Source organism: Erinaceus europaeus, chromosome 1 (assembly GCF_950295315.1).
Source record: "Erinaceus europaeus chromosome 1, mEriEur2.1, whole genome shotgun sequence".
NCBI lineage: Eukaryota > Metazoa > Chordata > Mammalia > Eulipotyphla > Erinaceidae > Erinaceus > Erinaceus europaeus.
In genome coordinates, this window is record NC_080162.1 from 22217484 (window position 1) to 22360445 (window position 142962).

The window sequence follows — 142962 nt, forward strand, 5'->3', positions numbered from 1 at the left end:
TGGGAGGGATGGGTCACAGTCTTTTGGTGGTGGGAATGGTGTTTATGTACACTCCTAGTAAAATGTAGTCATATAAATCACTAGTTAATTAATATGAGAGGGGGAAAATTAATTGTATGTCTCAAAGTTTTTCAAAACACAAACTGAATCTTTTCAATATATAGGCTGTGTAATTGATATGCAGACTCTCTCAAAAGCCTAGACCAAGTAGATCAGAAGCAACCAATAGCACAGCTATATACAAGATACTGGGTACTGTACAGCAAACCCTAACAAAAGGATTTTTCAAAGTTAACCCAATTACCAAATAATGTGATGATAACATTAACTATCGACTGTCTTTTTGAACCCTAAGACAGCAGGAACCTCACATCTCCACTATAGAACCTCTACTTCCCCCAGTCCTGGAACCCTTGGATAGGGTCAGCAATTCTTCTTCTGGGTATCTGAGAGGCACAAAAACACCGGTCCAAAAAGATCTATGCACACCTATGTTGACTGCAGCACAATATGCAATAGTCAAGGTTTGCCAACAACTCAAATTGCAGTATATATACTTTATGCAGTTGCAGTATATATACTCTATGTGATACTACTCAGCTTTAAGGAAAGGTGAAAACTTGCTTTTTGCCACAATATTATGGAATAGAGGGGTTCATGTTAAGTTCATCAAGTCTGAAGAAGAATGACGAAGTCCAGCTATCTCACTTACAGTAGGTGGTGTGCATAGTCCATGGTCCTGATCAGGGAGTTCCTGGCTTTTCAGGGTTATTGCTGAGGCTTGGTGCCACAAGGTATTTCCTATTTCTGGCAGCCATTTTCTTTTCTTTTGAGAGTGACAGAGAGAAACTGGGAGCAAAGAAGAAGATACAGAAGGTGAGAAAAAGTGACACCTGCAGCACTGCTTTACCACTCCTGATATTCCCTGCTGCAGATAAGAGCTGGGGGCCTGAATCCAGGTCCTAGCACACAGGAACACACATTAATCAATCAATCAATCAATCAATCAATTTATTTATTTATTTATGAGGGAGAGAGAGAGGGTGAGGACACCAGAGCATCACTCTGGCACACAGATGCCAGGGATGAACTCAAGACCTCATGCTTTTAGGTATAACGTTTTTAGTCACATTGTCTCTTCCTGGGCCACAACAAGTAAGATCATATTTTAGACCCTTTGTAGCTCTTTAGTTTTGGCACAAGTATGGTAATTGACATAGATGTGATTTTCTGGAAGAAGAAAAGGGAAGAGCCCTAGTGGGGACATGGTGAGGGATATAAGATGATCCCATAAGAAGTGCTCTCACCCAAGTGTTAGGGGAGGGATGAGGAAGTGTCCTTCATTGTCTTCCCTGTTAATAAGGCTGTAGGGTGAATGGTAGGAGAGAAGCAAACTTTCCTGATGTCACTCTCCTGCAGCCAGGAGGAGGAAGGGTCTGGAGTCCTCAGAACTGATCGATAGCCTTAGGAGGGCCAGGAGGTGGCGCACCTAGTTGAGTGCACATGTTACAATGTGCAAGGATTTGGGTTGGATCCCCCATTCCTCACCTGCAGGGTATAAACTTCTTGAGTGGTGAAGCAGTGCTCTTTCTCTTTCCCTCTCTGTCTACGCCTAGCTTCTTGATTTCTGGCTGTCTGTATCCAATAAATAAAGATTAAAACAACAACAACAACAACCACCTTAGAAGGCTCATTCTAGCACATGTGATGCCAGGGATTGAACTGGGGACCTCATGCTTGAAAGTCTAGTACTTTACCCACTCACCATGTCCTGGGCCATGAAGTTGGCAGCCTGACCCTGGCTGCCATGAGGCTAACTGAAACCCAGAGCAGGGGAGAGGCTGCACCTTTGGGACATTTCTCCAAGTGACTGATAAACCATTGTGACTCTGGGTGCTGACCTGTGCCTTCCATTTGGCTTGCTTGGTCCTTTTAGAGACAGTGGAGCACCAAATGTAGCTCCTAAGGGACAGCTGGAGAACTCGCCCTCTGCCTTCAGTGAGGCAGTTAGGTCACTGGGTGAGGCTCCAGAGAGGGCTCACTTGGGAGGAATGTGGACCTATTTTAACATTCAAGGGAAGCCAGTCACTTCCGAGTGGGAGGAAGCTTCCTCTTGTCCAGCTGGGTGGACTTAGGCACATAGCTTGGGAGCCTGACATCGTAGCTCATAATGTGCAATCTAGAATCTTTTATTTTTGCTCATTCTGCCTTAGCCCTCACAGTATTTTAATTCTCTATGCACTTTGCTTTCTGTTACCTTTCCTTGGCAGTCTGTCCCTGTCCTCCCATGGCTTAGAGAATCACTGGCCTGATAGAGCCAGCTGGTCACTGGGTCAGGAGGCCTGGGGAGAATTACTTTGACTCTGTTCCCAACCCTAAAGTCTCTTATCTTCTCAGTGATGACAAGGCTAGTGAGTTGGAAAACTTTCCAAAAGCCATATCAGGAGGCCCATGAAAGGTGCATGTGGGAGGGTGTAGGGTCCATCTGGTCTTAACTGCTTGGGGTTATAAAAAGAACAGGGTGGGAAGGAGATCAATGGTGACCACTGGAGTGTCACCATCAGCTGTTGGGTGAGGTGATGCAGATCCAGCCTCTCTCAGTCCCCAAGACCTGAGTATCCCTAGAGGCCGATGTCCATCTCACCATAGAGTTGGGGCCACAGGAACCCTGTGGATCGAGAGCACAGGGCACAGGGCTACATCAGTGGCTAGTAGTCTTCTGAGAGCTGACTGTGGGCCCAGGCCATTTCTAGACACCATGGGGAGCATGTCCTGGGGTGAGAAATGATAAGCCTGCAAAGCTGATGAGAGTGTGGAGAGCATGAACTTCGGAGTTTCAAGAGCTGGCGCTAAGTTCCAATTCTGCCACTTACAATATGTCACCTTAGACTGCACACCAAACATCTCTCAACCTCACTGTAGCTTATAAATGGGGCCAGTACCTATTCCAAGGGTGAGATGAGAAAAGATGGTAAATCAATTTTCACTTGGCTTTAGGTCCTGAGGAAAGGAGCAGCTATTTCTGCTTGGCTCACTCATGGAGTATCCAGCCTCCCTGCTGAAGACTGAGCTGAGAGCTCCCACCCCTTAACAGCCTGCAGCATTCGCTACTGCTAGTGCTTTGGTAGGCAGGCTATCTCTCTGGAAGCCTTTTCACTTAAACCTGGGTCCATACACTACAGGGAAGATGGACCTCTAGGGCTTGTTATTGGGGCTGGGAGATTTTCTAGGTAAGCACATCCCTGCCAACCAGACCCTGGCCTGAAGTTTGCCACACTGGTACCCTTCATGGCAGTGTGTTCAAACTCTCAGAGGAACTGTTAAACTTCCAGTGTGAGTTTTTCACCCAGTGTGGAGGGCCAAGGGGGAAGGTCTGCAGTGTTCTCTGACACGACACATTTATTGAGCACCTGCTGAATGCCTAGCCCCGATAAGACACACCTGATCAAAGAATGACCTCTGTCCTGAAGAAATAAGAAATGCTGGCAAGTATATGGAGAGAAGGGAGTCTGTCTGTACAGTTGGTGGGAATATAAACTGGTGCAGCCCTTGTGGAAAAGAAAGTTTGGAGATGTCTCAAAACATTAAAAAAAAAAATCAGCCTACATTATGACTCAGCAATTCCTCTCCTAGGCATCTATCCAAAGAACACAAAAACACTTATCAAAAAAGACTATGCACAGCCATGTTCATGGCAAGACTGTTTGCGACAGCCAACATTTGGAAACAACCCAAGTGTCCAGTAACAGATGAGTGGTTAAAGAGGTTGTGGCGTACAAGTCGCAGATGCTACCATGACGCCAGCCTGACCTCCCTGGCCAGATGACCTCACCAGTGCATCCTGTAGCCACTCCTCTCCAGAGCCCTCACTCACTAGGGAAAGACAGAAACAGACCAGGGGTATGGACTGACCTGCCAACATCCATGTCCAGTGGAGAAGCAATTACAGAAGCCAGACTTTCCACCTTCTGCACCCCATAAAGAATTCTGGCTCCTACTCCCAGAGAGGGATAAAGAATAGGGAAGCTTCCAATGGAAGGGATGGGACACGGAACTCTGATGGTGGGAACTGTGTGGAATTGTACTCCTGTTATTTTACAATCTTGTTAATCATTATTAAATCAAATCACTAATAAATTATTTTTTAAAAAAGAAGTGGCATGTAGACATAATGGGATACTACACAACTATTCTTTTTCTTCTAGCGTTTGCCAAACTATATAGTTACACAACTATAAGAAATGCTGACAGCCTCCTTGTTGCAACACGGATGGAACTAGAAGGGATGGCTCTGAGCGAGATCAGTCAGAAGGAGAAGAAAGATATTGAATGATCTCACTCGCCAATGGGCGATACAGTGGGGCCGTAATCTGTCTCAGCAGATTTGGGGACTCAGAGCGAAGAGCACTCTGGGAAACCTGGGGACTGAAGTCCCTACATGGAACAGGCTGGTGATCTGGCAGAGGGTGAAATGTACTGATACCTATCTTGGGGAAACGTGGATGTGTACTCCTTTGACATCCTATAATTTAACATTTCCTCAATAAAGTAATGCTGAAGTTGGAAAAATCATTAAAAGAATACTGAAAAGTTTTCCTTGGCTCCACTTCCTCAACTTTTCTCTCTCTTTAAACAACCAATATTGCTAGCTTTCTTTTTTTAATGTTAGTATCTTCTAGAGTTGTTTTAATTATATAATCAAATATACTCATTTATTCTCCAGCCATAACCCCCATTTCCTATACAAGTTATACCAATCTGTGCTTAGGTGTTTCTTTAGTCCTTTTAAATGCTATATTTATAACATTTCATAGTGCTGGCATATCATGATCTATCCTCTTGGTGATGAATACTTAGATGATTTCTGGTCTTTCACTTTTACAATAAGATGAGTAACTTTATACATACATTATTTTGCACATATAGCAGCACTACTTAGTTTACCTTAAACTGATTACATAAAGCATCATTTTGCAAATTTTGGCATGACATAATTTTAGGAATGAGTATAACATGTTTACTGAAACTTAAGGTATGGGGCTGGGGAGATAGCATAATGGTTATGCAAAGAGTCTTCCATATCTGAGGCTTCAAGGTCCCAGGTTCCATCTTCAGTGTCATCATAAGCCAGAGCTAAGTAGTGCTCTGGTTAAAAAAAAAAAAAGAAAGAAACTTAAGGTATGTGTCCAGAGCTCAAAAGTAAATAAAGACCTTGCTTTGCCACTTGTGATTTAAAAGAGAAAGAAAGAAAGCAAGGAAGGAAGGAAGGAAGAAATAAGAAAAAAAATATTCCAACAAGAAGTATGTGAGTATGTGTCTTTCCTCGGTTGTAATAGGAATTCCCTAATATTTCAGTAGGCTTAAGAAACCACAAATTCATTCATTTATTGACATTTGCACAACATTTACTAAGTTCCAGAGTAGATTAACTAAAGGGAAAATGAGATGTATAGTTTACAGTTACTAAGCCAGTGAATACTTTTAGCACAGGGAGTCCCACAGACAGTGTTGAAAGTAGAGCCAAGGAGAGGAAAGGGAGTGATTAAATGATTTCCTGGTGGCATTATTTCATGGAGATGGTGGCCATGGAGTGAGGCCTTGGAGGAAAGGTAATTCTACCATGCTGCCAAGTTGACTAGACTGCAACAGGCCTACTTCAGTCTTCTCTGTCCTGTGGGCCAATTTGCTAAGTCATATTTAAAGTTGGTTTATTTACTTGTTTTTTACTGCATGCTGACCTACAGACAAGTGACCTAGAGAAATGAAGACATCCCTGGGTGGAGCTCTGACCCATCTTTGTTGCATGGCATCTAAGCAGGCTCCAGGCTTGAAGGAAAGTGGGTCTTTGCTAAATCTCTTTGAGTTCATCTGTCACACCCAAGATGTGGTGATGCAGTATACCGGTGACCATGGAAGTCTGGCACAGTGCTGACTTCAGCCTTGGCGACAGCATGCAGTGATCTGCTCAGGCGCATGGTGGACTGTGGATAGATCCAGTCTGTGCTGGTGTACAAAGCATTGTGGGTGGACTGAATAGACTTAAAAGTACAGTCAGCCAGAAGTCCACTCTTTTTGGCTGCTGCTTCTTCTCCTGGTCAGATGCATCTTGGCTGAGGCTTTTCCAGGTGTCCGCCCTGGCTGCTTCTCCTGGGAACTAAACAGGTGTGACTCAGCTAGCCAGTAAACTCTAAGACTCCCCTATAGCCATAAGCAACCTATACCTCAGCTGATAATTGTTTATCTCATGGGACTGAACTTTTGATGACTATTCATGGACTTTATGGACCTAGCATACTCTTAACCCCTGACGATAATTGCTTATTTTGCAGTACCCAAAATATATGCCCCATACTTTTGTACTGCTCTAATAAACCTTGATTTGTTTAAACCTGTTCCTAGTGCCCCGCAGTCAACCCGTTATGTGCCACAAGCCAAAGCCCCTTTTAAGTTCAAGTTACAGCACCAAGGGACTGCAAGAAATGGACAAGGTCTCTACTTTCTGCCTCTTCTGTCTTGAACCCCAAAGGACCTGTAGTGAAGTCTGCACTGGACTTTGGTTCAGAAGATGTTGTAACCCTAGCCCTGGGGTTTTTGGGGATAGGGGTGGGGGTAGAGGAATGAGCAGCCATATTTCTTGAAGGGCAACTGGTCTTTCTGGCATCTTTCCTTATAAGGATAAGGAGACCTCCACTTCCAGAACCCCTCAACACATGGTAACCATAACCACACAATGTCTACACAGGGTACAAACAACATTGTTTCGAACTGATCTCATGGCTCAGCCAGTCTCAGGGGCATCAGCTGTTCTGCAAGGCATGAGAAATCACTGTGGTTAACTTAACCCCTCAGGGTCTCCTGGATACGGTCATTAAACACTTGCCAGAGAATGTGCTGAGGGGATGCTGGGGGGAAAGGAGAGGGTGATGTAGAGACAGGCCACAGGCATGGTCCTGGATAATCCAGATGTTCCTGGAGTTCAGCCAGACTCAGTTTGGATGCTCCTAGAACTCCAGTTCTGGAGCCGGATGGGAAGTGAGGGTGGTGAATCAGAATTAGGAGTAGGTCACAGACTTTGAGTGAGCTGGTTCTCAGTCCTAAATTGACGCTGATTTTCAAGATCCTTAGATCTGAGTGTGCCCCAGAATGAGCTGGAAGGTGTGTTAATACATAGGAAGCCACTGAGTTTCCCACTGGGTAGGTCTGGGGTAGGGCCCGAGAACTTACATTTATAGCAAACACCCACGTAAAGCTGATTCTGCTGGTCCAGGGAACAAGATTTTGAGAGCTGTTGGCCTGGAACTTCTTACCTGTGGCTAAGGCTGCTTTTAAATCTAAAGAAAGGAATACAAAAATGAACTAAGTGGATGAGGATTAGAGGATATATATATATATATATATATATATATATATATATATATATTTTTTTTTTTTGGTAATTGCTACCAGAGTTATCGCTGGGGCTTGGTACTTACATGATGAATCCACTGCTCCCCTTGGCCATTTCACCCCTTTCTTTTTATTTGCTAGGACAGACAGAAAGTGAGAGGGAAGGGGGAGATAGAGAGGGACAGAGAATGAGAAACTTGGGGACCAGGCTGTGGCACACCTGGTTAAGTGCATACATTATACCTCTCTATTTCCCCTCTTCTCAATTTCTCTCTGTCTCTGTCCAATAATAAATAGAGAGAGGGAGAGAGACAGAGACAAAGAGAGAAAGAAACACTCACAGCACTGCTTCACCACTCATGAAGCTCCCCCTTTGCCGGTGGGGACTTGGTCTTTATAACATGTGTGCATAGCCATCTGCACTACTACCTGGCCCGTAGGAGGGATCTTTTATAGGCACCATGGTATCCTGAAAAGTCTCAGTGTTAGAATCACATCTGAATGTGGAACTGACCTGCTATGAGCAGTGAGGTCGATCACCTTATCTGGAGAGCCAGAAAGGGAAGTAGGGTAGTGACTTGTCTGACTGTTACAGGAACTGATGTAGATGTGTAAAGTGCTTGGCCAACTGGTGTCAGCTATGATTGCTGTTGTTGTTCATTTATTACCCAAGGACTGCTCAGTTCTGGCTTATGGTGGTATTAGGGCTTGAACCTGGGGCTTTGGAGTGTCAGGTATAAAAATCTTTTTGTATAACCACTATGTTATCTCCTTGACCCTTGCTTTTGCTATCTTCAATATCTTACCAGGTTTGGGGAAGCGGAAAGGCAACTCTTGCTGGCTGACTGGCTGACTGTGCGGGGCCTGGTGACCTTCATGTTGATGGTGGTAGCAGGACTTGTCTCAAGTTTCCCCTGGAATGATTACTAGGGAAACTACACAGTTACTCAATTTTCCCAGGAACCCTCCATTTACTTACACCTACTCCTTTGATTATTAATTTAACTGATGCTTACTGAGGGTTCACTAGGTGTCTGCCATTACAGAGGCAGAGAGATGCAAGAAGGGACAAATCCAGACAAGGTCCTGTCCCCAAGGAACTCAGGCTGGGGTGGGAGTGGGGAGGAAGCAGATGTTGATCCTTAAACCACACAGACCCAGGTCACATTCAATAGGCTGTAGGGATGTAAAGGGCTCAAAGATGGTGTAACAACAGGAGGGTCTGACCTGATGGGCTTAGGAAATGACAACTGGATCCAAAGGGTGGACAGGGATCTACTGGGTGAAAAGGGAGGACAGAGCATTCAGCACAAGGAGCAGCCAGAGCTGCGGTCCTGAGGCAAGTTGAGGGTGGAGTGTGGACGGAGTGGTGGTGGTATTCAAGTCAGCCTCCTGACCAATGGCACTGCCCCCTCTCTACTTTCCTGTGGAAGCCTGAGTTCAGACCTAGGTCTTCCATGGAACTTTCCGTGAGTCCTTCTCCTTCCAGAATTCCTCTCACCTCTACTGGCAGCCCCGCTTCTTCATATAGAGTATATGTCTCTACCCCAGTCCTGCCTGGTTTTCATGCTTTCTCAGGTACCTGTCATATCTTCCAATTGCTTGCTGGCTCTGTATGATACAAACTGTCTGCATCTCCCTCTCTTTCCATGGACTTGGATGACAGGTGTGTTGGGTAAGTAGTGGAGGACTGTCACCAAAAGTTGGTGAGGGCCATTTTCCCCTGTGCAAGATCCCAAGGTAAGAGGTTAGAAATCCCAGCTTTCCTTGTTGGAGGGTCTCTGACAAATGCCTGTAGGTTTCCTAACTTTACCTTTGTTCATTTGCAGAAGTGAGACCACCCAGCTGTTTCCTCACCTTCTGGCCCAGACACGGAGCTATGCTCCCATGTCCCTTCTTCCTAACAAAGACTTCTTCAGTAGGAAAGAGCTTGGAAATGTAATACTTGCCAACAAAAGCAACGATTGTAGCCCCAGGAAAGGGGGTGGGGGAGAGAATGAGGGTGAAGTTTTGTTCTGTTTGCCAAGACTGGCTCCAGGGAAGGCCCCAGTCTGTTGCTCATGAATCAGACTGCTGGGTCCCAGCTGTAATAGTCTAAGGCAGGAAGAATTGGGTGGTGTCTGGAAGGGGACTCAGAGCTCTAGCCTTCTAGGTAAGTTTCTCTGCAATGGCCCTGTAGCAAGGAGAAAATGTCTAGCCACAAGACATGAGTTTGTCCTCCTATCTCCACAAGTTCTGCAACTGAGAAGACTGAGGACAGAGCCTGATTTATTCTGAGTTGGTTTATTATTATTATTATTACTAGAGCACTCATAAGCTCCAGTTTTTCTGGTGGTGTTGGGGAATTGAACCTGGGAGCTCAGAGCTTCATGTTTGAAAATCATTTGCTGGTAGAGAATGTTCCATCCTCTGAAAGGAGGATAGATAACATACTCTATGCTACACCAGAGGAAGATGGGATGATATTGGGGTAGCTTGAAATGTTCCTACTCATGACCACAGAATGTGAGTTCAGATCTACAGGGAGGCAGAGGTCACATAGGCTCCTAAGCTGAATATGGGGCCCAGACCAAATCAAATTGATGGGGTTCACAGTCAATAATATTTATACCCCTTTCCCATATTAGGGAGCTACTCTCTTCCCTGATCCAGCTTTCTGGTTCTTCTGCTAGCCATGACATCATTTCCCCAGACAATAACTTGGATCCACCTGTATATCAGATTTCAGACTCAGGGAAAACAAAGCAAAGCAAAGCAAAGCAAAGCAAAGCAAAGCAAAGCAAAGCAAAGCAAAGCAAAGCAAAGCAAAGCAAAGCAAAGCAAAGCAAAGCAAAGCAAAACAAAACAAAAGCTAGTATAGCCACAGACCTTTTGGAATAAAACTAAAATATGCCTACTAGCTACCTACAAAATGGAGGACCCCCCCCAACTCTTCGACTGCACTATTCCAGCCTTTAAGTTCATGACTGATCAACAATTTGTTTGGTTTTGTATGTTAACTTTCTTGTCAACCACCAGGCTCCAGATGCTAGCATGATGCCGACCAGACTTCCCTGGACAGACAACCCCACCAATGTGTCCTGGAGCTCTGCTTCCCCAGAGCCCTTCCCCACTAGGGAAAGAGAGAAGCAGGCTGGGAGTATGGTTTGACCTGTCAACACCCATGTTCAGCGGGGAAGCAATTACAGAAGCCAGACCTTCCACCTTCTGCATCCCACAATGACCTTGGGTCCATACTCCTAGAGGGTTAAAGAATAGGAAAGCTATCAGGGGAGGGGATGTGATACATAGTTCTGGTGGTGAGAATTGTGTGGAGTTGTACCCCTCTTATCCTATGGTTTTGTCAATGTTTCCTTTTTATAAATAAATAAATGAAAGAAAGAAAGTCATTTGTATACCTCTGTTCTTCCCAACTTAATATAGATCATCCTGGTGGTATGATTTTCAAATAACTGAATGCCCTGATGTCACCTGCTGTAGAATATATTCTGCATTTACACTGGACCTTAGTGAGTGCCTATGGTTCCGGTCACCCTGCTGATTTCCCCATTGACAGATGAGGCACCACAGTTACAAGAGGACAGTCATTTGCCCATGGTCTTATGATCTGTCCTTGGCAAAGTCCATCCTAGAAACAGTCTCTTGACTTCTTTTTTTTTTAATTTTTATTTTTTTATGTTATTTATTTCCTTTTGTTGCCCTTGTTGTTTTATTGTTGTAGTTATTATTGTTGTTGTCGTCATTGTTGGATAGGACAGAGAGAGATGGAGACAGGAGGGGAAGACAGAGAGGAGGAGAGAAAGATAGACACCTGCAGACCTGCTTCACCGCCTGTGAAGTGACTCCCATGCAGGTGGGGAGCCGGGGCTCGAACCGAGATCCTTATGCCGGTCCTTGTGCTTTGTGCCACCTGCGCTTAACCCGCTGCGCTACAGCCCGACTCCCAGTCTCTTGACTTCTAACCATGTTTCCCTATATCCCATTCAGCACTAGACTCTCTGGGTTCTGGTTCCATCTTTGAACTGTGCAAACTGGGATACATTACTTCAGTTCTCTGATCTGGCTTCATAAATGCACTGGCCTTCCCAAACTTCGACATTCTGCCACAATTCCACAACAGGCCTGTAGGAGGGCCCAAGCTAGGTGCTGGGGCAGAAGGTGATGATTCTTGCTTTCTGCCCACTAGGAGGAAGGCATCCTGAACCCAGTTCAGGTACAGACTGGAAGATTCTATGCTGGAAGAAGAGTGTAGGAGACCAAGTTCTTTCTCCAAGGGACCTAGGATTCCTAAATGAAGTCTAATCCGAAGCTTTCTAGCCACAAACAGGCCTCCCTTTAAAAGAAAGTCACTAAAAGACAGCAAGATGAGGAATCTTAATATACATTGTACAAAGAACCACAGTTCTTGGGAAAAAAAAAAAAAACTAGCAAAACAAAAACCTTCCCAATTTCCACCTCTGGGTTGCTTGAAATACAGTTCCTCTGCAAATTGTTAGGAACACATCTGTACAGTGAAGCAGAAGCTGGACTGTTACTGAACTAGTCTCAGCACCATTGCAGAAACTAGTACCCACCCTTATATCATCATAACCCACCCCTTTGGCAGCTGCTGGTGCTAGGGGCTGAAGTATGGAAGGAGAGATCTACCCTGACTGAATTCTGCCTGTGTGCTGGATTCACACCACTTTACAGATGAGGAAACTGGGCCCAGAGCTAGGATTCTGATCAGTGTTGTCTGGCTAGAAAGCTCTCTTGTCGTTTTAGTCAGTTCTGTTCTTGACTGGAACACAGGCCCGTCACAGCATTTGGGGCCCTTGTGAGCTACAGTCTGCAAAATGGGCACATTCGCGGGGGAGTGATGGTCACAGTTCTCCCACCCCAAGGCACCAAGACAGCCCTGCTCAGCTACTCTGGAGAGCGAGCTGTGGGGTGAAGAAGGGACTTCGGGGAAGGCCACTAGGCAGAGGGGGCGCTTGCCCCGAGCTCCAGGAGGGAGCCCCAGCACTAGCTCCGCGTGGCACTTCCGACCGAGCCGCGCGCCACCGCACCCCCCAACCTCGCGCCCCGCCCCCCGGCGCGCGGCGCCCCCTGCTGGAGCGGCGCCCCGCCCCTCCCTGCCAGTGTGCCCACCTCCGCCCCGCCCCGCAGCCCCTCTCCGGGGCTCGGGCCGCGTCCAGTCCCGGGGCGTCCCTGCGCGGCTGGCCGAGCGGCCTGCAGTTGGCTCGCGGGACGCTGGCGCCTAGTCGTTCTCCCGCCTGGAGCCTCGGGTGCCGGGAGCCAGGGGTGCAGGCGCGGCGCGGGGGGCCAGGCCGGCGGCCTGGGGGCTGGGAGGCGAGAGGCCAAGTTGGCGGCGCTCCTCAGCCTCGCCCCGCAGCCCGGCGCTCGGGGGCCCTCCCAGCGGTGCCCCGGTGCGGCCACATGGCTCCACTCCGCGCGCTGCTGTCCTGCCTGTTGCCCCTCCACTGTGCGCTCTGCACGGCCGCGGGCAGCCGGAACCCAGGTGCGTGCGGGCGCGCGCGGGCGCGTGGGGGTGCGGGATGCGAGCGGGGCCACCGGTTGTGCGGAGTTTCTGCGCAGCATCGGAGCGGTGGGAGGCTGTGCGCGCGGTGTGACAGCGACCCGTCCTGCGATTTCTCTCCGCCTCTACCATAGGATGCAGATAGAGGGAGAGCCCAGCAAAGGGGTTGGGACTAGAGAGTCTACTTTTGTGTTTCCGTGTTTCTTTCTCTCTTCCTCCTCTTCCAGTCGCTCCTTGCACACTAGTCTCTGTGTGCATCTGTGCACGTGTCTGCCGCTCAGAATTAGCACCCCCCCCCACGTCAGTGAACGGTGGGCACCCACACTCTTGCATGAACACCTCCCTTTCCTCCAATCTTCTCATGTCCGGTGCAGCACCCCCTCACACACGGAGCCTCCCCACATTCTTCACCCCCACCTTGCCGCATGAGATGCTCTCTTGCTGCCTCTGAGCACATGTAGGGGGCTCTGTCATTTCCAGGCAGGGTGCCCTCCCTGGCTCAGGTCTGGTACCAAAGCAGCATGTTTCTTGCAGAAATGTTGAGGATCTGTTAGCGCAATGGGTAAAGCCAGAGCAAGGTCAGTACCCCTACAATTGCCCTAGGCCTGGAGGATTTTCAGGAGGTTGAATTTTCTAGGTTTCACCTGTGCTATGTAGGGGTCTAGAAAGGGAAGAGATAGAGCTGTGTGGAAAGGAAAATACCTCCTAAACTTGTATACATGAATCACCCGGCCTGGCAGCCAGGGAGCTGTCATTCCTGCCTGGCCTGGCCCAGCTCAGAGAATGTTGGGTGAGGATGGGGCCTCTGGCATGCTGCCTGGAGCATTGGGCCATGACCTCACACTTAATTCATTCTGAGTGAGCAGGTCACCCCGTGCATCTACTTTTATTTTTGAAAATCTATATTTACTCAGCTTGGGTCTCGGCCATGTAGACATCTGGGCAGCCGCAGTGCTGCTTCAAAACAGTTTTCTTTCTAAACTTGGAAAACCATGGACTCCTTTCCCTCTCAGTCTCTCCTTTCTGCCTGACGCGTGCCCAGGATCCCCTGGGTTTCTAGGTGTGTTTGTTTTGCCAGCTGTGTTCTGGGAGCTTGGTGAGGAGTGCCCTAGCCCAGGCGGGGCTGGTGAACTCAGCCCACGGGGGTGTTTGAGCAGATCTGGCCTTCCCTCTCTCTGCCCTGAGGGCTTTCGGGGGAATTTCAGTGCTTTTCTAGGAAGTGCCCAAAGTTGGAAGATGTGTTGCTAGAGTGACAGGACTGTTTGGCATCAATTGCTTTCTTCTGCTAAGCTGAACAAGAATTGGGGATTAATAGGCTGCAAGTTATATCCACAATGTACTTGAACACCATTCCTCCAAGTGCAGAGAGGCCCTGGGAAGCATTGCCTGGGAAATGGATAACCTGGGGTTGAGGGATCCCCTTCAAGGTGACCCTCAATTTACAGCTCCCTCCCTGCCCCCATGGGTTCGTGACTTCTCCTTTCTACTGCACAGACTATGCTGAAGTCATTCTTTATTTACTTCCAACAGAGCTGCACCTCTCCAGAAAGCTCAGTGACTATGGTGTGACAGTGCCCTGCAGCACAGATTTTCGCGGACACTTCCTCTCTCACGTGGTGTCCGGGCCAGCAGCAGCCCGTACTGATAGCCAGGCAGTGGATGGGCCTCCTGCATCACTGTCATACCCCGCTCATCTCCGGGTGGTCCGAAGCCCCCTGCGCCCCGAAGGAACCACCCAGAAGCGGGGCCGAGTAGGACGCTACTCCCTGTACTTCAACGTGACGGTTTTTGGGGAGGAGCTGCACTTACGCCTAAGACCCAATGGGCGGCTGGTGGTGCCTGGAGCCTCTGTGGAGTGGCAGGAGGATTTTCGGGAGCTGTTCCGGCAGCCCTTGCGGCAGGAGTGCATCTACACCGGGGGTATCACGGGCATGCCAGGGGCAGCGGTCGCCATCAGTAACTGCGACGGATTGGTAAGGACAAAGCTTTGGTCCAGCTGTGTCCTCTTTCCCCTTCCAGTCCCAAGCTGGGACAGCACAGCTTTCCCCTTGGCAGACTGGATCTGGGATTCCTGTGAGTTTGAGCAAGTCCACATGCCCCTGGGTCCCCCAACTCATGCTCACCCAGCTGTGAAGTGGCTGAGTTAGGGTGACGCCATGTCCTGCTTATCCCCTCACCATCCGTGCATGTGGGAAGATTCCAGCTTACTTGGCAGGAATCTCTGAACCCCGACATAAATGGGTGAAAGTAGCTTTGGCTAGGATTAAATCCACACTGTGCCACTCAACTCACTGTGAGGCTTTGGATAGCTTACCTAGCCTCTCCATGTGAAACGGGAATATTATGATTTGTGTCAAGATGTATTTATTGGGATGTTGTAAGTCATGACTTACTTTCTAAGTTTTTCTATGCAAAAATGCACCGTGACATTGGTTTGTTTATTTATTTATTTCACCTCCTGGGTTACCGTTGGGGCTTGGTGTCTGCACCATGAATTCACTGCTCTTGGTGGCCATCCCCCCCTTTTTATTTGATAAGATAGAGAGAAACTGAGAGAGGAAGGGAAGATTTAGAGGGATAGAAAAAGACCGAAACCTGCAGATCTACTTCACTGCTTATGAAGCAACCCTCCTGAAGTGAGGAGCCAAGGCTTGAACCCAGATCCTTGCATGGGTCCTTGCACTTAGAACTATGTGCGCTTAACTGGATGCAATACCACCTGGGTCCCACCATGACTTTTCTAACAAATTCAATCCTTATTTATTTATTTGGAGAGAGAATGAGAGAGAAGAAAGGAAGAGATCACAGTACTGCTCAGCTCTCATATAAGGTGGTGCTGGCATTTGAACCTGCAGCCTCTGGGAACTCAGGCATGTAAGTCCTGTACTCTAACAGTCTGAGCTCTCTTCCCGGCATGAAATTATTTATTTACACTATTTAGGTCCTGCTGCCCACACGCACAGGTACCAGGAAATCCTCAAGGTGGAGATCTCACAGAGCTGATAGTCTGTTCATGAGAATGGGACCTAGCCCACCTGGTGGCATGTCCAGTGGTGGACGCCTGGGCCAAGACTGTCAGTGTTGACTGCTTTGACTGTTTTTGCTGTGTCATCCTTCCTCATCCAGGATGTGCCCCTGGTCTCAGGCTGGCCTGCTTTGAATGGCTCCTCTTCCTCACTCTCAGCTTGTGCGGCATCTCCTGTTGTATCTTCCTTGGGGGTCAGGCCCTTCTGAGCCTGCAGGGCTGGTCAGGGTCCTGACTAGGGTGAGGAATTGTGCAGCTAGCTTTGCTGACTTTTGGTGACCCATATATAAATGTTCTCATCATCATATGACCTAGACATGTCGCTTAGGTCTCTGGGCTTGACTTCTCTCATTTACCCAAAGTGGGGCTGCTCTGGAAGCCAGACCAATTCCAACCTTACCCATCCCTACATGTAGATGAGGACACGGTCTGGAGGTGACGAGATAGATTCTATCAGCACACATATTGTTAGGACCCTGCTATGCAGGCAGTCCGGGACTTGCAAACAGTAGAGGGAACATGAGAAATTTCAACACTAACTTCTTGGTTTTTCCAAGACACAGTGGGGATGGGTACTCAGTAAATGAGAGTGATTATTATCTTTTGGTGTAGGAGGGAGTGATGTTTAAATGGGATCCATTAATTAATTAACTAATTAGTATTTTTTTTACCAGAGCACTGCTCAGCTCTGGCTTATGGCAGAGTCTCTCTCTCTCTCTCAATCTCTCTCTCTCTTTCTCTCTCTCTCTGTGTAGGGGGGGTTTGAACCTGGGACTTTGGAGCCTCAGACATGAGCGTCTCCTTGCATAACCATTATGCTATCACCCCCACCCTCTTTCTTTTTGAAATACTTACTTTTTAAAAATTTATTTCCTCTCTCTTTTTGTTTTTAATATTATTATTGAATAGAGACAGAGAGAAATAGAGAGGAGGAGACAGAGAGACATGTACAGCCCTGTTTTATCACTTGTGAACCTTTTCTCTACAGGAGGAGACCAAGGGCTTGAACCTAGTCCTTACACATTATAATGTGAGTACTTAACCAGGTAGATCCAAGACTTAACTTGTTTATTCATTGAGAGATGGGATGGAGAGAGGGAGAGAGGGAGAGAGGGAGAGAGGGAGAGAGAGAGAGAGAGAGAGAGAGAATAGCACAGCATCACTTGGTCACTTGGCATATGTAGAGCCAGGGATCAAATGCACGACTTCATACATACAAGTCTGGAGTTCAGTCTGCGGCACTTCACCCAGGCCGATGAACTAGGTGTTGAAAGCCAAGTAGAAGGTGAGAGCAGGGGGTAGGTAGGGGTGGCATTTTGGGTAGAGGAAGGGGCATGAGCAAATGAAGGAGGGAGTACCATGCTTGGTACTGTAGGTCTGAGCTCGAATTCTGTGGTTATGGCGAGGAACATTCTAGGCTGCACCCATTGCCTGACCCATCTTCCTTGAGTGGTAGAGAATTTTGGCCCAACCTCCCTTCCGAGAATGGGGCAGTTCCTACGTTGTTGATCCATGTTGAGGGCAAGGTCCTATAGGGGCCCACACAAAGGGGTCCATTATGTTGTTCCTGATGGAGGTGACCAGTGACAGTGGAGAGAGGGACCTATTAGAGGTCTAGGCCCATCATATCCGTGTGAGAATCCCAGGACTCCCTGACTTGTGACCTTGGTTTCTAGGGCCCTCTCTCTCTGTGCCAGACCCAGGCTGCAGATACAGAGAGGACAGACAGCACTTCTGAGCTGGGCCTTCATGGGTGGGCTGCAGCCTTCTAGTTGTAAGGTGGCCCTGACATCCCCCCTCTGTACAACTAGACTTGAAGCTGTTTGGGTTCCTTGCTTCTTTAGTGAGAAGCTTGGTTATCTAAGTCTGTGGCTCAATGCCCATTTCCACCTAAACCCTGCAGTGGGCAGAGGGATGGCACGGACTACCACCCCCTTGCACTTCTCCTGTTGTCCCATGAAGTCATTTACCTCGGGACAGATAACAGGATGATTCTGTGCACTGTGACTGATTCAGTGATTGCCCCAGACAGAGGGGAACTAACCTCACTTCCCACTTGCTCTTCTGGAGCGTCTGTTGTGTCACAGGCTGGGGAAGTGGCTGGGGGACCTAGAAGTCTGCAAGCTAGGACTTCTGCCGTCTTGAGTTTCTCGGCTGTTATAGACTCAGACATGAAAGCAGACCTATCGCAGTGTTGTCTGAGGCAGCAGCACAAGGACAATTTTTTTTTCTTGATTGGAAATCTGGGAAGGCTCTATGGAGGTGGTGTCATTGGGTCAAGACTGTTCAGACATTAACATGAAGGAATTGACTGGGCCTCGGACCTGCAGAGGTCATGACTGACCCTGGTAACTTGAAGAAGTTTGAGGGAGAAAGCAGAGAAGCGGGGAGGACAAGGCCTCTCTGTAGAGTGTCTCCGTCATTCTCTAGGGTCCCAGATTGTGCCCAGAGGAGTAACATTCTAATTGGGCCACTCTCTGGACCTGCTGTGGGGAGTCAGAGTAGTAGTCTTCTCAACTTTCTTGTGACCCCAAACTTTTGAGGACTTGGGGCAGGGAGAGCCTGGGATATTGCAGGACCTCAGGTGAGAATGAGAGGAACAGGGTGACCTGAGGGTCATCTTCCCCTATCATTTCTTCCCTACTGGGAGTATGGACCAAAGTTATTTTTGGGGTGCAGAAGGTGGGAGTTTTGGCTTCTGTAATTGCTTCTCCACTGGACATGGGCATTGGCATGGTGAGGTATAGCTCTTGCCTGTTTCTATCTTTCCCTAGTGGAGTAGGGCCCAGACTAGATTTTCCAAGAGTGGGGAAATAGATTCTTGAAGAGAAGGCTGGCACATCACTTTGCAGACAAGAACAGGAACAAGTCTTGTAGCCATCTTTACTATTGTTTTCTCTGTCTCTATCCAATAATAAATAAGTAAAAATAAAAAATGAATAGAAGGTGGAAGACAGAGAAAGAAGGATAGACACCACAGCACTGCTCCATCACTTATGACACTTGCCCTTTGCATGGTGCTCCCATGGGATGGCTGGGGACTTGAACACATGTCCTCGTGCATGGTAAAGTGTGGGGGAGCCATCTCCTACTCTACAGGATGGCTCTACTGGGGGAGCCGTCTCCTACTCTCTAACAGCCCAGTCATTGTTCTGTGTATTTCTGAGAGATAGAGGAGAGGCAGAAGGACAAGGGAGAGAAAGGGGGAGACATCAAGTGCGGCTCCACCCTCCCGGGTATTTCCTTGGCGCTGCCCATGTGCTCTCTCGCAGCCCTGGAGGTGGAAGCCAGGACTCTGTGCCTGCTGCGGATGTCCACTTTCCTTGCTGGGCCATCTCCTGGCACCTGACTTTCACCATTTAGATAGGTGAACTGAGAACATTCCATGTGAATTTTATCTCAGTGAAGTTGTTATCAGGGGTGTTGGGCCTATGGAAAGGCTGGAGACAGGCACTGCTGGCAGGCATTATGAAGAGGCAGTGAAGGGTGATGGGAAGTGTGAGATCTCTTCACTTTGCGACAGGCCTTGAACAAGCATCTCAATTTCTCTGTGCTTAGGTTCCACAGTTGTAAAGAGGGAAGGAGAGCAGCTGTCTCTAGGGATTTTCAAGGGGTCAAAGTGCACAATGCAGGGAGTTGGGTGGTAGCACAACGGGTTAAGCGCAGGTGGCGCAAAGCGCAAGGACCGGTGTAAGGATCCTGGTTTGAGCCCCCGGCTCCCCACCTCCAGGGGAGTTGCTTCACAGGCAGTGAAGCAGGTCTGCAGGTGTCTATCTTTCTTTCCCCTTCTCTCTCTTCCCCTCTTCTCTTGATTTCTCTCTGTCCTACCCAACAACGATGACATCATTAACAACAACAATAGTATTTATAACAATAAAACAAGGCAACAAAAAAGAAGAAATAAATAAATATTTTTAAAAAGTGCACAATGCAAACAAGTAGAGACTGGTGTATGGGGGGCTCTAGAGGAGGGGCCTATTCTAGTGATTACCAGGAGAAATATTTGTTATTTTATAGCAATGATTCCATAACAATCGTTGCTAACAGTGAAAATCCCAGTAAACACTGTCAGGGTCTGTTGCTTTGCAGGGTCACGTAGGTGACAGTTTTCTCTGCTCTGCCTCTCAGGCTGCCCTGGTCCTCAGGCTCACCATGTCCTGCTTCTCATCTGTTGTGGCAGCTCCCTCTACAGGTTGGGTTACTTGGTGCTCGTTCTGTGTACAGGGTGTGAATGTAACCACTGGGACCAAAAACCCTGTCTGTCTGTCTGCAGGGTGTCCTAGTGGCTGCAGGGTGCCAGATGGAACATTCCATGAACATTCCACAGACTTGTGGGTTCTGGACCACGTCCTGCAGATGCAGGGGTGAAACTCAAGCCCTTCATCCCTAAACCTGAAGTTTCAGAGGAGACCAGCCTACACAGTAGGCAGTGGGAAACAGCAAAGACCACATTGACCTTCAGTGACCTGTGCTAACAGGGATTCAGAGAGCACTCAGCTGGGGCCTGGGGGGTGCTCAGGAAGCTTCCCAGGGAAGAGACACTTGGGTAAAAATTTAAAGTATTAGGGAGTTGCGCGTTAACGCAGCGGGTTAAGTGCACATGGTGCAAAGTGCAAGGACCGGAGTAAGGATCCGGGTTTGAGCCCCCGGCTCCCCACCTGCAGGGGAGTCACTTCACAGGCAGTGAAGCAGGTCTGCAGGTGTCTGTCTTTCTCTCCCCGTCTCTGTCTTCCCCTCCTCTCTCCATTTCTCTCTGTCCTATCCAACATCGATGACATCAATAATAACTACAACAATAAAACAACAAGGGCAACAAAAGGGAATAAATAAATATTTAAAAAAGAAAACAAAAAAGTTTTTAAAAAATTTAAAGAATTAATAAGAGTTATTATTTTTTAAAATCTATTTATATTATGAGAGAGAGAGGGAGAGGGAGGAGAGAGAAAGAGAGAGAGAGAGAACCACTCTGACACATGCAATGCCAGGGATGGAACTCAGGACCTCAAGTTTGAGATTCCTACACCTTGTTCACTGTGCCTCACTTATTCAGTGGCCTTGAAGCCTCCAGAGGTCAAGACTGACAGCAGGGAGATGAGGCAGCTGCCAGGCGCTCTAAAGCCTAGCATTGGAGGCCACAGCATGTTGCTTCTGTGTGTATTCTGTCAGTCTAGGTCAGCCACAAGGCCAGACTAGATTTTCTTTCTCTCTCTTTTTTTTAAATTAAAAAATTAGTTATTTATGTATTCCCTTTTGTTGCCCTTGTTGTTCTTTTTTATTGTCGTTATTATTGTTGTTGTTACTGATGTTGGGCAGAACAGAGAGAAATGGAGAGAGGAGGGGAAGACAGAGAGGGGGAGAGAAAGATAGACACCTGCAGACCTGCTTCACTGCTTGTGAAGCGACCCCCCTGTAGGTGGGGAGCCAGGGGCTTGAACCGGGATCTTTACACCAGTCCTTGCGCTTTGTGGCACGTGCACTTAATCCGCTGCACTACCGCCCGACTCCCCTCTCTTTTTTAAAGTTGTTAGTGATTTAATATTGATTTACAAAATTACAAGTTAACAGGGGCACAACTCAGCTCCATTCCTACTGTCAGAGTTCTATATCCTCATCCTCTCTATTGGAGTTCTCCTACGGTTGCAGATATGGGTTGACTATTATTTCTACAACTATCTGTCTGTATTTGTATATATTTGCCCCCTTTTTATGGTCCTATCTTCTAGTCCTTTCCAAGTCACACCTACACCTATTACTACATCCAAATGTCCCTCCCTTTTTCCTCTTCTCTCTCCAGGTCCTGATGGAGTTGGAATTCAGAGCCCTTTGGTCATCTTCCCCTATCATTTCTTCCCTACTGGGAGTATGGACCAAAGTTATTTTTGGGGTGCGGAAGGTGGGAGTTTTGGCTTCTGTAATTGCTTCTCCACTGGACATGGGCATTGGCGTGGTGATGTATAACTCTTGCCTGTTTCTATCTTTCCCTAGTGGAGTAGGGCCCAGACTAGATTTTCCAAGAGTGGGGAAATAGATTCTTGAAGAGAAGGCTGGCACATCACTTTGCAGACAAGAACAGGAACAAGTCTTGTAGCCATCTTTACTATTGTTTTTCCATTATGCAAGCAGCTTGGTTTCTCGTTGTCTCAGTTTCTGCATCTGTCAAGTGGGAGTTCACATCTTGTAGTCTGGTTAAAGTGCTGCTACAGTGCCCTGAATAATAAGAGATAGCTTTTGTTATTACTATTGCTGATGGCTAGGGATAAAAGCAGAAACTGAGGCAGGCGCCGTAGTACGTTGATTTCCAGACCCCGGGGCAAGCTATCCAGTGTTTCTCTTGATGCATCCCACAGGGCCCCATCCTGTCTGGGCCTCTGACTAGGCAGCCTTGCAGGCTCGACAGTCCTTAGTCCTCAGAGTAGTTTGATCTTGCAGAGTTCCACCTCCCCAGTCTGCCCGCAGCTGGGCTTTGCTGTCTGCATGGGCTTACTAACTAATTTATGATATGGAATAAAAGCCAGACATCACCTCACTGCTGGTTCTCCTGTGCGGAGCAGGCCTCCTGTTCCGGTGAGGGCTGGTCTGGACTGTTATTTTTCTTGCCTGGTAGATTCAGTCTGGCTGCAGGAAGTGTGGCCTCGGGGCTGCCCTGAGGACTGGCGTAGTAGCAGCTGCAGCTGCCTCCCTTCCCATCCTCTCATGGCTTGCCCCAGAGTGGTGGGTTCATCTCATCCAGGAGGTCTCTTGGTGCTGACCCTCCTGAGTCTGCAGAGGGAAATTCCTGAGCTGAACCCTCTTGCCAGACCTGTGTTGTGTTACCAGCCTGTGAGCCCTGCCCTGTCTTCAGAGCTATAGGGAACAGCAATAAGCACACCATTTGCAGGCTGCTTCATCCCTGGTGGCCCCAAGGAACTCCATCAGCACAGATTATCCTTGTGTTGTGAAAACTCTGGTAACTCACTGTCAGTACCACAAGTCACCCCTGACTGTAGCCTGAGTTATGGACAGCTGTGGCAGGAAGAGACCTCTCAGTCCCATCTCTTCTCTCTAGCTGGGCAAACTGAGGTCCAGGGAAGGGAAGAGATTCACCCAGGGTCACATTATGGGCAGCTGGGTTCCTGACTCCCAGTCCAGTGCTCACCCCTTCCCCCAAGACCACCTCATGGCTCCTCCTGAGTCAGTAGAAAATAGCATAAGAAATGTCAACATGGGGAGCGGGTGGTGGCGCAGTGGGTTAAGTGCACGTGGCGCAAAGCACAAGGACCGGAGTAAGTATCCCGGTTCGAGACCGGTTTGAGCTCCTGGCTCCCCACCTGCAGGGGAGTCCCTTCACGGGTGGTTAAGCAGGTCTGCAGGTGTCTATCTTTCTCTTCCCCCTCTGTCTTCCTCTCCTTTCTCCATTTCTCTCTGTCCTGTCTAACAATGACGACATCAATAAACACAACAATAATAACTACAACAACAATAAAATGACAACAAGGACACCAAAAGAGAAAATAAATAAATAAAAAATTAAAAAGAAAGAAATGTCATCTCCTGGGGATATATCCTAAGGAACCCAACACATCCATCCAAAAAGGTCTGTGTACACATATGTTCTTGGCAGCACAATTTGTAATAGCCAAAACCTGGAAGCAACTCAGTGTGTGTCCAACAACAGATGAGTGGCTGAGCAAGTTGTGGTATATATACACAATGGAATACTACTCAGCTGTAAAAAATGGTGACTTCACCGTTTTCAGCTGATCTTGGATGGACCTTGAAAAAATCATGTTGAGTGAAATAAGTCAGAAACAGAAGGATGAATATGGGATGATCTCACTCTCAGGCCGAAGTTGAAAAACAAGATTAGAAAAGAAAACACAAGTTGAACCTGAAATGGAATTGGAGTATTACACCAAAGTAAAAGACTCTGGGGTGGGTGGGTGGGTGGGGAAAATACAGGTCCATGAAAGATGATGAATGACATAGTGGGGGTTGTATTGTTAAATGGGAATCTGGGGAATGTTATGCATGTACAAACTATTGTATTTACTGTTGAATGTAAAACATTAATTCCCCAATAAAGAAATAAATTATTAAAAAAAATACAGTATTAGTATTTAAAAAAAATTGGAAAGTCAACTAAGAAAAGACAGATTGTCATGGATCAATTGGCAAGATTTAGAGCGCAGCTGGAATCTTCCGGGATTCTTCTCTTCAAGCCCCTACTGGTAATGTTTTTTTTTTTTAATTTATTCCTTTTTGTTGCCCTTGTTGTTTTTATTGTTGTAGTTATTGATGTCATCGTTGTTGGATAGGACAGAGAGAAATGGAGAGAGGAGGGGAAGACAGAGAGGGGGAGAGAAAGATAGACACCTGCAGACCTGCTTCACCGCTTGTGAAGTGACTCCCCTGCAGGTGGGGAGCCAGGGGCTTGAACCAAGATCCTTATGCCGGTCCTTGTGCTTTGCACCACCTGCGCTTAACCGCTGCGCTACCGCCCGACTCCCGCCCTTGTTGTCTTGACCATATAAGGTATAAACAAGTTGCTTTCCCCTACCACCCTTTAAAAACTCTGCTCTGCCACATAATAAAGGCACTATCCGCTGCCATAGTGTCCTGGGTGATCTCTGGTCTTGTCTCTTGCCGGGGGTCACAGAGAGAGATCCCAGCACACTCACTCCTGCTGCCTCGGGTCTGATTCTCACAGGCACCCAGCTCCGGTGGCCAATGAAACAGTCATGGTTGGGAATCTAGACCTGAGATAGGCCCCCCTAAGAACCCAGCAAGGGTCTGCTAAGTGACTGTGGTGGCTGAGTGTGTCATTCCATGGAAAGCATTGCAGACAGAGGTGAAATTAAATCACAGGCAATTGTGGGCATGCAAGGTGAGTTGGACACCCAGGGAAGGTCCCCGGGAGGCTGGGACGTGGGCCTCAGCATTCTGGTAACTGATGGGGATGAGTATGGACGTGTTTGGCAGAGGGGCAGAGTTCTAAGAGCTCTGGACAAGCTGCTAATGGTGTTGGGCGCCGGACAGGATTGAGGACAGTAAATGCTTCATTTGCTGGTGCTTTTCAGTTGATATTACTCATCTGTACAGGGTAGGCAGCTTTGCCGGGAGAGGGTGTGGTGGCCCTGGACAGGCATTCAGTGCCCAGATCATTCCTGTCTTTTTCCCATGCCCCTCCTTCCTTCTATGGGGAAGCATCTCCTCATCTCCCTGCCACCACACCCCTTGTTTAGTATCCACTGAAGACCCACTGTGTGCCAGAGCTGGCGGTGAACATGAATGAGTTAGTGTGAGTGGCATGGATTCAAACCAATGCAGCACCCCTCCTGTGGGCATGGATCAGACAGGAGCTCTGTCTGGAGTAAGTGTTCTCTGGCAAGCAGTCCTTGGTTGTGGGAGGGACTGGCCATGCCCTCTGCCTGGAGCTGCCCACCCCTGACTGGCTTCTGAGCCGCAGGGCTTCCATGCAGAGAGCTGGTCCTCAGCTCAGGCCCTGGAGCCCTACTGCCTCCTGACATGTGAGGGCTGCTTCAGGATGGGGCACAGGCCTTGAGCTGCCAGGACTGGGGGTCTTGCAGGGGCTCAGGAAGAGCTCCCAACTCGAGCTTGGTGGGCTCTGGTGGTGGCAGAGGGGGAAGCCTTCGAGCCACACAGTTGCTGGGCACTGGGAATGGAAACTTGGGGTGGATGTCTGCCTGGCAAGGTCTGTCTCTGCCTGTGGCTGGGTTCCAGGATGGGGGTTTGCTGTGGAAGGAGTCTCAGCGCCTGTCGATGTGAGGTCCTGGGTATCTGTCCGGGTACACAGACACACGTAGAGGGCAGTCTGCCACTGTGTGAGCTTCAGCCAACATGGCTGTGATGAAGTGTGAATCGCCTGATTACATGTAACTTAAGCCTGGCGTGGAGGCCCCAAGCCACGGGGCTCTACTGGAGGCTGATGGCCAAGGCCTGTGCCCAAGGCAAAGGAAGTCTGAAAGCTGTGACCCTTGTTGCCACAGGGCTAATGTGCGTCATGAAAAGCAAACATCCTTCTTTTGGAAACACCAAATTTTGGAAATACAAAGTAGCTCTATTCTCCATGGTTCTAGAAGACAGACCCTTGTTACCCCCATGATCTGCCTTGGTCTTCATAAAAGTATTGCTCCTAACTGTCCTTGCTCTGGGCCCTAGATTCCTCTGCTGGGCTCACTGTGAAGTTGGAGAGGACAGAGAGAAATGGAGAGAGGAGGGGAAGACAGAGAGGAGAGAAAGACAGACACCTGCAGACCTGCTTCACCGCCTGTGAAGCGACTCCCCTGCAGGTGGGGAGCCGGGGGCTCGAACCGGGATCCTTACACCGGTCTTTGTGCTTCGTGCCACGTGTGCTTAACCCACTGTGTTACCACCCGACTTCCTCCTTTAAGTTTTTTTAAATAATCTTTATTTATTTATTGGATAGAGACAGTCAGAAATCAAGAGTGAAAGTGGGGATAGAGAGACATCTGCAACACTGCTTCACCACTCTCAAAGCTTTCCCGCTACAGGTGGGGACCAGGAACTCAAACTCATGGCCTTGTGCATTGTAAACATATGCACTCAACCAGGTGCATCACCACCCAGCCCCAGAGCTGACTTTCTTATTTAGACAGGGGAACTGTAGAAAGGCTAGGCAACAGCTGAGAGTTTAAAGAAAGGGTATTTCCACAGCTTTACTACCCACAAACACCTCCCTAGTAACTGGGTGCATTTTCACCTGCCTCCTCCTTCTCCTCCTCTTCTTCTCTTTCTTTTCCGCCTTCTCCTCCTCCTCTTCTTCTTCTTATCCTCCTCCTTCTTCTCTTTCCCCCTCCCCTTCCCCTTCTTCCTCTCCTCCTCCTCCTTTTTTTTTTTTTTTTTTTGCCCTCAGACAAGCCTCCTCTCCTTGTAAGGACTTTCCCTCTAAGGATGCTCTCTCACTCTCACCTACTGGTGCTTTTCTTGGGGAGTGGATTTCTTCCCAGATCTGTGCTGGGAATCTGAGCAGGTCAGAGCCAGCTTGCAGCTGACCCAGGAGTTAGAGACCATCCTGAGGTAGAATGCTGCTCCCAGCATGGAACTCACAGATGCCCTTCTGAAGCTGGGGTGGAAGGAGGGGCCCTGGTTCACAAGAGTGGTGATCATGGTGGTCATGGCAGCAAGTCTGAGCACTCATTTAGCCTCTGCTTTCCAGTGCAGCCCATTCTGCTCTGTGTGTATTTCTCTGAGTCAACCCATGAGACAGGCGCTGCCCCATGAGACAGGAGCATGAGGATTTCAAGTAACTTGCCCAAGAGCACATGGTTTGAGAATGAAAGAAGACTGGTTACATAGTGTAGTGGTTCTGCAGAAAGCCATTTATGCCTGTGGCACTAGAGGTTCAGGTTCAAACCCTAGTCCCAGCAGAAGCCAGAGGTATGCATCTCTGGTGGAAAAAAAAAAACAACTTTGGTGGTGGCAAGCCTGGTTAGACACACAGCACTAAGCACAAGGATCCAGGGTTGAGCCTCTGCTCCCCGCCTGTTGGGGGGGTCACTTCACAAGCAGTAAAGAAGGTCTGTAGGTGTCTGTCTTTCTCTCTTCCTCTCTATCTTCCCCTCTTCTCTTAATTTCTCTCTGTCCTATCTAATAAAATGGAAAAGAAAATGACTGCTAGGAGCAGTGGATTCGTAGTGCTGGCACTACTCCAACCCTGGAGATGAAAGAAAGAAAGAAAGAAAGAAAGAAAGAAAGAAAGAAAGAAAGAAAGAAAGAAAGAACAAACCTGGGGGAATCTGAGAGTCAGGATCCCACACTCACTACATTGCTTCTCTCTTAAGGAGGATTATCTATTAGCACCAGGGCTTTGCACTTCCAATTCCACCATCCCTGGCGGACTCTTCCCTTTTTATTATTTATATATTTTTAATTTTTTTTACTTATAAAAAGGAAAGGTTGACTAAACCATAGGATAAGAGGGGTACAACTTCACACAATTCCCACCACCAGAACTATGTATCCCATCCCCTCCCCCAATAGCTTTCCCATTCTTTAACCCTCTGGGAGTATGGACCCAAGGTCATTGTGGGATGCAGAAGGTGGAACATGGGTGTTGACAGGTTGATCCATACTCCCAGCCTGTTTCTCTCTTTCCCTAGTGGGGAAGGGGTCTGGGGAAGCAGAGCTCCAGGACACATTGGTGGGGTCCTCAGTCCAGGGAAGTCTGGTCAGCATCATGCTAGCATCTGGAATCTGGTGGTTGACAAGAGAGTTAACATACAAAGCCAAACAAATTGTTGATCAATCATGGACCTAAAGGCTGGAGTAGTGCAGACGAAGAGTTGGAGGGCCCTCCATTCTGTAGCTAGCTAGTAGGCATATTTTAGTTATATTCCAAGGGCCTGTGGCTATTACTAGTGGTTTTTTTTTTTTTTTTTTTGCCTGAGCCTGAAATCTGATATGCAGGTAGGTCCTAATTTTGTCTGGGGAGATGATGTCATGGCTGGCAGAAGGACCAGAAAGCTGGATCAGGGAAGAGAGTAGCTCCCTAATATGGGAAAGGTGTATAAATATTGTTGATTGTAAATCCCATCAATTTGATGTGATCTGGAGCCCATATTCAGCTTAGAAGCCTATGTGACCTCTGCATCCCTGTATATCTGAGTTCATTCTGTGGTCATACGTAGGAACGTTCCAAGCTGCCCCAATATCATCCCATCTTCCTCAGGTGTAGCATAGGTCCAGCCTCCCTTCGGAGGATGGAACATTCTCTACCACTGTCGATCCAAGTTGAGGGCAAGGTCCTATGGGGGCCCACAAAGGGGTCTCTTGTGTTGTTCCTGATAGAAATGACCGGTAACAATGGAGAGAGGGATATATTCGAGGTCTAGGCCCATCATGTCTGTTTGGGAATCTCAGGGCTACCTGATTAGGGCCCCGGCTGAAGGGGTGACCTGATAGTGACTAAAGAGTCATCGTTAAAGTATGCCAGTCTCTTGCCCTTATTCAACTTTTGCAGTACTTGCTTTGATAGGGTTAGCTTTGGAGTGAGTGAGAGAACTGTAATAGGAAGTGGGTGAGGAGGGTATCTGAGTCTAAGTAGACACTATTTCATTATGAACATGATACTGACTCACTGCAGACTATTGTGTATTTTTGCTTTCAGGTATGTATTTTGCCCTAATTTATGGATACATGTGAACATATCCTCTATCTTACGGGACCTGGTCTATATCTAGGTTTTGGGGCTTTGTTAGGAAATGAACCTCCTGGAATAGAATTAGAGAATACTGTGAAAGGAAAGGTCTCATCTGAGTAATGAGGGTGAAGGGTTGGCATTCCATGCCTGATGTCTCTGGATGCAGTCTGAAGTGGAGCATGCTGAGGTGGTACTCGTTGTGTTGATTAGGTTGAGATTGGTGGATGCAATATCATTTGGTATGAATTGAGAGAAGCACGCAGGAAAGTGAGCCCTACCCTAGAAGTTCCAGGATTGGGGGAAGTATAGGCTCTATACAGGAAGCAGGAGGTTCCTGCTGTCTTAGAGTTTAAGAAGACAATAGATAGTTAATTGCTATAATCACATTATTGGGCAATTGGGTTAACTTTGAAATATCCCTTTGTTAGGATTTGTTGTATTATACACAACATCACCATAATTTATATCCTTTGACATTATTTGCATATAGCTATGCCTCCGGTTGCTTCTGTTCTCCCTGGTCTAGGCTTTTAAGAGAGTCAACCTATCAAAGACTCAGCCTATGTATTAAAAAGACTCAGTCTGTGATTTAAAAAGTTTGAGACATTCAGTTAATTTTCCCCCTCTCATTAACTAAATAGTGATTTATATGACTACAAATTGATAGGAGTGTACATAGACACAATTCCCACCACCAAAAGACTGTGCCCCATTCCCCCCCCACACACACCCTGCCCACCCCGTGAAGCTGAACATCCACCCTCACCCTCAACCCAGGGCTTTTACTTTGGTGCCCTACTGACTCTTCTTTTTTTCTTCTTTCAGATAGAGGATATGAAAGAGAGAGAGAGAGAGGAGGGAAGTTTTAAGGAGACACATCACATCACAGCACCATCATGACGCTTCCCTTTTTCATGGTGCTTTTGCGTGGTGGCCTAGGACTTGAACTTGGCTTCTTGTGCATATGGTTTAGTGTGTGGTCTACCGAGTGAGCTATCTCCCAGCCCCCGGAGAAGGATTCTTGCTATGGGTGGGCCGAGTGCAGAAGAGCTCAGTAACGTTCACCTAGTGCTTTCCAGGTGCAGGCCTGTAGTGGTCCTGACCCTAGTAGACAAGTCTGATTGTTCCCAGATACCAGCCTCCTGCTGAGGTGGGGGGTGGCCATTTCAGGTGTATCTCTGAAGCCTCAGCCAATTCTGGGTGTTTTGATGCTGCCGCAGAGTGCGTGGTGGGGTTGTCAGTTGAGGACAAGTCTGGCTATTCTCAGCTTCAAATTCCAAGGGCTCTTGCATTCCCCTGGGCTGCAGCTTGGGGTGAGTCAGCTTTTCGACTTCCCTTGGCTGGAGTCCCGTCTCTGGCAGTCCAGCCTCCTGCAGACTCGTGCGGCCTGGAGCTTCTGCATCAGGTTCTAGTTATGTGGGTCTTGGCATGGCAGGCCTCATCACGACTGTGCTGACTCAGGCCTGCTCAGGGCTGTCAACTCTTGTGCTCACGTGCAAACGTTGTCTCCGTGCGTGCCTGTTGTCCATCCACATGCGTGCTGTCTCAGTACATGTGTGTGTGCATCATTCTTGTGTGTGTCTTCTTGCTTCATGTCCTTTGCATGTCATATCCCTGCATGCATGTTGTTGTTTTAGTTCATGCTATTCATATACTCTTCATGTGCTATGCAATTCACCCATTTAAAATGTATGGCTCAGTGGATTTTATCCTCTGCACAAAGTTGTGTAATTATTGCCACATTCAGTACTGGGACCTTTTCAGTCAAAGAGAAGCCCTGTTCCCATTAGTGGTCACTTTCCTAATCCATCACCCCAGCCCTTTCCTTCTGTCTCCAAAGTGGTTTTCATTCTTTTTAAAATATTATTATTAACTGTATTTATTTATTGGATAGAGACAGCCAGAGATCAAGAGGGGGAAGGGGAGGTAGGGAAGTCTGTACGTTTCACACAATATTAAAACGGAGTCACCATTTGATTCAGCCATTTCATGCCTCAGTGCAGACACGAAAGGAAAGTGTATCCCCACACAAAACAATGCACATAGACTTTCACTTCAACTCTCCAGAAAAAAAGAACCCCAAAACGGAGACCACCCAGATGCCCATCAACTGAAGACAGGTAAACAAATGTGGTATGTCCATGCAATGGAATATAATTCATCCATAAAAAAGGAGTAAGTACTGATCATAGATGAAGTCTGAGAATATTATATCACACAAAAAGTCACATATTATAATTCCATTCATCTGGTAGTCAAGACTGAGGACAACTGGGGGTCGGGTGGTGGCACCTATCATTATGCACATATCATTATGCACAAGAACCCGGGTTCAAGTCCCCAGTCCTCACCTCTCACCTGCAGAGGGAAGGCTTTGTAAGTGGTAAAGCAGTGCTGTGGGTGTTTCTGTGTGTCTCTTTCTCTCCCTATCTCCCCTCTTCTCTCTATTTCTGACTCTATCTATCCCGTAAGTTAATAAAGATAAAAAAAAAAACAAACAAACTAGAATCATGGGATCGATGGACACCCCTGAGGGCATGTATGTAACTAGAGGAGTTGAATAACTCTGGCCGCTTGCGGTCACAAATGTCCCTGCTGGAAGGGGTTTCTGGCCAGCAGTGGCTTTAGATACTACTGTGAGTGGCTCAGAGGAGAGACTGTAAAGGACAGAGGCAGAGAGTGTTGTGAGGGAATCAGAGATGATGATGGGTCAGGGGTTGCTGGACAGGACTGGGAGGGTGGTCCCTGAGAGCACGTGTGTCAGAGGAATGATCCAGGAGAGAGGAAGAACGCATGGTGCCCAGAAGAGGGCTTGTCAGCTCCAGAGCTAAGTTGAGGGGCTGTGGGGCTGATCCCTGAGCACAGGATGAGTGGGTGGCCTCGGATGGGGGAGCTCATAAGGTGATAGAGAACAGGTGAGAACTCACCTGATGGTGTCTGTTTTCTCCACGGAAACAGGGGAGGATGAAGGTAGGGTGTTGGTGTTGGAAACCTAAGCCAATGGACAGAGCCAGGCATAGATAGACCAACAGGGAGTGCAGCAGAGTCCTTGTGGGCGTTGTGGATATTTCAAGAGAGACCTGTGCTGATGGGAGTTGTGTCAGAGGTTCAATCCAAGGTGGTGACTTACTTCTCGGGGAGACTGTGATGGAGGGAAGCTGAGGAAGTACGTTTCCAGGTGTTTGTAGGAGAATTGTCATGTATCAAGGCCAAGAAGACCAAGGCGGTGAGAAGGCAGGTGTGGGCCTGAAGGGAATTGACAGGGATAGAGCAGTGGGGTAGTGCACTCAGAAGCCTCGATTAAGATGAAAATCTGGAACCAGCAAACTAGAGTTAGGAGAGCAAGACAGTGGTGGGAGGGGAGGAGAAGCCTGCAGCTGTGGTTTCCGAGGTTTGAGCAGGTGATATGGTCAGGGTGTGGTGGCTGGCAGTGGCTGGACATAGCATCCGGTTGCTGAGTTGGGGTGAGCCTGGTGGAAGCCATTTCTGATTTTCAGGCCACTTTCTCTCAGTTGTGTGTATCACGCCAGGTTCCACTTGCTGGGTTTTTTCTTCTTTCTTTCTTTCTTTCTTTCTTTCTTTCTTTCTTTCTTTCTTTCTTTCTTTCTTTCATTTCCTACAGTGTTATGGTTTCAATCTGAGTTTCCTGGAAGCCTAGAACCTCACAGCTGGCAGTGAAACCTTCCTAATGGGATTTCCAGAACAAGTTCAGCCGGGATGTATTCTCTGTGGGAGGTGTCGGAATGGTTGTGTTGGAGATAGTCAGCTCTGCCTCTTGTTCCTCTGGGACGCCTTATCTAGGCTTCACCTGGGAAGGAGAAGGAGGAGGTGACTTGGATATCCTAATCTCTGCCCATGGAAGCTGCCATCTTGGAACTGACTCTACTTCTGGGCATTTGACAGAAGCTGGCAAATCTGAGGTCACAGTGAGTGGACTTAAGATTTCCCTTCCCAGAGGGCCTGCAGCTGTTCTCCAGAGCCAAGCTACTTGCTCCTGCCTGGAACTTTGCTTACTGCCTCTGCTCCAAAGCCACCCTAGGTGGGGCAGGCCAAGGCTGCTGAACCATCTGAGGACACATTCTCAGTCCTTGGGGATCTCTTGCTGGGCCTTCCCTGGGGATCCCTTTGTCGGCTCTCTAACCCTCTCACCTAGTTTTCATGCACGCACACTTGTAGGATAAGCACGTATATACCTACACATGTACACAAATACTAGCTCCAAAATAATAACTTTTTATTTATTTTTATTTATTGGTTAGAGACAGCCAGAAATTGGGAAGATAGGGGACAACAGAGGCGGAGAAAGACAGAGAGACACCTGCAACGCTACTTCTCTACTTGCAAAGCTTTCCCCCTATAGATGGGGACTGGGGCTCAAACCCGGGTCCTTACACATTGTAACATGTGAGCTCAACCAGGACTATTAAGATATCGGAGCTTCACGTGCTGATGAACAACTTCTCAAGTGGCCAGCTGAACCTGCTCAGTTACGCCCCGGGGGAGGACAGAAGGTAGTTTGGAAGCCAGCAGCCTCCTCTTCAGTCACCGTATCTGCGACTCTGTTGCCTCCCAGCGCCTTTCGGGGACACCCGGGACCTGGGGTGTGTTCTTGTGTGGGGAATCATGGCTGAAACACTTCACTCAGCATGGCCTGAAGGTGGGATGAAGAAACAGGTTAGGTGTCACCTTTGCAGCCAAAACAATGCCATAGCCATCTCTGAAAATAAGAACAGTGCCGCCCCCCCCCCCCCCAGGTCCACCACAGGCTTCCCAGGAGAGGCATCTCAGGTTCATATGAGACAGCCTGACTTGGCCAGGCCTGCTCATCACCTGAGGGCTTTCCTTGGGACGAACTGCCTGAGGGCCCCATATGTGACTCTGCTGGGTATAATCATCGGCTGTTTGTTCTTACTGCTTGAAGAACTCAGATGATGCGTTTCCTACTTAAATGACTCCAGAAAAAGAAGAAGGGAGGACTGAAAATAGACATGGTTGATACTGCTTTTCCAGAAACTGACACTCTCCTTCCTTCCTTCCTTTTTTTTTTTTGAATTATGTAGAAATTTGATTTGATATTTTTTTGTGTTTTAAAATTAGCCACCCCTCTTCAGAAACGTCAACATCTCATAAATTGAAAGGCGGGAATAGCTTGGTGAGGAGGCAGAGAGCCAGAAAGTTCTGTTGCCAGTCTGTCTGCCCTGCATGGTGTCTGGTTTTCCTGGCCAGCACAGAAATTGGGGTGGGCTGAGAAAGGGGGGGTCTTCCTCACATAGTGGGGGCCCAGAGAAATCAAGGACTGTGGGGTGGGCCTGGCTCAGTGGGCTTCCTGATCTGGTGGCTGAACCTGGCATTCACCCCTGGTCCAGGAGGAAGGTTCTGGAAGTCAAGAGAATGTCAGGTTGGGTGAGAACCAGTTGTCCAGGAGGCCCAGATGTGATAGGCTAGAGAGAGTAATGAGGGAGACTGCTGGGGAGCTTCCGGGCTTGGCTTCTGGGGTGGGGGTGGGGGCTGGTGGGATCCGGACACAAAGTGGTTCGCAGCTTATTTCTTAGGTCTGAGGGACTTGGGTTTTTGCCCTCAGCAGCTACTAGGTCTGGAAACAGGAATCATTAACTCTTCCCTGAAGAAAGGCCTGCGGGCTTGGGAACTGGACCAGCCCCAGGGATTCTGGAACTTCTAGTTCTGGCAGAGGAGAGCTGAGGGTGTGGTGAAGACGGCTTGTGGGGTAAGCGTCCTTCCAGGCTAGGCAGAGCTTCTTCTGGGGAGCAGGGTGGGTTGGGGAGGAGGATGGCTGCCTTTTTTAGGGCAGAAGTTTCTCCTTTCCTCAGGCCAGTGGCAGAAGCCAGATTGGCTTCCACAGGAGCATTTTTCTCAGTGGCAAGAAGACAGTGTCCTATGGGGCAAGGTCAGAGCCACCAGAGGCCCAGGGATTTGCAGGTGGGCCTGTGTCCTTACAGCGGATGGGGTAAGAAGGGTAGGTTGGACTTTAGGAGAGTCTACTCACAAGCTTGCCTGACAGCAGAGCTGTGGTTCCATTGGGGTAGTAGTGCCAGCAAAAGCACTAGATCCAGAGACTGATGGCTACCCCTCTCCGCTCAGTTCTTCAGCCTCTATGGCCTTTGGGAGAATACTTCAGTCTCCCTGTGGCAGAGGCATCAATTTGGCCATTAATTATCATGCAGGTTTGGGCTCTGCTCTGCCCAGGTGTCTGAATGCCTCTCTAATGCCTCTTCTGCCCACTAAGCTCTTAGACCTTTGCACAACTCCTGTCCGGTGTACCCTGAACATCTCAGGTCGTCTCCGCTGCCACCCCAAAGAAGTTTCCCTTTTTCCCATGCAGTCACTACCCTTCTGGCTCTACCAGGGACTGCCATTCCCAGGGTGACCATGTGACTTGAACTGAAACAATCACAGTCCTTCCTTGGAATGTGGCACATGGAACTGTGAAAGGCCAGTGTCCTTGTCTTTCACACCAAGGGTGCCCAGAGGAGAGGAAGGATGGGCACTGAGGGCATTGGGTGCTTCACCTCCCTGCTTGTCTCTGTCATGGTGCCAGCAAACTCCCCTTAGGGAAAGGGGCTTTGAGCTGAATCTGTGCCTCTTGCAACAGAGAGGCTGATGGCACCCACCCTTCAGGCATACCTGCTGTAGCTCAGAGCATCCTTTGATCTTTTGTATGGCCCTCTTTCTAGATGACCAACTCACAGTCAGAGGCTTTTTTATCTGCTTTACTTTGTCCCAGGGCAGAGCAGGTGCAGAGAGTCAGAAAAGTGAAAGTGCTTTGATGAAAGGTTGCATGCACAATATAAGGTTTGAACTTGATGTTTTAATAAACAGACCAGAGCTTGCATAGACCATTTAGCATCGCTGAGAAATTGGCTGCCTGGGGGAAGCCCTCAAGTGATTCCAGTGCTGCTACTGCCACAACCTACGGCATTATTTGTACTCCTGATTGGGTTCATTTAGGCACAGGAGACAGTGCCTCTGGTTCTCATCCCAAATGGTGTACATTATAGTTAGCTGATGGGGCATGGAAAAAGAATGGCCGCTGCTGGGTGTTTAGTGACGTGTGTGTGTGTGTGTGTAATAAGTCTGGGCAAGAATTTCATAGGGAGAACTCTCAAAAAGCCTAGGTGGAGGCAGGGAACCTGGTGGAATTCAGTTGTATAAAATGGCTGATTTAAAAGGGACAGCTCCTTTAGAACGGGGATGTCCATTTATAACGAGAGGTTCCTCCGTTTGCTGTTGTGTGTTGGCAGCTGTCTTCCTGGGCCTGCTGGTATGCAGTAGGCTCACAGTGGATGTTTGCTGAACCAGTGCAGGAATCCAACAGATTTTTAAAAATTTATTTATTTTGCCTCCAGGGTTATCGCTGGGACTTGGTGCCTGCACTATGAATCCACTGCTCCTGGTGGCCATGTCTTCCTTTTTTTCCTTTTTTTCAAAGTTAACCCAGTTACCAAATAATATGATGAAAACATTAACTATCCATTGTCTTCTTGAAGCCGAAGACAGCAGGGACCTCACATTTTCAATATAGAGCCTATATTTCCCCCAGTCCTGGAACCTTAGGGTAGGGCCCACTTTCCTGCATGCTTCTCTTAATTCACATCAAATAATATTGCATCCGCTGATAACAACCTAATCAACACAACGAGTGCCAGCTCAGCATGCTTCACTTCAGACTGCGTCCAGAGACTTCAGGTGTGGAATGACAACCCTTCAGCTTCATTACTCGGGTGAGACCTTTCCTTTCATAGTAGTCTCTAATTCCATTCCAGGAGGTTCATTTCCTAACAAAGGCCCCAAACCTAGATATAGACCAGGTCCCCTGAGATAGAGCATATGTTCACACGTGTCCATAAATTAGGGCAAAATATATACCTGAAAGCAAAAGTACACAAGAGTCTGCAGTGAGTACCCCCAACACTTCATCTGCACTATTCCAGCTTTTAGGTCCATGATTGTTCAACAATTTGTTTGGCTTTGTATGTTAACTCTCTTTTCAGCCACCAGGTTCTGGATGCCAGTATGATGCCGACCAGACTTCCCTGGACTGAGGACCCCACCAATGTTTCCTGGAGCTCTGCTTCCCCAGAGACCCACCCTACTAGGGAAAGAGAGAGGCAGACTGGGAGTATGGACTGACCAGTCAATGCCCATGTTCAGCGGGGAAGCAATTACAGAAGCCAGACCTTCCACCTTCTGCAACCCACAATGACCCTGGGTCCATACTCCCAGAGGGATAGAGAATGGGAAAGCTATCAGGGGAGGGGATGGGATATGGAGATCTGGTGGTGGGAATTGTGTGGAGTTGTACCCCTCCTATCCTATGGTTTTGTTAATGTCTTCTTTCTTAAATAATAGAAAAAAAGAAAAAAAATTGGATAGGACAGATAGAAATTGAGAAGGGAGGGGGAGATAGAGAGCGAAAGAGAGCAAGATAGACACCTGCAGACCTGCTTCACCGCTTGTGAAGCGACCCCCCTGCAGGTGGGGAGCCGAGGGCTCAAACCAGGATCCTTGCTCAAAGCCTGTGCCTTGTAGTATGTGTGATTAACCTGTTGTGCCACCGCTGAAATCCAACAGATCTATGTTTTCTCCTAGGCATTGCGGGCGGATGGGCCTTAGCAGTTGACAGGGCTTCCATCGGGGGGAGCACATGTTTAGCCACATAAACTCACCCACATCTAGTTATGTGTTTCCTGTGGCGGGGGCTCAGGAGTATTGCTTTCATTGGGGGCTGCTAACAAATTTGCTGGGCTTGGCCAAAGGGCATTGTTTCATTTTTGTAGTCCAAAACCAAAGGCTACCTGATTTGTAAAGGGACTATCTTTTAAAAAAATTGTTTATAATATTTATTTATTTATTCCATTTTGTTGCTCTTGTTGTTTTTTTATTGTTGTAGTTATTATTGAAGTCATTATTGCATAGGACAGAGAGAAATGGAGAGTGGAGGGGAAGACAGAGAGGGGGAGAGAGATAGACACCTGCAGACCTGCTTCACCACTTGTGAAGTGACTTCCCTACAGGTGGGGAGCCGGGATAAAGCCAGTCGTAAAGGGACTGTCTTGATGTGGGAGCCCCCGGCTCCCCACCTGCAGAGGAGTCGCTTCACAAGTGGTGAAGCAGGTCTGCAGGTGTCTATCTTTCTCTCCCCCTCTCTGTCTTCCCCTCCTCTCTCTATTTCTGTCCTATCCAACAACAAACAACATCAACAATGGTAATAATAATAACAACAATGAGGCTACAACAACAAGGGCAACAAAAGGGGGAAAAAAAACCACCTAGAGACTAGATCAAACACAGAGCATGCATTTGTGGGGCATTATTCTAGCTCCTTCGCCATCACTGAACTTTAATGGTGTTCCCTGGCCTGCACACATATGTGTTTTCACTCTGACATAATAGCTCTTTGTACTGTGATGGAACACCCAATTTAGGAGGTAATTAACCGTTGCCTTTGAGATTTCCCTCTTTCACTGGAGAAGGTGCTGGATGTGGAGTGCAGTGCGCAGGCATGTGTGCCTCATATAACATTGGCTTCCCGATTCTCCCTAGCCGCCTTCCAAGTCCTGGAACCCTTTTGTTTGCGTGGGATGTTCTGGGGAAACCCCATGAGTGACTGTCATGGTGAAAGTGGATCTGCTTGGCTGGAAATAGGCAGGGCACCCCTCCCCTCCCCTGCTAGTCCCCAGCACTCCCCGAGGTCACTCGCGTGCTAGCCTCTAGTGTGTGTGCACTCATGCCTCTTCTCTCCCTCACTCTCTCCCCTCGCTCTCTGCTTCTCTGGTTCAGGCTGGCCTCATCCACACAGACAGCACTGACTACTTCATTGAGCCCCTGGAGCGGGGGCAGCAGGACAAGGAGGCGAGTGGCAGGATGCACGTGGTGTACCGTCGGGAGGTCGTCCAGCAGGAGTGGGCAGAGCAGCGTGGGGACCTGCACAATGAAGGTAGGCTGTGGGGGGCCCCAAGCTCCTGCTCTGTGCATACGTCCTGGAGGGTGTAGGCAACTCTGGACCGTAACCTAGTCCAGTCTCCTTGCCTGTAAACTGGGACTGGCCATCCAGAGACTTCTAGGAGGTGGCTGGGGTTTGACTCAGAGGAGCTACCTAGGGTTCTGAACTGTGGTCCTGTGATCCCAGGACTCTCCAAGGAGCTCAGTATTGCTTCCTAAGGCTATTTCCAAGCTTAAAGCAGAAGACATAGCGGCTGTCATTAACTCGTCCTTTACAAACCAGTTTTCCCCACTAAGAGCCATGGGAGAGTAGTTCTCAGGATACTCACAAGGAGACCATATGTTGTCAGGACATTGGGGTCACCTTTATGTCCGACACCATCTAAAAAAATAATCCTGTTTCTGACATGGTTTATTTACTGTGTGACCTCCGGCAAATTACTTAAGGTCTCTGAGTTTCGTTTTTAAATTCATAATGAGGGGGAGATGTCTACTTCTAAAGGTTGTTTTGCTACTGAGAGTGTGTATATAAAATCCCGGTGTGGGGCTTGGCAGGTGTAGGTGCTGGGTGGGTAGCTGCTCTCATCACAGTGCTGTCACTAGGGAGACTGCTGGCGTGTTAGGGTCCCTTGGAGCCAGGATGTCCCTGAACCCCAGTGGCTGGTTCAGGAGCTGGTATCAGTGATATTCAGACCCCCTGTTGAGTGACTGAAATAGTTTGTGCCACATGTGCTGGCCCTCAGTGAATGGGCAACTCCACAGTCCAACTCAACTCTGCCGCAAAGTGCTTGAGAAGGTCGTAACTGGCCCCCATCCAAGTGAGAGGGCGTACCCCATGCCCCGGCCTAGCGTGAAGGATTGCCTGCAGACTGGTTGTCCACATACAACGCTGCTGCCCTGTGTCACTTACTAGAGGAGCCGCCACACCCCCAGCTGAGCAGGGACTGCAGGCCTGGCTAGGGTTTGGGCTGGGGCTGAGGAGCTGCTAGAGCCTTAGAGGGTCAAGGGAGACTTCAGGAAGGGCTAGAACAGGTGTCATCCCTTCCCTCAGGGCCGGGAAGGATGAGTCTCACTGTGTCCCATTTTATTAGAGGCCACATCTGTATCAAATGGCCATAGGGCTTTGTCCAAGATGAGGGAAGAAGGTGACTTCATCCTTTTTAATAACTAAGTAATATTCCACTATATGTATATACCACAACTTTCTTAGTCACTCATCTGTTATTGGGCACCTAGGTTGCCTCCAGGTTTTGGTTTTTAAAAATTGTGCTGCTGTGAACATAGGTATATACAGATCTTTTTGGATGAATGTGTTTGATTCCTTGGGATATATTCCCACCACAGGAATTGCTGGGTCATAAGGTAGGTCTGTTTCCAGTCTTTTGTGAGTTCTCTAGACTGGTCTCCACAGGGATCAACCAATTTACATTCCCACCAGCAGTGCAGGTGGGTTCCTTTGCTCCCACAACCTCCCCAGCATTTGTTATTACTGTCCTCTGTGATGTATGACATTCTCTCAGGGGTGAAGTGGTATCTCATTGTTGTCTTTTTGCATTTCTCTGACAGTCATTGACTTGGAGCATCTTTGCATGTCTGTTGGCCTTTTGGATTTCTTTTTTGGTGAATATTCTTTTTTAAAAAAATATGCTAGAATTTTAATTCATTACATAAAATATAAATTATATACATGAAATACCATGGTAGAAAATAGAGATAAATGTATGAACAGGAAAATCACATAATGCAAATTCTGGACAATGTTTTCACTTCAAACAGTTTAATACAAACAGAATTTAGTCATAGCTAATAAACTATTAAAGTCTGAGAGATTTAGATAAATGCACCAAATCACTAAGCATTTTATAGATTTTAGTATAAAAGTAGTGTAAAGTCAATAAAAATATTACAATTGACAAGGTTTGATCAGCGGGCAAATTAAATGAAGGAAATGCAAATCTCTGGTCCCTTGACTGTGGAAGTCTCTGGATTTCCATCAGAGGTGTGGAGTGGAGAGAAGGAAAGCTTTCAGCCTCCATTTCTAAGAGGGAGTAAAAATTATTGCAGTCACAAGTGTGAGAAATTCATGGGCATGAATGTCCAATAACCTGCTTTTGTTTGATCTCCTGATATGCTGTACCTGCTTGCTGCCAATTTCAAAGAGGTGAATATTCTGTTCATTTCCTCTCCCTGCTTTTGAATGAGGTAATTTTTTGTTGTTGTTGCTGAGTTTGGTGAGCTCTTTATACATTTTGGTTATCAGCCTTTTCCCTGATGTATGGCATGGCAAGATCTTCTCTCATTCTGTAAGGGGTCCCTTTGGGTGGTTTTTTTTTTTTTAACTGTGCAGAAGCTTTTCAATTTGATGTAGTTCCATTGGTTTATTTTTGTTTTTGTCTTCCTTGAAATTGGACTTGAGCCACTGAAGATCCCTATAAAACTTATATTGAAAAGAATTCTGCCACTATTTTCCTCTAAATATTTGATAATTTCTGTTCTAACATTCAAGTCCTTGATACATCTAGAGTTGAATTTTGTGTCTGGTAAATGTAGTGGTTCAGTTTCATTCTTCTGCACATTTCAACCCAATTTACCCAACACCGTTTGTTGAAGAGACTCTCCATTCTCCATGTAATAGTTTGGGCTCCCTTATCAAAAATTAGATGTCCATAGGTGTGGGGCAGACACTAATACACACTTACCCGCTCTCACACAGCACATATGGATTGTCGTGCTGCACTGCAGAGAAGAGAGAGAGGAGATCCGGAGAAAAGAGGGAACACAAACCTTTATTTGCGCTGGCACCTCAGAGTTGGGTGAGAGAGAAGCAGGTTGGGCCACGTGGAGGTAGCAAAAATGGCTGCCTCACACAGTAACCTTTCCTGTTTCTAAACACCGGAGTGAAGAAGCTGGCAAGAGAGAGAGGTGCGGAAGAAGAAGGGCTTTTATGGGAGTAGCTCTTGCGAGAATGGGAAGGGGGAGGAGTAACCAAAGCACTGCAACTATTGCGGGGAATAGACAATGCCCTGAGGGCACAACATGGCAGAACAGGCTCTCTGAGAATGTCCCAACTCTCCAGGAACTAGCAATAGCCTGAGGGGACAACATGGCAGATGTGACTGCGTCTGCACAATTTCCCAGCAATGGATACTCATACACATAGTCACACCCGACACAGTAGTATTCACACTCACAATCACACAGTAATGCTTGCATGCAACCTTGATGAGTCCTAATGGAGAGTTAAATGATTCTTTCCTCTGGGGCTCTGGTGCGAGTCCAGAGGCAGACAGCATAAAGCTGGACCTCTACTTGTGAACTAGCTCACTGTTGCCCCTCAGGGACTCCCTGGAGTCCTAACTTTGACCTTCAGAACTGTGTTCTGGCAGCTCCCATGCTCTTGCTATAGCCCCTCCCTCCCTCCCTTCCTCTTTCCCTTCCTTCCTTCCTTCCTTCCTTCCTTCCTTCCTTCCTTCCTTCCTTTCTTCCTTCCTCTCTTTCTTTTTTCAGTTTATTTAAAAAATAAAAAATATTGACAAGACCATAGGAAAAGAGTGTTTCTTTGCTCCACAGCATTGCTTTCTGGGACCTCCTTCCTTCCTGCCTTCCAAGTCCTGCCTGAGGAGGAAACTGGATGCCAGCAGGCCACATGCTCCTGTGGCAGAGTCCTGTCTCCTCGGCCCCAGCTGGGGTCTGCCAGACGCCAGGACAGCTCAGCCTTGCAGGGGCAGCAAGCCAGCCTGAGGCTTAGGGCTGCTGCTTTTCATTTCTTTTTAAAAAAATTTTAAAAATATTTATTTATTTTCCCTTTTGTTGCCCTTGTTGTTTAACATTGTTGTGGTTATTGATGTCATTGTTGGATAGGACAGAGAGAACTGGAGAGAGGAGGGGAAGACAGAGAGGGGCTGAGAAAGACAGACACCTGCAGACCTGCTTCACTGCTTGTGAAGCGACTCCCCTGCAGGTGGGGAGCCGGGGGCTTGAACTGGGATCCTTATGCTGGTCCTTGCGCTTTGCGCCACGTACGCTTAACCCGCTGCGCCACCGCCTAACTCCCTGCTTTTCATTTCTTAAAGGGAGATAAAAATCCACCGGATAAACCATTGTAAAGTATACAATTCTGTGGGTTTTGACTGTGTTTACAGTATTGTGCAACCGCCACCACTATGGGATTCCAAATCTGTTCCATCATTCCTATTAAGAAAACAAAAACAGAAACCTCATTTCTAGTAATGACCAGCTATTCTCATTTTCAATCCTTTTGTAAACCCCTGGCTGCCACTGAATCTGCTTCCAGTCTCTATAGTGTCATCTGTTCTGGACGTCTCATATAAATGGAGCCGTGTGTTATGTGTCTTCTCACGACTAGCTCCTTGTGCTCAGTATATTTTCAAGTTTTTCCCCAAGTTATAGCATGTTTCAGACCTTCACTCCTACTCATGGCAGGATGCTATTCTGTTCCACATCTGTACCACCTCTGGTTTACCTAATCATCTTTTGATGGGCATTTGAGGCTATTGTCTTAATATTGCCATGAGTCTTAGTGTATAAAATGATGTGTGGATATCAGTGACTATCACTTCTCCATTCTCTTGGGTACACACCTTGGAGTGGAATTGCTGGGGACTATGACAAATGTATGTTTGACTTTGGTGGGGGGGGCTGCCAAGCTGTTTTCAAAAAAGCAGTTATCACTTTACATTTTTCTTAGGATTTTGGGGGTTGACTTACTGAGGGCTTCCCAGTGGCCCACTGTCCTGCCCTTCACCCACCATCTGCTTTGAAAGTTACCTATTTCTGACTTGTTGGATGAGAGACATTGCAGAGGTGGGGTTGGAACCTCTTCAGATATCAGCAGGCCTTTCTCAATCCCCTTCACTGTGTTAAGAGAGAAATCTGGGTGGTTTGATAACAGAGTAGTTGGTTTCTGCCATTAACTTGTTGTGTGAGCCGGAAGGAGTCCTTTGACAGCCCTGGCAGGGAGAGCTGCAAGGGGACAAGTTCATGTTACACTCGCAGTACTTAATCTTCCAGGCACTATTCACCTGTTGGTGGTGACTGTTAGTTGCCCCCCTTTATGGAGAGAGCCCTTCCCTTCTGCCCTGGGGTTTCCCACCTCTTTCCTGGACACTTGTCTGTGGCTGCTGCGCTCCTCTGGGCTCAGGTGCCAGGGTGGCCAGGAACTCTTGTGCAGTGGGACCTGGCACTGGACTTAAGGGGAACGAAGGAGGGTGACTGTGACCTGAGGCCTGTTCATCAGGCTGGGTGTTGCCAAGACAACCAGACGACCTTTTCTGATTTCTCCAGTAGTGATGGCCGCACATTCCCCCCGATTTTTTTTTTAAACGCTAGTCCTTTCTTTCCCTTGCCGCATGGCACCACTATCCAAAGTGGGAAATGGAAAGAAATGATAGCTCCAAGTTCCATAGCTGCCTGTGGTCCTGTCCTCAGCCTCTCTTCCTCAAGTAGCCTGGTCCATAGAGGCTTAGAGACAGCACGGTGTCTTGTCAAGCTACCTGGGCGTTCACCCCTGCATTCACCCCTAGAGTGGAGGGTGTTGCCATAGATGCTCATGTGAATTTTCAGGTGGTGCTTTCACCTTTGCTGAGGTCCGTGATCCCTTTTCTCCTGCTGACTGTTTCCTGCTCCCTGTTGCCCAGCTTAGATATTCCTTCTCCCAGAAGCTGCCCTAACTCCCTGGTCCTGGCTTGCATCTCTGTGTGGTGACCTTCCATAACCAGCCCTATGTTGACATTGCTATGTTGTCCCCATCAGGCCTCTTGCCTTTCATCTTCACCGTGGGATGGGCTCAAGGGTAGAAGCCCACACTCACTACCTGCCTACTGCTTGTCTGGTATCCTTGCTGTGGCCACACTCCTGACACCTGATGGGACTGTGGTAGTGACATCTTTTCTTTTAAATATTTATTTATTTATTTATTTCCCCTTTTGTTGCCCTTTTTTAATTTTTGCAGTTATTATTGTTGTTGTTATTGATGTCATCGTTGTTGGATAGAACAGAGAGAAATGGAGAGAGGAGGTGAAGACAGAGGGGGAGAGAAAGAGACACCTGTAGACCTGCTTCACTGCCTGTGAAGCGACTCCCCTGCAGGTGGGGAGCCAGGGGTTCGAACCGGGATCCTTACGCCGGTCCTTGCGCTTTGCGCCGTGTGCGCTTAACTCGCTGCTCTACCGCCCAACTCCCGGTAGTGACATCTTTACAGCCTCAGCTTCAGTCCCTGGCCCAGGCTCTGTGGGACCCTTAAATAAGTGGAAAAAAAAATGTATGTTTTAATTTTTAAATTTTTAATTTATTTTTATTTTTTGCTTCCAGGGTTACTTCTGGGGTTTGGTGCCTACACTGCTCCTAGTGGTCATTTCCCCCCTCATTTTTTTTTGGATAAAACTGAGAGAAACTGAGAGAAGGGGGGAGATAGAGAGGGAGAGAGCAAGAGAGACACCTGCAGATCTACTTCGACACTTGTGAAGTGTTCCCCCCCCCCACAGGTGGGGATCTGGGGGTTCCAACCCGGATCCTTGTGTGTGTCCTTATGCTTTGTACTATGTGCACTTAACCTGGTACGACACTGCCCAGCCCCCTATATTTTTAGGAATCAACGGTATGTATGTCAGAATGTCAAGGTGGGATGGTGGGGAAACATTAAGTGTTAAGGCTTTGGACCCTTCTTGAGAGAACAGCCTCACGCACTGCTTCCTTAACTTCCCCTACAGTGTTCTCACAACCTCACTGCGCTGTTTCAGAAAACCTTTCTCTGATCTTCATTCAGACTTTGGTGTAAAATGACTGAAGGCTTTGCCTTTCTAGGTGGCAGTATAGATGGTCATGGTTCTAAGCACAATTTTTGGATTTAGAGAGACCCGCACAAGCTACTTAGCTTTGTTTGCTTGTGTAGTGGGCCAAGTAACCATACAGAGTTGCTGAATGGTGGGCTTAGATTAGGTCTGCGGTCAGCAAATTAATATGGTGACTGCTTACTTTGTGAAGAAAGTCTTACTGGAGCAGAAAGACTCTTTATTTGTTTGTATGTTGTCCGTGGCTATTTTTTGTGCTCTAACAGCTGGAGAGCCTGGCTGAGACAGAGAGCGAATGCCCCCCAGAAACGACGGTATTGACTATCTCGTCCTTTACCGACTTTCTATCATGCATGTTAATAGATGCCAGTTCAATCAGTAGTTTGCTTTTAGCCAAAGGTCACAGCTGTGATGGTGGAATGTTAGTTTATTGGCACTGACTTGAAGCAATTTGTGCCTCTTGGGGGACTTCTCCAGGGTGCCTGAGGTGCCCCAAATATGCCACAATGATACCAGGGTTGTTTTCCTTTATCAAACTGCTTTCCTTTAAACAACTGCTAGTTTTGGTTTTTATAGCAAAATTGTGGGGAAAATATTCTTCATACCTCTGTTACAGGAGGGGAGGTGGTGACTCAGAGAAATGAAGGGACTTGCTTAGACCTTAACAATTAAAAGGGGCTGAGTGGGAACTGGAACTCAGTCTTTGGGTCTGAGAACTTCACTTCAGTTCAGTTTTTTTTTTAACTGGAGCACTATTCAGCTCAGGCTTATGGTGATGCGGAGGATTGAACCTGGGACTTAGGAGCCTCAGGCATGAGAGTCTGTTCGCATAACCGTTATGCTATCTACACCCATTCCAGATCAGTTCTAACTCTCAGCATTTCTTCTTCCTTCCTTCCTTCCTTCCTTCCTTCCTTCCTTCCTTCCTTCCTTCCTTCCTTCCTTCCTCCTTCCTTCTTTCTTTCTTTTTTTGCCTCTAGGGTTATTGCTGGGCTTGGTGCCAGCACTATATATCCACTGCTCCTTTTAGCCATCCCCCCCCCCATTTTATTGGATAGAACAGAGAGAAATTGAGAGGGGAGGGGAAGATAGAGAGGGAAAGAGAAAGAGACATACCTGCAGACCTGCTTTGCTGCTTGTGAAGCTTCCTCCTGCAGAGGGGCAACAGGGGCTCAAACCCAGATCCTTGTGTGGGTCTTCGCACTTAGTACTTTGTGCTTAGCCAGGTGTGCCACTGCCCAGCCCCTACTCTCAACTTCTCTTTACCCTAAAAGACTTAGCCATATCCCGGTGCCCAGGAAGAGGGCTGGAACCCACCGATTACTTGGGATGGAAGAAACCCTCATGCTGAGTTGGCTTACAGAGGCAGGAGGAGAGACCCATGCCAAGGCGGCAGGGGTGGCTTGGTGGCCATGCTAGGCTGATGGCCCTTCATGTGGTTTGACTTTGGTGTCTTTCTGTCCTGGTTGCAGCCTTTGGCCTTGGTGACCTTCCCAACCTGCTGGGCCTGGTGAGGGACCAGCTGGGTGGCGCAGAGCGAAAGCGGCGGCATGCCAAGCTGGGCAGCTACAGCATCGAGGTGCTGCTGGCGGTGGATGACTCAGTGGTGCGCTTCCATGGCAAGGAGCACGTGCAGAATTATGTCCTCACCCTCATGAACATCGTGAGTGTCCCCACTGGGGCCTGGGGCTGGCGGGGAACCCCAGTAATGGTCTGAATGGGTGGTTTCTCTTGGGTCTGGTGTCCTCTGGGTCAGCCGGGGACATGTCCGGCGCGGGGGATAACCTGGTTTTGTGGTGATATGTTCTGAGCTGGCCTGATGCCTGCCTCAGATGGATGCCGGATCTCAGCTCTACATGCCTGTGACAAGGTTCCCAAAAGTTACCAGCATCAGCCCTTGACAAGCTGGAAGTCTTGGATGGTAGTTTGTGGGTTGGGACACACTCAGTGCCTGGGCAGGCATGGGTGGGGACCTGCTTACCTTGCAGTGCAAGAGACCTTCCTGTCACTCATCATCTGGAGAAAGTGCCTATCTCAGACTGGTCACAGTGCTCATAGTCCACTTCAGGGAGTCCCAGGTCCCCAATGGATACTAGGCAGGCAGAGAAAATGGGGTTGCAGGCTAATTTTTTGCCTTTGATCATTACATATATTATTAGTGATTTAATAATGATTAACAAGATTGTAGGATAAGAGGGGTACAATTCCATATAATTCCCACTACCAGAGTTCTGTAACTCTTCCTCTCCATTGGAAGCCTCCCTATTCTTTATCCCTCTGGAACTATGGACAGAGTCCTTTAAGGGGTGGAGAAGGTGGAAGGTCTGGCTTCTGAAATTGCTTCTCCATTGTACATGGGTGTTGACAGGTTGATCCATGGCCCCCAGCCTGTTCTATCTTTCCCTGAAGGGACAGGACTCAGGGGAGGTGAGGTTCTAGGACACATTGGTGAGATTGTCTGCAGAGGAAAATTTTGAGACTGATGAAACAAGAAAGTTCCAGTCTTTTAAAAATATATTATTATTAATGATTGATTTACAAAATTATGAGATAACAGGCATATAATTCCAGACCATTTCTACCACCAGAGTTCTGTGTCCCCATTCCCTCCATTGGAAACTGCAGTTGTTCTCCCCAGGTCACAGATATGGTTTGACTGTTATTTCTGGATCTATATTTATATATGTACTAGCCTATTTTTGCTATGGTCCTGCCTTCCCTTCCTTTCTAAGTCACACCTATACCTACCACTACTTCTGAATGCCCTTTCTTCTTCTTCTCTCTCTGGGTCTGGGGTCTTGATGGAGTTGGAGCTCAGAGCCCTCTGGTCATCTGCCCCTGAGATCACTCTCCCTCTGGGGGATGGACCAGCATTCTTTTGGGGGTGTAGAAGATGCAACTTCTGGGAAACCCCCGTCTTGTCCAAAGTGCATGGCTGCTGCTCCATTTCTACTAGTGGCTCTTGGGCAGAGATTTGGGACTTTTGTCACAGAAAGACCAGCTTTTTTCAATTTTATTAATTTTATTTTTTTGAGAGAGATGCAGAGAGAGAGACACACACACATACACAGAGAGAAACACCAGAGTACTATTCAGCTCTGGTTTATGGTGGTGCAGGGGATTGAACCTGGGATTTAGGAGCCTCAGGCATGAGAGTCTGTTTGCATAACCATTATGCTGTCTCCCCCACCCTTTTATTTATTATGGAAAGTCTAAAATGTAGGGTTTCTTATATTATTTTTTTAAATTTTAATTTATTTATAAAAAGGAAACATTGACAAAACCATAGGATAAGAGGGGTACAGCTCCACACAATTCCCACCACCAAAACTCCATATACCATCCCCTCCCCTGATAGCTTTCCTATTCTTTATCCCTCTGGGAGTATGAACCCAAGGTCATTGTGGGTTGCAGAAGGTGAAGGTCTGGCTTCTGTAATTGCTTCCCCACTGAACATGGGCATTGACAGGTTGATCCCAGCCTATCTCTCTCTTTCCTTAGTGGGGTGGGATTGTGGGGAAGTGGGGCTCCAGGACACATTAGTGGGGTTGTCTGTCCAGGGAAGTCTGGTCGGCATCATACTAGCATCTGGAACCTGGTGGCTGAAAAGAGAGTTAACATATAAAGCCAAACAGGTTGCTGACTAATTATGAACCTATATGCTGGAGTAGTGCAGTTGAAGAGTTGGGGGGGGTCCTCCATTTTGTAGATAGCTAGTAGGCATATTTTAGTCATATTCCAAAGGGCCAGTGGCTATACTAGTGTTTTGTTTTTTTTTTGGCCTGAGCCTGAAATCTAATATACAGGTGGATCTAAGTTATTGTCTGGGGAGATGATGTCATGGCTGGAGAAATACCAGAAAGCTGGATCAGGGAAGAGAGTAGCTCCCAAATATGGGAAAGGTGTATAAATATTGTTGACTGTAAACCCCGTCAATTTGATGTGATCTGGGGTCCATGTTCAGCTTAGGAGCTTATGTGACCTCTGCATCCCTGTAGATCGGAGCTCACATTCTGTGGTCATGAGTAGGAATGTTCCAAGCTGCCCCAATATCAGGACCCATCTTTCTCAGGTGTAGCATAGAGTATGTTGTCCAGCTTTCCTTTGGAGAATGGAATATTCTCTATCGTTGTTGATCCATGTTGAGGGCAAGGTCCTATGGGGGCTCACAAAGGGTCTATTTTGTTGTTCCTGATAGAGATGACTGGTAACAATGGAGAGAGGGATTTATTCACGGTCTAGACTCATCATGTCTGTTTGGGAATCTCAGGACTCCCCAAATAAGGCCCCAGCTGATAGCGTGGCCTGATAGTGACTAAAGAGTCATCGTTAAAGTATGCCAATCTCTTGCCCTTATTCAGCTTTTGTAGTCCTTGCCCTGATAAGTACCCTCCTCACCTGTTTCCTATTATACTTCCCTCACTCACTCCCAAGCTATCATTATAAAACCTATATAAAATATAGGTTTTTTAAAAAGCCTTTTATTGTGGAAAACTTATTTGATTATTCTTTATTATATGTAACTTTTATTATTAGTAATTTAACATTGGTTTATAGAGTTATAGGATATTAGGAGTATAGTTTTTTTTTCCTTATGCCATTTTATTGGGGAACTGATGGTTTACAGGACAGTTCTTGAGTCATGGGTTTCTCATCTCCCTGTGATGTGTGCTCCTGTGAATCAGCTCCACTCCCCTAACTGAAGTCCTTCTCTACCACTGTTCCCTGGGTCCTCAGTGCCCTCTTTACTCTCTCCTGTCCTCCCCTCCCTGACAGTGTGTTTCTCTGGACCAGTAGGCCACCACCAGTCCAGGCTTCACCCTGTGTTTTCTCATTCTTTCCTTACTTCTTGAGCACCACCTATGAGTGAGATCATCTGGTATCCATCTTCTGGGTAGAGGTTTTTTTTTTTTTTTAATTTTTATTTATAAAAAGAAAACACTGACAAAAACCATAGGATAAGAGGGGTACAACTCCACACAATTCATACCACCAGAACTCCGTATCCCATCCCCTCCCCTGATAGTTTTCCTATTCTTTATCCCTCTGGGAGCATGGACCCAGGGTCATTATGGGGTGCAGAAGGTGGAAGGTCTGGCTTTTGTAATTGCTTCCCCACTGAACGCATTGACAGGTCGATCCATACTCCCAGCCTGTCTCTCTGGGGTATAGTTTTAAGCCTATATATGTGTGTATACAATTTCCCTTGCCCACTACCGAAGTTCCTGAGCTACCCCCCCATCTTTATGGAAAAATTTAAATTCAGTTGTCTATGTGAAATAAATTTCAGTTGACAAAATAAGAGGCCACTGGGGATGCCGAACAGAGCATACCTACAGGATACATTTGGTCTGTGGGTTACAGGTGAGCACGTCTGAGCTGAGGGGACAGAGGCAGGGCAGAACAGAGAGGAAAGAAGGGTCAAAGTGTGGTGGAATTGGGCCTGTTGCCAGGTAGGACTTGCTCCTTGAAATGCCTGTCGGGCAGGGGGTAGATAGCATAATGGTTTATGCAAAGAGACGCTTGTGCCTGAGGCTCCAAAGTCCCAGGTTTTTTTCCTCTGTACCACAATAGGCCAGAGTTGACCAGTACTCTGGTAAAAAAAAAAAAACAAAAAATGCATGTCAGGCAGGACCATAGCTGGACTTCAGACCACAGAAAGAGCTGTACTGTGAGGTTGGCCAGCAAGGAGACAGGGGCAAAACTCAGATCTGCTTCGCTAGTGTTGGGGCTGAGGAAGCATCAACCTGGGAGTAGACTTGGGATGTGGGCACCAGCTCTTCCTTGTGGGATTCTAGCTTTGGAGTAGTGATAGTTTTTCTGTTTCTTTTCTGTTAGTGATAGATAGCTGTCATAAAACCTAAGGGCTGTCTCTATTCTGTTTCTCGGCTTCAGGCCCTATCCTGTTTGTTTCTGGAGTGAGAGCTTTGTTGGTAGGTTTATGACACTAGAAGGAGGCATGGGAACTAGTCTAGGGGCAAGTGGGACCTGCAGTGGAAATCAAGTCAGGCCTTGCCAGATGCTGGGAAGGGTGTACAGAACCCTGGGTCTCCCCCCAACAAATCCGGGTGCATCGGGGATGTGCTGGGGTCAGGCTCAGCTGGGTAAGCTGGGGTGCTGTAGAGTTTAGAATGCGAGGAGGCAGTGGAGGAGGCAGTGGAGTGGGCCAGCAATGTCACATCAGCAAGAGCCCCAGGCCAGGCCTTTGGCTCTGGGTCTTCATGTCACAGAGCCTAGCTGCTCATAAACATTCATCTGGAACATGCGAGCTGAGAAGGAAGGTATAAAGACGTGGTAGGTCCTGGGGGATTTCACTAGGGTTCCTTTCTTTCTTTCTTTCTTTCTTTCTTTCTTTCTTTCTTTCTTTCTTTCTTTCTTTCTTTCTTTCTTTCTTTCTTCCTTCCTTCCTTCCTTCCTTCCTTCCTTCCTTCCTTCCTTCCTTCCTTCCTTCCTTTCTTTCTTTCTTGTTGCACTAGGGATTGAATTTAGGGATTTTCATGTACATAAAACAGCTAAGCCACCTTCAAGTTCAATTTGTATTTTAAAATTTTCTAGAGAGGAGGGACATCAAAGCATTGCTACAGCATCCATAGAGCTCTATCCATTTTTGGTTTTCCTGTTGTGTCTGGGACTGAACCCATGGCCTCACACATGGAGGATATATATTCTGTGCACTGAGCCACCATGAAAACCCCTTGAATAGGGTCTGTTTAAAAAATCAAAGGTTGGGAGTTGGGTGGTAGCACGGTAGGTTAAGTGCAGGTGGCGCAAAGCGCAAGGACTGGTGTAAGGATCCTGGTTCTAGCCCCCGGCTCCCCACCCGCAAGGGAGTCGCTTCACAGGCGGTGAAGCAGGCCTGCAGGTGTCTTTTCTCTCCCCCTTTCTGCCTCCCCCCTCCATTTCTCTCTGTCCTATCCAACAACAACAATATCAATAATAACTACAATAATAAAATAAGGGCAACAAAAGGGAATAAATAAATAAATATTAAAAAATATTTTTAAAAAACCCAAGGGTTCCAGCTCCTACAAAAAGCCTTCGTAGGCCTTAAAATTAGAGTCCTCTGACTTGTGGCAGTGTAGTGCAGACCAACAGATAACTGCAGGTGAGTTAAGACCATGATGGTGCTAGTCTAACAAACATCTTTCTTGGCATCGGTGATGGGTATGCAGCCAGTCACAGTAGCACAACATGGTGAGGAACATTAGTGAATTGGCTGAGAGTGTAGGGCTTTGGGTTCACATTGTCTGGCTCTGCTGCTGCCTATCTTTGGACCTTTGGGGCAAGTTATTACCCATCCTGATAGTCCCTCTCTCCAGTGTTAAGCTAGCATTAGCAACACTTAGCATGCAAGGTTTTGGAAGGAGTGAGTGAGGTGTGCAGTGTACACCTTGGTGCCTCACACAGAACAAGTTCTCAGTCAGTGGGTGGTGATGGCAATGAGGTGATTGTCACGGAGTGATTGATAATACGTGTCTGAGGACTGATACTGATAAGCAGAAATATGAACCCCGTGGTCATGCCAACCCTGTGGAAACACTTGTAGGATAACAGCACAAGGTGACACTGCCCATGATGCTGTCTGGGCACCGTGATCTGGCTTTAGGTGGACGAGGAAGCTGCTAGGAGGTCAGGCAGCCAGACCCTTCCTAGTTGTGTGACTGAGCAAGGAACCTGCTTCCCTTAGGTAGGCGGCATGTGATGGGGAAGCAGTTCAAGCCAAAGAGAGAAAAGCAGGGTAATTTGTCAGCTCCTGGGGTAGGTTGTGAGAGAAACAGGGTGGAGCTGGCAGTGAGTGTGGTGGTCCCTGCGGGTTATGTGGGCTCTGCTTTCAGGCCCCTCTTCTTTCTGTGACATTCTAATTCTGTCTTCTCTACAACACACATACTAACCATATGAAGTGTTTTCTATCTGCATAGATCCTTGACCCAGAGACAAAAGACGTTTCCCCATAAAAATGTCTAGGCCCACTGGGCCTGCTTTGGGTCACATGACCACCCTTTGGTCCAGTCATTATATGCTGGAGGAGAGAGAATTTCCCAAAGAGGGAAATGGATCAGACACAGGCATGGCCACTGGAGCAATTGTCATGAGCGGGCCAGACACCCTATCCTTGTCAGCTACACTATTGAACCTCCAAGGGCCTCTGCCATTTCACCATAGCATTTGCTCTTGCATTTGTTATGAAAGCTGTGAATGTGTAAAGTACACTGCACATGTCTGGTGCATAGCACATACTTAAGTAATGTGCTCTGCTCCCATAGCTATTTTATTTGTCTTTGTATGCATGGATAAGGAGTTCATTTTCCTTCTTGATTTTTTTTCCAAGTTTATCTTTGGGGTTCTATTGACATAGCTATGTTTTTCCTATTTCTTTATTTCCTTGATAGAGGATGAGAGACAGAGAGAGGTAGGGGGCGAGAGATAAATAGAGAAAGAGAGACACCTGTAGCACTGCCCCACCACTTGCAAAGCTTCTTCCCTCCAGGTGGTAATGGGCTTAACCCAGGTCCTCGTGCAAAATAACTGTGTGCACTCTACCTGGCGCCCCGCCACCCCTGCCTCCTAAACAGTTTATTCTCTGAGTCTCTAAAGGGGAGTTCCTAAATGGTGGGGAGTTTGTTTTTTTTTTTAGGTTTATTTATTTATTTATTCCCTTTTGTTTCCCTTGTTGTTTTATCGTTGCAGTTATTATTGTTGTTATTGATGTTGTTGTTGTTGGATAGGACAGAAATGGAGAGAGGAAGGGAAGACAGAGAGGAGGAGAGACAGATAGACACCTGCAGACCTGCTTCACCGCTTGTGAAGTGACTCCCTGCAGGTAGGGAGCCGGGGTCTGGAACCGAGATCTTTATGCTGGTCCTTGCACTTTGCGCCATGCACACTTAAGCCACTGTGCTACTATCTGACTCCTTTTTTTTTTTTTCTGGTGTAACAGGGACCTACCCATGTACAAATTCACCAGTCTAGGCTTTTTCCCCATATAGTATGTAGACATATGTGTATGTGTGTGTGTGTGTGTGTGTAGAGAGAAAGAGAAGAGAGAGAAGACACCACATTAGCAAAGCTTCACCCATTGTCAAAGCACCTCCTGTGTGGTGCCAGGGCTCAGACATGGGTCACACACATGGCAATGCAGGCTCCCTAACTGGTAGGCTAATTCTCCAACTCCCATTTTGACATTTTTGAATCCCAACATTACACATTCCAGCATGGTTGAGAAATATGGAAGTGAATAGTGTTTGTGGGAGAAGCAGGGAGCCAGCGCAGACCGAGATGAGAAAAGGTTGAAGGAGGGGATCCACGTGTGTTAAGAAAAAGGGCAGGGTGTGGTGAAGGGTGGAAGGGAACTCATTCTGAGTTGTGAACCCGAGTTATGCATGTTGGTTTTCACACCTGAAGCTTATGTTATCATGCAGTGCTATTTCAGTTAAAGAGAGAAAGAACAACTGTTGTATGCTTTACATTGGATTGTTCTAGCTCTCCCCCTGCCAAGAAAATTGGTTCAGTCCTGCTAGTTTCGTGGCCCGCTTGTCCCCACCCCAAGGAACCCCGAGAGAGTTCCAGAGTTCCAGAGTTGCAGAGTTCGAGAGTAAGAGTGCGCTTGGTGCCGCTGCAGGGGAAAGAGGCAGCAGAGTTCTGTTTGGTGATTAGTTTGGTTTAGTTTATGAATCGTTGTTCCTGAATAAAGAAATACAGCTTCCCTGCCCAGCCGTATGTCTCTGGTCGTCTCTGTTACCCTCCCGTAAAGCTAGCCCGGCCAGCTGGAGCCTCCGAATTTTAACAACAAACAACAAAAGCAGAAGGGCAGGGGCAGAAGTCAGCTCTAATTACAGGGGCCCCAGGGAGGGGGGGTGCCAGAAAGTCAGCTCTTTGCCACTTCTTTGTTTGGATACTGATTCTTCTATCCCTGACACAGTGTGCAGTTTGGGGCTCAAAGAGTAAAGGCTACCATGCAGGGGTGGTGTGAGAAACAGAGGGAGGGGAGGGTGGGTAGCTACGGCTAGGAACACACCCACTTCTCCAGAGCACTGACCACCCAGTCAGACTATGAACTGCTGGCCCAGGCTAGGACCACACAGCTCAGTACTAATTGAAGTCATGGAAAAGCCTGATTGGCCCTAGGCTGGAGCCAGCAGGTGGAGAACAGGAGCTGGGTAGGGAAGGGAAGGAGTAGGTAGAGGCCTCCCAGTGCTAGGTGCCTGGGGCCAGGTTCCGAGTTGATGCAGGAGAACTCAGAAATGTCAGCTGAGCCCTACTAGCAGCCCAAGGTGCAGTTTATGCCAGTCAGAAAGAAAAGTGCTAAAAGACATTTTACAGAAAAAGATAAAGTTGTGATACTAATATAGAAATAAAAAGTGTGTGTATATTCATTGGGTCCATACTCCCAGAGGGTTAAAGAATAGGAAAGCTATCAGGGGAGAGGATGGGATACAGAGTTATGGTGGTGGGAATTGTGTGAAGTTGTACCCCTCTTATCCTATGGTTTTGTCAATGTTTCCTTTTTATAAATAAAAATAAAAATGTGTGTGTATATTAAATATTTTAGTAGTAATAAATTATCACTATTTGCAGATGATACATTGTATACCTCGAGGACCCCAAAACTCTATCAAAAACTACTGGAAATCATCAATAAATTTAGTAAAGTAGCAGGTTACAAAGTCAATACTCATAAAATGGTGGCATTTCTTTATACAAAAGATGGGTCAAAGGAAAGTGAACTGAAAGAAGCAATCCCAGTCACAGTATTTTATCTTTTATCACGAAAGATAAAATACCTAGAACTAAATATAACAATGGAGGTGAAGGGCCTTTTTGACAAAAACTATGAAGACATTGTCTTTTTTTTAAAATATTTATTTTATTTATTTATTCCCTTTTGTTGCCCTTGTTGTTTTATTGTTGTAGTTATTATTGTTGTCATAGTTGTTGGATAGGACAGAGAGAAATGGAGAGAGGTGGGGAAGATAGAGAGGGGGAGAGAAAGATAGACACCTGCAGACCTGCTTCACCACTTGTGAAGCGACTCCCCTGCAGGTGGGGAGTCAGGGCTCGAACTGGGATCCTCATGCTGGTCCTTGTGCTTTGCGCCACCTGCGCTTAACCTGCTGTGCTACAGCCCGACTCCCGACATTGTCTTTTCTAGACTATTGCTCAGCTCTGGTTTATGGTGGTGCCAGGGACTGAACTTGGGACCTTGGAGTCTTAGGGTTCAAAGTCTTTTGCATAAGCACTATGCATTTTATCTGATATGGCCCTTATATTATACATTATAATCTGCTGACTACACAATGAGGAAACTAGACAGGAATCATAACTGTTCAAAAGAGAATATAAATAATGGAAACATTTGTAGATCCGGAATTAAAAAAAAATTTATTCCCTTTTGTTGCCCTTGTTGTTTTATTGTTGTAGTTATTGTTGTTATTATTGTTATCGCTGTTGTTGGATAGGACAGAGAGAAATGGAGAGAGGAGGGGAAGACAGAGGGGGGAGAGAAAGACACCTGCAGACCTGCTTCACTACTTGTGAAGCGACTCCCCAGCTGGTGGGGAGCCGGGGGCTTGAACCTGTATCCTTACGCCAGTCATTGTGCTTTGCGCCACGTGCACTTAACCCGCTGTGCTACTGCCTGACTCCCTGTAGATCAGAAATTTTTAAATGAAGATGCAAATAGAGACAAAATGGTCTTTAAGAACAATAGGGTGGAATAGAGGACAGAATTTTCATGTCTGGAGTCAAGAATCGTATACTTCTGTCCTGCTGTCAGTTGCCAAGCAACACCAGGTTCAGACAAGGCCAGTAGGTATGCTATGGGGTCATGCTTACTTTATTTTTTTTTTTAAATATTTAAAAAATTATCTTTATTTATTGGATAGAAAAAGTCAGAAATTGACAAGGAGGGGGGTGATAGAGAGGGAGAGAGACAGAGAAACGCCTGCAGCCTTGCTTCACCACTTGCAAAGCTTTCCTTATGCAGGTGGGGAGTGGGGGCTCGAACCTGGGTCCTTGCACATTGTAACACGTGCACTCAGCACCGCCACCCGACCTCGGTAGTGCTTACTTTCCATTGAAGCACACACATTGTCTTTGTGGTTGAAGCCTGCACTGGATGCCAGCTAGAGAGCTATTCCCATGGGTGGCAGGGAGTTTGGCAGCCCGTCTGACTTGGGCAATGGAGCTCTAGGAGTGGCAGCCTCACCCAGGACACATTCTGGATTCTGGCTGTAACCGTCCTAAGCTCCTGAATGCTGTGAGTTAGTCCCCTCCTTCTCAAGAGCTGCCCCTGCTACATACATGCCTCTTGCTTTCTGGATGCCTGGCGCTCAACGTGTCCCACACTCACACCCAGCCTGAGGTCCAGAAAAGCCGCCCACACAGGTAAGTGGCATCCGCCCGCCTCTGTGGCCCCACGTTGGGCGCCAGATGTTGTGCCAGATCTTGTTGAGCACGGGCCGCAGAGATGAGAGAGAGGAGGTCTGAAGCGGGAACACAAATCTTTATTTGCACTGGCACCTCAGAGTTGGGTGCTAGAGAAGCAGGTTGGGCCACATGGAGGTAGCGAAAATGGCTGCCTCACGCAGTAACCTTTCCTGCGTCTGAACACCAGAGTGAAGTGCTGGCAAGAGAGCGAGGTGCGGAAGAAGAAAGGCTTTTATAGGAGTAGCTTTCGTGAGAATGGGAAGGGGTAAGAGTAACCATAGCACTCCAGGATAGGATAATAACTCTCGTGAGAATGGGAGGGGGGAGGAGTAACCAAAGCACTCAGGATATGGCAGGGATATAGACAATGCCCTGAGGGCACAACATGACTGAACAGGCACTCTGAGAATGTCCCAACTCTCGAGGGAACTAGCAGTAGCCTGAGGGGACAACATGGCAGATGTGACTACATCGGCACAATTTCCCAGCACTTAAGTACTATGTGCTGTCGTATGCTTTACATTGGTTTGTTCTAGCCCTCCCCCGCCAAGAGAATTGGATCAGTCCTATTAATTTCGCGGGCCTGCTTGGCCCCGCCCCAAGGAACCCCGGGAGATGGTTCCTGAGTTCGAGAGTGACAGAGTTCCTGAGTTCCTGAGTTCGAGAGTTTCAGGGTTACAGAGTAAGAGAGAGTTCCAGTGTGCCAGAGTTTCAGAGGGTTCCCGAGTACGAGAGTTGGAGCGTTCTTGAGTTCGAGAGAAAGGGAGAGGGTTCTTGAGTCCGAGAGTTCCTGAGTTCCAGAGTTGGAGAGTTCCTGAGTTCGAGAGTAAAAGAAAGAGTGCTTGCGCTGCCGCAAAGAGACAGCAGAGTTCTGTTTGGTGATTAGTTTGTCTTAGTTTATGAATCGTTGTTCCTGAATAAAGAAATACAGCTTCCCTGCCCAGCCGTTGTCTCCGCGTCTCTGTTACCCGCCGTGAAGCTAACCTGCCCGGCAAGAGCCTTCCGAAATTTTAACAACAATGTGCGCTTAACTGGGTGCACCACCACCTAGCCCCCAGGTGTCTCTTTCTCTCCTTCTCTGTTCCTCTCAATTTCTCCCTCTCTCTATCAGAAAATAAAGAAAAAGATTTATAAAGACTAGGTGAACTGTGGAGTTGCTGGTACAGAGCCCCAGTGATAAATAACCCTGGTGGCAAAAAGAAATAAATAACATTGACTTTTTTGTTATTATTTTATTTTTATTCATACTTTTTGATTTTTTTATCTATAAAAATTGTTTTTTTGGGGGAAACACTTTATTTTTGCCATCTCTAGGGCTTCACCACTCTGAACTGACTTTTTCAGGTAGTAAGAGAGAGATGGAGACGGGGAGAGAGGGAAAGACACATAGCACTGAAGCTTCCTCTGATGCCGCTGGGGGTGGCACTCTCACCAGGGTTGTGTGTATGACAAAGCAGACACACTATCTTGGTGAGCTATTTTACAAGACTTTCTTCTCAATGTTGGCAATGGGGGTCACTGGCAACCTCAGATCTCCAAATTTCTGTCCTTAGGGCCCAAAGGCAAAGGGATTGTTCCCGCCCTGCCAGGGAGAACTGGGCTGGTAAGGCAGGAGGCTATCATGGGCTCCTTGTCTGGACTAGGGGGTTGACTAGAGCCTTCTGGGTGGAACCCACTGACTGCTGTGTGGGGGCTGTGTGTGTATGTGTGTGTGAGGGGTGGGTGGGCAGCTTTGTTTCTAGAAAGCAGGTGGAGAGGCTTGTAAAAAGAGCTTCAGGCAGCAGTGAAGTCTCACAGGCAGTCAAAAGGGTTGCTTCTCCCTCTAGAGCTCCTCAGTTGTGTGTCCACAGACACTGCAAGGAAACTCATATCAATTTTGAGCAATCTCCAGGAATCTGTCTTTCTATCATTGTATTCTCTTTTACTCAGGTCTCTCAATAATCCCAGTGGTTTAAATATTCCTCTGTCCTTACAGAAAAACCTAGACTCAGCACTGACTGTAACTTGCTAGGTTGGGATCTAAGTGAGCTCTGTTGGCTTCTGGGCTCACCCCCTTCCCAGGGCCTCTGCACAACAGTCTCGAGCCCTGTGCTGGTTGGCACTGTGGTGTGCTACTGTGACATCCAGGTGTCAAGGAGGAGAACAGCTTCTCTCTGGTTCAGTACTTGGGGGCCTGCAATTTAAGCTAATAAAAGATAGATTCACTAGAGAGATTAACTTAATTATGTATGCAGTGTGCATACATGTGGGTGGTTAGAATTTGGGGTTTATATACTTAGCCGGGGCAGTGGGGAGAGAGAAGAATTTTCTAGGGGCAGACTAGACGGTTTCTTTAGGAAAGACCAACCAATGAATGTTTAGGAGAACAAACTGGACATACGGGACTTTGCAGCGACGCTTGTTTATGCAGGTGCAAGTGATTAAAAAATAGCAGTGTAATTCTCTCAGAGACAGGATTTATGGTAGCTTTGTTACCTGTAAGTGTTACTTTGCCAGAAAAGAGAAGCTCCAAGAATACTGCTTTCTGCACTTTTGATCTCAGATGTCCCCAACTTAAAATCATCTTTCTACCAACTCTTGGTTCTGAGTGAATGCCCTGAAGTCCAGCAACAGAACCTCAGAAACAACCTCAGGATGGGTGATTGTGTACGCACGTGCGTGTGTTGTGTGTGTGTGTGTGTGTGTCCCTGTCCATCCCAGAGGGTCAGTCCTTAGGGTCCCTGCTAAGGTTGGGAGCTCTCATGTAGTTGGTGTGTGCCTTGGGCAAGATCTCCACCAGATTCACTGAATAGACTGCTCTAGTCTGACGTCCTCTTAAGAGGATTCTGAAAGGTCAACTCAGGAGACCAGAGGTGGACTGGTGGTAAAGGGACTGTTGTTTGGGGGCCAAGACAAAAGGTGAAACCCACCCTGGAGGCGTATGGAGGAAAGCAGCAAAATTAGGATGTTGATGGAGAGGACTAACAGAAACTTGTTCCCCAAGTGAAGTGGAGGCTAACATATTAAGGAAGATGTTGTAAAGCAAAGTGTATTTTGAAACCTGGATTTAATTTTTTTATTTATTAGCAGTTTGTTATAAGATTGCAAGATTACAATGTATAGTCCCACACCACACCCACCACTACAGTTCTGAATTCCCATCCTCCCATCTCCCAAAGATCACCATTGGAGTTTTCATAAGTCTTAGAAACAGTTTGCTTGGGTCCATTTTGTTTGGATTTTTTGGGGGGCAAATTCATGTAAATCAGATCTCTAGATTCCACATCTGAGTGAAACCATCTGGTAGTTGTCTTTCATCTCTTTACTTATTTCATTAAGCATAATCATCTCCAGTTCCATCTGTTTTGTCCCAAAGGACACAATACCATCTTTTTTGATTGCAGAGTAGTGTTCCATGGAATATATACACTATAACTTCTTCATCATCTTTTTAAAAAACATTTTCCTTTTTTATTATCTTTATTTATTTATTGGATAGAGACAGCCAGAAATCGAGAGAGAAGGGGGTGATAGAGAGGGAGAGAGACAGAGAGACATCTACAGCACTGCTTCACCATTTGCAAAGATTTCCCCCTGAAGGTGGGGACTGGGGATTTGAACCCGGGTCCTTGTGCATTGTAACATATATGCTCAACCAGGTATCCCACCACTCAGCCCCTATACCATAACTTCTTTAAATTTTTAAAAAATATTTATTTATTTCCTTTTGTTGCCCTTGTTGTTTTATTGTTGTAGTTATTATTGTTGTTGTTTCTGATGTCATCGTTGCTGGATAGGACAGAGAGAAATGGAGAGAGGAGGGGAAGACAGAGAGGGGGAGAGAAAGACACCTGCAGACCTGCTTTACCGCTTGTGAAGTAACTCCCCTGCAGGTGGGGAGCCTGGGGCTCAAACCAGGATCCTTATGCCGGTCCTTGCACTTTGCACCACATACACTTAACCCGCTGCACTACTGCCCGACTCTCATCTAAATTTTTAAAATTATCTTTATTGGATAGAGGTAGCCAGGTATTGAGAGGGGAGTGGAAGATAGAGAGGCATAGAGACAGGGAGAGACACCTGCAGTCCTGCTTCACCACTCATGAAGCTTTCTCCCTATGGGTAGAGACGGGGGACTTAAACCCTGGTCCTTGCACATTATAACATGTGTGCTCAACCAGGTGTGCCACCACTTAGACCCCCATAACATCTTGAAGCCTGAATTTAGAAAGGTTTGCCCTCCTTGAAGTATGGTTAGTTCAGAGAGATGAGTTAAGTCCTCAGACCTGGGGACTGTACGAGACTGATGGGTGGGAAGTTCTATCAAGTCCTAGAGGCCAGCCACCCCCATCCTCATTCCTTGACATTCATCCCCATGTCGCTGGAACTTCATCTTGGAGGAGGTTGTACCCTGTTCTAGATACCTTGGGAAAATGAGCCCATTATCACCTGGAACTTTGACCCACACTTTGGCCCAGGGCTCTTCTTCATTCTTGCTGAAGTGCTGAAGTCTGTGCCCTGAGGGCCTGCCTTGGGAGTCAGCTATTTCCTCATCTTGGTTCCCTTTTCCTGTTCACAACCTATCAAAAAAAGTAGGCAGCAGGAGAGGAAATGTCATTTCAGGGGCTCTGGGAGTCTGTTTGAGGTCAGTGTTCTCTCTACAGCCTTGCCATTACGTTGGTGAGAACACAGCGGGCCCAGGAAGAAAGAGCTAGGTGCTGGGTGCTGGGGGTGGGAGGTACTGTCGAGGCCAAGCATCCTCTGGGGCTTGTTCCTCTGTTCCAGGCTCACAGAGCTCGCATGACCACACTGAAGATCTTGCTGCTGCCTTGCAAACCCAGTGCTGCCCCGGGGGAAAGTGGGAGGTGAGAGAATGGGCAGTGTCCCCTCTCCCTCTCCCCCCTGGGGAGGGGCAGTGGGGGATGAGGACCAGGTCATCCTGTTCATTGAGTGGGAAGTTTTGTTCCTTAGGGATTGCTGATTGCCCTTGGGGAGATTCCATGAAGGCCATAAGAAGCCTCGCCCCTTGGCGTGCCCGCCTGCCTGCCTGTGACCATCTCTGATTCTGATTTCCGGGCCAGGTGTCCTGGCGGGCTCACAGAGAGATCTGGTTCCCAGGCTGGGCTGGATGGCAGCATTGTGCTCAGCAGGGAAGAGAGGACAGAAGCTCTTAGAGGAACTTTCACAATGATCTCATCTGACCCTGGTCCCTGCAGCTGTCACAGGGCATCCTGCCTCTCACTTTTCTTTCTCTAACCTGGGAAGTGCTATGACTATTCATGCAGTGCCAGATCTGGGCAAGTAATCCCTCTTCTGCCCTCCCTCATGTGTTAGTGGGCCCTGGGTGGGCTGTCTTTTTTTTTTTCTTCTCTGTGCCTCAATTTACCTCTCTATACCAAGCCACTCTTATTAAAGTTTCCTCAGAGCTCAGGACTAGGGAACTATCTGAGGGTGTTGAGACCTGGGGGATATCTGTGCTCTATACTTAGTGCCTGGCGTGAGTCCGACTCCTATACTAGACTTTTTTTTAAATCTGTTTCAAGAAGTAGACCTCAGTGTGGTAGAGTATTCAGGGAGGTTCGGGCAGTGGCCTACTGGGTTAAGTGCACATAGCACAAAGTGCAAGAACTTCTGCAGTGATCCTAGTTCGAGCCCCCGGCTCGCCACCTGCAGGGGGGTTGCTTCACAAGGGATGAAGCAGGTCTGCAGGTGTTATCCTTCTCTGTCTCGCTTTCTATCTCCCCTTCCCCTCTCATTTTCTCTCTGTCCTATCCAATTAAAAAAAAAGAGGGGGTTGGGCAGTAGCACAGCGGGTTAAGTGCACGTGGCGCAAAGCGCAAGGACCGGCATAAGGATCCCGGTTCGAGCCCCCTGCTCCCCACCTGCAGGGGGCCCACTTCACATGCGGTGAAGCAGGTCTGCAGGTGTCTATCTTTCTCTCCCCCTCTTTGTCTTCCCCTCCTCTCTCCACTTCTCTCTGTCCTATCCAACAACATCAACAATGACAACAATAATAATAACCATAATAACAAGGGCAACAAGAGGGAAAAAATAGCCTCCAGGAGCAGTGGATTCATGGTGCAGGCACCGAGCCCCAGCAATAACCCTGTAGGCCAAATACTACTACTACTACTACTACTACTATTACTACTACTAATAATAATAATGAAAAATGGCCGCCAGGAGCAGTGGATTTGTAGTGCAGGTACCAAGCCCCAGCATTGACCCTTGAGGCAGTATATATATTCAGGAACCATTAGAACATTGTAAAGGAATTTAGAGGGGGTGGTTGTGCCTGTGGATTGGAGGTCAGGGGGACAAGGGAAGGCTTTCTGGGGGGGGGGATTGGAACTGAACTAACCACTGGAGGTTCTTGATGTGAAGAGTGTGTAGCAGTGCATGGTGGGGTTGTAGGGCAGAGGTTGGAGGGCAGTCCTGGGTGTTTGGGCAGGTGGTGGAGGGCTGCAGGGGGTGTGCAGGAGGTTAATGGTGGCAGCACAGCCCAGGGGGCAGTAGCATGGGCTCTGCGAAAGCTGAAAAGGCATGAAGCACAGTCCCTGGTTATCGGGGGCACCAAGTCATTTCCAGATAGAAAGAGAGACAGAGGGAGAGAGAGAGAGACACACACACAGAGGCACAGATAACACCGAAGCCTCCCTCAATGTTACAGTACTCCCATGTGGTGTACCAAGGGCCTGAACCTGGGCTTCTTGCATGGCGAAGCAGACCTTCTCCAGGTAAGCTCTCTTGACCCCAGCCCCAGGAAGGTGCTCCTGGCATCTAGTGGGCGGCGGCTAGATGCTGCTAAACACACTGCAGTACCCAGGATGCGTCACAACAGAGAAGCATCAACACAACACTCCTGTGTGGACAGTTAGCGGACCTTTGCCCTCAGGTATAATATAGAAGCTATAGCTGCTGCCTGCAGGCGTTTGTATTTTCCCAGTAAACTTGTTTTGAGGATGTTCTCTGCTTACCACAAAGAGACCAGTCCAGATTCTTGGTGGGATCAGCAGCCTACAGGGATAGTTGCGACCCTTCACCCTTGAGGAGAGTATCCCAGAGACGGTGGTGCCTGGTGTCTCTTGTCTCTTGGCTCACGGACACAGAAGGTTAGGTATCTGACATCCTGCATCCACTGTGAACTCATAGGCCACTCCTCAGCCTCCGAGATGGAAGTGAGCTCTGTAAACTAATAAATGCAAATTGTCCAGCAAATATCATATCTCAGGCCTGGCTCCAAATGCTTGACATTTGCCTCACCTTCAGTCCCCAGGCCTCTTCCAGGGTTGTTTCCACACATGCAGCTGATGAATCAGGTTCAAGGAGGCAGAGTGTGTGAAGGCCTCCACAGTATCTCCCTTCACACCGGGGCAGGCTGACCTGGGATGCCAGGGCTGCTGCGTTTAGGAAACAGGCTGTGGGGAATAAGTGCTGAGCATTGTGGACTGGTGAAAGGGCTTCTGTGAGGCTGGGAGGCCCCTGCCTGTGTACCCTGGAGCCAGCCTGTGCAAATAGCGTGGTGTGAGGTAGGCGCAGTGGTTGGATCCCAGGAGAACCACTCAGGCCAGGCCACAGGCTCCAGGGAGCTCCAGAGACAGACAGGCACATGTCTAGGAGGCTGTTGGCCCTAAAACAGGTCAGAGAGCTCTTCTGGAGCCCACACCAATCTGGGCAATTCAGGACCACAATCATTAACTCGTGGGGTGGGGTGTGGCAGGGCAGCCAAACCTCAGAGATGAATAGGGAGACCCTGTAGCCTCCTTCCATCTCTTCAGTGTACTTCTAACCTTCATTATCCTACTAGTTTTTATTTCTCTGCTTCTAAAACAGACTTTAAATTTAAAAAAAGAGAGATTTATTTAGTTACTTCTGGAGAGAGAAAGAATAAGAATGACCAGAGCATCACTCAGCTCTGGCTCGTTGAAGGTGTTGGGAACTGAACTTGGGACCTCAGATATGCAAGTCCTGTGCTCTAACACCGAGATATCTCCAGATCCTTAGAGTCTTACTAGCAGGGCCAGGTGGTAGTGCACCTGGTTGAGCCCACGTTACAATGCACAAGGACCGGGGTTTGAGACCCTAGTCCCTACCTGCAAGGGGGTATGTTTTGCAAGTGGTGAAGCAGTGTTGCAGATGTTTATCTGTTTCTCTCTCCCTCTCTATCACCTCCTTCACTCTTGATTTCTGGCTGTCTCTATCCAAACAAATAAAGATAATACAAAAAAGAAGAAGGAGAAGAAGAAAGGCTTACTGGTAACCAGGGAGGCTGGGTCTGGCATGTGAATAAGAGGGCCACCCTGGCAAGGTCTCACGGCTCAAGTCCAGAGGAAGCTGGGACCCAGCTCTGGCTGCTGAGGGCCAGGTGGCTACATTGTGACTGGATGGTGATTTCCCTCCTTGCCTTCCTCCCTCAAACCCAGAACTTCTTCTAGTTATGAGAAAGACACCAGCTGCCTCCAAATTGAATGACAGCCTACAGACTGCCTCAGCAGGACTCCTCTGGTCTACCATGGTCATGCAAAGCCAGTAAAGTCTGAGCAGCATCGGAGAAGAAGCAGTTTGGAGCAGCCCAAGGAAGTGTAACAACTGGCCTCAGCGTGGGATCCTGGATGGGGTTCTCAGGAAAGGGGGGATTAATACGCAGCAAGGGCAAATGAGGGAAAGAAAGCTCAATCAGGTGTGACTTAATGAAGGGTCCACACTGGCTCACAGGCTGTGACAGACGTACCACAGTAATGGCAGATGCTAATCAAGGGGTTGGCTAGGGGCATGGGGAAGTCTGAAGTATCTTTGCAGGTTTCTTTTTAAGTTAAAAAAACCTTTTTTTTGATATTATCTTTATTTATTTATTGGAGAGAGATAGCTAGAAATCTAGAGGAAAGGGGGTGATAGAGTGGGAGAGAGACAAAGGGACAGACACCTCCAACATTGCTTCACCACTCGCAAAGCTTCCTCCCTGCGGTTGGGGACTGAGGTCTCAAACCCGGGTCCTTGTGGATCGTAACGTGCTCTCCACCAGGTGCACTACCGCCCAGCCCCGTGTAGATTTTATGGAAATCTAGAAGTATGATAAAGTTAAAAAATTTACTAACTGAAAGAAAAAAACATTTCCTTCTGGGAAGTGAGCTGGGAGTGGTTGTGGGGTTGTGGAAGTGATGGTGGGACCCTCTAGCGGCCTTGGGTGGTGGTGAGTGCCTGCGCCAGTTTGAGCATGAGGTCTGGCTTCCTTTTAGCACCCTTGTGCCCATCTGACACCTGTCTCAGCCTGGCTGTTGGGCAGCAGGTGGGTATTTTGCTCCTGTTCCCCCGGCCTCCAGAGTTATTGCTGGGGCTCGGTGCCTGCACTACAAATCCACGACTCCTGGCAGCCATTTTTTCCACTTTATTGGCTAGGACAGAGAGAAATTGAAAGGGAGAGTGGGAGAGAGACAGAGAGACACCTGCAGACCTGCTTTGCCACTTGTGAAGCATTGCCTCCTCTGCAGGTGGGGAGCTGGGGACTTGAACCTGGATCCTTGTGCGGGTCCTTATTCTTAGTATTGTGTGCTCTCCCCCCCCCCCCCCCCATTTTGATTCTTGACTCCTGAGGAGCAGTGTTCCCTTGGAGTGAGGGAGCTTGGGGTTGACTGAGGGCCATTCTCTGCTGGCTTCCCCTGCCCCTGCCCCTACCCCTGCTCATCAAGAGTCCATCTCAGCTTGGCCCAGAGGGAAAGGCTGCCAGCTGCCTTCCTATGGGCTCCCTGGGCACTTGGTTCTTTCCCTCCAGCCTAAGGTTAAGCCTGGGCACTCATGCCCAAGGTGCTCATTGTCTGATCCTCCCTTTGGGCAGAAAAACAGCTAGATAGAGCTGCCACCCAAACAGACTGTACTTTCCTTCTTCCTGGTTCCTGGACTTGGCCACCAGGCCAGCAGGGGAACCTGGCCATGCAGTGGGACCAGAGAACAGGAAATGAGTGTGCCTTACTGGGTGAATCACCTACCGGCCCTGGAGCTCTGCATGTGGATCCTGCCTCTCTCACAGTCTGTTGGGTAGCCTCAGGCAAGTAACTTGAGCCTGGGATTTCTCACCAAAGAAGAAATTGCTCTCTTCCTTTCTCTCTGTTGTGACACTGGAATCATTCATGCATGGTTTTACTGCTTAGGCTGACTTTTACATTCTTTGTAGTTCAGATATAGAGATATAAAGGGAATTAGACCGAGATGCCCTGACACTCCCATGTGTTATGAGGGTTCAGACCTGGGTTGCCTACATGGCAAGGCATGTGCCCTACAAGGTGAGCTAACCCTCCCTCCCTTCCTTCCTTCCTTCCTTCCTTCCTTCCTTCCTTCCTTCCTTCCTTCCTTCCTTCCTTCTCCCTTCCCTTCCCTTCCCTTCATTCCCCTCCCCTCCTGCCCCATTCCTCTCCTCCCCTCCCCTTCCTTCCCTTCATTCCCCTCCCTTCCCTTCCTCTCCCCTCCCCTCCCCTTCCTTTCTTTCCCCTCCCTTCCCCTGTCCTCCCCTCCATTCCCCTCCGTTCCCCTCCTCTCCCTTCCCCTCCCCTCCCTTTCTCTTCCCTCCTTTTCCCTCTCCACCCCTCCCCTTCCCTTCCCCTCCCCTTCCCTTCCCCTCCCCTTCCCTTCTTAGCTCTGGCTTGTGGTGGTGCAAGGGATTGAACCTGGGACTTTGAACCTCAGACAGAACATGAGAGTCTACTTGCATAACCATTATGCTATCTGTCCTCACCCAGTTTTAATCCTTGACTCCAGTAATTACTCTTAAATTTGTGATTAGGTTGTATGCAAAGCCACCAGCTAGCACATAGTAGGCATTCAGCAAATCATTGTAGCTCATTTCTTCAGCCATCTTCTCTCTCCTGCTGCTATGCCTCCTTCCCCTTGCCAGAGAGAGCCTGCCCTTTGCTGATTTTTCTGGAACACAGCTGGTGATGGTGCCGGGCCAGTATGTGATCTAGAGCTCTATCCTGGGGTCTTCACAGGTGATCTTGAACTTGACTGAAACAGGGCAGCAGGGACACAAGACACAGTACTCTCTTCTGCCCTGTGGGTGTGTCTTGTGACTGTCGTGCTTGAGCCCAGCCATGGGGAACGATCCCTGACCTCCTTGAACTGGCTTGCTGGTCTTACCTCTGGAACTGGTTGGTAGCAGTGTGGAGGTCAGAGGCTGACAGAACACAGCCCTGGGTTCAGTCAGGCTGGAGCCTGTCAGGGAGTGGTCAGTGTACGTGTGTCTGGGGAACAGGATCCTGGGCCTCCCAGGGAGCTGCACCTCTTCCTCATGGCTTCACCACTGGCCTGGCAGCCTCGGTGCTGGCTCCACATGGTGGCTCCTGGCCAGCTGCCCCCTTGCCATGTGGAAAGCCTCCAGCATCTTCCGCAGAACCCAAACTCTGAGGTCTCCACTCAAAAGCTGGGCCTGACAGGAGTGTGGGCAGATGAGTGTGCCAGACCCTCAGGAGCTTTGGAAAAGCAGGGTCAGCCCCACTTTTTTAAATGGGGGAGTAAGGGAGTATTAGAACAGGACTGTTTTTACTATCACTATTATTTATATATAAGAAAAGACCAGGCTGTCTCTCATTGCTGAGCTCTGTCACAGACTCAAAACTGGTCCCTGAGCTGGGGCCACTTTCTTATTTATTTATTTATTCATTCATTCATTCATTCATTCATTCATTCATTCATTCATTCATTCATTCATTCATTCATTTGTTAGCTATTTAATACTGATTTACAAAATTACAAGATAACGGGTACAACTGTGCACTGTTCCCACTGCCAGAGTTCTGAATCCCCAATCCCTACGTGGTAAGTTACAGCAGTTCTCCTACGGTTGTAGATATAGGTTAACTATTATTGCTACAACTATCTGTCTATATTTGTATATATCTGCCCATTTTTCTAGGGTTCCATCTCCTCTTCCTTTCCAAATCACACATAGATCTATTACTACACCCAAACATTCCTACCATTTTCTTCTTTCTTTGGGTACTGATGGAGTTTGCATTATTTATTTGTCATCAGGGGTATCACTACAAATCTACCATTCCTGGCTGCCATTTTTAAAATAATATTTATTTCCTTTTGTTGCCCTTGTTTTTTTTTATTGTTGTAGTTCTTATTGATGTTGTTGTTGGATAGGACAGAGAGAAATGGAGAGAGGAGGGTAGGACAGAGAAGGGGAGAGAAAGACACTTGCAGACCTGCTTTACCGCCTGTGAAGTGACTCCCCTGCAGGCAGGGAGCCAGGGGTTCTAACCGGGATCCTTACGCAGGTCCCTGTGCTTTGCATCACATGAGCTTAACCCACATGCGCTACTACCCGACTCCTCTGGCTGCCATTTTTTGCCTTTTTTCTTTCTATTTTATTTGATAGGACAGAGAATTTGAAAGGGGAAAGAGAGATAAAGGAGAAAATATAGACACTTGCAGATCTGCTTCACTATTCTTGAAGTGTTCCTCCTTGCAGGTGGGGAGCAGGGACTTAAACCTGGGTGTATTGTGATGTGTGCACTCAACTGGGTTAGTCACTGCCTGGCTCTCTGGGGTTACTTTACATCTAAGGGAGGGGAGACACATGCAACCTTAGGTAGTGGACACTTTTGGTTTGATCCTGCCTCCTGCTCAGACCCTTCAGTGGATCTGCTGCAGTATTTGTAGACACGATGATGTCTTCACCCTACCAGGGCTCTTACAAGGTGGTTTGCTGGGCACAGGATTCTGGGGTCACAGTGTCTTTACCTTCGTGCTTTCATGGGGCCAGTTGGTGTCTCCCCTTGTTACTGTTGTAAGCCAACTTCTGACCAAGTGGCCATTCCTGGGTGAGAGTTTCTCTGCTGGAAGAAACTCCCTTGATGTGAGTTTGGAGAGAAGTCTCAGAGAGACTGTGAGTACCATCTGTCCACAGGAACAGAGTCATGCACTCAATGATGCTTTGAGAAGGGGACTAGAGCCCACTGGAGGAGGTGGAAGGAAAGACACAAAGGGGGCTTTTAACACAGAGAACTGTCTAAAGACTGAGAGTGCCCCATTGCTGGAGGTGTGTGGACTTGGGCTGGGAAGAAATTCCCTGTCAGATGCTAGTCTAGCTATGGTTACCCTCGTTGCCGGGGAGTATGGTCCAACATTCTTTATGGGGTACAGAAGTGGAAGGTCTGGCTTCTGTAATTGCTTCTTTGCTGGACATGGATGTTGGCAGGCTAATTCATACCCCCAGCCTATTTCTGTCTTTCCCTAGTGGGGTAGGACTCTGGAGAGGTGAGGTTCCAGGACAGGTTGGTAAGGTCCTTTGCCCAGGGAATTCAGGATGGAGTTATGGTAGCATCTGCAAATTGGTGGCTTAAAGGTGGTAAGATATAAAACAAGACAAACTATTTAATAAACAGGAACCCAAAGGTAGGAACAGAGCAGATGAGACTTGGGGTCTTCACATGGTAAAAAGCTAGAAAATTGTTATTTTAGTTCTGTTCCAAGGGGCTTATGACTTTAATAATTTTTGCCTGAGCCTGATAGCTAACATGCAGGGGGACTAAAAATATTGTCTGGGAAGATAGTATCAGAGTTGAGAATAGGACTAGAAAGCTGGATCAGGGCAGAGAGTAGCTCCCAAATATGAGGAAAGTGTATAAACAACATTAAATGTTAACCCCATCGATCTGACCTAGGGCCCATGTCTATTCCTATTTAGCACAGGAGCCTGTGTAATCTCTACAGCCCTATCAGTCTAACTTCGCAGTCCATGATCAGAACTAGAATCATTCTAGGCTGCACTCATTTCAGGACCAGTCTTCCTTGAGTGGCAGAGTAGGTTGACCCAGCCTACCACTGCTGCTCTACAGTGAGGGCAGGGTCCTGGAGAGGCCCTCAGAAGGGCTTATGATGATGTTCCTGATGGAGATGACCAGTGATGATGGAGAGAGGCATCTGTTAGAGGTCTAGGCCTATCATATCCATGTGGGAGTCCCAGGATTCCCTGACTAAAGTCCCAGGGGTCGCTTGGTATTGACCAAAAAGGCCATCATTAAAGTGTGCCAGTCTCTTGCCCTTATCCAGTTTTTGTAGTCCTTACTTCATCTGCTGAGGTTAGACTTTAAGTGATTGAGGGATGTGAAGTTGGGGTCGGGTGGGGGGGATAGGAGAGGAGGGTATCTATGCTTAAGCAGTAAATATTTTATTAGATACTTTATGGTGTCTTCTTTAGGTCTTTCTACTTGTTTGCTGATCTTCTTGAGTCTAAGTCTACTCACAGCAAACCACTGAGCACTTTTTTTTGTACCCTGTCCCTTAGGGCCTGATCTATATCTGGGGTCTGTAATTTTGTTAGGAAGTGGACCTAACATTTGAAATGGAACTAGGTAATTCCATGTGTTAGGAAAGGTCTCACCAGATTATGGGAGCTGGAGAGTTGACATGTCAGGCTTGGTGTCTCTGGATAGTCTGAAAAGAAACATGACACGGTGGCACTCCTTGCATTTGCCCGGGGTTTCTCTGGTGGCTCCTGCCTTCCTCTCCCTTACACCAGGCCTGTGTTCATCTTATTCCAAGGGAACACAGCTTTCTCAGTCCCTCACTGAGTCCTCTCTGTTCTTTGCTGCCCAGATGCACGCCACCTTCCTTTCCCTCACCTTCTGCTTTGTGCCCAGTTTTGTACAGCTGTCATGTGAGGCCTTTGGTCTCTAGATTCTTTCTTGGTGCTTACTGACCTCTGGCTTGTCCTTTTCCGCTAGGTCGTTCTGTGCATTTAGGCCAGTTGTCTGTGGGTATGAGGTCTGTCAGCCGGACACACACAGCCCTAGTTGTTGGTGTCCTGTGGCCCAATACTCTCTCCTGCTCAGAGCAGTGGCAGCCCCTTCCCACTGCCATGTTGGGGAGCTCTGGTATTCTAGGCTACAGGTGGCAGCCTTTGGAGCAGGGATTGCTGGAGGCCTTGATGATGGCTGAGTACGGGGACATGACAGCATCACTCTCAAGCCAGTACCCACTCTGGTGGCTGAGTATGGGAACATGGCAGGATCCTGCCAGCCATCTGCCTGGCCCACTTTTAACAACAATGATGGCAGGAAGGCAATGACTTTGGGTCACTTCCAAACATCCAGAAGCCCAGCAGGTGTCACCAGCCAATCCCAGTGATTACTCTCTGCCTCTTCTGTCTCTTAAACCCAGAGACACTGATGGATTTCCTTGTGTGCATGGGGAGGGGTCACAGATGTGACTGTGAAGAGTGTATACTGTGTGTGACCCCATTCTTATCCATGTGGCTATAGGGAAGATGGGGAAGGTGGAGGCTCTCAGGCCACTGCCACCGAACAAGGAAGGTTATGTTCTGGTGCTGGAGGGACAGGGTAGTGTTCTGTTTGGCTGTCCTGTTGCAGAGGACCATTATTCCAGCAGAGCAGCAAAGAATGCTCAGGGTAGAGTTCTGTTAGGGAGCAAATACGTGCACCCAGCCCCCAGCCCCTGCTAACTATTCTCCCAGGCTCAGCCAGGGCATCGGACTCTGCATTTGGACACTGTTCTGTGGTGCCTTTGCTTATGCCGGGGAGACGAGGGAGGAGGAGACTCCACCAACCACTGGGCTTTCTGACATTTTATATGCTATTTTTTTTTGGGGGGTGGGTGGGGGATACTGTCCTACAGTGGGTGCTGCTCTTTGCTCAAGGCTGGGTGCGATGTCTAGGGGATGCCCGGTGCTGACTGCTCTGAAGTCCATGTCCTCTCTGCCTGTGTGGTCTGCTCCTAAGTTGGGGCAGATGCCAGTTCTGAGCACTAGGCAAGTGGGCAGGGGCTCTGGGGGAGCATGTGGCTTTTGCTGCCCTAGCTCTGTGCCCACAGCCTGGCACTGTCCCAGGAGTGAGTCAGCACAGGAGCAGACCCCCAGGCCTCTCCCTGCCTGCATCACTGACTCGCCTAAGGGTTCCTCTGCCTGTGTGGTTCATCACTCCCAGATGTGGAGTTGGCATGAGCCACCCACATGACACTGTTCCTATCCCCATTCTACAGAAATAGAAAGGTGCTTAGGAATCCCCTGATGTGCCTCCAGCCAGCCAGCTCCTCGAAGCCAGAGCTGGGATTTGAACTCAGGTCTCTGGTGCTCAGTTACTGCAGTCCTTTCCCAGTGATGTCTGTTGACACCAACTGACTGAGCCAGTTCATTTCTACATATTTCTCTCTGGGTTGTGTCCAACTAGGGAATGAGTTACCCGTTGCATGCCAGCGTCAGAGATGCTGATTTAAATACACAGATTTTTTCATGAAAGAAGCAAAATACAAACAGTATATTCACTATGAGGCCATCCTGACTTCACGGGGCAGACGACCTCACCAATGTGTCCCAAAACCTCGTCTCCCCAGAGCCCGGCCCCACTAGGCAAAGATAGAAACAGGCTGGGAGTATGGACTGACCTGCCAACGCCCATGTTCGGAGGAGAAGCAATTACAGAAGCCAGACTTCCCACCTTCTGCACCCCAAAAGAATGTTGAATAGGGAAACTTCCAGTGGAGGGGATAGGACACAGAACTCCAGTGGTGGGAACTGTATGGAATTGTACCCCTGTTATCTTATAATCTTGTTAATCATTATTCAATCACTATTGAAAAGCTATTGAAATGAGGAGAAATCAAGTTATTTTCTTTCTTTATTATTATTTTTATTCGTGATTTTAGAAATAAACTTTAAATAAAAACAACAGTACATTCAGTTTGGTTACAATTCTGATAAAATATGGCAGGGAGCATGTTAACTGTGATACTTATCTGACTAGTAAAGACAATTATATTTCCTTATCTGCCTGTTTTTTGGTACTATTCATAGTTCTTAGAGTTTATATTGATTTATTTTGCAGAAATAGGGCTTTGTACACATGGGATTCCACCACTCTCAGGCAGATCTCTCATTTAGAAATGGGGGTGGGGGTGAAGGGAGAGAGAGAGAGAGAAATAAAGATAAAGGAAGAGAGAATAACACTGGAACTGTCTTTAGTGTCTTACCAGCTCCCATGTGGTTGGTTCTGGGGCTTGAACCTCAGCTGCACTCCTGGCAAGGGATGCACTCTACCTAGTCAGCTGTCCCTCTGGCCCCAGAATGGAATGTTTTAAATCAAGGAAAAAAGATGTATTTGAATCAAAAAAAAAAAAACTGGTACTATCTGAGAAGACAGCCCAGGATCTAGCATCCTCCAGAGAGGGTGAGCTCCCTGTCCTGGGGGTGGACTGAGTCTGTGTGCTGTGAATACTGTTCTAGGTCTTTCTGAACAGACTAGTGGACAGGACAGTTCCAGTCACCACCCCACAGGATTCCTCCCTGCAGGGGAAGGAAGTGTTCAGTGCAGTGCTCCTTACACTTGACCATGTCTGGGAATCACTGAGACTCTTGTCCAGGTGCAGACTTGACTCTGACAGTGAAGGCAATCCTGATACTTTGCATTTATTTATTTATTTTAAATGATTTAAAAAATTAATTTATTCATTTTTGTTGCCCTTGCTTTTTTTTATTGTTGTTGTTGTTATTGATGTCGTCATTGTTGGATAGGACAGAGAGAAATGGAGAGAGGAGGGGAAGACAGAGAGGGAAAGAGAAAGATAGACACCTGCAGACTTGCTTCACTGCTTGTGAAGTGATTCCTCTGCAGATGGGGAGCCAGGGGCTCCAACTGGGGTCCTTGTGCCAGTCCTTGTGCTTTGCGCCACCTGTGCTTAACCCGCTGTGCCACCACCCAACTCCTGATACTTTGCATTTATAATAAGCTTCTGGGTGCTGTTGGTCCAAGACCCTAGAAAATATTTCCCCAGCTTTGCCCTGGAAGAGTACTTGTTGTTAAAATTCGGAGGCTCCAGCTGGCCAGGCTAGCTTCACGGGCAGGTAACAGAGACGACCAGAGACATACGGCTGGGCAGGGAAGCTGTATTTCTTTATTCAGGAACAACGATTCATAAACTAAACCAAACTAATCACCAAACAGAACTCTGCTGTCTCTTTGCGGTGGCGCAAGCACTCTTTCCTACTCTCGAACTCCAGAACCCTCTCTCCGGGTTCCTAGGGGTGGGGCCGAGCGGGCCTGCGAAACTAACTGGACTGATCCAATTCTCTTGGTGGGGGAGAACTAGAACAACCCAATGTAAAGCATACAACAATTCCCCTTTTCTTTTTAACTAAATGACTACAGTATCAAGGGTGTGGGGTAAACAGAAACATATATCATACAGGCATTTTTAAAAAAAGAAACTGGCACAAACATGGAGAAACATGTAAGCAAGTAACAAGAACCAGTGTGCTGCCAAGGGAAGGCCTGAGGGGGCCATTTTTGCCTCTGTGGGCAAAACTTTATCAGCTTAAAAAAACATTTCTTGCCTCTGGGGGGCGTACTTTCTTTCCTCTGGGGGGCGTACTTGCCTCAACGGGCATTTGTATGGGGGTGGGGAACGGCCTAGAGTCCCAAAGGCAGCTGGCTGCAACTTACTTACTATGAAACAAAACTTGTTATTAGCATAACCAAAGCACAATCTAATGTTCTAATAGAGAAGGAATTTGAGACTTTTACATATCAACAACGTCTTTTTAACCTTTTGTTACACCCATTCAAGCTGGAGTTGTGCGCAGGAAAGGAAACCTCAGGCATGAGAATAATTAGCATAGCCATTGTGCGATCTATCATTTCTAATAGAGAAGGTAATGGAGAGTTTTACATATCAACAAGTCTATTTAACCTTTTGTTTGGACCAACTTAGTTAAAATATATTGATTGTTAACTAATTTTTACCTCAGACTTTAAATGTAAGTTAATTTTATCTTTATGAGAATTACGTTGAAAAGCTTTTTCATTTAACTTTGACTAGTAAGAATTTAGCCTTAAAGTTACTGTTTACCAAACTTTAAACATACACATAAACATGGTCATTAATACACAAGGAGAGAAACCTTTGTTATGAAGACATGTCATTTCAAACACGAATTTAAATCTGTACTGTCTTAGTTGTTGGGGGGGGGTTCACCATCTGGAGTTGGCTTCCCACGCAGCTTCACTTCTAGGAATTGCAGGTTGCGATCTCTGCACAAATCTCTGTGTACTCCAGCTTGTCTGCCTTCAGACCGGACCGGCAGCTGGAGATCTCGTGTGCCCAGTTTCGGCAGGGAGCCCGGGGGTCCGGGAGGTCCGGGATTGTTCCAGAATTCATAGCAAGAGGGCAGGCGGGCCAGCTTTGTAGAAGGCGTGGGCCTAGGTGCCCAGGGGTGGCGGCCATGATAGGCCGCCGCAGCCCTGCCCCATGGCCCTGTCATGTCTGCTGCCCTGCTCGCAGTGGCCGAGCAGTGTGGAGGGATCACACATCCAGTGTCCTGCGCCACGCGGTGGAGAGCCGGCTCCTGTGGGCTGGCCTGCGTGGTGGCATTGGGCTCCTGTGTGGTGGCATCGGGCTCCTGCGTGTTGGCATTGGTCTCCTGCGTGTTGGCATTGGGCTCCTGCATGCTGGCATCGGGCTCCTGTGTGCTGGCATCAGCCTCCTGCGGGCTGCGGGGCTGCGGGCGCAGTGCGCGGGGTTGTCTGGGCGCAGCCGGCTGGCTGGCTGTTTAACCAGGTGGAAACAGCAGCTCCGCGCCTCGCCTCCCGCCGGCTGGCTATTCCCGCTGGCTGTTCTGAGTTCGCCCGAGCGAGTGGAAACCACAGAGTGGTCCAGAGATAAATGTTCCAGAAACAGCAAAACAGTCTCGTGAAGAAAGAGCAGAGGTCTTTGGAGAACTCTTCACAAGCAGAAGAGAAGGCCATAGTGCATAGGTAGCCAAATTGTCTTTACTCATCTGAGAGATGCACAGGTCAGGTCCACGTGGGCGCCATTTGTTGTTAAAATTCCGGAGGCTCCAGCTGGCCGGGCTAGCTTCTAAGGCGGGTAACAGAGATGACCAGACACATGGCTGGGCAGGGAAGCTGTATTTCTTTATTCAGGAACAACGATTCATAAACTAAATCAAACTAATCACCAAACAGAACTCTGCTGTCTCTTTGCGGTGGCGCAAGCACTCTCTCCTACTCTCGAACTCCGGAACCCTCTCTCCGGGTTCCTAGGGGCGGGGCCAAGCGGGCCCGCGAAACTAACTGGACTGATCCAATTCTCTTGGCGGGGGAGAACTAGAACAACCCAATGTAAAGCATACAACAAGTACTAGCACAAGAAGCCCGACAGGTGTTCCCAGTGGCACTTAGCAAAGTCCCCAGAACTGTGAGAGTGAGGGACTTGAACCAGGGGCTACTCTTGGAAGGGCTCCTCTTAGATGTGTCGGCCAGGCTGCTGAGCCTCTGTGATGAGAGCTCAGGGTTGGCGCAAGGCTGCCTAGGTGTGAATCCCAGTTCTACAGAACAGCTTGTGAGTAGTGTGAGCAGACTGTTTTGCTCCTTTGCTTCTGTTTCTTCATCTTAACTTGGGGATCAGAATTCCTGCCTGATAAAGGATGAAGCCCGGCAGCCAGCACATAGTATCCCCTTAGTGAGGGAGTGTGTCTCCTGACTCTCACGCCTTTGTCTCCATGCAGGTGGATGAGATTTACCACGACGAGTCCCTGGGGGCTCACATCAACATTGCTCTTGTCCGTTTGATCATGGTTGGCTACCGACAGGTAAGCCCCTCCCTGGTCAGGGCTAATGGGGGGGATTGGGGTATGCAACAGACCACTCTTCCTGTGCTGGGATGGGAGTGGACACACCTTTAGGGGACATTTTGTCTCCAGAATCAGAGCCCTGAGGCCCTGAGAGTTGAGACTTTGGTGGCACCCATCTGTCTTTGGGGCAGATAAGCAGGCCTACGGCTTTCCTCCAGTCTTCTTCCCTTACAGATGGAGGTCCCCTCTTTGAGGAACTGACAGAGAAAACTGGGTGCAGAGACAAATCCCACTGTGGTTGGTCTGGGGAACTGAGCTCTGCAGTGTCAGACCAGTCACTTCTTCCTTCCCCGGTGGGGCTTCTCTGTGACGATGCAGTGAATCTGGGACTCTTGAATACTCCCTCACTAAGAGGAAATCCTGAAAACACCTGCCTTGCAGGTCGTGGGGGGATCAGAGGAGCGTGTCTGGATCTCAGCGTGTGGAGTCAAGACTCAGGACTTGGTGCAGGATATTCCCCATAGTGGCAAAGCGACACTGGAACATGTTCTCCCATCCTCAGTGTTTTCCTGTGTGGGTGGGAAGGAGCCTAGGGTGTGCATGTGCATCTGGAGCTGTGGCTGATTTCCTGGCTGTTGACCCTCCCCTCACAGTCCCTGAGCTTGATCGAGCGTGGGAACCCCTCCCGCAGCCTGGAACAGGTGTGCCGCTGGGCACACTCACAGCAGCGCCAGGACCCCGGCCACGCAGAGCACCACGATCACGTAGTCTTTCTCACCCGGCAAAACTTTGGGCCCTCAGGTACGCAAGGGACTGTAGTTGTGGTGGCCAGGTGTGCGCAGCTGCAGGCCAGAGGCTGAGACTCTAATTGTGCTCTCTCTGGTGCCACTCCGTGAGCTGTGATGGGCCAGGTTCTCTGCTCACCTCAGTTACACCTCTAACACCATCTCTAACACTGGGGGTGGGTGATGGTGCACCAGGTAGAGTGCACATACTACCATGCACAAGGACCTGGGTTCAAGCCCCAGTTCCCACCTGCAGGAGGGGAATTTCACAAGTCGTGAAGCAGTGTTCCTTTTTTTCTCTCCCTTTCTGTCTTCTCTCTCCCCTCAATTTCTCTCTGTTTCTATAAAAAATGGCCGCCAGGGGCAATGGATTTGTTGTGCGACATTGAGCTCCAGTGATAACCCTGGTGGCATTTGAAAAAGAGAAAAAGGAAGGAAGGAAAAAAGGAAGGAAGGGAAGGAGGAAGGGAGGGAGGGAGGGAGGGAGGGAGGGAAATGAAAAGGAACAAACAAAGCATGCCCAGTGTAAGAGCATGTCAGCTCTTCTGAAGGCAGGGATCGCCTGTCTGGTCCACCACAGGCTTGGTGGGGATCACACTCTACCCTTTCTGTCACTTTTCTTCCAGAGCTTGTCCCTAGCTCTGGCTGCTCTCCCCATCAGTACCCGGCCCCGGGTGATCCTGACAGGAGACCCCTGGATCACAGGCCTCACACAGTAGCTGCTCAGTGGCTGCCAGCTGAAGCTGTTGCTGCTACATGCCACACGGCAGCCTCACTGCACAGCCCTGGGGCTGTGTCTGCTGCTCTCCCTGCGTCCACCCACCCACCTGTCCTCTGCCCAGCTCTGCAGAGTATCTCGCCTGTGTTCCTGGGGGCTCCAGGTCCCCCATAAGTCTATCCCTTACCCCTTTAGCTGAGTCCTTACTCTTTCTCTGTACCACCCCTGCACACCACTCTGTGCTCCTGCATTCCTGGTCCGTCAGGTCTCACCCAGCTAACCTCCTACCCACCCACCCCCTTCCTCCCTGCTAAGCCCTCTGCTCTTGAGTGAGTGGTATGCGAGGGCATGAGGTGTGGATCTGGTTCCTCTATTTTCCATGGCATCTACAATATCTCAACACCACTCCTACACATGAGCCCCCTCACAGCCTGTTTCTTGACTGAGCAGCCTGACCAGCTGGCTGCTTGTATGCAGCATACAAGCCAAGTGTGTGCAGGCTTGGGGCTGCCTGGAGACCCCGCTGCCTCCTGTGGAGGAAGGCCGACACCACAGGGAAGCTGCAGATCAAAGAGGCAGTTCTGATGGCTTGGGGGCCGGAGCTTGGGCCAGGTGGGGGTTTTCTTCCTTCAGAGACCCATGGAGCGGCCATGCCAGGTTGTCCACCTGGTGACTGGTCAGGTGCAGACTTCTGCCCCCTCCCCTGCCTGCCTTTAACCTCTCTCTGCCTTCTCCCCGGCAGGATATGCACCTGTCACTGGCATGTGTCACCCCCTGAGAAGCTGTGCCCTCAACCACGAGGATGGCTTCTCTTCAGCCTTCGTAGTGGCCCATGAGACTGGCCATGTGTAAGTGGCACCAGGAGGGTGGGCCATGCCTGGACTCTTGGGAGTTCCTGTGGATGTGGGAGGCTCTGTGACAAGTCAGGCTTGAGTTCAATATCCCTGAAGAGATGGCAGAGGGGTTTCCCAGGGAGCACTGCCTTGCTCAGATGGGAAGGAGTTTGTGGGCAGTCGGGCTGTAGCGCAGCGGGTTAATCATAGGTGGCGCAAAGCGCAAGGACTGGTGTAAGGGAAGGAGTTTGTATGGCCTGGGCAGGGGCCTTCACTGTGAAGTGGCCCTGCCTCCAAGTCTCAGGGTCGATGGGCTGATACTGCCCTGCCTCTGGACAGGCCAGGCCAGCAGCAGCCCACAAGCACAACTAGTGGTTTACTCTTCCTGGTGGTCTCTACCTCTCATTCCAGGTGTACCTGGGGCCCCTCTGAGGTCACTGAAGCCACCACTGGCTGTTGGCACACATGGAGCCACTGGCCTGAGCCTGTCATATTTGGGGACATGTGGAACTTGAGCATCAAGCAGAGTGGCAGATAGAGCACATTCATTAATTTTTAAAAAATTTTATTTCTGCTTATTCATTTATTTATTATTGGATAAAGAGAGAAATTGAGAGTGGAGGAGGAGAGAGACAGAGAGACACCTGCAGCCCTGCTTCACCACTTGTGAAGCTCTCTTTCTGCAGGTGGGGACCAGGGACTTGAACCTGGGTCCTTGTGCACTGTAGTGTGTGTACTTAACCAGGTGTGCCAGCACCTGGTCCTCATTTATTTTTTATTTTTTAAGATTGCTGTATTGATTACTTATTTGTTTGTTTTAGATAGAGGTAAATTGAGGTAGAGAGAGAGAGAGAGACTGACCACAGCACTGAAGCTTCCTTCAGTGCATGCAGTGGGGTACAGGCTTGGCCTGGGTGACATGTGGCAAAGCAGCACACCACCCAAGTGAGCTATTCTGCCAGCCTCATTTATTTTCTAATTAAATTATCTTGGTCACCTGTTCTGTGTCTTGCCTTGTTCTAGGCACAGCTGATGGGGCTACACCGGAGAATAAGAGAGAAGTGTCCTGGAAGCTACATGCAGGGAGAGCACAAAGAAATCATTATTCTGTGTAGGAGATGGTAATTTAGAAGCTCTGGAATTAAATACAAAAAGCACAGACTTACATTGAAACCACCTCAATCATTTTATTATTTATTTATTATTTATGTATTTTTAGAGACAGAGAGAAATTGAGAGAGAAGGAAGAGATAGAGAGGGAGAGGGACAGAGAGACACCTGCAGCCCCGCATCACCACTCGTGAAGCTTTCCCCCTGCAGATGGAGACCAGGGCCTTAAACCTGTGACCTTGCTGACTGTAATGTGTGTGCTTAACCAGGTGCAACACTGCCAGACCCCTATTGAAACCATCTCTATGCTAAGTATCATGGAGTCTTGAGAACCTACAACAAAAGGAAATTCCAACACTTGAGGCTGAACAGAATGAGTGAGGGCAAGGGCTGGGGGTCCCTGCTGTGAGTGATCAGCCTAGGCAGAAGCAGAAGTGGGGTTTGAGTATCCATGGAAACAGCAGTGTGGGTAGGGCTTGAAGGGGGGGGGCGCGGAGAGTAGAAAGCAGCCAAGTCAAGTTTTCCAGGAGAGAGGTTTGGTGCTCTATGGGTATCCACCTTGCAGCGCCAGGGTGGGCACGTCTTCCCTGCATGGTGAGGACACTGAGGCCAAGAGGTACAGACTGAGCTCTGGCTAGAGCTGTGTCTCCCATGGCCTGTCCTCTTGGAGGTAGTCTCTCCAGTTGTGACTCAGGGTCCCCTCCACCACTCCTGTACCCTCCAGGCTCGGCATGGAGCATGATGGGCAGGGGAACGGCTGTGCAGACGAGACAAGCCTGGGCAGCGTCATGGCACCCCTAGTGCAGGCCGCCTTCCACCGCTTCCACTGGTCCCGCTGCAGCAAGCTGGAGCTCAGCCGCTACCTCCCGTAGGTCACCTCCACCCAGAGGGCTGGGCTGGGGTGGGAGCATACCTGAGGGAGGGATAACTGCCAGGCAAAACAGAGGTCACACTGCTGGCCGCCTCTCCAGTTTCACATACACATCCCCCTCTGTCCTCTCCTCCTCCTCTCTGAGCATCCTCTGCTCCTGGCTTTAACAGTCAGCTCCTGGGCCTTCAGGGACACTGAGGACACAGAGGCCCACAGGGCAAGTATTAGCCACAAGACCCACAGGCCTGGGGGAGGGGGCTGAGTGGCTTTGGTGGGGCAGGTACAGGTGCAGGCAGCTATGTTGTCACTAACATGAGGGCTTGCTGACAAAGGTACACCCTGCATGGCAAGCTTTTCTTCTTCTCCCTGCAATGAGCCCTCAATTTGTTCACCAACCAGCCCTTATCCTCGGCCACAGCTTGTCCTCCTAGCATGGGCGACACTGGCCTCCTGAGGCATGTAGCAGCTGCGTGTCCTTGTCCTGGAACTCTGCAGACACACACTGGTGGAAAGGAGGTTCTGAGTTGAAGGAGGTGGGGTGACATGGGGGAGTGCATTGGGGCCTCTTGGCAGGCCTTGGAAGCTCCTTCCTCCCCTGGCTGACCTCTGGCCTCCACGGTCAGGTCCTACGACTGCCTCCTCGACGATCCCTTTGCATCCACCTGGCCTCAGCCCCCAGAGCTGCCTGGGACTGACTACTCAATGGACGAGCAGTGCCGCTTTGATTTCGGCACAGGGTACCATACCTGCTCAGCGGTGAGTACCTGCTGGCTTCTGCCGCTCAGGCACCAGGACAGGCCCTGTGACACAGACTTGCAAGCCAGAGGCCCTTCCTTCCACCCTGCAAAGCCAGCAGTGGGCCTGCAGGCTGGATGCCAGCCCCCTTGGGGCAGGATAAGGTGGACAGGGCCCGGGGCCTGCCTGCTTCTGTCACACCCTCACCCTGTTTAACCCACCTTTGGGGGTTGGTGAGTGTTTTGGCCGAAATGCCCTCGTGCTGGGAAAGTGGACCCAGAGCATGATGGGATCCTGGTCCAATGGGACTAGTCACCTTGGGAGTTTATCCACGGGGCAACCAGACTCTGGCCCTGCAGAGGAGCTGTTACCACCGCCTGTCCTCAGGGTGGGTAGGGACGTCTGTGCTGATCCTCTCCCTGGTGGTAGCCTCCTGCAGGGCAGGGCAGGGCAGGGCAGGGCAGGGCAGGGCAGTGCAGAGCAGGGCAGGGTACAGTCTGGAGTTTAGCAAGAGCCACCAGGTGAGTACTGGACTACAGACACAGAGATGCCCGAGGCAATGGAGAAAGGGGGTTATGTTTGAGCAGCGCTGGCCCTGGAGACCCAAGTGCCTTCAACTCCATCCCGATAGCAGCTGCCTCCTTGGTTCTACAGAAGCCGGAGGCCTGTTCCTGCTCACCACCCCCACTCCCACCCCCGCCTGTGTCACACTAGGACACATGGCTTCTGCTTGGTGTGAGTGGAAGGGTAGAGAACCCCAGGGATATGGGATTTCACCTCTCACTCGCTGTATGTGTGGGCTGCTTGTTTGGCTGGCAGGTACGGTAGAGAGACTCAGGAAACTGGAGCTTCCCTGGACAATCTGATACCAACAGTTACTTACCTCTGTCTGGCATGGCTGAGTGAGATGGGAGGGAGACAGGAGCTGCTGAGTTTGAGCTAGACCAGCTCTCCCCTCAACACTCTTCATGCACAGCACTTCTCAGGCCCCGCGTGACTGGGTGGCCTTGCAGGAGCCAGGAGGGAGGCCTGCACAGGGACAGAGGGGTGTGGGCAATGGCGGCCTCTTTTTCTTGTACCCTGCTGGAGACAGAAAACCTCTCTGGAGATGTACTTGAAGGAGGGTCAGGTCAAGATTGGGAGGGCTGTGTGGGACTCTGGCCCCCCTTCTTCTTTACTGGTGGTGTCCTGGGCTCCACCTCCCACCACACCTTCCTGGCTCTCTGTCCCTGCCCTCCACCGCCTGCAGAACTTGGTGGAGCTGGAGAGCCAGGCCAGCCTGGTGACCCTGTCTCCCCCCCCCCACAGTTCAGAACCTTTGAGCCCTGCAAGCAGCTGTGGTGCAGTCACCCTGACAACCCATACTTCTGCAAGACCAAGAAGGGCCCCCCACTGGATGGGACTGAGTGTGCACCAGGCAAGGTACCCATGGGACCAGGGTCTGCGCAGCAGGTGTGGCCTTCCTGGGTATAGAACCCAGGGGAACCCTTGCCTGCCACCCAGCTGTGCCTGTGGATGTGTGTGAGGGGCTGTGCCAGAGGGCAGGGCTGTGTGGAGTCCTCTCAGGAACATGTGCTTACTCACGCACAGCCTTCTGCTCCTGGAGCTTGCAGAGGTGGGCATTGTCTTGTCACTGTCCCACCAATGACACTTTCTCCCATTTTACAGGGGAGGAGAATGAGGCCCAGGCAGCTTAGGGATGTGTGGAGGTAACCCAGTGGGTGGTTAGCAGAGGAGGGATGAAGGGGAGACTCCAGGCATCCTGCCTTCTTCCCCACACCCTTCACATGCACCTGTTTGTGTCTTTCCTGGTGTGGGGTCTTCCTGGTGCAGGTGTGGGTGCTCTGGATGAGGACCTGAAACCTCTGTCGGAGGACCTGAAACTGTTCTATTACTGGTCCTTCCCTGATCTCTGTGTGGCAAACTTGAGTCATTCATAGATCTCCTTCCTCTGTGCCCACTGATCCCTGACCAAATGTCCTTGCTACCCCAGAAGATGGTTCTGGAGTGCTGGAGTTCTGTTAAAGCGAATGGGAGAGCTTGGATGAAGCAGGGTATTAAGAGAGACGTGTTTACTCAGCATCACCTATGAGACCAGACTCGGGGACCCACCCCCAGAAACCTGCTCTCTGTCCCACCAGGCCCCTCCACTCACTGTCTCTACATAGGTATCTGGGCTTTCCAGAGTCTAGCCCAGGCCCAGTGGGCTTCTGACCTGGCAGCTACATCCTAGAGTCTGGATGCACCTGTTCCAGGTGGTTTCATCACTCCAGCCTTGTTCCACTCAACTTCATTAGCAGTTAGTTAGTGATTGGCGCTCAATTTGGGCTGCATGTGGGAACCATCTGGGGGAGTTTTGAAAGTCCCCGCCCCTAGAACAGAGAGTGACTGCAGGTGAATGTGCTATGTCCCTTGGAAATGTCTTAAAATTGGACTGTGGTAAGGGTTGCGCAATACTGTGAGTCTTTGAAAAATCAATGACATGTCCCCTTGGAATGAGTGGGCTTTGGGGACTGTAAAGTGTCCTGCATTCCTGCTCCTCTAAACCACGCCTCCTTCTAAGAGATCCTGACTCAGCTGGTCTGGGGTGAAGCTGAGGCATCTGGAATTTTTAAAACTCCCTGGATGACTTCAAGGCTGAGAGTCACCAAGTCACCTTTTGAGAAAGAACCAGAGGGATATGCTTTTTTTTTTTTTTAATATTCTTTCTTTCTTACTTTATTATTGGATAGAGACAGAAAGAAATTGAGAGAGTAGGAGGAGATAGAGAGGGAGAAAGACAGAAAGACACCTGAAGGCTGAAGCCCTGCTTTATCACTCGTGAAGCTTTCCTCTGCAGGTGGAGACCAAGGACTTGAACCCAGGTCAATGTGCACTATAATATGTGCCCTTAATGAGGTATGCCACCTCCTGACCCACGTCCTGTTTCTCTACGAGGAAAGGGAAGAAAGTTAGCTTTGTGGCCAGCTTTGTGTAGTGCCTGTGTGGGGATTTCTGCCTCTAGTCCCCAGAAGAGTTCTGTGTAGTGGGGTTGTAAACTGAGGCTCAGCAAGGTGAAGTTAGGCCAAGCTGGGACTCAGTCTTCTGCCTCCCTGACTTCATGCCGGCGCTCTTTCCACTGCATGGAGGAGTTTGCTCAAGTGGTTGGCTTGCTTCCAGGAATACAGCTACTTGTAGCCTCTGGGTGGTGATTTAAAAAAAATTATTTATAAAATGGAAATATTGACAAGACTATAGGATAATACACACCCCCAGAGTTCCATATCCCATCCCCTCCTTTGATAGCTTCCCTATTCTTTATCTCTCTGGGAGCATGGACCCAGGATCATTGTGGGGTGCAGAAGACGGAAGGTCTGGCTTCTGTAATTGCTTCCCTGCTGAGCATGGGCATTGGCAGGTCGATCCATACTCCCAGCCTGTCTTTTCTCTTTCCCTAGTGGGGCAGGGATCTGGGGAGGAGGGGTTTAAGGTCAAGTTCAGATAGTGTGGGAAGGTTGTCTGCCCTTAAAATTCTCCTGGGGTAGTGAGCAAATCGTTACAGCTTGTATCATTATTAATGATACGGCCTAGCATTTCTGAGGGCTGTGTGTGCCTATGTGGTATCCTTGAATGCTTATGGCAAGTCTTGGGCAGGCTGAGGTGCCATGACCCACTTTGACAGTTGACACAGAAGCTCAGAAAGGGGAACGCTTTGCTCAAGGCTGCTTAGCCCAGGGTATCCATGGGACTCTGTGCAGGCTCCTGGCTCCTGGCCACAGACAGCATCCCTTCCTCTGGGCTCACCCTTGGTGCCCACTGGCTCTGCCGTGTGCACAGGCCCTCTCCATGGCGTGCTGGGAGATGGTGGCCACAGAATGACTCCACATTCTTTGCTTTATCCCAGTGGTGCTTCAAAGGTCACTGCATCTGGAAGTCTCTGGAGCAAACCTATGGGCAAGATGGAGGCTGGAGTTCTTGGACCAAGTTTGGGTCGTGTTCACGGTCGTGTGGGGGTGGGGTGCGATCTCGCAGTCGGAGCTGTGACAACCCCCCGTGAGTATGCCTGGCTGGGGTGGGCAGGGCAGGGGGCACTCTTCTGGGCTCCCTCCAGGGGTACCAACGAGGGCCCGTGTAGGCGGATGTGTACTCTAGAGGAAGGGGACCCAGCTGTCGGGGAGGGAGGTGCTATAGTCCTTCCATTTGCATTGATTAATGACTCTTCAGGTCTGATTACTTACTTTATTTTTTACCAGAGCACTGCTGAGCTGGTGGTGCTGAGGGATTTAAAAAAAAAAAAAAAGGACAAGAAAAGAAAAGAAAAGAAAAAAAAAGGCCACTAGGAGCAGTGGATTAGTCTTGCTGGCACAGAGCCCCAGCAATAACCATGGTGGTAAACAACAAACAAACAAAAATCTCCTTTCAGTTTTCCTAACTCACCTATTTAACATCAAACTTCCCTAACACAAACCTTAGCCTTTTGGGGAAGCAGTCTGGTTTTCCATTATTTATTTATTTATTTAAAAAAGGAGACATTAACAAAACCATAGGATAGGAGGGGTACAGCTTCACACAATTCCCACCACCAGATCTCTATATCCCATCGCCTCCCCTGATAGCTTTCCCATTCTCTATCCCTCTGGGTTTCCATTTTTATCTCCTTAGTGTGACTCTTCTCCTCTACCAAACTGTCCAGGGCTTTAGTACATCGCAGTCACAGCTGTCAGGGGAAGAAGCACTCTTGAAAGCTTCACGAGGGAGAGGGGCTGGCGTGGGCTCCAGGCAGCTCCAGGAATGCAGGAAATTTTTACTTGGGGAGCCAGGTGTGGCTCCCCCAGATGGCAGGGTCCTCCAATCCCAGGGATTCTCCAGAGGTCACTTTCCTCTAGCATCTTAGCAGTGGGCCGTCTGTGCTTCCCATTCCTGTGTTAGGTCACTGTATCCAAATGACAGATTTCTGACTTCTACTTCAACGTGAAAACTAGGGTTAGAGAAAGGCCAGGCGGTGTGCACCTGGTTAAGTGCACACAGTGACCTGCGCAAGGATCCAGATTTGAGCCCCCTGGCTCCCCACCTGCAAGGGGGATGCTTCAAAAGCAGGTGTCTGTCTTTTTCTCTCCCACTCTATCTCCTCCTCCTCTCTCAATTTCTGTCAGTCCTATTGACTAAAATGGGGAAAAATGGTCTCCAGGAGAGGTGGGTTCGTAGTGCCAGCACTGAGCCCCAGTGGTAACTCTGGTGGTGAGAGAGAGAGAGAGGAAGAGAGAGAGAGAGTGCCATCCCAGCACACCTGCTTGAATGCACATGTTACAATACACAAGGACCCAGGTTCAATCCTCTAATCCCTACCTATAAGGGAGATGTTTCATGTAGAGGTAAAATAGTGCTACAGGTGTCTTTCTTTTTCTCTGCTTATCTTCCCTTCCCTCTTGATTTCTTTCTGTCCTATTAAATAAATAAATAATATAAAGAAATATTTAAAAATACAAAAAACTGGATTAAGAAAGAGAGAGAGGAGAAAGGCTCAGGGCATTCCTCTGAGTAAACTACCTTCTAGTCCTGATGGATTTTTTTTTCCCTGAGCACTGCTCAGCTCTGGCATAAGATAGCGTGGAGGACTGAACCTGAGACCTTGGAGTCTCAGGCATGAGAGTCTCTTTGTATAACCATCATGCTGTCTCCCCCATGCACTAATGAGTGTTTATCCCCCGATCAAAGCTTCCATTTGTTGAATGACTTTTTTTATGAGACTAAAGTGAAATAATATGTGTGTTCTTAGCACCGTGCCCAGCACAGATCACTCACTTAATACAGGGCAGCTGTTTAGAATGAATAACTGTGAGAATAATCACAGTGCTTTGAGCACTTTGTGCCAGTCAGGATGTGAAGGACTTAGATACATAAATCCGTGTAATTCTCCTAGCAGATCTGTCCAACCTACCAGCAGTTTTATGCACCTGAACCCCTCCCTTTTTTAAAAATCTACTCCTCTTAATTTATAGATTGTTTTAAAATACATTTTCTTCGGAGTCGGGCGGTAGTGCAGCAGGTTAAGCACATGTGGTACGAAGCGCAAGGACCCGCATAAGGATTCTGGTTCGAGCCCCTGGCTCCCCACCTGCAGCAGAGTCACTTCACAAGCGGTGAAGCAGGTCTGCAGGTGTCTCTTTGTCTCTCCCCCTCTCTGTCTTCCCCTCCTCTCTCCATTTCTCTCTGTCCTATCCAGCAACGATGACATCAATAACAACAACAATAACTACAACAACAATAAAAAATCAACAAGAGCAACAAAAAGGGAAAATAAATAAATAAACATTAAAAAATACTTTTTCTAATTTATTCTTTATAGACACTGGCAAGGGCTTGCAAAAATAAGTACTCTGGCCCCTCAAAGAGGGAAGCCAACACATCGCAAAGCTAAGTGACTTGAATAAGAACTACATGCTCAGGAAGCACGATCTTCTGATTACAAATCCAAGTCTCTTTTCTCACTCCATACTTTGTTCTAATATTAAATGGAACTGGGTGAAAATAGAAACAGTTGAGTGATTTATTGAGTAATGGCTATATGGCCACCCCAGGTAATCATTGGAAGAATATACAAAACAACGAAGACTGGTCTTTCTTTTTTAAAATATTTATTTATTTAGTCCCTTTTGTTGCCCTTGTTGTTTTATTGTTGTAGTTATAATTGTTGTTGATGTTGGATAGGACAGAGAGAAATGGAGAGAGGAGGGGAAGACAGAGAGGGCAAGAGAAAGACAGACACCTGCAGACCTGCTTCACCGCCTGTGAAGCGACTCCCCTGAAGGTGGGAAGCCGGAGGCTTGAACCTGGATCCTTATGCTGGTCCTTGTGCTTTGCGCCACCTGCACTTAACCTACTGAGTTACCGCCCAACTCCCTGATCTTTCTTTTTAAATTTTTATTAGTGATTTAGTGCAAAATTACAAGGTAACAGGGGTACAACTCTGCACTGTTCCCACCCCCAGAGTTCTGAATCCCCAGTCCCTCCATTGTAAGTAAGCTATAGCAATTCTAAGGCTTCAGATAGGGATTAACTGCTATTTTTCTAACTATGTGTCTATATTTGTATATATTTGCCCATTTTTCCCTATGATGTCATCTTCCTTTCCAAGTCACACCTACACCTATTACTGCATCCAAATGTCCTTTTTTCCTCTTCTCTCTCCGGGTCCTGATGGAATTGGAGTTCAGAGCCCTCTGGTCATCTTCTCCCTGTCATTTCCTCCCACTGGAAGTATGGACCAAAATTCTTTCAGTCAATTTCTCTCTCTCTCTCTCTCTCTCTCTCTCACACACACACACGCACACACACACACACACACACACGGTGGAGTAGGTGATATGCACCAGAATTTAGAGTAAGAGAGATAGGGAAGATGTTGGCAAGACAGCTCACTTAGATAGTGCACCTGCTTTGCTGTGTGGGCGACCCAAGTTCCAGACTGGCCTCCACTGTACTGGGAAAGGAAGAACCTTAGTATTATGATCTCTCTCTCTCTCTCTCATTTATCTATTCATTTTATTTATTGTGTAGAGACAGAAATCAAGAGAGAGAAAAAGAAACACCTGCTCAACACTCATGAAGATTCCCCCTTAATGGTGGGGATCAGGGGTTTGAACCTGGGTCTTTGCACACTGTAACATGTGTGCTCAACTGGTCACACCACTGCCCAGCGGCCCCTCCCTCCTTGTCCAGAGTACTGAAGCCCCAGTGACACCAAAAGCAAAGAGGAGTGTGGAAGAGTTTGGGCTCAGCCCGCACACAGTGAGGTGACAGTCTAGTTTATATGTCAGCAGAGCCCTTTTCAGGCTGCTCTGAAAGGTTGAATTGCTCCTGGTGGTTTCTTGGAAAACCTGGCGCTTCCCAGCCTTTGCGTGCTCACCTGGTCGCTCTGTGTCTGCCCCAGCCCTGCCTACGGAGGCCGCCTGTGCTCTGGGCCCATGTTCCAGTACCAGATCTGCAACAGTGATGAGTGTCCAGGGCCCTACGAGGACTTCCGGGCCCAGCAGTGTGCCAGGCGCAACTCATACTACCTTCACCAGGACGCCAAGCACAGCTGGGTCCCCTATGAGCCTGAGAACGGTGAGCCAGCCCTGCTGCCTTAGGCCTGCTGGGTCCACATTTCAGGCAGTTCCTCCCAGCCTGGACCCTGCAGTGAAGGTGGAGGGGCAGAGGTGGCACCACAAGCTGGCAGAATTGCACGTGGCTGTGTCAAGGCCTTTGTATTGTATGTCACTTGGAGCCACCACCCATGTCAGAGGTGTCCTTTTAAAATTATTATTATTATATTTATTTATTTATTGGATAGAGACAGCCAGAAATCAAGAGAGGAGGGGTGGTAGGGAGGGAGAGAGACAGAGAGACACCTGCAACACTGCTTCACCACCCACAAAGCTTTCCCCCTGCAGGTGGGGACTGGGGGCTCAAACCTGAGTCTTTATGCATTGTAACACATACTCAACCCCGTGTGGGGGGGGGCGCCCCCAGAGGTGTCCTTGATTAACATTCTTGCCCATGGGAGGAAACGCCCCACTTCCCAGGAGTCATTGAGGCTGTGACAGTGGGGGCTGTGGCCTTGCAGTGTGTCCTAAGATGTCTGGATAAGTGTCGTTGGGATTAGATACTCCTCACATGTCCCATACTCTGGCAGACTCAGTTCTGATACCTGTCATGTCCTTAGGTCACCACGCCAGTGCCTCTGTTTATGCAGCGTTTCTGTGGTGGCGAAAGGCCTGAGAAAGGCTGGGATCTGAGCATCTTAGAGCTTGTAGCCAGAACACTCCTCATAGTCCTAGGAGCCCAGCTCCCGCTCCAGCCTCTGGTTCTTCCACCATCAGATGCCTACCCCAGCCTTACCCTGCAGACTCCTGAGCCCTGAAATGACACTGCCACCTGGCTCTGCAGTATCCATGGCAGAAGCCCTCAGTGCTTTGATGACACTTAGAATGATGACCTTTGAGTCGGAAGTCAGGGGTCTTTCCATAGTTCCCTGGTGCACAGAACTCTCCAGTCCTGTAGGAATCGCTCCACTCTGCTTGGATTCCTCCCACTTGGGTAGGGAGACACCTGCTTCCTGCATTGTCCCTTGGCTCTGTCCCACAGCTGCAAGGAGTCCCAGCTGCACCTTTATTCAGCAGGGTGGGAGCCTCTGTCCCCCAGTCCTGGTCCCATTAGCGGCCTGAATCCCTGTGCTGGGTGCTGTGACTCTTGACTTAAATGCCAAATGCTGGGAGAAGAAAGCAAACTCCCAGCATCCCAGGAATTATGAACCAGCACTCACACAGTTCCGTAGAGATTTGGCTGAGAAAGTGGCTTGCTTTGAAAGTCTTATAAGTCCATCCAGAACCCCAAACAACAAGCCACAACCAGGGGGTGTTAAGGCAGGGTGGTGATGGGATGTTAAGGCTGCTGGACTCAGGCTTTCTCAGAATTTTGAGACAAATTCCAGGAAGCTAGCCAAACTCCAACTTCCTTCTTATTTATTTTTTTTCTCCAAGAAATAGAGCAAGTGTTTATATGTTCTCTGGAATCTCCTTTTTAGGACTCCAGTAACCTAGGAGAAAACATTTAATTGTCTGAATGAGAAAGGCCCCAGTCTCCTCCCTCACTGTACTCCACTTCATGAAACCCAGCACAGTGGTCTGGGAGGTGGTGTAGTGGATAAAGTGTTGGACTCTCAAGCATGAAGTCCTGAGTTTGATCCCTGGCAGCACATGTACCAGAAAGATGTCTGGTTCTTTCTCTCCTCCTATCTTTCTTGTTAATAAATAAATAAAATCTTAAAAAAAAAAACCCAGCACTGACCAGCTGTCTTTCACACAGCTTTCAATGTTCACAAGCTTGTTAAGAGACAGTGCCATTTCATCACAGGTGAAGTATATATAGATGTCAGACAAGATTCTACCTGGCTGGAATCTTGACTCTTCTGGTCACCATGTGGCTGTGTATCACTGAGCAAATTTCTTCACCTTTCTGGTCCTCAGTTTGAATAATACTAGCATTCCCCTCCTTGGTGGGCTGAGGGGCTTAAAGAGTTCATTCACAAAAGGCATTTAAAGTTGTGCAGTGAAAAGTATGTAAAGATACCTAGCACACTGGAAACATCCACTAAGTCTTGGTTTGCTGCTATTTAATTGCCACTTTTTTTTTCCTCAATAGCCTGAAGTAGCATTTGACTCTTCAGGATTAATAAATAAGGAACAAATTCAGAGAGATCAGATAATTTGTCCAGGGTCACATGGATAGTAAATAATTGTCACAACAGTGATGAGGAGAGAGAAATGGGTGGAGGGGGCAGGTGGTGGCGCACCTGGTTAAGTGCATACATTACAGTGTGCAAGGATGCAGGTTCAAGCGCCCGGTTCCCACCTGCAGGGGTGAAGTAGGGCTGCAGGTGTCTCTCTGTCTCTCCCTCTCCATCCTACCCTTTTCCTCTCAGTTTCTCTCTGTTTCTATCCAGTAGTAAATAAATTAAAATATATATTTAAAAAGAAATCACTGTTTGGGCAGGGTGGTTGCGCACCTGGTTGAGCATACATGTTACAATGTGCAAAGACTTGGGTTCAAGCCCCCAGTCACCACTTGCAGGGTGGAAGCTTTGCAAGAGGTGAAGTGAGTCAGCAGGTGTTTTTCTGTTTCTCTCCCTCCCTGTTTCCCCCTTCCTCTTGATTTCTGGCTGTTTCTATCCAATAAATAAAGATAATAAAAACTTCTTTAAAATTAGAGATCACATCACAGAATTCCCTTTCAATTTGTGAGGCCTAGGCTCCAATCTGCCTTGCACCCTTGGACTTTGAGGATTTTAAGCTCCACCTCCACTGCAGTGCTCCCCCCACCCCCAACTGCCCAGAGTGGAGTCGGAGAGCTTCTTGCTGGGGCCTTGGGCTGATGCCATCCTGGCCAGTCGGTGTCCTCCCAGTCCAGCAGGGCCTTTGCACATCCCCTCTTCTCACAGATGCCCAGAAGTGTGAGCTGATCTGCCAGTCAGAAGACACAGGGGACGTCGTCTTCATGAACCACGTGGTCCATGATGGGACACGCTGCAGCTACCGGGACCCGTATAGTGTCTGTGCCCGTGGAGAGTGTGTGGTGGGTGCCCTCCAGGATGCCCCAGCCCCAGAAGACCAGAGGGCTGCTCCTCCTGCCCTTCCTCCCACTCCCTAGGAAACCAAACATAGCCTCACCTTCCGCAGCTGTGACTTCAATATAACTGGGGATGCTGCAAAGGGGTTGTCACCCAGCCCTGTCTGAGGGGAAAGGAGTGTGCCAGGCTTAAGACCTTGCCTGGGTCACATGGTAGCATGGCGCAGAGCCCTGTTCACAGATACCCCTTGTCCAAGATCCCTCACACCCAGGGCCTGGGGGCCTGAGGGCCTGGGAAGGAGCCAGGTGGCAGGGTAGAGAAGCTGCCTTCTGTTGACACCAACTCTGCCCTAGCCTGTCGGCTGTGACAAGGAGGTGGGGTCCATGAAGGCAGATGACAAGTGCGGGGTCTGTGGCGGTGACAACTCCCACTGCAGGACTGTGAAGGGGACACTGGGCAAGGCCTCCAAGCTGGCAGGTGAGCAGGCTGGCACTGGGAGGGGGGTGAACAAGAGAGGCTGTAGCTCTGGGCCAGTCTGGGTCCATGTTTTTAAAGCCTTTGCTGCCTTCTGCTTTGATTCCTGGGACATTTTTAAAAAAATTATTTATTTATTTTCCCTTTTGTTGCCTTTGTTGTCTTGTTTTTATTGTTGTTGTAGTTATTATTGTTGTTATTGATGTCGTCATTATTAGATAGGACAGAGAGAAATGGAGAGAGGAGGGGAAGACAGAGAGGGGGAGAGACAGAGAAATATCTGCAGACCTGCTTCACGGCTTGTGAAGTGACTCCTCTGCAGGTCCTTGCGCTTGGGGAGCCAGGGGCTTGAACTGGAATCTTTATGCTGATCCTTGCTCTTTGCGCCACGTTCGCTACTGCCCGACTCCCCCTGGGACCTTTTTAAATTAAAAAAAATAGGGGGAGGGAGAATTAAAATTTATTAACAAGAGAGAGCTCTGGTACATGCAGTGCTAGCGATCAAACTCAGTAGCTCACACTTTCCGAACCAACACTCTAGTCCCTGTGCCATCTCCAGTCCACAGACTTCTGATACCTTTGAGGTCTTCTCCTCAACTTTAATCTGGTCAAACCTACGGCTGGGTGGATCAACTAGCAATCTCTCTCTCTCTCTCTTTTTCTTTATTGGGGGATTAATGGTTTACAGTTGACAGTAAAATACAATAGTTTGTACATGCATAACATTTCCAAGTTTTCTGTAAAACATTTCGACCCCCACTAAGTCCTCCTCTGCCATCATGATCCAGGACCTGAACCCTCCCCCCACCACCCCAGAGTCTTTTACGCTGGTGCAATACACCAACTCCAGTCCAAGTTCTGCTTAGAGTTTTCCCTTCTGATCTTGTTTTTCAACTTCTGTTTTTGAATGAGATTATCCTATACTCAACCTTTTGTTTCTGACTTATCTCACTTAACCTGATTTCTTCAGGCTCCACCAAAGATGGGGTAAAGAAGGCGAATTCACCATTTTTAATACCTAAGTAGTATTCCATTGTGTATAAATACTACAGTTTAGTCAGCCACTCATCTGTTTTTGGACACCTGGATAGCCTCCAGGTTTTTAGCTGTTACTGCTAATTGTGCTGCTTTAAACATGGGTATACACAAATCTTTTTGGTTATTATCCTCTTGTCTGATGTATGGCATGTAAAGATCTTCTCCTATTCTGTGAGAGGTCTCTTTGTTTGGCTGGTGGTTTCTTTTGCTTTGCAGAAGCTTTTCAATTTGATGTAGTCCCATTGGTTTATTTTTGATTTAGTCTTCTTTGTGACTTGATTTGTTTCATTGAAGATGTCCTTACATTTTTACGGAATAGAGTTCTGCCAATATTTTCCTCTAAGTACTTGATAGTTTCTGGTCTGATATTCAAGTCCTTGATCCATTTTGAATTTACTTTTGTGTTTGGTCAAATATAGTGGTTCAGCTTTATTATTCTACATGTTTCAACCTAATTTTCCCAACATCATTTTTTGAAGAGATGTTCCTTTCCCCATTTAATATTCTGGGCACCTTTGTCAAAGATTAGATGCCCATAGGTGTGGGGGCTCACTTCTGGGCTCTCAATTCTATTCTACTGGTCAATGTGTCTATTCATGTTCCAGTACCAAGCAGTTTTGATGACAATGGTCCTATAATACAATTTGAGATCTGGGAGTGTGATGCCTCCATTTCTGTTCTTTCTTCTCAAGATTGTTTTGGCAATTCTAGGTCTTTTCTGGTTCCAGATAAACGTTTCAGTTACATCTTCTACACACACACACACACACACACACACACACACACACACACACACACGATTTGTAACTAATAGCAGATTAGAAAATTATAGGGTATAGTTCCACGCCATGAAAGTTCTGTGTCTTCACCTTCCCATCAATAACCACTGCAGTTCTCATAAAACTGTAGAGGCAGTTTATTTCCTTCTGTTTTTTGTTAAGTTCATGTGTTTCAGTTCTCTAGATGCCACATGAGTAAAACCATCCAGTAGTTGTCTTTCATATCTTTACTTACTTTGCTAAGCATAATCACTTCAGTTCCATCCATTTTGTCCCCCCAAATGACACACTATCACCTTTTTATTGCAGAGTAGTATTCCATGGAGTGTGTATATCCCATCAAGCCTTTCCATGTGGGTATGAATCAGATTCATTCCTTCACTGGTGTCCTTGCAGCTTTGCCTCACCTCTCATGTGAGGGGAGGGCTGCTGGCTCTGAGGGCTGTTTGTTTCCACTGGGGGAAGGTGAGAAGGCGATAAGGGCAACTAGCAGGATCTTCACAGTCAGTTTCATCTAAATCCTTCCAGTAGCATAAGGTGGGAGAGAAAAACAGAGGAGAGGAGGAAAGCCAAGAAAAGAGGAAATGGCAGGCAGCTAGCACTCACGCAGAGCTCCTTAGGACCCATGGGCACTCCAAGCTGGAGCATCTCATTTAGGACTCTCATCCTTGTGCCATAGATGAGGAGCCGGACATCCAGGCCCCTGGGGGGGTGGGGGCTGCCAGGTGATGAACCCACTAGCTTAGATGCTCACATCTCTTCTGGCTCCTCCCCCCCTGGAAGGAGCTGTCAAGCTTGTGCAGATCCCAGCAGGTGCCAGGCACATCCAGATCGAGCTGCTGGAGAAGACCCCCCACCACATTGGTGAGTTCTGGGGTGCAGGGAGAGCGGCGGACCGGCCTGGGGGCCAGCCTTAATCTGGGGGAGCTGAGAGAGCAGAGGAGTGATTTGAAATACAAGGGGGACTTCCCATGTGGAATAATAACAGAGACCCTTTTTTATTTTTGTTTCCTGTGGATCCTTATTTTGAGGTGGGCTTAGATGGGTGCTTCTGCTACGGGCTGCCTGGGTACTCCGGAAGGTGCAGTTAGCTGGCAGGCCTTGTGGAGGCTGTTTGGTTCTGCTTGTCAGCTGACTTCAGGGAATGACAGGGCCAGGTCCAAGCAGAAAGCCCAATACCATTCACATGGTGCTTGTCACACTGGCCTCAGCAGTGGTTACAGTGGACTAACAACCCCCTGTGTTTCCAGCCTCTGTTTCCTTGTGCTTTCTGCTCTCCAGTGAACTAAACAAGTCTCGTGGCTAAGTCCAGTTGCCAGAGGAAGACGCAGACTGTCTTGATGGAAAAGAGTACTCATGACATGGTGCCAAGGGCTTTGCAGACAGAAACAGGAGGAATTTGTAGCTGTTTTTGCAGTCTCCTTCAGGGACTGTACATTGTGTTCACTGCAATGATGAGCTCCATAGTCGTTAAGAGAGAAGCCTGCCTATTTATTTATTTATTTATTTATTTATCGCCTCCAGAGTTATTGCTGGGGCTTCATGCTGGAACTATGAGTCCATTGCTCCTAGCAGCCATTTGTGTCCATTTTATTGGCTAGGACGGAGAGAAATTGAGAGGGAAGGAGGGAGATAGAGAGGAAGAGAGAAGGAGAGACACCAGCAGACATGCTCCTCTGCTTTTGAAACCCCCCCCCCCCCCGTACAGGTGGGGAGCAGGGGCTCGAAGCCAGATCCTTGTACTTAGTACTATGTACGTTTAACTGGGTGTGCCACCGCCTGGCCCCTGGTACTTGTCCTTTTTATACTTGTAACTATACAACCAAGAGAGATTACAATGAACACCTGGGACTAGGGGAGTAGCTCATGGGGTAGGGCTTCTACCTCATCATGAGCGTGGCCCAGGCTCAGGTCCTGATACTATATGGGAAGCCAGGACACCAGCCTGTTCTGTCACTGTGGTCTCACTCCTTCTCTCTCTCTCTCTCTAAACCTGAATAAAAAAGTGACCTGGGAATAGTGAGATCATGTAAGTGTGAGGCCCCAGTATACCAAAATAAATGATCCATGAAATCACCATCCCAAAATAAATAATTGAAATTCAAGTTAAGAATGTTCAAGTAAGGGAGCTGGGCAGTGGCGCACTGGGCTAAGTGCACACAGTATGAAGCACAAGGACCTGCAACAAGGATCTCGGTTCAAGACCCCTACTCCCCACTTGCAGGGCGCGGGTCACCTCACAAGTGGTGAAGCAGGTCTGCAGGGATCTCTCTGTCTCTTTTCCTTTCTATCCCCCCTCCCTTTCAATCAATCTTTTTCTGTTATATACATATAAAGAAATGGAAAACATGGCCACAGGAGCAGTGGATTCATAGTATGGGCACTGAGCCTTGGAGGCAAAAAAAAAAAAAAGAATGTTCAGGTAAGGGCAGGGGTGGATATCATAATAGTTATGGAAAGAGATTCTCATGCCTGAGACTCCAAAGTCCCAGGTTCAGTTCCCCTGCACCACCATAAGCCAGAGCTGGTAAGTGCTCTGGTAAAAAAAAGAAAGTCCAAGTAATGGGGGAGGTGTGTGTGGTTTTTTATTTTATTTTATTTTTATTTCTTTGCTTTGTTCAGTTTTTGGCCATCAGTGTGACTGTAAACATCTCCAGAACTGGCAGATCCAGAAAGCTAGAGCGAGTAGATCTACCTTGTGGCTGTCAGAGGCCAGGGGAGGGAAGTGGGGAGTAGTGGCCAGTGGGGCTCAGATTCCTTTGGGCAGTGATGCATGTGTTCTGGAATTAGATTATGGTGGCAAGTGCACAGCCTGGAGTGTGTGGTGGAAGGAAGGCGTTGAGCTGTCCACTTCCCAGGCCGACTTGTCTGGCACGTGGACTGTTTGTCTAGTCACCCTCCTAAGTATGGTGTGGAGTGAAGTGGTCCTGCTGGGTCCTCCCACTCTCAGAGAGGGTGTGGATGCTGGTGGCTCCTGACCTTGGCATGTCACAGAGGCCCTCCTCACCTTCTGTGTCCACCACATCACAAGCTTGGTACTGACTCATCATAGATCTGAATGCAGAACAACAGTTTGGGCAGGCTCCGATGCTGCAAAAAAAGGCACACCCTCATATTTTCAGCTTATCGTCCACTTAATATCTCCCCAAGAATGTGAAATTCTGCTGGAGAACTTACACCCCTTACATCGGTGCCCAGGCTGGTATGTGAGCACGGCTGTCATTGATTCCTGCCTGTGCTCAGGAAGGGACCAGTAGTGCAGTCCAGACAAGGAAGAGGCCTAAGGGGAAACTGAGGCTCAAAGCACCATTGCATCATTCCACCACTCATAACATTGTTTGTTTTGTCTCTGGCTCTCATGTGCACTAACCCAGGGCCTCGTACACATAAGACACATGCTGTACTGGACCCTGGCTACTTCCCTGGCCTCAGGAAGTCATGCCTACGGATTGCTGAGTGCCCGCTGCGTGCCGTGCACTTTGATTAATTCTCTACATAGATGGGCTCCTTTAACAGTCCCAAGGCCTCCCCTGTGCTGTTATCTGCATGGGGCGGCTGTCCGTGAGTTAGGTCCAGTTATCATTGCCATTTTACACATGGTCAAACTGAGGCAGCATGGGGAGCTAGGTAACTTCCCCACTGTCAATTTGATTTTTTTTTAAGATTGATTTCTTTGTTAATGATAGAGCGAGCCAGAGCAGTGCTCTGGCACGTGATGTCAGGGTTAGACCTCAGGAATCTCATGCTTGTAAATTATGTGTCAACTGTGCCACCTCCCAGCTCACCATCAATCTGATGCGTAACCTCCGTGTTCTGCTATTAGGCCTCCCAGAAGGGAAAATAAAATCCCTGAGGATCAGACACTCAAAGAGGATTTTGTGGCAGAGGGAGGAACTGTGCTGAGCCTTAAATATGGGTGGAGATCAGTCAGGCAGGATGTCTGAGAGGAGGCTGAAGGAGGGAGATGTGTTGTGAATCAGGGTTGGAGGCAGGGCTGATGTGTTGGGGGCTGTGTGGTGTCCCGTGTGATTGGGGGAAGGGCTATGGTGGGAGGAAGCAGCAGGAGGTTCTGAGGGGCTTCTGGGAAGGCTTCGAGGCCTCCAGCAGGCCCAGCTCACATTCCTGTGGAAGGGGGCAAAACTCTGTGTGCCCTCTCCCCCGGCCAGTGGTGAAGAACCAGATCACAGGCGTCTTCATCCTCAACCCCAAGGGCAAGGAAGCCGTCAGCCGGACCTTCACAGCAATGGGCCTGGAGTGGGAGTACTCAGTGCAGGAGGCCAAGGAGAGCGTCAGGACCAGTGGGCCTCTGCCTGAAGCCATTGCCACCATGGTGAGCCTCACCCTGCATGTGTGCCCTGGCTGTGCCTCTGCCAAGCTGGGATCCCCCCCCCTTCCAGTGTCTCCAGGAGCTGGGCAAGACCACGGTGCCCTCTGTGCTTAGAGACTGCAAGGCTGGTGGTGTGGCAAGCGAGGGGGGTGGGGGGGGCAATGCAGTGGCTGTCTCACTGTCAGACCAGAGACCCCACACACTGGGACCTTGTCTCTTAATGCCTTGAGGACTGGGCCCTGGGAGCAGTGGAAGGGACCGTGCTGGCTCCCTGTCACCTGGCATCTTCCAGTGTCAGCACTGCCAGTGAGCCACTCCAGGCTGCCCTTTGGGGGCAGCTGACCCAAAGGGACCTTCTGGCACTGCCAGCATCCCAGGGGGGTGGCATCACTGTCCCAGTTGGAGCACACCCTGCTGGTACCACAGGCGAAGGCTTGTGGAGCCAGGATTGTTAGCCCAGGAACTAGACCAGGAGGAGGTCCAGGCTGAAGTGCCCTTGGCATTGGCTGGTGGCAGGGGACCAGGCTTTGAGCCCAGCACTGCCCTCAACAATTGGATGGTCCTGGAGGTCAAGGTCTGAGCATGGTGATGCAGTTCCAGCATGCAATCTCTTCCTTTCTTTTCTCCTCTCCTCTCTTTCTTCCTTTCTTCCTTCCTTCCTCTCTCTCTTTCTTCTTTTCTTTCTTTCTCTCTTTCTTCTTCCTCTTCTTCTTTTTCTTGTTTTCTTGGATAGGACAGAGAGAAATGGAGAGAGGAGGGGAAGACAGAGAGGGGGAGAGAAAGACAGACACCTGCAGACCTGCTTCACTGCCTGTGAGGCGACTCCCCTGCAGGTGGGGAGCCGGGGGCTCAAACCAGGATCCTTACGCTGGTCCTTGCGCTTCAGGCCATGTGCGCTTAACCCGCTGCGCCACTGCCTGACCCCACTTTCTTTTTTTCTTCTTTCTTCCTTCCTCCATTTTTCTTTTCATATCTTTCTTTTTTCCTCTCTTTCTTTCTTCCTTTATTTCTCTTTTTTGTCATTCTGACAAGATTGGCTTCACTGCTCTAAGCCAATTTTTAAATTATATATGTAGAGGGAGAGAGGGAGAGGAGGAAGGGGGGGAGATAAAAGCACTGCACCTTCCTCCAGTGCAGTGAGGGCCAGGCTGGAACTTCACTTGTGTTTGTAGCAAAGCAGGAACACTATCCAAGTGAGCTATTTTTTGGACCCAATATGTATTTTTCTCTTCATCTTCTATTTACAAACTACTCATATTAACTATCATCAACTGACCTCTCTCTCTTTCCTTCTTTCTATAGACTTAGGGATTCACACTTGTTTTGTTTGTTTGTTTATGAGACAGAGAACCAGAGCATCACTCTGGCCAGGGAATGAACTCAGGACTTCATGACTGAGAGTACAAAGCTTTATCCAGTGCACACACACACACCCTCCGGATCATACATCCATGACTATACACCATTCCAGGACAAGACAGGGTTATCATCCAGGGTTCTCCCTGGGGCTCAGTGCTGGAGAGGGGAAAAGGAGCAGAGAGGAGAAACACCTATAGCACTACTTCACTGCTTGTGAAGCTTCCCCCCTGCAGGTAGGGATCAGGGGCTTCAACCCAGGTGCTGGCATGTGTGTGCTCAACTGGGGACGCCACCACCTGGACCCTGACTTGCAAGGAGGGTACCAAGATCATTTAGTGGGGAAGATGAATCTCTTCAACTGAATGGTGCTAAGAATAGTCAGAAATTCATATGCAAAGGAATGAAACTGGATTCCTACATCATACTCATGTAAAACTTATAACTCAAAACAGACAAAGCCTGTGAGAAAACATGACTCAGTGTCCTCGCCTTACACTCGTGGGTATGACGCCAAATGCACGAACACCAAAAGAGGAGATAAATGGGGCTTCATGGGAATTGCTGGCTCCCAAAGTACACCACCTAGAAATGAGGAGGTGGGCTGCAGGAAGGGAGAGTGCGCTTGCAGTATCTGCGGAGAATGTAGTCCCCCGGCTGCACTGCACACCATCTACAGGCAGACAGTATGGCTCCTGTGGTGAGCAGGAAGGCCCTGCAGGTATAATCGCAGCCCTCGCTAGAACGTAGGTCTGGAGTCTGAGATGTTTCACTGGGTAGGGACCTGACTTGTCTTACAGGTGACCTAGGTTTGAGCCCTGACCCTTCATGGGAGTGGTAGCTGTGGTAGCTCTTCCTCTTTCTCTGTCTTGCCCTGGAATGGTGTATAATCATGCATGTGTGATCCGGAGTGGGGGGTGCAACGCATAAAGCCTTGGACTCTCAAGCATGAGGTCCTGAATTCAATCCCTGGCCAGAGTGATGCTCTGGTTCTCTGTCTTAGAAACAAACAAAATTATTTATGTGTGGGTCCCCAACTCTACAGGAACAGTGCAAGTTAAGATGTCTGTGGGAGGCAAAGCTCTGATGGGCACACAGTAGGTACTCAGCCTGAGTACTGCTGAGTGGCTGCTGGTCCCACAGCTTCTCTGGGTCACTGTTGGTGCTGCCCTGCCAGGAGCCAGCCCCGGCGACAGAAATTAAGAGTCCCTGAGGAAAAGGGGGAGTTGGTGCTGAAGAAGAAGTGAGTGACATGTCAGCTCCTTTTGGTGCAGGAGAGAAGTGTCTCTGTCGTCCCTCTGCAGAGGTTTATTTTTAAACACTTTTTGCTTGGATATAGTTGACATCATGTAAGATTGTTTTCATTAACATTAAGGATACAGGTGACATCATGTATAATTGTTTTCATTAACATCAAGAATAACCTTAAACAACAACATTATTATTATTATAGGTATGTTTTCCTTAGAAAGTTCCCTAGGTCTGGGGCATCCTGATCTCCCCTTGAAAGTTTCTTGGCTTTGGGGTAGCTTAAATCTTCCCTTGAAAGTTTCCTGGGTCTGGAGTAGTCTAAATTTTCCCTTGAAAGTTCCCTTGAAATGACCATCTGTGCTTTGACCATCTCCCTGTTGTGACCTTCTATATAAATAAACATTTCTCCCTAGAACTAAATATAATGGCTTTTCTTCTTAACCTATTCTTGGATGGGTCTAACTAGATCATAAACCAGTTTTTTTTTTTTTTTGTAATATAGTAGTCTGTCCATGTAAAGAAATCTTCTGCTGTAAAGTAAGCACACATCATGGGGGCTCTCTTCTGGTTAACCTTTACATATGTAAAAGTTCACTAACTTTTAGCTATATGAAAGTTTACTAACTTCTACCCATATATAACTGTTTAGCTGGACAACCTTTATACTCATCATGGATGCCTATAAGTGGAAGCAGGGGGTTTGTGGGTGAGGGTAAACTAGAGCCTTTTTATAAGTAGGTGAAGACCACAGTCTGTCACTCACACTATGAGCTGTAATTCTGGCTTCTGGTCTGAGTCCAGCTGAGTGAGAAGCTGTAATGGTGATAAGTAGCTCCTTTTCTGAAAGCCTTTCAGTGGGTACAACAGCTTCTGCTCCTAGGCCATTTTTAGTCTTGTCACACTCACTGCCATAATTGCTGTCACTATGTACTTCCCCTGGGGAAGTACATTCTATTGTCCCCAGGTAATATTTGTGTATTTGTAGTATAGTTAATAAGTCTTCAAATTATCAACAAATAGCTTTGGTTTAGTTAAGAACTTCCTGCTCTGCAGTAGGTTCCAGTCTGTTTGGACTTTGTCTGACAGCAGCTGTGACGTCGCCTGCACCACTGCCCCCTGCTGGCTGCCACAGGTTCTGCTTCTGTCTCCAGTTCTTCAGAGTCCCTTCAGTTCCTTGCCCTATGCTGCCCCAGTCTCTCTGGCTCCAGTCTGTGTCACTCACTCATCTCCTCTCAGGTGTTCCCCCCGGCAAAGGGCGGCCCCCGCAGCAGCCTGGCCTACAAGTATGTCATCCACGAGGACCTGCTGCCCCTTATTGGGAGCAACAACGTGCTCCTGGAAGAGACAGACACCTATGAGTGGGCCCTCAAGAGCTGGGCCCCCTGCACCAGGACCTGTGGAGGAGGTATCAGCTGGGCTGCCTGGTGGCCACAAGGGGGCGCCTCTTGGAGGGAGAGGAACTGGGATGCTTGGGAGCTGACATTGGCACCACTGGATGAGTCCCAGCTCATGCCTCCCTTTCTCCTCTGAGCTGTGGAAGCTTGTCCAGGCAGGGCCTCTGACATGGGGCTGGGTGCAGGGCAGTGTCTAAAAAGGGTGTCTTGTCCTGTGATCTCCCGCCAGCTGTGCAGAGCCACGCCTCCACCCTTCATACAGGGGATAAGTGAAAGGGGCTGGTTAAGGAAGGCAGTGGCTAGGGCACAGGGGTCCTCCAGAGCTTACCATCCTGGGATCCCAGGGAGTGGGTGGGACCAGACTCAGGGCAGCCTCCTCTCCCCACAGGCATCCAGTTCACCAAATACGGCTGCAGGCGCCGCCGGGACCACCACATGGTGTCACGGCACCTGTGTGAGCAGAGGAAGCGGCCTAAGCCCATCCGCAGGCGTTGCAACCAGCACCCCTGTGCCCAGCCCGAGTGAGTGCTTCTGGGGGAGGGGCAGGAGCTGGCTGGGGGTCAGGCCCCTTAGGTACACCTGCCTCCTCCAGCCCTGCAGCAGGGACTTCTGGCTCCCCTCCTGCAGCTGGGACTTCTGGCTCTGCTCTCGTTGCCTCTGGAGAGTGAGAGAAAAAGAGAGAGCACAAGAGATCTCGGCACCGGAGCCCTTTCATGTGGTGCTAGAGCTCACACCCGGCCCACGTGCACGGCAAGGCGTGTACCCGGCAGGCGGTCTCTCTGGCCCTGTGCTTGTTTCATGTCTTCTTCACACTGTTACTTTCTGACAAATCCCTGTGCATCTGCGGTTCACTTGGCCAGCACAGATCACCTGTCTATAGCTGCCAAGTGAAGCTTGGGGGCTTTTTCTTCTTTCCCCTCCCTCCCTCTCTCCTCCCTTCTGTTTCTCCTCCCTTTCCTCCTCTTAGGAAGGGGCCACCTGGACAGCTATGGCTGAGACACTGATGGGCCACTCTCTTAACTGACGAGCACCCAAGCTCTGTGGTGCTGCTGGATAGACACAGCGCCTCATGTGTTCCCTGCTCTCTGCCAAGTGCTGTGTGTATGTAATGTCCTTTAAGTGTCACGAGGCATGAGGGTGTGCGTGTGTGTGTGTGTGAGAGAGAGAGAGAGAGAGAGAGAGATTGCAGACTCCAAGACTTTTTGCCTTTCCCAGCACCTAGGACAGTGCCAGCACCCAGTGACACACAGGTAGAGAGACTCCTGATGTGAAGAAGGGGTAACTGAGACTGAGGGAGGGGAGTTACTGTCTGGCTCAAGGGTGTGCAGGCCTGGCTTTTAAATGTGTATCCTGCCTCATTTTTCAGATGAGAAGCTAGGGGAGACTAAATGACCTCTGCAGAGGCATGAGGGTGTCCCTGGGATTGATCCTCCCCTTCTACCTTCCATCCATCCTGTCTGTCTCCAGGTGGGTGACAGAGGAATGGGGCGCATGCAGTCGGAGCTGTGGCAAGCTGGGAGTGCAGACTCGGGGGGTGCAGTGCTTTCTGCCCCTCTCCAACGGCACCCGCAAGGCCATGCCAGCCAAAGCCTGCTCTGGGGACCGGCCTGAGGCCCGGCGGCCCTGCCTCCGAGTGCCCTGTCCAGCCCAGTGGCGGATGGGAGCATGGTCTCAGGTGAGTTATCTTCAGAGGACGGGGGGGGGGGGGGTCTGGTCAGAGGGGACCTTGTCTGGACATAGGGAACTGGGTGTGGGGGCTTCTGATAGTGTCTGTGCTCCATGCAGATGGAGTCTTCATGGCTGAATTTCTCTCCCCACATGTGATCTGGACTTTCTCAAACCTGAGCTGATCAGATCCCATGTGCACTGGGCTTGACCCTGAGCTAGGCCTTTGCACCCATTTGCTGTTCTCACTTTCACTCAGAGCGGGGAGGCCAGTTTGAATTCAAGAAATATGTACTGAGCATCAACTACATACTAGGCACACTGGACTAGGAATTCCATAATCCACCCTCCACCAGACTTGATTCCTGTCCTTGTGGGACTTATAGTCCGGTGAGTAAGACATAAGAGAGAGAAAAGAAACAAAAGACTAAAAGTATTTCAGTAACAAAAGTATTTCTCAGGTTGTAGTTCGGATAGTGTAGGCAGTTCATGGACATGTGATCTAAAGCCAGGGGTGATCATGGAGGACTTCTTTGAAGAGGTGATATTTTTCTCGAAGACAGGAAGAAGTGAGCCAGAGCTGAAACGGATACACAGCCATGTTCTCTAAGCTAATGCACAAGTAGATCAATAAAGAGTTGTGGAGGGGGATAAAACCTGGGTTAACAGAGAACAGTAACTCAGAACATCAAGGGCAATGAAAACCATATCTGGAGCTCTCAAGACTGACAAGTGATGTGTGGGTTATTGTTCCTCTCTCCTTCTTACTGTGGGCAAGTTTACTTCTCATGCCATCAATATGAGGTTTGGCTGTGTGGCTTGTTCTGCCAATAGGATAAGAGAAAATGTTGAAATAAACAAGGGCTTGAAATGTAAAAAGCGTGAAGGGAAGAAAGGAGGGAGGGGAGGAAGTAAGAAAGAAGAAAAATGAAAGGAAGGAAGGAAGGAAGGAAGGAAGGAAGGAAGGAAGGAAAGAAAGAGGGTGGGGGAGGTTGTGTGGTGGCACACCTGGTTGAGTGAAGGTTACAATGCAAGGGACCTGGTTCCAGCCTCCAGCCCCCATCTGCAGGAGTAAAACTTTGTGAGTGGTGAAGCAGGGCTGCAGGTGTCTCTCTCTTTCTCTATCATTCCCTTCACTCTTGATTTCTGGCTATTTCAATCCAATAAATAAATAAAGATAATAAAGATTAAAAAAGAAAGAGAAGGAGAAGAAGCAGAAGAGGAAGAATAATTAGTAGTGGTAGTGATAGTGGTAGTGGTAATGGTACTGAGTGGTAGTAGTAGTGATAGTGAAGAATAATTGATAGGAGTGATAGTGGTAGTGGCAGTGGCAGTGGTAGTGATAGTGGTAATGGTAGTGGTAGTAGTAATAGTTGTGGTGGTAGTAATAGTGATAGTAATGGTGATAGTGGTAGTGGTAATGGAAGAATAATTGATAGGAGTGATAGTGGCAGTGGTAGTGATAGTGGTAGTAGTAATAATGGTAGTGGTAGTAATAGTGATAGTGATAGTGGTAGTGGTAATGGTACTCTAGTGATAGTGGTAGTGGTAATGGAAGAATAATTGATAGGAGTGATAGTGGTAGTGATAGTGGCAGTGGTAGTGATAGTGGTAGTAGTAATAATGGTAGTAGTAGTAATAGTGGTAGTAATAGTGATAGTGGTAGTGGTAATGGTACTGAGTGATAGTAGTAGTGATAGTGGAAGAATAATTGATAGGAGTGATAGTGGTAGTGATAGTGGTAGTAGTAATAATGGTAGTAATAGTGATAGTGGTAGTGGTAGTAGTAATAATGGTAGTAATAGTGATAGTGGTAGTGGTAATGGTACTGAGTGGTAATAGTAGTGATAGTGAAGAATAATTGATAGGAGTGATAGTGGTAGTGATAGTGGTAGTAGTAATAATGGTAGTAGTAGTAATAGTGGTAGTAATAGTGATAGTGATAGTAGTAGTGGTAATGGTACTTTAGTGGTAGTAGTAGTGATAGTGGAAGAATAATTGATAGGAGTGATAGTGGTAGTGATAGTGGTAGTAGTAATAATGGTAGTAATAGTGATAGTGGTAGTGGTAATGGTACTGAGTGGTAATAGTAGTGATAGTGGAAGAATAATTGATAGGAGTGATAGTGGTAGTGATAGTGGTAGTAGTAATAATGGTAGTAGTAGTAATAGTGGTAGTAATAGTGATAGTGATAGTAGTAGTGGTAATGGTACTCTAGTGGTAGTAGTAGTGATAGTGGAAGAATAATTGATAGGAGTGATAGTGGTGGTGGCAGTGGCAGTGGTAGTGGTAGTGATAGTGGAAGAATAATTGATAGGAGTGATAGTGGTGGTGGCAGTGGCAGTGGTAGTGATAGTGGTAGTAGTAGTGACAGTGGAAGAATGATTGATAGGAGTGATAGTGGTGGTGGCAGTGGCAGTGGTAGTGATAGTGGTAGTAGTAGTGATAGTGGAAGAATAATTAATAGGAGTGATAGTGGTACTGGTAGTGGTAGTAATAATAATGGTAGTAATAGTGGTAGTAATAGTGATAGTGGTAGTGGTAATGGTACTGAGTGGTAGTAGTAGTGATAGTGAAGAATAATTGATAGGAGTGATAGTGGTAGTGATAGTGGTAGTAGTAATAATGGTAGTAGTAGTAATAGTGGTAGTAATAATGATAGTGATAGTAGTAGTGGTAATGGTACTCTAGTGGTAGTAGTAGTGATAGTGGAAGAATAATTGATAGGAGTGATAGTGGTGGTGGCAGTGGCAGTGGTAGTGATAGTGGTAGTAGTAGTGATAGTGGAAGAATAATTGATAGGAGTGATAGTGGTAGTGGCAGTGAGCCGTAGGAAGACTTTGAGGAAGGAAGTAACCTTGCCTTGTTCCAGAAAGCACCCTAGGGCTGGACCTTAGTGAGAGGAACTGCAAAATGATGTCAGAGACAGGTAAAGGTCAAATGCCAAAGGGCTTTGTAAAGAGTTGGACTCTGTCATAGGAGCAGTAGGAAACTAGCAAAGGGTTCCGATGTGAATGTAATAATACCTGATTATTTCAGGTTTAAAATATCTGTACTTAAAAACAATATGTACTGTAGAAAGTTCATAGTTGTGATTCCAGGGCAGAAATGGGGATCAGGAAGAAGGGAAAGTCATCCAGCTGTTCTGGTTAGACCCTGGGAGTAACTTTAGGGAAGTTGTTAAATGTCTTTAGATTTTTCGCATAGAAAAATAAATTTCTGTTACTTAGAAGACATTGTGCTAAGTGAAAGAAGTCTGATGTGAAAGGTCGTGTACTGCATGGCTTCATGCCTGTGAGCGCTTAGGACGGCCAGATTCCTGGAAACACAGAGTGGATTGCCGAGTGCCAGGCCCGAGGGGAGCAGGGAACGGGAGTTCATGTTTAATGGGAACTGAATTTCAGTTTGAGACGATGAATAAATTCTGGACAGAGATGGTAATGATGGATGTATAGCAGTGTGAATATACTTAGTGACTCACCACAGTATACTTTAAAATAGTGGAAGTATTAAATTTTATGTTATATCTGATTCTACTGTAATTTAAAAAATCCCCTTTGATCAAGAAGACAAGCACAATGACGCTTACTGTAATAGCATAATATGAAGAAGCAGCCTCAATGTTCACCTATGGGAGATTGTCCCCCCCAAATTGTGGTCTGCTTATATAATAAGATAACTTGACAGCGAGGAAGACTGGATAGACTTGAACTACTTCTCAACACAGATAAATTTGAGGAAACTTTTTTTTTTTGTAAATTAATTTTGAGTTAAAGAAAAAACACTGGAGTACAAAGAAAACTCACTTCCAACGGAATACTACTTATCTGAACTTTAAAAATGCACAACACAGTATTTGAAAACATACCAGAATGCTAACTGAACCATTTAAGTTGCTAGTGGTATTGAACAGGTTGGCTGGTTCGCACCCTCCTTTCCCTCCTCCCTCCTCCCCTTCCCCCATTTAACAGTCTGGCCCCTTTGTCAAACATTAGATGTCCATAGGTGTGGCGGCTCACTTCTGAGCTCTCAGTTCTTTTTCACTGGTCAGTGTGTCCATTTATGTTCATCAGAGATATTGGTCTGTAGTTTTCTTTTTTTGTTGTGTCCCTGTCTGCTTTTGATATCAAGGTGATAATGGCATCGTAGAAGCTGGAAGGGAGTATTTCTGTGTCTTCAATGTTTTGGAAAAGTTTTAAAACTTCCTTCTGTCCTTCCTTCCATCCTTCCTTCCCTCCTTCCTTCCTTCTTTCCTTCTTTCTGTCCTTCTCTGTCATCATCAGAGCCTTACTGCTCAGAGTTCAGACTTTCAGATATATGTCGGGAAGACAGAAAGACACCACAGCACTGAAGCTTCCTCTGATGTGTTGGAGGCTGGGCTTGAACTTGAGGCCTGTGCATGGCAAAGCAGCCCACTATCTGGGTGAGCTATTTTGCCAGCTTGAACAAGTATCCTTAATGGGCATCCTTATACTTTTCTGTCTGCTTGAAATCTTGTGTAATAAAGGATTTTTATAACCAATATTCCTATATAACACATGTATTTTCTTTTAAGTATTTATTCATTTCCTTTTGTTGCCCTGTTTTTCTTTTTTTTTCTTTTCTCTTTTGTTGCCCTTGTTTTTTTATTGTTGTTGTAGTTATTATTACTATTATTTTTGTTGTTGTTGATGTCGTCAGTGTTGGATAGGACAGAGAGAAATGGAGAGAGGTGGGGAAGACAGAGATGGGGAGAGAAAGACAGACACCTGCGGACCTGCTTCACCACCTGTGAAGCGACTCCCCTGCAGGTGGGGAGCCAGGGCTCGAACCGGGATCCTTACACCAGTCCTTGTGCTTCACGCCACCTGCGCTTAACCTGCACTACCACCAGACCCCCTGTTGCCCTGTTTTTCTATTCTCTGTAACATACAACTTTATTTGTTTTAATGTAAAGCAGGGAAATTGGGGGCTGAGTGGTGGTGCACCCAGTTGAGTGCACCCATTACTATGTGTAAACCAGAGTTCAAGCACAGTATTCTCAGCTGCCATGCTGTCCTGTGTGGCTCACCCATTACTATATGTAAGGACCAGAGTTCAAGCACAATATTTCTCAGCTGCCATGCTGTCCTGTGTGGCTCACCCATTACCATGTGTAAGGACCAGAGTTCAAGCACAGTATTTCTCAGCTGCCATGCTGTCCTGCGTGGCTCACCCATTACCATGTGTAAGGACCAGAGTTCAAGCACAGTATTCTCAGCTGCCATACTGTCCTGTGTGGCTCACCCATTACTATGTGTAAGGACCAGAGTTCAAGCACAGTATTCTCAGCTGCCATGCTGTCCTGTGTGGCTATGGAGAAGCAGTTCTTGCGTGTCCCTCTGGGTCAAGTGGAGACTTGGCAACCTTGTCTATTGACTTTCTGTTCTGGACTTCGGAGCTCACTGCTGCCTCCTCTGTGTCCTTGCCCTCGGTTGCCATGGTCTGCTCTGGCCTGGTTCTCCTGTGGCAGTGCTCCACCACCTGCGGAGAGGGCATCCAGCAGCGCCAGGTGGTGTGCAGGACAAACGCCAACAGCCTCGGGCAGTGTGAGGGGCAGAAGCCGGAGACCGTCCAGATCTGCAGCCTGCCTGCCTGTGGAGGTGAGCCAGCAGGTGAGTGGGCAGGTCTGGCCCCTTCGGCCTGTATCTCAGACGCTGTGAGACTGGCATCTGACTCCCTACATGTCTCAGTCACTAGAGCTGCTTCTTCCTACTCACAGGAGGCCTCCACAATGCCACAGTGAAAGCTGACATCCGGGCACCTGCGACTCCAGACAAGTCCAGATCTGAGCTCCTCCATCCCATGAACATGATACCATCGAGTAAGTATATTTTCTGTGTCCCTCCACCCCGCGAGCCTGCAGCTGTCATGGTGTCACAAGCATGGGCCACTTATGTGTTAGAGCAGACCCAGTGTCCAGTCATGCTGTGTGAGCTTAGTGCCCAGAGCCTAAGTTTCCGGAGCTGAAGGTGGGGCTGATGCTCATATTTGTCTGCGAGCCCTTAGCTACACATCCAGAGTACTGACAGCTGCAGGTCCTTTCACAAACTTGGTGCAGAACTCTCCTGGCAGCCGAATCTGACCTGAGCTAACGAGAAAGGAGTTACTCTGTTAGCATAGGATCATTGCTGAGTGCAGTTGTGAGATGATTTTTCTGTCTCCACTGGGGATGTTATACGATTTTAAAACACTGAGTATTACTTTTATAACACTCTCAAAGTTCTGAACTTTAAGTTATAAATGGGTCCAAGACTTTTGGGTAAGCACTTGTGGACTGCCTTCATAGGGTGATAGGGAGAACTGAATTAGTGTGTATGCCTCCTGCCAAGGTGTCAGCTAGCCACAACAAAAATAGCTTTGTATCTCCACCTAGGATAAGGGTCTATCAATTTATCCTTCCAGCTCCTTTCCTTCCTTCCTCCCTCCCTTCCTCCCTTCCTCTTTCTTTCTTTCTTTCTTTCTTTCTTTCTTTCTTTCTTTCTTTCTTTCTCTTTCTTCCTTGCTTCTGCCCTTCCTCCCTCCTTCCCTCTCTTTCTCTGTCTTCCTTCCTTTTTTCTTTCCCTTCCTTCCTTCCTTCCTTCCTTCCTTCCTTTCTTTCTTTCTTTTTTCCATTCCTTTCTTTCTTCCTTTCTTCCTTTCTCCTTCCTTCATTCCTCCCTCCCTCCCTCCCTTCCTTCCTTCCTTCCTTTTTTCCTACAGGGTTATCGCTAGGGCTTGGTGCCTGCACTACAAATCCACTGCTCCTGGAGGCCATTTTTTCCCATTTTTTGGATAGGACAGAGATAAATTGAGAGGGGAAGGGAAGACAAAGAAGGGGAGAGAAAGATAGATACCTGCAGACCTGCTTCACTACTTATGAAGTGACCCCACTGCAGGTGGGGAGCCGGGGGTTCGAACTGGGATCCTTGCACAGATCCTTGTGCTTCATACTGTGTGTGCTTTACTGGGTGCGCCACCACTTTATTTTTTATTAACCTTTATTTATTTGGTAGACACAGCCAGAAGTTGAGAGGAATAGGGAGACAGAGAAGGAGAGAGACAGAGAGACACCTGTAGCCCTGCTCCCTTCATCACTTGTAAAACCTTCTCCCTGCAGGTGGGGACCAGGGGCTTGAACCTGGGTCCTTATGCATTGCACCATGTGCACTCAACTTGGAGCACCACCACCCATCCCCCCACCCCATTTTCATTTCTTTAATTGCCACCAGGGTTACTGCTGGAGCTCAGTGCCTGCATGATAATGCGACTACTAGTAGCAATCATTGTTGCCATTTTTCTCTTTTACTTGAAAGGAGAGAAAGAAATAGAGAAGGCGGGTGGGGGGGTGGTGGCAGAGAGGGAGAGAGAACACTGCCTACTCCTTGTGAACTTCCCCACCCCTGGCAGATGGGGACCCAGGACTTGAACCTGGGTCTTCATGTATAGTAACATGCGCTCTTTATCGTGCCACCACCTGGCCCCTTATCCTTCCATTTCCCATCCATCTTGTTAGCTACCAACCACCCATCCATTCACCTCTTCTCTCATCCATCTGCCAAGAAATATTGGCTTAGCCCGCTGTGCACCAGGCTCTCTAGGCTGTGTTTCTTTTCTTTTTTGAAAATTTTTTATTAATATTTATTTATTCCCTTTTGTTGCCCTTGTTGTTTTATTGTTGTAGTTATTATTGTTGTTGTTACTGATGTCTTTGTTGTTGGACAGGACAGAGAGAAATGGAGAGAGGAGGGGAAGACAGAGAGGGGGAGAGAAAGAGAGACACCTGCAGACCCGCTTCACCGCCTGTGAAGCGACTCCCCTGCAGGTGGGGAGCCAGGGGTTTGAACCAGGATCCTTACACCAGTCCTTGCGCTTTGTGCCACGTGCACTTAATGTGCTACTGCCCGACTCCCTCTGTGTTTCTTTTCTACACTCCTCTCTTTCTTTGTATTCCTCACCTTCCACAGACACTTGGGCCTGACAAGACGAGTGGCAGGAAGATTCTGATTCCTAGTTGAAGGATCAGTTCTGTGTTATCTTATGTGAATCTCTGAATTTCTCTGAACCTCACTGACTTCATCTGTACAATAAATCGGTCTAGTTAGGTATCCTAAAGGATCTTCTAGTTCCAGCCTCACTGACTCTCTGCTTTAAGCCAAGGCTGTGCAAGCTCCTGAGTTTCCTGCCCATGTTTCCGCTAGGTGCAGTCAAATTTCGAGACTGGTCCTAGAATTCTGGCACCATCTAGTGGCCGGTGCTTTCCCAGAGTTTCTGTTGATACATTTCCTCCTGTTCCTTAAGTTTCCCTATCTCCCCACTGTCCTCCTCCCCCTTCCCTTTACCCCTGCCTCCTCCCCTTCAAAAAAAAAAAAAAGAGCAAAGTCTTTGCCTTTTCCCTTGCCTTTGCCCTTACCCTTGTCTGGGAGCAAAAATAGGTTTGAGATGATATTCTAATCAGAGCACACAAAGGTAGTATAGTAAGCAACTTTCTATCCAGAAACTTTCTTCTTTGTCTATAATCACAGTGTTATTATTCATTGGTAAATGTCAACGTTATTCCCAATGATTCCCACTTTAAAAAGAAACTGAGGGCTGGGTAGGCTCCGTGAGTTGTCCACCCCCCTGGTTTGAAATGGAGCCTAAGGAGCTGGGTGGTAGAGAAGTGCAAGGACTGGTGGAAGGATCCCGGTTCAGGAGTAGCCTCACACTCGGTGAGGCAGGCCTGCAGGTGTCTTTCTTTCTCTCCCCCTCTTTTTCTTCCCCATCTCTCTCGATTTCTCTCTGTCCTATGCAATAACAACAAGGGCAACAAAATGGGGGGGGAAAATGGCCTCCAGGAGCAGTGTATTTGTAGTGCAGGCACCGATAGAGCCCTAGTGATAACCCTGGAGGCACAAGAAAGAAAAAGTGACATTTACTGAGAACTGTCTGTGCTTCAAAGACAGTGCTAAAATGGAGCCTAAATCTTATAACCCTGATGGCAATTAAAAAAAAAATTAAAATGGGGCAGGGGGCTGGGTGGTGGTGCTCCTGGCTGAGTGCATACATTACCATGCAGAGAGTCTAAAGAAATGGATTCCAAATGTGTTTCCAAGAGCATAATGCCCACACGTGTGTCCCAGAACGCTTGGGTGGTGACTGAGTGAGGTAGGATGCTTAGTCTGTCACAGGTGAGGGAGACCTGGGTATTTGCTGGTATTGGTGGGAATGGGTGAGGATCCTTTGGGTTGGTTGGGAGGGATTGAGGGTTCCCACTTCATGTAGGGCAGGGTTCCCACCTCACCCCTGTGCCCACACTCACCCCAGCATGGCCTCTCCCTTTGCATGTACCAGAGAGGCAGTGGTTCTTTCCATCTTATTGCTGCTAGGGTTTCATATCTGGGTGATCTCACTGCTCTCACCTGACTTAGATTCATTCATTCACACATAGGAACACAGAGGGAGAGAGAGAGAAAGGAGAGACACCACACTACTGGCCAGTGCTTATGATGCTTCCCCTTGCATGGTGCTTCCATGGCGTGACTGGGACTTGAACCCTGGTCCTCGCTCATGGTAAAGTGTGAGGTCTCCTGGGGGAGCCAGCTCCCAGATAGTTCTGGTGTGCAGCCACGTCTAAGGACTAACGATGCAGGACTGTGGCTCTCAGATTTCCCCAGGCGCTGGAATGTCTTGACTTTGTTACAACATACGGCTGTGCCCTGTTGGCCAGTTTCTGATTCACTAGGTCTGGCTGGGGCTGAGGATGGACATTTCCAACAAACCTCCAGGTGATGCTTGCTTGTAGAGTTACTACTCTGAGGCATTTTTTCCCCCAAGCCACTCTTATTTGTGATTAATAGTGCTTTACCTAGAGGGGGTTGAATTGTTATGTGGAAGACTAAGGAATCGGGGGAGGGGGTGGCCAGGGGGTGGCCAGGCGGTGGCACACTGGGAAAAGTGCCCATAGTATAAAGCACACGGAATGGCTTAAGGATCCCGGTTTGAGCCCGTGGCTTCCCACCTGCCAGGGTTGGGGAGGGTCACTTCACAAGTGGTGAAGCAGGTCTGCAGGTGTCTATATTTCTCTCCCTCTCTCTATCTTCTCCTCTCTCTCAATTTATCTCTATCCTATCCAGTAAAAAAAAAAAAAAAGGAAAAATGGCCTCCAGGAGCAGTGGATTTACATGCAGGTACTGAGCCCCAGCAATAACCCTGGAGGCAAAAAAAAAAAGAGAGAGAGAGAAAACTGAGAAGTGTTACACATATACAAGCGACTGTATTTTACCATTGACTGTAAACCATTAATCCCCTTAATAAAGAAAAAAATAGTGGTTTACAAGACTGTATAGTTCCACCCCCAAAATTCTGTGCCCCACCCTCCCAATGAGAACTGCCATAGTTTTGGGCAGTTTGCTTACTTCTGCTTCTGTGTTTTGCAACTTCACGTGTTCTAGCTCTCCAGATTCCACATCTGAGTCAAAAAGTCCAGTGGCTGTCTTTCACCTCTTCTTTTCTTTTTCTTTCTTTCTTTCTTTTTTTTTTTTTTTTTTTTTTTTTGGCCTGCTGGGGCTTAGTGCCTGCACTATGAATCCACTGCTCCTGGAGGCCATTTTTCCCATTTTGTTGCCCTTGTTATTATTATTGTTGTCGTTGTTGTTGTTGGATAGGATAGAGAGAAATTGAGAGAGATGGAGAGATAGAGGGGGAGAGAAAGACAGACACCTGCAGACCTGCTTCACCGCCTGTGAAGCGACTGACCCCTGAAGGTAGAGAGCCGGGGGCTCGAACCAGGATCCTTATGCCATGTGCTTTTAACTCGCTATGCTACTGCCTGGCCCCCTCACCTCTTATTTTCCACAAGCATAATCACCTCCAGTTCCACCCATTTTTGTCCCCAAAATGACACACTGTCATCTTTATTATTATTATTATTATTGCAGAGTAGTATCCTGTGGAGTATATGTCCCATAACTGTTTTATCCAGTCATTTGTTGATGGGCATTTAGGTTACTTCTGTTCTTCAGCTATTGTGAATAATGCACCTGTGAACATGGAGTTGCACATGTCTCTTTTAATGAGTGTTTGCAGTTCTTTGGATAAATGGAGCATCTTTCAGATCCTGTGGACTCTTCCTCTTCTCTTTATCTTCTGGGATGAAGCTTTATAAAGTCCATCCTGGGCTGGAGATGGAGGGTCTGCAGTTGGTGGGTGGAGTGGGAGGTGGGGCCTGTATCTTGGTGTCACCTGGCTCATGGGCATTGTCCTTGTGTTGTGTGTGTAGCAGAGCCGTGCTTGGGGGACCGGTCTGTCTCCTGCCAGATGGAAGTGCTCGACCGATACTGCTCTATCCCAGGCTACCGCCGACTGTGCTGTGAGTCCTGCTCCAAGGGTGACCCAAGCACGAGCCCGGACCCTAGCCTGGCCTCAGCACCATCCTTCTTCACTGTGGGGAGCACCTGGCTGGGACCCACAGCCCCTTCAGACCCTGTGGAGTTCACTCAGGGGCCAGCAGGATCAGATGGCCCTCAGCATGGCCCACCCACACAGCTCCCAGGACCTCTGGACATAAGCTCCCCCGTATCCCAAAGCCCCTCTGCTTCCCAGAAACACAGCCCAAGCTCATTCCGGGCCGTGTCCCCTAGCACCCCTAGGGAACTGCCTTGGAGCTGGACAGGGGCATCTGTGCCAGCCTCTAGTGAGAAGGGGCAGCTCAGGGAAGACCCGGAGAGCCGGGCCACCAACTTCCCCCCCACCTCCCCAGTGACATGAGACCCCCTCATGCTGCCAGTCAGGTTTACATGCTGTGGGCTGCCCCGAAGAACTCTGGCTTAAAAGATATACAGTGAGGCCTCTTTTAAATTATTTACCTACTTGCTCTAGTTCGGGGCTGTGACACTCTTCACCCTGTAAAGGGCGTGTGTGAGAAAGAGGCAGATCAGGGAAACTCCAACCAGAGATACCTCAGCGAGCAGCCCGGGCATGAGCTCAATATCTCAGGGGCTTTGTCTGTCTTCTGTCCAGCCTGTGGAACTGAGGGTCACCTGAGGTTTCCTCCTCACAAACCGTGGGCCCCGGGTAGCCTAAAGCCTCACACTGGATCCACTTCATCCCTCCTTTTGTCAGAACCCACCTTTCAGGCCACCCCTGTCCAGAGAGGCCAAGTGGGATGAAGGAGTGCTCCCCAACCAGCCTGAGGAGAAGAGGTGGGGGAACCTGTGGCCGGGAGTCTCTGAGGAAGGGTAGACACAAGGAAAACTCATCTCCTTCCCAGTGCTTCTCAGTGTGCACACACAGCTCCGTTGGCCAAACTCGGGGAGCAGAGTATAGCTCCCTTTTGCAGGCTAGGGGGCAGTGTCCTGGGCTGCCTCTGCCTCACAGATGCCACTTCCTGGTGCTTCTGGGGCCTTCAGGTTCATTGGGATGGCCTCCCTGCCCACCCTGCCCACCTGAGAAAGGGCTTTGAACAGTGGAATGTGTGTCCTCTTTACCCAGAGGTGCCCGGACTGGTGCTAGGCCCCTGATGGCACCCTGGGCTGTTTGGGGCATCACTCCAGAGGGCACTTAGTGGGTCCCAGGACGATATGTTTTCTATCCAGATGCCCCTCCCACTGGAGCTGGGGGTCTCCTCCTAGCTGACTCGAGCTCAGGCAGAATTTTTGGTGCTTAGGGTGGTGGGCTGGCCACATGGTTGGGGACTAGGATCCACTCAGCTGGGTCTGGGTGCTTCCCAGGACCAGTCAGGCCATGTGCTCCAGGGCAGGGTATGAGCCTCAGCCAGGTGGGGGGAGGGAAGGGAACGGGATGTTGAAGAACCTTGGTTGTTCTTATCTCCAAGAACAGGCAAGTTTTCTAGTCCCTCTAGGTCTGGGCAAGTGGCCTGGGTCTCCAGCACCCTCAGGGGTCCTCGCTTGGAGTTATACAGGGGGGTCTCCTGGACTCCTCAGTGGGTAATGGACATGTGTCCTGGCTTGTCCTTCCCTGTCAAAAGAGGCTATTCTGAATTAGGCTGGAGAAATAGGAACAGCATACCCAGCCTGCAGCTACCACAGGGAACCTGGGGGTGAGGGTGGGTCTCCCCAGATGTCCCCTCCCTCTGCTGCCCACCCCTCCCTGGGATGCTGAAGCGCACCCCAAACCATTCCTGTGAGACCAGCCCGCCTGTGTGATGGGGGTGTCAACTCTTGTGCCTTTGGGATCCAGACCTTTAATGTTTTATGTATTTATTAACATTGTCCTTGGTGCATTGTTTTGGACTTCAGCACTGTGTGATGTTTTCCTTTCTTTTCTTTCTTTTTTTTTTTTTTGTTTTTTTTTTGTTTTGTAGCACAGAGGCAGAAAACCCAGGGCTCTAATATACTGTGCTTGGCTGCAGCAAGATGATTGGGTTGGGGGATGGTGGGTGGACAGGGAGTAGCTGAAATCCAAAGAAGACCTTTGCCCCAGGGCTGCTCTGAGCCTGACTCAAGGTGGAGTGGCCAGGGCGGCTGGGGGCCTGGAGCTCTTGCTCAGATTCCACACCAGCCACTCTGTGGCCTTGGGTGAGTCACTGTCCAGAATCCCAGCCGGAAGTAGCTGGGAGATGGCTTGGGGTCTGCAGGGGAAATGAGGTTTGCACTAGCAGATCTGTTCAGACATGCAAGGGTTGGCTCCTGTGGAAGGCGATGACCCTTCAGAGCACAGATGCTGAAGTGGGGCTGGGAGGAATGTGATGCCTCTTTGGAAGGGGGGGACCCATCAATCATGGACGAGCAGCCTAAGATCTATGCCTCACTGTTGCCTGTGTGAGGTGCCACAGCTCATCACACATTCTCACTGTGAGTGACTTGGGTCCCTCTCAAACTTGTGGAGCCCAGGACCAGGGCACAGAACCCACCTTCCACCCCCTCCAGAGACCTCATGACTATGAGCAACTTAACCCTCTGTCCAAGATCCATTTACATACAAACTTTTGCAAACAGCCTCCTCTTGGGAATTAGCCCTTCCTTCCTTCCTTCCTTCCTTCCTTCCTTCCTTCCTTCCTTCCTTCCTTCTTTCCTTCCTTTCTTCCTTTCTCTTTCCCTTTCTTTCTCTTTCTTGCTTTCTTTCATACCTTTCTTTCTCCCTTCCTTCCTTCCTTCCTTCCTTCCTTCCTTCCTTCCTTCCTTCCTTCCATTTTATTAGAGAAATAATGATTTACAGGCAGTTGTCATCATATGAGTACAGCTTCTTAGATCTCCGTAACAGGTGACTGTACGCTCCCAGCACCAGCTTAAGCCCCTCCCCCACACTGTGCACTGGGTCCCTCCCCAATGTCCTCTTAACCCCCTCCTGCCCCCACCCCCTTGGGTTTTGCTGCAGTATTCCACATCTAGTCCAAGTTTCACCCTGTTTTTCTTTCCTTGTTTCTTAAGTTCCACCCATAAGTGAGATTGTCTGGTATTTATGCTGACTTATCTCACTCAGCATAATTCTCTTTTAAGCAGATGTCGCTGGGTCTAGAGGCGTAGTCAGTGACTCAGGTCCACCTGAAGGGACTCACCTAAGGGACATGCTAGCACAAGCTCTAAAATTGTGCAGCATATGCTATGGGCTCAGGTTCCCAAGGGTGAACTGCAAAGAGGAGGATTTTGGGTGCCAGGTAGGTGCCTGACCTTGGTGCTGCACAGTCCCTGCCATGCTGGGGCCCTCTCAGAGGCCTCAACACCCAGCTTTAGTGGCCCTGTGTGGGGCAGGGGTAGCACATGGAAATGCAGTCCCATAGAATACCCGTGACAAGCATTGCCAACCCACTGCACTCCACTACCCCCTGCTCCTGCTGAGCGGACTCCCCTGAGAATGCTTCACACATTGCTCAGGTCACTGGTGGGAGCAGTGGTGAGTCACGCTATGGGGACTTCTGTGCAGTAATACTTCAGGCAGAAAGAAAGTTCAACACCTCTTTTAAATTTTTGGAGCTGGGATACATGTGCATAGTTTTTACATCCTGGGCCACTTGTTCATACAGGAGAAAGAGGGGGGAGGAAGGACCCTCCCCCATACCCACACCTCTATTCCATGTGGTAGACTGGAATTTGAGGAAGTATAAACTTCATCAGTAAGTGATGTTGGAGAAATGGAAGATCCATATGGAGAAACAAAACCTCAACTCTCACTTCAGGTATAAAAAATTAGCAACACTGTGGATAACTTAAAGGTGACAGCTAGAAATATATATATGTGTGTGTGTGTGTGTGTGTGTGTGTGTATACAAGAGAACACCAAAAGAAACATTGAAAGGAGCTTTGTTACATGAAAAGAAAACAAAAACAGTTTGAGCCCCCGATTCCCCACCTCAGGGGAGTCGCTTCACAGGCTGTGAAGCAGGTCTGCAGGTGTCTGTCTTTCTCTCCTCCTCTCTGCATTTCTCTCTGTCCTATCCAACAATAATGACAACAATAAAAATAGCATTGATAAACAACAAGGGCAACAAAAGGGAATACATAGCCTCCAGGAGCAGTGGACTAGTGCAGGCTCTGAGCCCCAGCAATAAGCCTGGAGGGGGGAAAGAAGCAAAAGGACAAGAAGCCTCGGGTGAAGGGGTAGTCACACAGAGTTAGAAGCCAGCACAGACAGCCTGAGACAACCGGCATGGGATGGGAGGAAGCAAAGAAGACTGTTTGGTCTGGTAATGAGGAGGCGATGCCACAGAAAATGGCTGTTTTTAATCCACAAAGAGTGACACACTCCTAGAGGAAACCACGAACAGGACACCTCGACAGGGGAGAAAATGAAATTGGGAGAATCATTTTGGAAAAATCACTGGTAAATATATGAAAAGCTCCTAGAAAAAATATACAGACACACTCACACAAAGACTGCTGATATACAAGCCCACAGTTTACAGAAAGAAGAAAAAAAATGAGCCTTACGTGTGCAAAGACATGCAGAGGCTCAGCCACAACAAAACACAGGGATGGAGATCAGAAGTGTGAGTCGTTCAGAAAGACACATGCAGCCCAGCAGGGAAAGCTGGGGCTGGAGCAGTGGACTCTCGAGTATGGGGTCCTGAGCTTGGTCCCCAGCATCACATGTGCCAAAGCGATGCTCTTGTTCTATCTCTCACAATCAATCAATCAATCAACCTCTTAAATAAAAGTATGAAAAATAAGGACACCAGCCTTTTTTTTGCCTCCAGGGTTATCACTGAGGCTGCGGGGCTGGGGCTAGGTGCTGGCGCTATGAACGTACTGCTACCAGCAGCCATTTTATCCTTTCTTTTTTCTTTTTTTTTTTGTAGGTTTATTTTAAAATATTTATTTATTTATTCCCTTTTTGTTGCCCTTGTTTTTTATTGTTGTAGTTACTATTGTTGTTGTCGTTGTTGGATAGGACAGAGAGAAATGGAGAGAGGAGGGGAAGACAGAGAGGAGGAGAGAAAGATAGACACCTGCAGACCTGCTTTACCGCCTGTGAAGCGACTCCCCTGCAGGTGGGGAGCCGGAGTTCGAACCGGGATCCTTATGCCGGTCCTTGTGCTTTGCGCCACCTGCGCTTAACCCACTGTGCTACAGCTAGACTCCCCTATCCTTTATTTTTTCTTTCCATTTTTTCTTTGATAGGACAGAGGGAAATTGAGAGGGGAAGAGATATAGATGGGGAGAGAAAGATAGAAACCTGCAGACCTGCTTCACCACTTGTGAAGCATTTCTACTGTGGGTGGGGAGCGGGGGCTCGAACCCAGATCCTTGCACGGCTCCTTATGCATAGTACTATGTGCACTTAACCAGGTGCGTTACTGCCCAGCTCCCCATTGTGCTTCTTGAAGAGGCTTTTGAACTGTGCCCAATCTTTCCTAATCCAATCACTTCCTGCCTGGTCCCCAAGAGGACCCAGGCATGCACAAGCAAAAGTACTCACAGATGAGAGGCTCCTGGGAGGGCAGTTAGGAGAGAAGTGCCTAGTGACAGGGAAAGAAGAGAAGGAGGCTAGAGGTGGCTCTGCTATCACACAGCACAGTCCATTTTCCTTGCAGTAAGTCCAGAGGCCCATTGCACACTGGGACTCATCAATTTTCCTACTGTCATACTTGGGACAGGGGCCACCAATGTCCCCACTGTCATGTGTAGGTAAGAGCAATCTCCATCATAGTTTCCGGAGGACTGGGTATGGGGCTTGGCAGTCCAACACTCTCCTCCCACATCTCCCAACAGAGGGGCTCCAGAAGGCTCCACTCTCCTTCTCTAGAGACTGGGAGCATGACAATGGTTTTTGATGTCGAAATGTATGTGAACATTGGCTCTCTACAAAAACCCCACTGTGCTCTGAAGGCATAAACAACTGCTTTCCACTCCCTGGAGGTCCTCCGGAGCAGAGAGAAACCTCAAGTTCGGGGTGAGGACTAGAGGACTAGAGGATGGAGGGATGACCATAGGCAGAGTCAAGGGTGCAGAAACAACACTTCCTACTTGGGCCCTGGTATTTTAGTATTTTTTTTTAAAGTTCACTTTCTTTGATGTTATGTGAAAAAGCATGTGTAGAATTAAATTAAACAACACATTTATTTACAAGATTATCTAGTTCTTCATATTAACCTGATCAGTCAAACAGTAGAAAGTAGATGGCATTTTAGGAATTGAATCATTTTGGAAAAATCACTGGTAAATATATGAAAATCTCCTAGGAAAAATACACACAAACACACTCACACAAAGACTGCTGAGATACAAGCCCATGGTTTATAGAAAGAAGAAGAAAAATTAGCCTTACGTGTGCAAAGATATGCAGAGGCTCAGCCACAATGCAACACAGGGATGGAGATCAGAAGTATGAGTCGTTCAGAAACACACATGCAGCCCAGCAGGGAAAGCTGGGCTTTTCCGCCATGTTTATTCTACACTGTGCACCACTGTGCTTGCAGAGATGACTTCTTTAATTCCTCACTGCACAATTATTCAGTTGTATATAAAACTGAACCTGTGGCAGCAGGGAAGATAGCATAGTGGTTATGCATACAGACTCTCATGCCTGAGGATCTGAGGTCCCAGGTTCAACCGCCTGCACCACCATAAGCCAGAGCTGAGCAGTGCTCCAGTAAAATAATTAACTCTAACTAACTAACTAAATAAATAAATTGAACCTGCTCAAAAGCTGAGGTAGACTAGAAATGATAGGTCTGTAACCTGGGACGTTGTCATACAATGGGGGGGGATCTTCATTTGGAGGTAGAGGGAAGACATTACTTCGTTTTAGGCAAGGATTCTTTATGAGAGAATTAAATGGGGTGGGCAGTGGCTCACCTGGTTAAGTGCACATAGTACTAAGTGCAAGGACCCGTACAAGGATCTGGGTTTGAGTCCCTGACTCTCCACCTGCAGGGGGTGGGATACTTCAAGAACAGTGAAACAGGTCAGCAGGTGTCTCCCTCTGTCTCCCTCTCCCCTCTCAATTTCTCTCTGCCCTATCCAATAAAATGGGGAAAATGACCACCAGGAGCAGTGGATTCGTAATGCCAGCACCAAGCCTCAGAGATAACCTTGGAAGAAACAAAACAAATCAAGAGAGAATTTTTTTCTTTTTCTCTTTTTTTAATTTAATTTTTTATTTATAAAAAGGAAACAATGATAAAACCATAGGAGAAGAGGGGTACAACTTCACACAGTTCCCACCACCAGAACTCCCTTCCCCTGATAGCTTTCCTATTCTTTAACCCTCTGGGACTATGGACCCAAGGTCATTGTGGGATGCAGAAGGTGGAAGGTCTGGCTTCATAATTGCTTCCCCGCTAAACATGGGCATTGACAGGTCAATCCATATTCCCTTCCTGTCTCTATCTTTCCCTAGTGGGGAAGGGCTCTGGGGAAGTGGAGCTCCAGGACACATTGGTGGGGTTGTCTGTCCAGGGAAGTCTGGTCGGCATCCTGCTAGCATTTGGAACCTGGTGGTTGACAAGAGAGTTAACATACAAAGCCAAACAAATTGTTGACCAATCATAGACCGAAAGGTTGGAATAGTGCAGATGAAGACTTGGGGGGTCCTCCATTTTGGAGATAGCTAGTAGGCATATTTTAGTTATATTCCAAAGGGCCTGTGGCTATACTAGTTTTTTTTTTTTTTTTTTCCCTGAGCCTGAACTCTGATATGCAGGTGGATCCTAATTATTGCCTGGGGAGGTGATGTCATGGCTGGCAGAAAGACCAGAAAGCTGGATCAGGGAAGAGAGTAGCTCCCTAATATGGGAAAGGTGTATAAATATTGTTAACTGTAAACCCCATAGATTTGATGTGATCTGGGGCCCATATTCAGCTTAGTAGCCTATGTGACCTCTGCATCCCAGTAGATCTGAGCTCACATTCTGTGGTCATAAGTAGGAACATTCCATGCTGCCCCAATACCAGGACCCATCTTCCTCAGGTGTAGCATAGAGTATATAGTCCGGCCTCCCTTCGGAGGATGGAACATTCTCTACCATTGTCGATCCAAGTTGAGGGCAAGGTCCTATGGGGGCCCACAAAGGGGTCTATTGTGTTGTTCCTGATAACAATGACTGGTAACAATGGAGAGAGGGATTTATTCGAGGTCTAGGCCCATCGTGTCTGTCTGGGAATCTCAGGACTCCCGAATAGGGCCCCAGCTGATGGGGTGGCCTGATAGTGACTAAAGAGTCATTGTTTAAGTATGCCAGAGAATATTAAACACACCAGAGGGAGGATGCAAAAGGAGGGTCAAGTGTAGCTCCTAGTATCCTTTCTCCAACCCAGAAGCCTACAGACCCTGCTTCCTCACCCACTGGAGACCTTCAGAACCCACCTTGAGAACACTCAAATGTTCAGGTTCTGGAACATGAAGTCAGAGGAGGACCTAGTGGGGGTTGAATTGTTATGTGGAAAACCGAGAAGTGTTACACATGTACAGACTATTGTAGTTTACTGTTGACTGTAAACCATTAATCTCCTAATAAAGAAACTAAAAAATTCCCTTTTCTCCATATTCTAGTAAAATTATGTTTTAATTTTCTATTTTGATGAGAGATATTCTAGCTAGTAATAGAAGTTAGTGCATGAAGGCTTTGGTATTTTTGTTTTTCCTTGTAACTAATGGTGTTGAGCATTATTTATGTTCCTATACTATTTGTATGTCTTTTTAAAATTTTATTTATTTATTTATTTATTTATTTATTCTCTTTAGTTGCCCTTGTTGTAGTTATTATTGATGTCATCGTTGTTGGGTAGGACAAAGCGAAATGGAGAGAGGTGGGAGAGACAAAGATGGGGAGAGAAAGATAGACACCTGCAGACCTGCTTCACTGCCTGTGAAGCGACTCCCCAGGGGCTGGAACCAGGATCCTTACACCAGTCCTTGTGCTTTGTGCCATATGCGCTTAACCCGCTGCGCTACCGCCCGACTCCCTTTGTATGTCTTTTTGGGACAAACTTTCTGTTAAATTCTTTAAAGAATATATCTACCCTGAAGTGTACTAAGAAGCTCTTTCCTTATGTTTTATTCTAGGAGCTTTACAGTTTTGGGTATTGCATATAAATATTAATTAATCTTGACTTAATTTTGTATGAATTGTATAGTAAAGGAGTTGAAATTTAAAAAAAGGTTCTTGACTGGGACTGCAGTACCAGCATTGGTCAGCAGGTTGCGGGCAGCCTCTCGTGTCAGTGCTACTTCAGCTGTCTTTGTTGATCTCACAGCAGCCTATGACACGGTCTGGCACCATGGTCTCCTAGTCAAGATCTCAAGATGCCTGCCTCCATGGGTGGCCACACTATATCGTTTCTTCTCCAAAACAGAAGTTTCTGGGTACATCTGGGTGACAAGTCTAGCAGATGGAGACTTGTCTCAAGTGGCCTCCCCCAGGGCTCTGTTCTGGCTCCTACACTATTTAATATTTACATCAATGACCTCCCAGAAACTTCTTCAAGGAAGTTCATCTACGCTGATGACATCTGCTGTGCAACTCAGGCATCCAAGTTCGACATCCTCGAGGAAACACTCACGAAAGACATGTCTCTGATATCTGATTACTGTAAAAAATGGCGACTAATCCCTAGCACTGCAAAAACGGTATCATCTGTTTTCCATCTACACCATGCTTCGGCCTCGCGTGAGCTTAATGTGCAGCTTGGCGATACGAGAATCCAGCATGAAGCCCAGCCAGTCTATCTTGGCGTTACTCTCGATTGCACTCTGTCATTTCACGAACATCTCATAAAAACTGCAGCAAAGGTGGGCGCGAGGAATAACATCATTGCAAGACTGGCCAGCTCCTCATGGGGCGCGAGTGCTTCCACACTACGATCATCATCTCTGGCATTATGCTATTCCACTGCAGAATACTGTGCCCCAGTATGGTTCCGTAGCCCCCATGTCCATTTGGTCGATTCCAAATTATATTCCTCCATGAGGATAATTTCTGGAACCATCCGTTCCACCCTGGTTCCATGGCTTCCAGTTCTTAGCAACATCACCCCGCCAGATATTCGTTGGGATGCAGCATCATCTAAGTTCATTTCCCACATCTACGCTCGACCGGACCTGCCAATATACTCGGATATCTTCGCCCACCCTGTCCAACGCTTGACGTCTCGTCACCCAATCTGATCCCCTACGCCTACACTGAACTTCTCTGTTCCAGTCTCTTGGAAACAGAGCTGGCAGTCAGCTGAGGTAAAGAACAAACACCTCATCACAGACCCCTGCAAGCGTCAACCCAGCTTTGACCTAGCACGTTATGATTGGGTCCTCCTCAGTCGCTATCGAACAGGCCATGGCCGGTGCGCCGCTATGTTCCATCGCTGGGGAGCCAGAGACGACCCGAACTGCCCCTGCGGCTCCAGACAGACTATGACCCGCATAGTCAACGACTGCCACCTCTCCAGATTCAAAGGAGGTCTCGAAACTTTACATCAGGCTCAACCTGACGCTGTTGACTGGCTACGGAAGAAGGGCAAACGCTAGAAGAAGAAGAAGAAGAAGAAGAAGAAGAAGAAGAAGAAGAAGAAGAAGAAGAAGAAGAAGAAGAAGAAGAAGAAGAAGAAGAAGAAGAAGGAAGAAGAAGAAGAAGGCTAGAGAGACTGGAGCAAGGGAGAGGGCTGCAGAGGCCATTCTGGATCTTCCCTCGCTCCTCCTCTTATTAGCAGTCTTCTCAACAAGCCAGGCTGATCAGGAGGAGCAAGAAGGGGAACTAAGGGAGCTTCCCATTTATTTATTCAGCAACTGTACCCTGATCTCTCACCCCAAGGAGTGTTGGTGGATACAGGGGCAATGCTGAAAGAACAAATGTGGTAGCACAGTGGGTTGAGCACACATGGTGTAAGGATCCCAGTTGGAAGCCCCGGCTCCCCACCTGCGGGGGTGGGGGGGAGGTCACCTCACAAGCAGTGAAGAAGGTCTGCAGGTGTCTATCTTTCTCTCTCCCTCTCTCCCTTCCCCTCTCATTTCCTCTCTGTCCTATCCAACAACAGCATCAATGGCAACAATAACAATAATGACAACAAGGAAACAGAAATAGGAAAAAATGGCCTCCAGGAGCAGTGCATTCCTGGTGCAGGCACTGAGCCCCAGGGATAACCCTGGAGGCAAACAAACAAACAAACAAACAAAAAAACAACTTCCTGCCTTCCAGCAGCTCAGCTAAGTCTGGAGGAGCAGGGAAACTAGAGAAGCAGGATGTGTGAAAGAAATGATCACGTACTCTGCTGAAAAGAAAGCAGGTGGTGTGCGAATTGCTTGGCAAAAGGTTTTGAAAGAGCTCACTGCAGCAGCACTGACGTTGTCCTTGCAGGACCAGGACTGTGAGGAGGAGGTGCCCTCCACACCTCTGGGAAGAGTCTGTCTAGGATAAGGCACCTCTAGTGCAGAGACTAGGGCAGAACTGAATTGGCCAGAGGAGGTTAGAAGGTTGTCAGTGTTACTGGAATTAGTCTTGGAGTAGAGCCCAGGAGAGGGGTGAATGGTGGGTTAGGCCCTGGGGCAGCCTGTTAGCTCTCTGCTCCTCTCGCACAGGGCTCAGAAACCCAGCACTTGTATAGCAGGGTATTTAATATCTCCAAGTGGCTCTCACCGGGAATCTGGGTGCAGCTTAGCTGAGTTATCTCTGCCTCAAGGTCTGTAAGCAGTTGGGCTGTGGCCATAGTTGAGGTTCTACTGTGGGAGAATTTACCCCCGAGCTCTCTCATGGCTGTTATCACAATTCCTATGGATTGAGGGTTCCAGCTTTCTGCTCCTGTCATATACCTTTCTTGCCCTTTTTTCCTTCTTACCTACCTACCTACCTTCCTTCCTTCCTTCTTTCTTTCCTTCCTTCTTCCCTCCCTCCCTCCCTCCCTTTCTTTCTTTCCTTCCTTCCCTCTCCTTCCTGCCCTCCCCCTCCTTCCTTCCTTCCTTCCTTCCTTCCTTCCTTCCTTCCTTCCTTCCTTCCTTCCTTCCTTCCTTCCTTTCTTCCTCCCTTCCTTGGTGGGCCTCTACTTATGGCAGCTCTTAAAATTAGTGCTGGTTTCTCCAGTTCTGGGGTATGAGAGAGACAGACAGACAAACATATGTACAATCAAATAGAGCAGAAGGGTGGGTGACCACTAGTGAATGACTAACAAGGAGTTGACATTTTTCATTAAAATGTATGCTTGGTATCTATCACTTTGGCCACATTCCACAGCACAAAAGGGAGTTACTAACCAACCACACTTGTTCACTGAAAGCCAGAACATGTAAAAAAAAAAAAATGCCAACACTTGTTAGATCTGTAAGTTTTTTTTTTTTGGGGGGTTAGCATCCCTGTATATCTATAATTTATAGACAGATAACTTGAGGTCCCGAGGACAACACTTTAATAATGGTGTAAATAAGTTCTCTGATATTTGATTTTGATTCCTTTGGTTGCTGTTCATAAGGAAGCAAGAGGGACTGTATTTTCTGGAAGGCTAGTGGGCATATTCTTTAATATGTCACTTTTCAATAAGATTGACAGTGAAACAACATTTGAAATATACAAACCATTATTTTAAAGAGAAGTCAATTCTTAGTTTTTTTTTTTTTCTATAATGGAAAAAATAGTTTTAGTAATCTTCCCATGTGGCACTGAAAAAAATAAAGGAAGTTATGGGACTGGGTGGTGGCACACCTTGTTGAGTGCTCATGTTACCATACCAGGTTCAAACCTCCGGCTCCTACTTACAGGGGGAGCTTCATGAGCAGTGAAGCAGGTCTGCAGGCATCTGTCTCTCTCCTTCTCGATCTCCTTTCTTCTTGATTTCTCTGTCTCTGTCCAACAAGTAATAAAATATAAAAAAATAAAATATTTTTAAAGGAGGTTATTTAAGGTGACAAAATATAACAGTGTGTTACCATTTTTAGTCCAACCCCAGAAAAGTTTAAAAGCATGTTGTGGAGCTGGGTGGTAGCGCAGAGGGTTAAACACACATGGTGCAAAGTGCACAGACTGGCGTAAGTATCCCGGTTGTAGCCCCCTGCTCCCCACCTCTGGGGGTGGGTCACTTCATGAGCGGTGAAGCAGGTCTGCAGGTGTCTGTCTTTCTCTCCCCCTCTCTGTCTTCCCCATCTCTCTTGATTTCTCCCTGTCCTATGCAACAACAATAACAATAATAATAACAACAACAATGATAAACAACAAGGGCAACAAAAGGGAAAAAACAGCCTCCAGGAGCAGTGGATCGTAGTACAGGCACTGAGCCCCAGCAATAACCCTGGAGGCAAAAAAAAAATAAAATAAAAGCGTGTTGCTCTCCAGTTGCCTTTGAATGTGCCCAGTTGACTTCTCCCATCTTTAATTATTGAAAGCTCGGAGTCAATGACTAGAGGACACAGAGGAAGCATTTCAACTTCTTGTCTGAGTCACACTCAGCATTTGAATAGACTTTAGTTCTTACTCTGGCTTGACTTGAGGCTTTTTCACTAATTCATTGATCCCAGACACTGGCTATTAACAAGAGAGGGTGTGTTCTTTTCTGAAATCAGGACTCATCCCATGATTTACTCACCACTCTAGAACAAGCCAGATTAAATCACCATTGGACTAAAAATGTTTAACACACTGATGGCATGGGGTGAAATGAATGACAAACTTTGAAGAAGGGCTGACGAGGAGAATTGCAGTCATTTTTCTTAGTAAAGCATTATCCATCAGACATTAGACAGATAGAGACAAGTATACAGCCCATGCTTGCCTACTCCCATATTCCTGTAGCCATGCCAACACATGCCATCACGGCCACCTCCTCGTACTGTTGCTTCTAGAATCTGGAGGGTTTACTCTCTGAAAATGGAACTAAAGAGTAAATGTCCTCAGTAGCTTCATGAAACAAGATTTGGTAAAAATCTAATGGAAAAAACCTCCTAAAGCACTGGTGGAAAAGAAGAAATAGTGGGGTGTGGGTGTGAGGAGATAGCATAATGGTTATACAAAGATTAGGTCATGCCTGAGGCGCCAAAGTCTCAAGTTCAGTCCCCTATACAACCACAAGCCACAGCTGAGCAGTGCTCGGGTAAGTAAAAAAAAAAAAAAAAAAAAAAAGAATAGCATTAACATAATGTATTTGTGAGTATTTAAAAAGTTCTTGAACCAATAGAGTAAAAATACAATCTACATGTTGGAAACTATGCTTACAAGCCATGTATCTGACCAGACTTGATACCCAGACTATAAAGACTCCTAAATCTAGCAACCAAAATGAAGCAATCCAAGCCAAAAGCGAGGGGGCAGGGGAGGAATGGGCGCTATGTCCCTCAGTGCCTCTGGAACAGGGGAGATTAACTCTCAGGGGCATAACTACCTGTGATCAGTCCAGGCAGGCCCCTGACACCTCCTGGCTTGCTGCAGACAGAGCTCTACTTCCGCCATCTTTGAGAAAATAGTTATGGTTTCAACTGCTCTCACTCCCTGGATGAGTGGCAGATTTACTATAGCACCAGCGTCCTGGGTGGATCTGAGGTGAGGCTCAGGCCAGGGGGAACCAAGAACAAAACTGGAGATGATCAGGGGAGAACCAGAACCCAGAACCATATCCAAAGACCCTCGGCGCTGGAGGTGGGATGGGCTTTTCATAGCTTTTCCTATTTCTTCCCTTGAAAAAACCCAGGCCCCATGCCTCCTGTACTTGCGGTGCGACATAGACATCTTCACATATTTACCGAAACGGGGGAAATGCTTCAGATTGTTTTTCTCTAGGACATAGGCTTTGTATTTTGCTACTGTCTTTTATTGCTTTTAACTCCTAACCTCAGGTATCTTGGAGAACAGTCAGCACTACTTCTGATGTGTCTGTCTGTCCCTCCTCCAGACTTGAGGGTCAGTGGTCAGTCATGATCCCACATCACAGGACCAACTTCTGCGTGAAATCACCTTAAATAAGCACCCTGGGGCCGAGACCTGGGGCTGCCGGCAGTGGGAGGCCTGCTCCCCACAGGCTGTGGCTGAAGGATTCCACGTTTCACTTTGAGTGTCCTCATCAGGGACTGTGGATTATGAGGTGAAAAGTATCCAGTGCTCAGCGCACCCAGGCCAGCAGCCTGCCGGCTCCAGAACACAGGGCCTCTTTGGGCTGAAGGAGCTGAATGGGAATGAAGTTCCCACCAGCCTCAGGGGTGGAGATGAGGCTGGGCTGTGAGGCAGGCCTGGGGGGTGGGGCAGGAGTTTTCTAGATGATGGAAGGTGTAAACATCTCTAAAAGCACAGGCTGATGGGGCTTCAAGCAACCTGCTGGGAACAAGGTTTGCGTTCAGACTGATATCATCCTGACATGTGTGCCCACCTTCTACTACAGGGGTTCTAGTGTGTCACAACAAGCAGTAACAGACCCCCAAACTCCCCCAGCAACTTAAAAACCAATAAAACAGCACTAGTGGAGAGCTGAGGAGAAACACCAGAAGATTCCACCTGGGCTTTAGATCCTGCTAATTGGATCATCAGCATATGTTTATTCCTAGTTGATATCACAGTTTTTGGAGTCAATGGTATGTAAAAGTTGGGCCACTTGCTCACCCCTCAGGATAGCTTTATAAATAAATACCTCCTCCCAGGACATGGATTCCTCCACTGTGCCCCCTACAGGGCAAATTTCTTGCTCTGAAGTTGTTGCCAAGACCAGACCATCACTGGCCAATACTGGGGTGACTGATGGTCTATTTTTCTTGTGCTTTCTACTGTGTACACTTAACCTGGTGTACTACCACCCGACTCCCAGACGGTCTATTTTTCTTTGTTCTTCCTTTTTTTTTCTTCTAGCTTTTTTAATTTATAAAATAAAAATATAGACAAGACCATAGGATAAAAGGGGTACAATTCCACACAATTCCCACCACCAGAGTTCTGCATCTTATCCCCTCCATTGAAAGCCTTCCTATTCTTTATCTCTCTGGGGTCATGGACCCAGGATCATTATGGAGTGCAGAAGGTAGAAGGTTTAGCTTCTGTAATTGCTTCTCCACTGAACATGGGTGTTGGCAGGTCGATCCATACTCCCAGCCTATTTCTTTCTTTCCATGGTGGAGTAGGTCTCTGGGAATGTGGGGTTCATATTGGTGAAGCCATCTGTCCAGGGAAGTCAGGCTGGTGCCATGGTAGCATCTGAAACTTGGTGGCTGAAAAAGCACTAAGATATGAAGCACAACAAATTGTTTAATAACCAGGGACTGAAAGGCAGTAATATAGTAGATTAGATTTGGGGTCTTCATTTTGGAAAAAGCTGGTAGGTCTATTTTAGCTATACTCCAAAGGGCCCAAAGGGACTTTAGATGCCATACATTAGACAAGAGACTAATAACCAAAATATATAAAGAACTCACTAAACATAGCAATAATAAAGCAAATGATCCCATCCAAAAATGGGCACAAGATATGAACAGAATATTCATTACAGAAGAGATATAAAAATCCAACAGACATATGAAAAATTGCTCTAGGTCACTGATTGTTAGAGAAATGCAAATAAAGACAATGAGATGCTACTTTATCCCTGTGAGAATGTTATACATAAAAAATGACAGCAGCAACAAATGCTGGAGAGGTTGTGGGGACAAAGGAACCCTCCTGCACTGCTGGTAAATTATTCCTACCCTTGTGGAGAGCAGTCTAGAGAACACTCACAAGTCTAGAAATGGACCTTCCATATGCCCCAATAATACCTCTCCTAGGGATATATCCTAAGGACTCAGTCACACCCAGACAAAAAGATATGTGTACACATATGTTCATAGCAGCACAATTCCTAATAGCCAAAACCTGGAAGCAACCCAGGTGTCCAACAACAAATGAATGGCTGAGAAAGCTGTGGTATATATACACAACAGAATAATATTCAATTATTAAGAATAATGAACCTACCTTCTCTGACCCATCTTGGATGGAGCTAGAAGAAATGCTAAGTGAGGTAAGACAGAAAGAGAAAAACAAATATGGGATGATCCCACTCATAAACAGAAGTTGAGAAAGAAGAACAGAAAGGGAAACTCAAAGCAGAATTTGACTGAGTTTAGAGTATTGCACCAAAGTAAAAAACTGAGTAAGGGTAGATTTTTTTTTTTAAAATTACCTCTGGGATTATTGCTGGGGCTCAGTGCTGGCACTATGAATCTACTGCTCTTGGCAGCCACCACCCCCTACTTTTTTTTTCATTTTATTTGATAAGATAGAGAGAAATTGAGAGGGGAGGGGAAGACAGAGAAGGAGAGAGGCTTCTGGGAGGTGTGGCCTAGGAGTAAGAGCAGTCTAGAATCTTCTCAAAAACAACAAATATCTGTAACTATTGATCTTACCAAATCTTACCAACTACAGGTGAGACTTGCAGTGAAAGCACTGCAGTTTCAACCACCAAATTACGGTTGCTACTCTGATTCTATTCTGACTTTCCTGGGCAGATAACCTCACTTTTTCTAGAGTCCTACCACATAGGGAAAGATAGAAACAGCCAGGGGGTATGAATCAACCTGCCAACGCCCATGTCCAGTGGAGAAGCAATTATAGAAACCAGATCTCTCACCTTTTGCACCCCCCAAAAATTTTGGTCCATACTCCTAGATGGATAAAGAATTGTAAAGTTTCCAATGGAGGGGATGGGTCACAGAACTCTGGTGGTGGGAGTTGTATGGAGTCACACCCCTATTACAATTGTACCATGTACAATCTAGTAAATCAATATTGAATCACTAATAAAAGATAGAGTAAAAAATAATAAAATAAAATAAAGGAAGTGAGAGAGAAAGATGGACATGTGAAGATCTGCTTCATTGCTTGTGAAGTGTCCCCCCCTTGCAGGTGGGAAGTGGAGGCTCCAACTTGCATTTTTGTGTGAGTCCTTGTGCTTAGTACTAAGTGCACTAACCAGGTGTGCCTATTCCGGCCCCTGAGGTTACAGTCTTGAGTCACTGTAAAGTTGTTATTGTCCACTGACTCATGTGGTTATTTATGTGTTGGGTTTGGGGGAAGGCACTGGTCTGGGAGTTAGAGGCCATGGCCTTGGTGTCTTGGACTATGGCCCGCTGTAGGCTCTGTGTGTCTCCTTTCTTCGTGAGCCATTTTTCCCTCTTCTGGAATAAGATATGGAACCAAGAGGCCTGTAAAGCTACAGCTGGCCTACAACTGTCCCCAACTCAGCTGAAAGTTGTGGTGACTTGTGTGCAATGAGCTACTGGAGGTACTCATTGCACACAAGTGTTTTGTGTTGGCAGGGACCTCTTCGGAGTTGCCACTTGAGGTGCCTTTCTCAGAGAGAAAGAGTGACAGAAGGAGGGAGAAGTAGTCACTACAGCACCAAAACTTTCTCCAGTGGGGGGCTGGGCTCACATCTGGCCTTGCTCATGGCAAAGAAGAGGCACTGTCCAGATGAGCTATCTTTGGTAGCACAGCAGTTAAGCACACATGGCTCAAAGCGCAAGGACCAGTGTAAGGATCCTGGTTCAAACCCCTGGCTCCCTACCTGCAGGGGGGTCGCTTCACAAGTGGTGAAGTAGGTCTGCAGGTATCGATCTTTTTCTCCCCCTCTCTGTCTTCCCTTCCTCTATCGATTTCTCTCTGTCCTATCCAACAACAACGACATCAGTAACAACAACAATAATAACCACAACAATGATAAAACAACAAGGGCAACAAAAGGGAAAAAATAGCCTCCAGGAGCAGTGGATTCGTGGTGCAGGCACTGAGTCCCAGCAATAATCCTGGAGGCAAAAAAAAAAAAAGGAAAAATGAAGAAATATGAGACAAATGGCAGCAGAGTGGCTAGCTCTATAGTCCCTCCTGGGTTTCTGTACCAAATGTCAGAATATGAGACACTAAATGAGGCAAGTAGAGTCAGGTGTGTAGACCAAGGAACGTTTAATGTAGTATCCAGGGGAGAGCTTGAAAAGCCCAGCTAATGTAGCTGGGGGAGCGTAGGAGCCCAACCTGGGAAGGTAGGCCCTATTTAGAGTCTTAGCTCAAGGGCTTCGACTGGTGCTCTATTCAAAGATATTTCTGGTTGGATATGTCTGGTGCAGGCAGGAGTACGTCTTTCTGCACTTCTATTAATTTGTAGTCATATAAATCACTAATTAATATGACAGGGGAAAATTGATTGTATGTCTCAAACTTTTTAAAGCACAGACTGAGTCTTTTTAATACATAGGCTGAGTCTTTGATATGTTGACTCTTTCAAAGGCCTAGACCAGGGGGAACAGAAGCAACCAGTAGCACAACTATATTCAAATAATGTCAAAGGACATAAATTATGGTGATGTTGTATTGGGGTCTGCTTGGCCCCGATCTAGGCCCAGCAGACATTCTGTAAGCCTGGCTCAAGTTTCGCTGATGGTCACTAACTTCCTCAAAGTGACACAGCATTTCCTGTAGGCCATACCTAAATTCACCTCTGCCCTCCAGCTGATAATGCATAAAGAGCATAGGCCCCACTGACGGTGACGCCACCTCACACCACCTCTAATGTCATCTCACCCTACCTTCCCATCCCTGCCTCTACCCCCTGCCTATAAAAAAAATGGTCTTTTTTTCAATAAAGCGAGTCACTGCCTTGACAGAACTCCTGACTTGGTGTGGTGTCTTTTCTCAAGTCGTCGACACTCTCCCTCCTGCTCAGCCCCAGAAGGGGGGTCCGGCTGGTTTAGATCTCCCCTCCTCGCGACTACCTGTCGGGGAGAACCCCGACAGACTGGTGCCCCGTGTGAGGCTGCTCAACGGAAGAACGCTGACGGGCCGATTGGTCTGCTGGTGAGTGTACCCCCATAAATTATGGGGCAGTCCTCTTCTCTTTCTTTCCCTTCTCACTTTGGCAACGCGTGAAAGAATTGAATCTGTCACGACAACTGACGGGCTGTGGCCGGGCTACTCTCCGGTGAGTCTTGAAGGTCTGACTTAGGATATTCCAGTAACGGTGGCTGGTCTGGTCGTTGCCCTGCCTTGACTGAGTGATTGTCTCTGTGTGATTGTGTGTGAGCATGTTGTGAGCCTCACAGCCTTCGCGACTACGGGGCGTGAGTGGGCTCTCTACCTGCGTGTACGAGGGGTTGTTTCAGCTCAGTGGAGATTCTTGGCCATGCCAAGACCAGGTCAGGGATTATATGACTACTCCTAAGCTAAGACCCCTTAAGGTCCTGCGAGGGGCCTGGTCAGGCGAGCACAGTTGATTGTCTGTCATCCGTCAGATGCGAGTTCTTTTTCACTCCTTTTTTTATTTCTAACCCTATCATGGGTTCCACCTCATCCAGGGGGCAGCCAGATCCCTCCCTTGAATCCTTGTGTATTTTACTTAAGAGTCGAGGCTTGACTCTTTCTGATAATCAAGCCCTTCAGGCCTGGGGGTGCCTACTTAAGTTTGCCCCTTGGCTTCCTGTTGCCAACCTCTTCGACTGGGACACCTGGGACCAAGTAGAACAATTGATCACTCGGGCCCAGGTTGACCAAGGGGAGATTCCGCCTCTCAGGGTACTCCCTACCACCTCAGTTCTAAAAAGCTGCTTTCCACCCAGGCCTCCTAAGGAAACCAAAGAAAGATGGCCACAAAAGGAGACAGAGATTAAGATTGACCCAAAGATAGATGTACCCAATAAATTGTCCCCACCTTCCTCAGAGCCCCTGTACCCCTCTTTAGACCCCTTTGGTTGTGCTCCCTGGCTCAACATTAAGCCATGTTCCTCCAAGTCCCCGACTCCTGAGTCGTTCACTAACCCTTTCCGCACTCCTGGTCCCTTGCCTTCAGGGCCTCCTCCCTATATGGGAGGGGCCTTTGGTTTAGGAGAAACTCCCCACCTTTACCCTGTCAATCTTAATCCTGGGGGTAACAGACCAGCCACCTGGTATCCCTGGGACCCCAGAGAATTAAAAGAACTAAAAAAGGCTGTGGCCAAAGATGGACCCAGCTCACCCTGGGCAGATACTATTCTTGAGGGCCTAGCCCACCAGGCTTGCGTCACCCAAGATTGGAAAGAATTGGCTAAAGCCATCCTGCCTGGGCCCACATTTCTTAAATTTCTGGCATATTTTAATGAAGAATGCCGAGCCCAGGGAGAAAGAAACCTAAATACCCAACCCCCCATCCCTATCACCGTTGGCATGTTCTCTGGCACCTCTGACCAATTTGCCACGGGTGCCCAACAGGCAGCTATTCCCCCCCCTTATCAAGATCAAATTAGAGCCATTGGCCTCACAGCCTGGCAAAAGCTTGATGAGGGACCCACTGAATCCCCCATAGCAGGCATTAATCAAAAGGCCAGTGAGGACCTCCCCTTCTTTATCAATAGGGTCCAGAAGAGCTTGCAAAGAAAATTTCTGCAGGTGAATTTAGGGACTGCTTTGTCAGATCATTGGTTTGGGATGGCATGAACGCTGACCATAAGCTTGCCTGTGCCGGGCTACGCCAACAGAGTCTTGATCGTTGGATTATTGCTGCCAGAGATGTTGGTTCTTCCTCCCACCAGACTAGGGCCTTGGCGGCCACCCTTAAAGAAGCCCATAAAGAAGACATAGCTGTCCTAGTTAATACCCTCCAACAAACTTTAACTAGCAAAGGGCGCACTTGTTTTGGTTGCAGCAGAGAGGGCCACTTTAAGCGAGAGTGCCCTAACCAGGCAAGAACCCCCCCTAACCAATCCTCACACACCGGGGGGCCTCACACACCCTGCCCCAAGTGCAGAAAGGGCTTTCATTGGGCCCGAGATTGCAAATCTAAATTCAGTCTCAACGGCCAACCTTTAAACTCCCTCAGGGGCCATCCCCAGCCCCGTTAAACAAGGGGAGGGGTCATGTCAGGGCCCACTGGACTGTCCCCCTGGTTCCCGGACTTAGACCTAAAATGACCCTTACCATAGGAGAAAAGACCTTCAGGTTCCTCATTGACACTGGAGCTGACCGGACAGTTATCCGAAAGGAGGAGGTTCCCCCTTCCTGGCAGTCGTCCCCGGGACCCTCTCTATTGGGAGTGGGAGGGCAGTCCACATCATGGGAAACCTCCACCTGGCTTCCCTGGGCTGATCACGAAGGCAATCATGGAGAGGTGCGCCCCTTGGTGGTCTCTGGCCTTACGGCCAATCTCCTGGGCCAGGACATCCTTGGAGAAGCCGAGGCATTCATTACAACAGACCACAAGAGAGTCTATTATGACCCCTTAGATGATGAGGAGTATCAACAGTCCTTTGAACAGGGAAAGAAGATTTTCCCTAACTACAGGGGAGATCCCCATTTTGAGCCGTTTCACCCCCAATCCTAAGGGCCACTGCTCGCCCCCTGGTACCAAAAAATTCAGTGGAAACCGGGAGACCCCATATGGGTTGAGCAGTGGCCTCTTCCAACCCAAAAATTACAACAATTACGTCAACTGGTCCAACAACAGCTAGAACTGGGTCATGTGAGGACTTCTACCAGCCCTTGGAATGCCCCCGTCTTTGTGATTAAAAAATCAAATGGCTCATGGAGGCTTTTAGATGATTTAAGAAAGATTAATGAAAGAATAGTCCTCCTTGGGACCCCTCAAAGAGGGCTACCTTGGATGCCAGAAATTCCCAGTTCATATCATTTGACCATAATTGATATTAAAGATTGTTTTTTCTCCATCCCCCTACACCCCGATGACTGCAGTAAATTTGCCTTCTCTGTCCCCTCCACCAACTTTGGGGGACCTGACTCCCATTTTGAGTGGACTGTCCTGCCCCAGGGCATGGCTAACAGCCCACCAATCTGCCAATATTATATGTGCTCCATTTTTTCCACCCTCCAAAAAGACTCTGACGTCCTGTTTTACATTTATATGGACGACATCATCCTGGGAGCCCCTAACCCTGCCACCCTCCATAAGCTCACTGCTCAGTGTCTCTCTATCCTTAAACAAAACCATTTCCAGATAGCCCCTGAAAAGATCCAAAAGATACCCCCTTTTAAGATTCTTTGGTCTATACTATGCTTAGATTTGGTCTCCCCAGTCAAAACTCAGCTCCAGATCCAGGGCTCTTATACCCTCCCTCAGCTGCAAAAGCTGTTAGGGGAAATTAATTGGTTGAGATCTTGGATTCCCATCATTACCGAAGAGCTCCTCCCCCTCTTTGACCTCCTAAGAGACAGTGATCTCTCCTCCAATATACCCCTGGGGCCTGATCACCTAGAACTGCTTGCCAGGGTCCAGGCCGCCATTGATTCAGCGGTTCTTAAATGCTACAACCCCAGTCTGCCCCTCATCCTTTACATTTTCCCTGGAAAAACATTGTCCACTGCCCTGCTCGGTCAAAACGGTGAACCTGTTCATTGGGTTCATCTTTCTGTGGGAGGGGCCCCCCGAGTCTATTCTATGACCGACCAACTAGCTGATTGTATTGTCAAGGGTAGGGACCTTTCTGTCCGACTCTTTGGGGTCGAACCTTCATCTCTTATCACCCCCTTCAAAAATACTGATTTCCTCTGGTTACAGAGGAACAAAGGCCGGATTGCCCTAGCTCTAGAAGGCTTTCTTAGAAATATAGACTGTCACTATGGCCCTTACAAATGGATGAGCTCCTTTTCTAGACTTGAGTGTAGGCCTCCCCGTCTCTTCCTCCCCCAGCCGGACCCTGATTATCTCACCATCTTTACTGATGGAGGGCGCTTGGGATCTTCCATAGTTATTTCCCCCCACCTCTAGAGGAGACAATCCGCCCACACCCATAAAGACAGATGTTCACGATGTCCAGGGGTCGGCTCAGTTCAAAGAACTGTATGCAGTTGTCATGACACTCGATGCTGTGCCTGAGCCATTTAACCTATTTTCTGATAGTCTTTATGTTGTCAACCTACTACCCAATCTGGTAGAGGCCCATATCAAGCTTGACTCCAATCCCATTACTCCCTTGATGATCCAGACCCAAAACTTGCTTAAGAAAAAAACCCCTGTTCATCCAACATCTTTGGGGACACCAAGGCCTTCTGACTCCTATGCTGAGGAAACTACATTGCTGACCAATTGGCCTCTACATTACAATTTCACACCATCTCTGAGGCCACACGGTTTCATTCCTTAACACATCTCAACTGGAGAGGCCTCCGCCATAGGTTCCTGCATATCCCCACAAGAGACCTCAAAAAAATAGTTCGTACCCTCAAGTCCTGTCAGCCCTTTCTACAGGTGCCCCCTCTTCAGACCATGGGAAGTAACCCCTGGGGGCTCCGTTCTAATCATTTGTGGCAAACTGACGTTATCCACTACCCTCCTTTTGGAAAACTTAAATATATCTTTTTGACAATTGATACCTTCTCCCGTGCGTGCTGGGCATCTGCCCACTCTGGAGAAAAATCTA

The 142962-nt window shown here is 48.1% G+C and overlaps 1 protein-coding gene across 6 annotated transcripts; it reads left to right on the forward strand.

Moving 5' to 3' along the window:
• The first annotated feature begins 12545 nt into the window (after positions 1 to 12545).
• On the forward strand, positions 12546 to 120499 carry ADAMTS14 (ADAM metallopeptidase with thrombospondin type 1 motif 14). Of its 6 annotated transcripts, none has more exons than XM_007524141.3 (22): positions 12546 to 12886; positions 14435 to 14877; positions 38887 to 39043; positions 47330 to 47520; positions 78778 to 78861; positions 79497 to 79644; positions 81089 to 81194; positions 83014 to 83157; positions 83784 to 83916; positions 85204 to 85317; positions 87779 to 87927; positions 91805 to 91980; positions 94853 to 94986; positions 95335 to 95458; positions 98056 to 98136; positions 101439 to 101602; positions 105443 to 105611; positions 105989 to 106121; positions 107068 to 107275; positions 112757 to 112886; positions 113006 to 113107; positions 118523 to 120499. In XM_007524141.3, the coding sequence occupies exons 1-22, from the start codon at positions 12805 to 12807 to the stop codon at positions 119008 to 119010; spliced, it is 3660 nt and encodes a 1219-aa protein (XP_007524203.2). In that variant the 5' UTR covers positions 12546 to 12804; the 3' UTR covers positions 119011 to 120499. The 6 variants fall into 6 exon arrangements, 4 of the variants coding, with proteins under 4 accessions (XP_007524203.2, XP_060055824.1, XP_016044063.2 ...); XM_016188577.2 differs by having other exon boundaries at positions 12547 to 12886; positions 112757 to 112898; XR_009552050.1 differs by lacking the exon at positions 107068 to 107275 and having other exon boundaries at positions 12547 to 12886; positions 118523 to 118662.
• Positions 120500 to 142962: the final 22463 nt, after the last annotated feature.

Coding starts and splice junctions, on each gene's coding strand:
- ADAMTS14 (XM_016188577.2), top strand. CDS start 12,805: ATGGCTCCACTCCGCGCGCTGCTGTCCTGCCTGTTGCCCCTCCACTGT. Junction 94,987..95,334: donor GTGCCCGTGGAGAGTGTGTG/GTGGGTGCCCTC, acceptor ACTCTGCCCTAG/CCTGTCGGCTGTGACAAGGA. Junction 95,459..98,055: donor CAAGGCCTCCAAGCTGGCAG/GTGAGCAGGCTG, acceptor CCCCCCTGGAAG/GAGCTGTCAAGCTTGTGCAG.